Consider the following 144,179-nt stretch of genomic DNA (forward strand, 5'->3'; position numbering starts at 1 on the left):
GAAATGAGTTTACTTTGTCTCTGAGAGACCGACCCATCAGGATTCTAATTCACCTTCTTCTAAACCTTCTAAAGCTTTATTTCTGGTCTAGACTGTGGCAGGGCTTGAATAACTGCCACAGCTGAAAGCCCTATGAAGAAATGCCTTTCCCAGATAAAGACAGAGTGATTTAGGGTTGCTGTGTGTGTCTAGGGCCTCACATATTTCCTCCGGTGGGTGAGAGAGGGGGAGCTAAAAATTTCCACAAGAAAGCAGGGTTTACACTGTCTTTTGCCTGCTTTGCTTATCATTCCCAAAGAGGGACCAGTTTTCTCTAATTCCGCTCTGAGCTCTACATTGGGTCCAATTGGCTCTTCATCATGAATTGAGGAATTAGGGGATATCCTTTTTGTCCCCATATTCTCTTTCCTTCTTCCTCCTACCGTCAGAATTGATTTTGGGTTGTCTCAGTGAGTTCTGATCCAGGACATGGCAGCTTGGCCTCCTTTTCTTCACCCCAACATTCTGGGTGATGGATAAGAGAAATAAACAGCCCAACTTCACTTAGCCTGACTCAGGGCCTGGGGCAAAGGCAAGGGGTGTCTCTTTTGATGCAGGGGACAATTAAGCTGCTTGAGGATGGGGTCAGCTTTTTAGACTCTGGCTATTCTCAAAGGGGAGGGATTACAAAACTGCAAGGTATTAAGGAGATGGAAAATGGTGATGTGTCCTTCGGAATAAACACTGAGACAGCCATGGCAAATATAGTTCTTAAAGCAGAGAGAGAACACTACACTGGTGTGATGAGGAGAGAGCTGGCCTCCTTAGGAAAGGAAATCATGATCTCTATGAGCAGAGGGCACTAACGCTTTCTTACTTCTTTTTTTTTTTTTAACAGCTTTATTCCCACACCATACAATCCATCCTAAGTGTATAATCAGTGGCTCTTGATATAATCACATAGTTATGCATTCAATCGCCACTGCCAATAAGAGAACATTCTCATTTCTTCCAGAGGAAAAAACCCATATGCCTTATATCCCCCTATTATTGACATTTAGCTTTGGTGTAGTGACTTTGTTACAATTAATGAAAGAATAGTACAATGTTACTGTTAACTATAGACCTTAGTTTGCATTAATTGTATTTTTTCCCATATACCACCTATTATTAATAGCTTGTAATAGTGACATACATTTGTTCTAGCTCATAAGAACTTTCTTACATCTGTAGACTTAACCACCATCATTGTCCACTCTAGATTTCACTAAGTTATACAGTCTCATTTTTTATCCTCTAGTTTTCCTTCTGGTGACACACATGACTCTAGCCTTCTCTTTCAACCACACTCACACCTAGCTTTAATTACACATAGGGCTCCCATCACAAAGTATTGTGCTACCCATTTCCAAACATTTACAATCAACCTTATTAAACATTCTGTACTTCTTAAGCATCAATCAGATCACATATTTCTGATGAAAACTAAGCATGTGAATTGAGATGTGCTCTAAGTATAAAACTTAACTTCATTTTGAAACATTAACTTAGTTGTTTTTAATGGAAAAAGCAATACATGTACATGGTTATAAACAAGTCAAGCATGATAAGAAACTGCATGGTAAAAGTAAGTCTCCCTTCTACTCCAGTCTCCCTGTCACCCCAAAGACAACCACTCTGAACTTCTGTTTTATCCCTTTATAAGCAGTCTATGCCTACACGTTTATGTCTCATTACTTTTACTCAAATGGGATCATAGCATACACACTATTCTTCACCTTGCTTTTCTCGTACAACATATCTTCCTTTGTTTTCAGCTTTTTATTTTGAAATAATTTTAGACTTACAAAAAATGACAAAAATACTAGAGAGTTCTCATACACTCTTTATCCAGCTTCCCCCAATATAAATAACTTATCTAACCATCATTTAATTATCAACACCAGGAAATTGACATTGGTAAAATACCATTAACTAAACTAAAGACCTTATTTAAATTTTGCCAGTCCAACAATTTATTTTACAGGTCATTCTGTATTTGCATACCTCGATCTACCAAATATTTGGTGTATATATATATATACATATATATATGAATATACCAGAAGGACATATTCCTAGAGTAAAAATGCCAAGGTATATGCATTGTAAATATTGGTGGTAGAAACTGAAAAATTGTCACTGCAAGAGGTTGTAACAATTTGTAGTATCACCTTCAGCATATGGAGTATCTACTTACCCATATTCCATCAACACTGAGTATTAACTTTCTTTTTTTTAATCTTCATTTTATTGAGATATATTCATATACCACGCAGTCATACAAAACAAATCGTACTTTCGATTGCTCACAGTACCATTACATAGTTGTACATTCATCACCCAAATGAATCCCTGACACCTTCATTAGCACACACACAAGAATAACAAGAATAATAATTAGAGTGAAAAAGAGCAATTGAAGTAAAAAAGAACACTGGGTACCTTTGTCTGTTTGTTTCCTTCCCCTATTTTTCTATTCATCCATCCATAAACTAGACGAAGTGGAGTGTGGTCCTTATGGCTTTCCCAATCCCCTTGTCACCCCACATAAGCTACATTTTTATACAACTGTCTTCGAGATTCATGGGTTCTGGGTTGTAGTTTGATAGTTTCAGGTATCCACCACCAGCTACCCCAATTCTTTAGAACCTAAAAAGGGTTGTCTAAAGTGTGCGTAAGAGTGCCCACCAGAGTGACCTCTCGGCTCCTTTTGGATTCTCTCTGCCACTGAAGCTTATTTCATTTCCTTTCACATCCCCCTTTTGGTCAAGAAGATGTTCTCCGTCCCACGATGCCAGGTCTACATTCCTCCCCGGGAGTCATATTCCACATTGCCAGGGAGATTCACTCCCCTGGGTGTCTGATCCCATGTAGGGGGGAGGGCAGTGATTTCACCTTTCAAGTTGGCTTAGCCAGAGAGACAGGGCCACATCTGAGCAACAAAGAGGCATTCGGGAGGAGGCTCCTAGGCACAACCATAGGGAGGCCTAGCCTCTCCTTTGCAGCAACCGTCTTCCCAAGGGTAAAACCTGTGGTAGAGGGCCCAACCCATCAAACCACCAGTCCCCTATGTCTGTGGTCATGTTAGCAACCATGGAGGTGGGGTAGGCGAATACCCCTGCATTCTCCACAGGCTCCTCAAGGGGGCACTACATCTTTTTTTTTCCCTTGTTTTTTTTTTTTTTTTTTTTTTTAACTTTCCCTTCTTTTTTAAATCAACTGTATGAAAAAAAAGTTAAAAAGAAAACAAACATACAATAAAAGAACATTTCAAAGAGACCATAACAAGGGAGTAAGAAAAAGACAACTAACCTAAGATATCTGCTTAAATTCCAACATGTTCCTACTTTACCCCAAGAAAGTTACCTAATATAGCAACATTTCTGTGAACTTGCTCCTACTATATCCATCAGAAATTAACAGACCATAGTCATTCCTGGGCATCCCCAGAATGTTAAATAGCTTATCTGTTCTTCTTGGATTATTGTTCCCCCTTCCTTAATTGCTCTCTATTGCTAGTTCCCCTACATTCTACATTATAAGCCATTTATTTTACATTTTTCAAAGTTCACATTAGTGGTAGCATATAATATTTCTCTTTTTGTGCCTGGCTTATTTCGCTTAGCATTATGACCTCAAGGTTCATCCATGTTGTCATATGTTTCACGAGATCGTTCCTTCTTACTGCCGCGTAGTATTCCATCGTGTGTATATACCACATTTTATTTATCCACTCATCTGTTGAAGGACATTTGGGTTGTTTCCATCTCTTGGCAATTGTGAATAATGCTGCTATGAACATTGGCGTGCAGATATCTGTTCGTGTCACTGCTTTCCGATCTTCCGGGTATATACCGAGAAGTGCAATCGCTGGATCGAATGGTAACTCTATATCTAGTTTTCTAAGGAACTGCCAGACTGACTTCCAGAGTGGCTGAACCATTATACAGTCCCACCAACAGTGAATAAGAGTTCCAATTTCTCCACATCCCCTCCAGCATTTGTAGTTTCCTGTTTGTTTAATGGCAGCCATTCTAACCGGTGTTAGATGGTATCTCATTGTGGTCTTAATTTGCATCTCTCTAATAGCTAGTGAAGCTGAACATTTTTTCATGTGTTTCTTGGCCATTTGTATTTCCTCTTCAGAGAACTGTCTTTTCATATCTTTTGCCCATTTTATAATTGGGCCGTCTGTACTATTGTCATTGAGTTGTAGGATTTCTTTATATATGCAAGAGATCAGTCTTTTGTCAGATACATGGTTTCCAAAAATTTTTTCCCATTGAGTTGGCTGCCTCTTTACCTTTTTGAGAAATTCCTTTGAGGTGCAGAAACTTCTAAGCTTGAGGAGTTCCCATTTATCTATTTTCTCTTTTGTTGCTTGTGCTTTGGGTGTAAAGTCTAGGAAGTGGCCGCCTAATACAAGGTCTTGAAGATGTTTTCCTACATTATCTTCTAGGAGTTTTATGGTACTTTCTTTTATATTGAGATCTTTGGTCCATTTTGAGTTAATTTTTGTGTAGGAGGTGAGGTAGGGGTCCTCTTTCATTCTTTTGGATATGGATATCCAACTCTCCCAGCCCCATTTGTTGAAAAGACCATTATGACTCAGTTCAGTGACTTTGGGGGCCTTATCAAAGATGAGTCGGCCATAGATCTGAGGGTCTGTCTCCGAATTCTCAATTCGATTCCATTGATCTATATGTCTATCTTTGTGCCAGTACCATGCTGTTTTGGCAACTGTGGCTTTATAATAAGCTTCAAAGTCAGGGAGTGTAAGTCCTCCCACTTCGTTTTTCTTTTTTAGAGTGTCTTTAGCAATTCGAGGCATCTTCCCTTTCCAAATAAATTTGATAACTAGCTTTTCCAAGTCTGCAAAGTAGGTTGTTGGAATTTTGATTGGGATTGCATTGAATCTGTAGATGAGTTTGGGTAGAATTGACATCTTAATGACATTTAGTCTTCCTATCCATGAACATGGAATATTTTTCCATCTTTTAAGGTCCCCTTCTATTTCTTTTAGTAGAGTTATGTAGTTTTCTTTGTATAGGTCTTTTACATCTTTGGTTAAGTTGATTCCTAGGTACTTGATTTTTTTAGTTGCTATTGAAAACGGTATCTTTTTCTTGAGTGTGTCTTCAGTTTGTTCATTTCTAGCATATAGAAACATTACTGATTTATGTGCATTAACCTTGTATCCCGCTACTTTGCTAAATTTGTTTATTAGCTCTAGTAGCTGTATCGTCGATTTCTCAGGGTTTTCTAGATATAAGATCATATCATCTGCAAACAATGACAGTTTTACTTCTTCTTTTCCAATTTGGATGCCTTTTATTTCTTTGTCTTGCCGGATTGCCCTGGCTAGTACTTCCAGCACAATGTTGAAAACAGTGGCGATAGCGGGCATCCTTGTCTTGTTCCTGATCTTAGAGGGAAGGCTTTCAGTCTCTCACCATTGAGTACTATGCTGGCTGTGGGTTTTTCATATATGCTCTTTATCATGTTGAGGAAGTTTCCTTCAAGTCCTACCTTTTGAAGTGTTTTTATCAAAAAGGGATGTTGGATTTTGTCAAATGCTTTTTCAGCATCTATTGAGATGATCAATTGATTTTTCCCTTTTGACTTGTTAATGTGTTGTAATACATTGATTGTTTTTCTTATGTTGAACCATCCTTGCATGCCTGGAATAAACCCCACTTGGTCATGGTGTATGATTTTTTTAATGTGTCTTTGGATTCGATTTGCAAGTATTTTGTTGAGGATTTTTGCATCTATATTCATTAGGGAGATTGGCCGGTAGTTTTCCTTTTTTGTAACATCTTTGCCTGGTTTTGGTATTAGATTGATGTTAGCTTCATAAAATGGGTTAGGTAGTGTTCCATTTTCTTCAATGTTTTGAAAGAGTTTGAGTAAGATTGGTGTCAGTTCTTTCTGGAAAGTTTGGTAGAATTCCCCTGTGAAGCCATCTGGCCCTGGGCATTTATTTGTGGGAAGATTTTTGATGACTGATTGGATCTCTTTGCTTGTGATGGGTTGGTTGAGGTCTTCTATTTCTTCTCTGGTCAGTCTAGGTTGTTCATATGTTTCCAGGAAATTGTCCATTTCCTCTACATTATCCAGTTTGTTGCCATACAGTTGTTCATAGTATCCTCTTATAATTTTTTTAATTTCTTCAGGATCTGCAGTTATGTCACCTTTTTCATTCATTATTTTGTTTATATGGGTCTTCTCTCTTTTTGATTTTGTCAGTCTAGCTAGGGGCTTGTGAATCTTGTTGATCTTCTCAAAGAACCAACTTTTGGTGATATTTATCCTCTCTATTGTTTTTTTGTTCTCTATGTCATTTATTTCCGCTTTAATCCTTGTTATTTCTTTTCTTGTACTTGGTTTAGGATTGGTTTGCTGTTCATTTTCTAGCTTCTTCAGTTGATCCATTAGTTCTTTGATTTTGGCTCTTTCTTCCTTTTTAATATATGCGTTTAGTGCTATAAATTTCCCCCTTAGCACTGCTTTTGCTGCATCCCATAGGTTTTGGTATGTTGTGTTCTCATTTTCATTCGTCTCTATATATTTAGCAATTTCTCTTGCTATTTCTTCTTTAACCCACTGATTGTTTAGGAGTGTGTTGTTTAACCTCCAGGTATTTGTGAATTTTCTAAGTCTCTGATGCTTATTGACTTCTAATTGTATTCCATTGTGGTCAGAGAATGTGCTTTGAATAATTTCAATCTTTTTAAATTTATTGAGGCTTGTTTTATGTCCCAGCATATGATCTATTCTGGAGAAAGTTCCATGAGCACTAGAAAAGTATGTGTATCCTGGTGATTTGGGATGTAATGTCCTGTATATGTCTGTTAAATCTAATTCATTTATCAGATTGTTTAGGTTTTCAATTTCCTTATTGGTCTTCTGTCTGGTTGATCTATGTATAGGAGAGAGTGATGTGTTGAAGTCTCCCACAATTATTGTGGAAACATCAATTGCTTCCTTTAGTTTTGCCAGTGTTTCTCTCATGTATTTTGTGGCACCTTGGTTGGGTGCATAGACATTTACGATTGTTATTTCTTCTTGCTGAATTGCCCCTTTTATTAGTATGTAGTGGCCTTCTTTGTCTCTCAAAACATCCCTGCATTTGAAGTCTATTTTATCTGAGATTAATATTGCTACACCTGCTTTCTTTTGGCTGTAGCTTGCAGGAAATATTTTTTTCCATCCTTTCACTTTCAGTTTCTTTGTGTCCCTGTGTCTAAGATGAGTCTCTTGTATGCAACATATTGATGGTTCATTTTTTTTGATTCATTCTGAGAATCTATATCTTTTAACTGGGGAGTTTAATCCATTTACATTCAACGTTATAACCGTGAAGGCATTTCTTGAATCAGCCATCTTATCCTTTGGTTTATGTTTGTCATATTTTTCCCCTCTGTCTATTAATATCCTTTATTGTACCCATACCGAATCTGTTTAGTACTGAACCTTTCTCTAAGTCTCTCTGTCATTTCTTTGTTTCTCTGTCTGTAGGGCTCCCTTTAGTATCTCCAGTAGGGCAGGTCTCTTGTTAGCAAATTCTCTCAGCATTTGTTTGTCTGTGAAAAATTTAAGCTCTCCCTCAAATTTGAAGGAGAGCTTTGCTGGATAAAGTATTCTTGGCTGGAAATTTTTCTCACTCAGAATTTTAAATATATCGTGCCACTGCCTTCTTGCCTCCATGGTGGCTGCTGAGTAGTCACTACTTAGTCTTATGCTGTTTCCTTTGTATGTGGTGAATTGCTTTTCTCTTGCTGCTTTCAGAACTTGCTCCTTCTCTTCTGTGTTTGACAGTGTGATCAGTATATGTCTCGGAGTGGGTTTATTTGGATTTATTCTATTTGGAGTTCGCTGAGCATTTATGATTTGTGTATTTATGTTGTTTAGAAGATTTGGGAAGTTTTCCCCAACAATTTCTTTGAATACTCTTCCTAGACCTTTACCCTTTTCTTCCCCTTCTGGGACACCAATGAGTCTTATATTCGGACGTTTCATATTATCTATCATATCCCTGAGGTCCATTTCGATTTTTTCAATTTTTTTCCCCATTCTTTCTTTTATGCTTTCATTTTCCATTCTGTCATCTTCCAGGTCACTGATTCGTTGTTCAACTTCCTCTAGTCTTGTAGTATGAGTGTCCAGAATCTTTTTAATTTGGTCAACAGTTTCTTTAATTTCCATAAGATCATCCATTTTTTTATTTAGTCTTGCAATGTCTTCTTTATGCTCTTCTAGGGTCTTCTTGACTTCCTTTGTATCCCGTACTAGGGTCTCATTGTTCATCTTTAGTTCTTTGAGTAGCTGCTCTAGGTGCTGTGTCTCTTCTGGTCTTTTGATTTGGGTGCTTGGGCTTGGGTTATCCATATTGTCTGGTTTTTTCATATGCTTTATAATTTTCTGTTGTTTTTGGCCTCGTGGCATTTGCTGAACTTGATAGGGTTCTTTTAGGATTTGTAGACCAATTGAAGTCCTTATCTCTGATTTATCAGATCTACAGCTTCGTGGAGTACACTTTCTCTAACTAACCAGCAGGTGGCGTCCACGAGCCACCTGTTCTCCACAAGCCAGTTCTCCCCTGCTTAGCCTTTTTGGTGAGTGGGGGAGTGAGTCTTGTGGGGTCCAATTGGTGTACCAAGCTTGCGTGTGTAGTTGGTGTTGCCCGCCCTGTATATGGGGCGTGTTTCTGGGCAGTCAGGGATGGGGGTGGCTCTAACAATCAAATCTCCCTGGTGATCCTAGAGTTTTAAAGCTGCTGCAATAGTCTAATCCTTCAGTTCAGTCCTGCCACAGTTTGTCTCTGCCACTGACCCACAAGTCCTTGGTATTGGCGTATGGCTCCTGAGACTTGCAAGTGGGCCCCTCTTCCAGGCTGTGCACCCCGGGTCCTCTGTTGAGGGATGACTGTGCTATGTCACAGGTGAGTGCCTTCCCCCCAGGGCAGTTCTGGGCTGCTGGGCTGTGTAGGGAGGCTCCCAGTCTGCTGAAATGATGGCTGAATGGGGCTTTGTTAATTCACACTGCTCCACCTTCCCAACTCTGGGACAATCAGCTGAGGTTGCAGGGAAGGCTAATGTCCACGCCCAGTTTTGTGGTGTGTGCCTGTTATTTGAAGCACTTCCGTCACACTGGGTTGTCTGGGGCAGCTCTGGGTTATGGGGCTGGTGATGGGCAGGCGTGTTTCCTGTCCACCAGGATGATGGCTGTGAGCGGACACCCCCCTTTTCTTGGGAAGTTGTGGTGTTTAGTGAATTTTCTCAGCCACTGGATTATTGCGTTTTGTCTGAGAGCTCTCCTAGTTCTGCTCTTGACTTGACCTGCCCAAATTGCAAGTCTTTGAAGCTTTCGGTATTGGGCTTCTTAGAGTAATTGTTTTAGAAAAAGAAAAAAGGATTAAAAAAAAAAAAAAGGGCCCTCCTCAGGGATCTAATGGGTTATTGAAATGCTAAGAGACAAAGCAAGCAGGGCCATTAAGGAAAGGTCCACAGGGCAGAGAGATCAGCTTTTCTTCTGGATTTGCATATGCGCCTCAGGGCCTGAGCTCGGGCCTGAGCTCTGCCCTTCCCCTTTCTATGTTCAGCAGAACTCCAAAAATCCTCCGCTTTTATTTTGGAGTTTTTCGTGTTGTTTTTTTTCTCTATGCCTGTCTCCTCTCTGCTGGGCTGGCTGCTCTCAGATTCTCTGGTGTCTGGTCTCAGTCTATCTATGGTTGGAGTTTGGATCAGGAGAATGAGTTTCCGATAAGGGCTGCCACTGCAGTTCTCCCTTCTCCTTCCCAGAGCTGACAGCCCCTCCTCCCACGGGACTGAGCCTGGCAGGGAGGGGCGCGGGTCCCCTGGCTGCAAAAACTTACAGATTTCGCTGATCTCAGCAGTTCCACAGTTTCATGAGTGTTGTATGAAGTATGCCCAAAGTCAGATTGCTCTGCGGTGTCCAGTCCACGCAGTTCCTGGCTTTCTACCTACTTTCCTGGAGGAGTAACTAAAACATACAGCTCACCAGTCTGCCATCTTGCCCCGCCTCCCTGAGTATTAACATTTTGAACATTGCTAATCTGATAAGTGAAAAATGCTACCACATTTTTATAGTTGTTTTTTTAAAATATAATTCCCATATCACAGAATTCACCATTTAAACTGTAAAATTCAGTGGTTTTCAGTATATTCACAGAGTGGTGCAACAAACAACATTCTAATTTTAGGACATGTCCATCACTGCAAAAAGTAGCTCCATACCTATTAGCAATTAGTCCCAATATTCCCCTAATCTCTTCCCCTGGGATGGTTTGAAATTTTATGGACCCCAGAAAAGATCATATTCTTAAAGCTAATCCATTTCTTTGGGTATGGACCCATTATTGGATTTTAATTTAAGTTGAGATATGACTGACCTCATCACTGGAGCCTTTATAAGAGGATGAAAGACAGACAGAAGCTAAGAGAGTGAAAAATGAGAGAGAAGCCAGAGAAGCGGAGAAAGTAGCAGCCAGAAGCTGAAGGCAACGAAACCCAGGAGAGAAGGAGCAGCAGACGCCGGCCATGTGTCTTGCCATGTGACAGATGAGTCCTAGATCACTGGTAGTCTTTCTTCAGGCCGAAGGTATCTCCCTGTTGATGCCTTAATTTGGACGTTTTCATGGCCTCAGAACTGTAAACTTGTACGCTAATCAATCCCCATTGTTAAAAGTCAGTCCATTTCTGGTATATTGCATTTTGACAACTTTAGCTAACTTAAACATCCCTCATCCTTGGCAACCACTCATCTACTTTCTGTCTTTATGGATTCACCAGTGCTGGACGTTTCATACAAATGTAACCATACTATATGTGGCCTTTTGTGTCTGGCTTCTTTTGCTCAGCATAATGTTTTCAAGGTTCATCCATGTTGTAGCATTTATCAATACTCCATTCCTTTTTATGGCTAAATAATATTCCATTGTGTGGATCTACCACTTTTGCTTATCCATTCATCAGCTGATGGACTTTTGGATTGTTTCCAGTAATGGCCATTATGAATAACGCTGTTCTGAACATTCATGTACAAGTGTTTGCATGAACATATGCTTTAAATTCTTTTGGGTATATACTTAGAAGTAGAATTGATTGGTCATATGGCAATTCTATGTTTAACTTTTCAAGGAACTGCCAAACTGTTTTCCACATTGGCTGCACCATTTTACATTCTCACCAGCAATGTGTGAGGTTTGAATTTCTCCACATCCTTTCTGAGAGTTCTTATTGCTCATTTTAAAAAATTATAGCCATCCTAGTGAATATAAAGTGATAACTCATTGTGTTTTTATTTGCATTTCTCTAATGATTAATGATTGTTCCATTGATCTAAATTTCTACCCTTTGCCAGTACTATTCTGTCTTGATTACTGTAGGGTTGTGGTAAGTTTTAGAATCATGAATTGTGAGTTCTCCAAATTTGTTCTTCTTTTTCACAATTGATTTGATTCTTCTATACAATTTTAGGATAAACTTGTTAATTTCTGAAAAAAAAAGGAAGCTGGGATTTTGCTAGGGATTGTGTTGAATCTGTAGCTCAATTAGGGGGGTATTGCCATCTTTACAATATTAAGTCTTCCAATCTATGAACGTGGCATGTCTTTCCATTTATTTAGATCTTCTTTAATTTCCTTCAGCAATGTTTTATAGTTTCAGAGTATAAGTTTTGCACTTCTTTTTAAAAATTTATTCCTAAGTATTGCATTATTTTTGTATTCTTAATTTCATTTTCAGATTGTTCATTGCTAGTGCATAGAAAAACAACAGATTTTTGCATATTGATACACAAATTACGTTGCACATTGATCTTGTATGTTCTGCCTTGCTGAACTCATTACTCCTTAGGATTTTCTATTTACAAGGTCATGTCATTTGTGATAGGGATAGCTTTACTTCCCTGCTTCTAATACAGAGGCCTTTTATTTCTTTTTCTTGTTTAATTACCCTGGCTAGAACTTCCAGTACAATGTTTGATAGAAGTGGTAAAAGGGACATCTTGTTTCTAATCTTAGGGGGAAGGTATTAGTTCATTCACCATTAAGTATGGTGTTAGCTGTGGTTTTTCATAGGTGAACTTCTTCAAGGTGAGGAGATTCCCTTTATTTCTTAATTCATTGAGTTATTTTTCTCATGAAAGTGTGTTGGATTTTGTCTTAAGTTTGCTAGAGCTGCTATCACCAATACCACACAATAGGTTGGCTTAAATAGTGGGAATTTATTGCCTCACAGTTTCGAGGCTAGAAGTCCAAAATCAAGATATCAGCAAGGCTTGGCTTGCTTTCTCCCTGAAGATTGTAGCAATCTGGTGGTGGCTGCCAGCAATCCTCGGGGTTTTTTGACATGTTTTTATGCCTCCCATCACATGGCAATGTCATCTCGTTTTCTGGCTTATGTGACTTCCAGATTTTCTTTATAAGGCCTCCAGTAATCCAGATTAATCCCTGCTTCAGTTGGCCACACCTTAACTATAAATAAGTATCTTCAAAAGGTCCTATTTACAATGGGTTCATGCCCACAGAGAAACTAAAATTAAGAACATGTGTTCATTGGGGTACATAATTCAATTTACTACATTTTTGTCAAATGCTTTTTCTGCACATATTGAGTTGAGCATGTGGTTTTTGTCCTTAATTCTATTAACATGGTGTATTACATGATTTTTGTATGTTAAATCATTGTTGTATTTCCTAAGATAAATTCCACTTTGTCATTGTGTATAATACTTTTTATATGTTGCTGGATTTAGTTTGTTAGTATTTTCTTGAGGATTTTTGCATTTATATTCATAAAGGATATTTATCCTTTTCTTGTGATATCTTGGTCTAGTTTTTGTATCAGGGTACTACTGACTTCATAGAATGATTTGGGAAGTGTTTCCTCCTCTTCTATTTATTGGAAAAGTTTGTGAAGGATTGATATCATTGGAACATTTGGAAGAATTTATCAACGAAGCCATCTGTGCTGGTTTGGATGTATTATGTGCCCCAAAACTCCATGTTCTTTGATGTAATATTGTGTGGGCAGACATATTAGTGTTGATTGAGTTGGAACCTTTGGATTAGGTTGTTTCCATGGAGATGTGACCCACCCAGCCATAGGTGATAACTCTGATTAGATCATTTCCATGGAGGCATGACCCCGCCCATTCAGTGTGGGCCTTGATTAGTTTACTAGAGCCCTATATGAGAGCTCAGACAGAAGAGCAGGTGTGAGTAACATTTTGGCGAGCAACTGAGAGTGACATTTTGGAGGAGCTGCAGCTGAGGCAGACATTTTGAAGATGGCTGTTGAAAGCTGACACAGACATTTTGGAGAATGTCATTTTGAAACACAACCTAGGAGCAAGTCGACACCAGCCATGTGCCTTCCCAGCTAACAGAGGTTTTCCAGATGCCAATGGCCTTTCTCCAATGAAAGTACCCTATTGTGGATGCCTTACCTTGGACACTTTATGGCCTGAAGACTGTAACTTTGTAACCAAATAAACCCTCTTTATAAAAGCCAATCCATTTCTGGTGTTTTGCATAATGGCAGCATTAGCAAACCAGAACACCACCCGAACCTAGACTTTCCTGTTTTAAAAATTATTATTATTATTGCTAATTCAATCTCTTTTCTTATTACAGTTCTATTCAGATTTTCTAATTCTTTTTGAGTAAGTTTTTGGTAATTTGTGACTTTCTAGAATATCTAATTTGTTGGCAAAACTGTACATAGTATTCCCTTATACTCCTTATTTCTGTAACGTCCCCTCTTTCTTTCTTTGCTTTTTTTTTCCCCCAAAGAGGAAAGGAGATTATTACATGGCTGCTATAAGGAGACTGGAGCAAAGCAAGTTCAGATCTGTCTCCCCGAGTCAGAAGGGTTTAGGGTTTTTCTGGGATTTAGACAAGGGTAGGTGGAGGTAGTGAAATTGGCAGATATCGATTGATTGGTTTGGTGGCCTGGAATTGTGTAAGCATGAGCCTGCAGACTCACAAGAGCTGGGGTAAGCCTTGGGTTACAGTTTACAGCAGTGTTGTAAATAGTTCAATTACCATAAAACAACAAGTAAAGAGACTAAGCTAAACAAACTATAAGATCTGACAAAAACCAGCTAGTGGAAATAGATTGTTACTGGTTACTGTAGTCTTGTAAAACATGAGATAACAAGTAAGGGAATAGAAGTAAAGTAAACTTACATTTACAATGAAAATCTGGTAGTCAGTAGTTATGATCTACAGGGAAACAGAGGCTTTTCCCAAGGACCCAGTGAAGGGGTCCTAAAAGGAAATGGGCTACTTTGTAACAACAGCAGCTAAATGGTTACAAAAATTTACTACTTCTGCTCTTTTTTGTTCATGTTTTTTCTTTTTCATTGATCATCTCCCCCTCTTTAATTCTTGATTTTAGTAAATGGAAATTTCTGTCATTTTTCCTGGTCAGTCTAGCTAATGTTTTTCCAATTTTGTTGATCTTTTCAAAACCAAACTGTGGTTTCACTGGTTTTATCTATTGTTTTTCTGTTCTCTGTTTCATTTATTTCTGCTCTAATCATCATTATTTCCTTCCTTCTACCTGCTATGGGTTTAGTCTGCTCTTCTTTTTCTAGTTTCTTAAGGTAGAAAGTTTGGTTATTCATTTGAGATCTTTCTTCCCTTTCAATATAGGCATTACAGCATAAATTTCCCTCTAGGCACTGCATTAGCTGCATTCTTTAAGTATTCATATGTTGTTTTTGTTTTCATTCATCTCAAAGTATTTTCTAATTTCCCTTGTGATTTCTTCTTTGAGCCATTGGTTCCTTAAGAGTGTGCTGTTTAATGTCCACCTATTTGTGAATTTCCCAAATTTTCTTAGAGTATTGAAGTCTAATTTTATTCTATTTTGTTTGGAGAACATACTTCATATGATTTCAATCCTTTTTAATTTATTGAGACTTATTTTTATAGCGTATTACATGGCCCATCCTAGAGAATATTTCAGGATAACATTTGAGAAAAATATATATTCTGTTGCTGTTGGGTGGAGAGTTTTATAGAGGTCTGGTAGTTATGATTGGCTTGTAGTGTCATTCAGCTCTTCTATTTCCTTATTTTTCTTCTGCCTTGCTCTATCCATTATTGAAAGTCTGGTATTGAAGTCTGCAACTAGTACTGTTGAATTGTCTATTTATCCCTTCTTTTCTACTATTTTTTCATACATTTTGGAGGGGTCTGTTGTTATATGCATATGTGTTACTAATTGTTATGCCTTCCTAACAGATTGACCCTTTTATCATTATAAAACCTTCTTTGTCTCTAAAAGCAATTTTTGTCTTGATGTCTATTTTGTCTGATGTTGGTATAATCACTCCAGCTCTATTTTGGTTTATGTTTGTATGTATTTTTCCATCCTTTTACTTTCAACCTGTTCATGTTCTGAATCTGAAGTGAGTCTCATGTAGACAGCATATAATTAGGTCATGGTTGTTTATTTAAAAAATTTAATCCATTTTGCTAATTTCTGCCTTTTGATTGGAGTATTTATTTACATTTAATGTAATTAACTAATAAGGTGGGATTTACATCTGCCATTTTGCTGTATCTTATGCAAAGATATCTTTTACCTATATCTTATGTCCTTTTTGTTCCTGTATTTCCCCATCACTATCTTTTTTTGTATTAGATATATTCCAGTATATCATTTTTATTCTCTTATTGTTTCTTTCAATATATATGTTCGGTAGATGATTTTTTAATTGGTCATCCTGGGGATTAGAATTATCATCTAAAATTTAAACCCATCTAGTTTGGATTAGTTGCAACTTAATTTCCTTTGTATACAAAAATATTGTTCAAATATTGGCCTATTATCTCCTCCTCCTTTGTGAAATGAACAGAAGCTCTGAGAACGGAATTTTTAGGGAGTTGCCAGACAGGTCAAATAGTGACAATGTTCTGGGGATGGGATATATGTATGTGGTGCTCTAATCCCATTCTATCCCTTCTAGTGGCTGATTGGCTACTGGTTTTCATAGCTACTGCAGTAGCCTGGCTCTTGGTTTTCAAGGTTACAGCAGAGCTGGGGAGAGGGAAGGGGGATGACAGGATTAGGGAACGTTAAAATGACAAAAGGTCACTGTTCTTTCTGAGATTCAGCTGTTCATCTTGGATAAATGCTCTTTGGATTGCTGTAACCCTTTGGTTAATTTCCAGAATTGTGAAAAAGTTGCTTTGACAATTTTTGCCAGTATTCTCATTGCTTTTACAGAGAATTATGTTTTTTAGATCCTTACTTCACTATTCCGGAAGTGCTGCTCCCACCTCATTTTTTGCTTTAAATTTGGAGCATTTATTCTGCAAAGGACACTAGAAAGTATTGTTCCTCTTCTGTACATTCAGGGGCTTCCAAGGCTTGTACAAAGAGTTTCAATGTGTGGGCTGAGAGTGGGTATGACATTCTAGACAACCTTGCAGGTCAAGTTTTAAAGGTAGCAGTAGGATTTTTGGAGGAAAGGATAAGAGTCAGCTTTCCTAAAAGAAAATAAAAAGCTAAGAAGTAGCCCAAGATGAAGTGAGATGGTTCAAGTCAGTGGCTTTCAACCTTGGCTGCACCTTTGAGCCATCTGGGGGAGCTTTTAAAAAAATGCCAATGCTTGTGCCCCACCCTGGGAGATTCTGATTTAACTGGTTTTGGAGTGTGACCTGGACTTAGTATTTTAAAAGCTCTCCAAGTGATCCTGGAGAACTACTGGTCTAGGATGGGATTTCAAGGCAGAGGTTGACATCTTGAGCCAGAGCCACAGTATAATGGGATGACCCTAAACAGCAATTTTCTCAAAGTGTATTCTGCAGACTCCTTATATCCAAAACAATTTGCATGTGGTAAAGAACCAGGTTTAACAAAAATTAAATTTTCCAGTCTGTCATGAATGGATGCTTTTATAAAGTGCAATAAAGTGAATTACTAGAAAAATGAAATGAGAAAAACAACATAAAAAATGCAAGCTCAAGTATCTTATTATTAGATCCAACAGACATAACTACTTTGTGAAATAGCTACAAGAGTGTCTAAATACATACACTCAACTTGGTGCTGACCTTGTTGTGGTCAGGTAGCTAAGTCTATGGACCATCACCAGTCTGGGACAAGCATGAGAGACTAGGTGAACTCAACTTTGAGTTCCTTTTTGAAGAGACCAGACACAGGGAGGTGTTGCTGGCTGCACTGAGAAAGCTGATCAAAAGGGAGAACCATGGGTAAAAAATGAGCCCTCCTTTGCCCTTTCTGGCTGGCAACAAGACAACTGCAGAGAGGTATGTCTAGCAGGCAAAGTGCAATCCAAGGTGGATATTTGGCATTTGGAGGATGGACAGTAGTAGCTCAGGTAACATCTGCACAGGATAGTAGAAGCCACTAGACAGGGGTCATTGTTTTAGGTCCTGATAGAAAGAGACAAAGAAAGAGTTCCCTAAGAGAAGCTCTGGATGACCCTTATAGTCAACAGAAATGGGGTGAAGAGAAGCCCAGAAGACAATGACCATGATGTGTTTGAAAAGGGAGGATTCACATGAGGCATGGGCCATTACAGAGCGAGAGAGAGAGAGAGAGAGAGAGAGAGAGAGAGAGAGAGAGAGAGAGGGAGAGACAGAGAGAGAGGGAGGGAGGGAGGAAGGGAGGGAGGGAGAGGAAGAGGGAGGAAGAGGAGGTAAGAAGAGAGAGAGAGGATGCCTCACAGGGATTGCAGAAGGTGGCAAGTGGATTGGAGAGGGCACAGGTTGGCTTTTAGGAAGTGTGGCCACAGAGATGGAATTCCCCTAACCATCCTCCTCCTGATCTTTATGAATGCCGTATTACTTATTAACCTAAGTTAATGAATTGTTCCAGCAGTGAAAGTGGATGATTTTATAGGCTCATAAACCTACAGATTCCTACAGCTAACAGTCTAATGCCATCATTGGCAGTTTACTGCCCTGTGTAAATGTTGGCTCTGCTGCTCTCTGGGTGGAAGGCAGAGGGGTGTAGGAGAGGCAGGTTCTCACATTTGAGCGGCTTCTCGAGAGGGTGGGATTACAGTGCTTGAGAGGAGGTGGTTCACTTTCAGTCCTTGGGACCCACTGTCTTTAAACGGACAGCCAAGAATGGCATGAGGTTCAGCTGACTGAAAGAGATGGAAGGATCTCAGGGTCCTGGTTCAAGGCCTTTATGTTCCAGGTGAGTAAATAGGGGTCCAGAGAAATTACATAACTTGAGAAAAGCTACAGAGATAATTAACAGAAATGGCAACAGAAGTCATGTATGAGGTTCTATATTTGGTTCCAAAAACTGAAAAGTGTAAGTACAGGATTGAACATCCCTGGTTTAGCAGCAACTTGTGTTTAAAAGTTTTGGGGATTTAGTTGCTAAAAGCTTTGAATGAGCCAGCACTAAGATGTTGTGAGTATGTCATGTTTAAAGATAACATTTATTATATTTTCAAATTATGAAATAGATATTATGTTCATAGTAAAGAATTTGAAAAATATTAACAAATATAAAGACAAAATCAGAAATCACCCATAAAATCTAACTCTATTAATATCTGTTAATATTTTATACTTCTACACAAACATAAACATATTGCATATATAGTTTCACATCTTTTTAAAAATTAAACTTTTTAGATAATTGTAGAGTCACACATAGTTGTAAGAAATAATACCGAGATCCCAGTACTATTTACTCAGATCCCCCAATGATAACATCTTAAAAAAACTATAGTACAATATCATAACCAGGATATTGATTGATGTAATCCACCAATCCTGTTCAGATACTGTGATGGTTTGGAGCTATGCATCCACAGAAACATGTTCTGAAACTTAATCCATTCATGTGGATGTGAACCCATTGGAAATAGGACCTTTTGATGCGGTTACTTCAGTTAAAGTGTGGCCCATCTCAAACAGGATGAGTCTTAATCCTATTACTGGAGTCCTTTATAAGCAGAAACAAATTCAGAAAGGTAGACACAGAGGAAGCAGCTAGGAGCTGAAAGTCAATGGAATCCGAAAGAGAAGGGAGAGGCCAGGAGAGGCCACCATGTGCACTGTCATGTGACAGAAAAGCCCAGGACCAAGGATCATCAGCAGCTAGACCCAGAATGCCAGTCTTCAGGAAAGAAAGCATCACCTTGATTTGGACTTCTCCTGGCCTCAAAACTGTGCAGAAGTAAATTCTTATTGTTTAAGCCAACCCATTTCATGGGACTTGCTTTGGCAGACAGAAAACTAAAACAGATACCCCAGTTTTACTTCGTGTGTGTGTATTTAGTTCTAGACAATTTGATCATATTTGTAGGTTTGTGTATCCACAGCCACAGTCAAGATATGCAACAGTTCCATCATCCCAAGGACCCCTCATGTTTCTCTTTTCTAACCACACCTCCCCGCTTCCCTCATCCACCTCCCCTCCCAACCTGGCCTTCACCCCTTGGCAATTTCTAAAATTTTGTCTTTTCAAAAAAATGTTATATAAATGGAATAATACACAAGGTAACATTCTGAGATTGTCTTTTTTTTTCCACTCAGCATAATTTCCTTGAGATCCATCCAGGTTGTTGTTTTGCATCAATAGATTGTTCCCTTTTTTTTTTTTTTTTTAGCTAAATAGTATTCCATGGTATGAATGTACCAGAATTGGTTTAACCATTCACCTATTGAAGGATATCTGGATTGTTTATAGTTCTTGGCTATTACAAACAAAGCTGTTACAAATAATCATGTATAGGTTTTTATGTGAACATAAGTTTTCATTTCTCAGGGATAAATGCCCAAGAGTGCAATTGCTAGGTTATATGATAGTTGCATATTTTTGCAAGAAACTGTCAAACTGCTTTTTCGAGTGTGAATCATACAGTTTTAATAATGAATATGACTATTTCTCTAAGTAATTAAATATTCTTAAAAGAAGATTTTTAATTTCTACATAATATTGGGAGGAATGGATAGAGCATAATTTATTTAAACTTTCCCTAATGTTGGACATTTCGGTCATTCAGACTTTTGCCCTGTAGCAATGAGTAACAGACTCCTGCTTGTGGAATTAGTGTGGAGAATAGGCCAGTTGGAACTGGTTCTTGCAGGATCCAGGAGTGACCATGTTCTGAAAGACTGATTCTTGCTAAGTTCACTGAAAAGAGGGGCCTGAGGGAGACAGCAGGAGGGCACCGTATTCATCTTTCATTGAGAAACATAACTGTCACAGGGACAGGAAGTACTCCTGGTAGCACTGGTACAAAGAACACCCTCTTCCACTTACGTTGGGAAGAATATTATAATTAGAATCCATCTTCTAGTTTACTATTAGAAAGACACCAAGATGCCACAACCCTTCCATGGAGTTAAGTCCAAGGGAACCAGATGGCTCCTTGGTGACCCTGGAACCAGGAAGATGGAGGTGGGGTGCCTCTCAGGGCCTCATTCCAGCATGGCCGAGTGTAACCTTCTCATCTTGAGAATGGCCATTCCAGAGGGAGCACTGGAATCTGCTGGCTAACCTGCGCATACTTGCCCATAGTCTCGCTTTTGATTTCTGTGTGTCTGTGGCTAAAATCTGTTCTGATTGACACAATCTTTCTTTTGTGAGTCAACGCTGACAATCAAGTTCTATGAGCCTAGTAGCTTTTCTCTCGCTTTCCACTGATTTTGAATGTTTGGACTCTGATCCATCTGGGGTTGACTTTGTAGATTAACTCCCAGTGGAAAACGGGTTCCTCATCCTAAGTTCTTGGAGGATGCCTCACTGTAGCATCTGTGTACTCACAACTTTCACTATTACTTTCGTTATTATAAATAACTTGCGCTCTTGTAAACAACCCATTCTGCATGAATCCTGGCATTTTAAAAATTACTTCTTCAGGAGAAGTTTTAGAAGTGGAGTTATTGGGTTAAAGAGTGTGAACATTTTGGGGTTCTTGATGACGATTTACAATTGATCTATAGAAGAGTTGCCTTGATTTCCACTCCTCCTGGAGCTGTACAAAAACATCCAATTTCATCTTATGTTCATCAACAGACAGTTCTTTTAAAAAACGCTAATTTTATGGATGAAAAAGGGATGTTTAATGATTTGAATTTGTGTTTTTCATTTTCAGTGAGCCAAACGCTAACACATAAATAGGATGCCTCCTAAGGCAAGCTTGAGGGCTACCAATGGGGACCTTGTGAGTTGCTGGATGGGTCACGGTGGGCCATCCCTGGTTTTCAGAATAACTCTTTTTGGCACTGTCCACAGTAAGAAAAGATTTCTCTACCAAAGGCTGTGACCACGGAAGCTGTGTATTGGGGGTGTGACTTGGAGTTCCAGACACTGCAGTAGTATGGACATCAGTCACTCATTCATTCAACAAACAGCTACTGAGGATCTACTTTCAAGGCACTGTGATAGGCACTGGGGATACCCAGAATCAGCGATACACAATCTCTTCTCTCAGGAGTTTACAACCAAGGACATGAGGCAAACAGAGCTACAAAGTAACATAGTAAGCATACACAGGGTGCTATGCTATGGGAACAGAAAGGGAGAAATACTGAGTACTACCTGAAGGGTAAGGGTCAGGGATGTCTAGGCTGAGTCTTAAAGAACAGTAGGAGTTTAAGTGAACATGAGAATTAGGTAGAATTAGGGAAAAGATTGGAGGAAAAGAAATTTCAGAAATTTAAGGGTACACAGAGGGCTGCCTAGGGCATCTGGAAGAAAGATAGGATGGTTGGGATAACGTAAGGGGAAAGGAGAAATTCTAAGGTAACCCCAAGACCTTGGATAACTCCGGGTGCTTATTGGCACTTCTGCTCTTTGGCTATACAGAACTGAACTTATTGATCCCTGCCCAAGGTAGAAAGTTCCAGAATGCTCCAGGTATAATCTCGCTCAGTTAGGCTAAGCTCCAATACTCTTGGGGTATTATAACTCACCCTTATACACCTAAGTGGTCTGTTTTGAAGTCTGACTGACTCACTGATGCTGCTGTGACGCTCTGGGCAGGGCATAGGTATACTTGGAATCAGGAAAGGGGAATTTGAGACTTGGCTCTGCCAGCAACCACTTGTGAGACCTTGAATGGATCATGTCGTCTCTATGAACCTCAGTTTTCCATCTAGAAAATGAGGTTAAAAGGACTTACTTTATAGGGCTGCAAGAGGTCAAATGAGATTTGTAAAAATGTTTGGCAACTATGAATTATTATTATTGCTATTACTTTTAAGCTTAAAATAATCACTTCTGCAAGAAACTTCTGTTGATTGGCAGCCAATGTCTCCTACCTTCTCGCAGCATGAAATCAGTGATTCTCAAACCTAAGTGTGCCTAATAATCACCTAGAACTTGCTCCAAATGCAAATTCCCAGCCACTATCCCAGGAGATTCTGATTGAGTAGGTTTGGGTTGGTCCCAGGAATTCATAATTGTAACAAGCCTCTGGGATAATTCTGATGCAGGTGGTGATACGAAGCTTTGGAAAAACAGGAGTTGAATTCTACAGCCTAATGTGTTAGGAACAAAGTCTCATTCACCATTTGAACTCAGAACCTTAATAAATGCTTCTGAACTGAACTTCTACAGCTGAACTTGAGGTTACTATAAGCTATCTAAGTGGAAATATCCCTGGGGTACATTTGGGTGGGAGCTCAGGAGGAAAGTCTGCATAGGAGATACGATTTGGGAGTTGTCAGTGTACAGATAAAGCTTCCAGCGGAGGTGAAGTGGGGCAGCCACACTCCAGGTTCCAGTATTGCCTATTTGGCCCTGTTTATTTTAGCTTCTATCAAAAAGAGGTGTCTGGATATCCCCAGCCTCGTCATACCTGAAAATCAACAAGTCCAAACGTCACTCATCATCTCTCCCCTAAAAGCTGCTCCTTCTTTTGCATTCTCTCCATAAACTGCCCCACCATAGGAAGGAGAAGAGGGAGTCATCCATGTTAGCATCTGGGAGAAGACATTCCAGGCAGAGGAAAGAGCTTGTCCTAAGGTCAAGAGCGATTGCCCGCCATGAATGTCTTTCTCATTGATCAGAAAACCAAACTAGCTGGTTTTATGGGCTTTGGTCTGGAATGTGCCAGGGTGAGTGGAAGTGGGGGAGGTGGGAGCTGTTGGTAAACATTTCAGATGCCGTAGGAAAATCTAATTCATGACTTTCCCATAGCCGGAGGTTTTGGCAATTGCTTCTTGTTGGGATTTCCCTTCATTTTTGAAGATCTGAGGTTTCAAAGAAAGATTTGGTCTGGTCCTCCCAGGCTGGTTTTGCCTGGGGCAATCTTAGACCTGTAGAGACAAGTAAAGCAGGCAGAGAGGTCAGAACAAGTGTCTATCTTATGTTGATGTTGCTTGTTCTTTTGTTACCTTTTCAGGTTTCTCAAATGCAGATCAGAGCCCCCTTTGGAGGTGAATCTCCATATAGCAGGATTGAAGTGACAGTAATAATTTTGAGTTGCACTTTAACAAATACAAAAACTTCTACAATAGCGGGAAGAAGGGAACATTTATTGTGTTTCAACCACTGTGGTAGGTGTTTTACCTACATCATTTCATTAAATTTTCATTACTATGCTGCAGAGTAGGTGCTTTTGTCACCATTTTACAGATGTGAAAAGTAAGGCTCACAGGTGCTAACTTTTCCTGCTTACAAAAAATATGCACAATAAAATTTTCAAAAAATAAGAATGTAAAATATAGGAAACGAAAGTCCCTCATAATTTCACCTCTCAGAGGAAACCACTATGAACAGTTGGTGTATAATCTTTCTTAAAATTTTAAACGTATACACAACACACATTCTCCCCCCAACCCCACCCCCCGCCCCTCAAGAAACTGGGACCATAACTCTACTTACGGTTCTGAAACTTGCCTTTTTTTCTATTAACAGTGTGTCTTGGTCATCTTGCCGTGTAACTATTTATTCTTATTAACGGAGCCGGGCTTTCGAGGGTCTCTGATGACATACCTGATTGCGTGACGTCACGTAAACGAGGGCAGAGGACAGAATTCCGCGATGTGATGCCAATAAGCAGGGCTCCTCACGCCCTTACCCTCATCGTGACCCTCCAAGGTTCAGCCCCACTTGCAGGAGTGGCTTGGGCGGCCGCTGCGGCTTTGAGTAACCGAGATGACAAAGCCGCTGCCCACGCTGCCAGGAAAATCGGGCGCGTTGCTCGTCTTCTAGCCACTCCTCTGGGCGGGAGCTGGTAGAAAGACCGGGAGGGGGCGGGGCCGGGCCGGGGCCGGGGCGGGGCTCTGTCCGAGGGGCGGGGCCGGCTGCGCGCGGCGCGCGGGTGCGTGCGTGCTGGTAGGCCGACCGCGGAGTGACGTGCGGTTTGCCCGCGGCTGGCCCCGCCGCATCTCCGCCCCTCCGTCCCTATCCGTTGCGGCCCCTCTAGGCGCTGGCGCAGCGATGGCGGAGGCGGTGGAGCGCACGGACGAGCTGGTCCGCGAGTACCTGCTGTTCCGCGGCTTTACGCACACACTGCGGCAGCTCGACGCCGAGATCAAGGCGGACAAGGAGAAGGGGTTCCGGGTGAGGGGCCAGGGGCCGCGGTGCGGGCAGAGGCGGTCCCGAGGGAGCCCCAGAGCAGGCTCTCCTCCGGCACAGCCCTCCGGGGCGGGAGCGGCGCTGTCACCCGCGCCTGGGGGCACCTTAGCCATCAGCGTGTTTGGCCCTCGCTTGACGATGAGGAACTGAGGCCCTGAGAAGATCCATGACTTTCCTGAAGTTGCCCAGTTAGTCAGGAGCATCCCCGAAACTGGAGCCTAAGTGTCCCGATTCCCGGTCCAGGGCTCCGTTCGCCACCCCAGCCTCCGAGCAGGTGCTGGCCGGAATTTGAGAAGATGACAAGATTTTAGGAGCCAAGATCGGGTCGATGATTTAGTTTTGATAATAGAAATAGACCAGGGATTGCTTCCGCTGGCCTTGGGAGATAAAGGGGTCTGCAACCCCAGATGCTATCTGGGTTCGAGTATCTGTGCTGTTTGTTTCAAATTGCCTTGTTCAGTGAATCATTGGCAGTTTTCTTCTGCAGTTGAGGAAACCCTCATTGCATATTTTAAAACACGTACTATCCCTGCTCTGACGATTTTTCCATCGAGAAGTTCTTGGAATTTATATTGCGTGCATGATGGTGTGATTCGTGTATTACTTTAGCTGACTTCAGTTGGTGTTGGCAGATGAATTTAGAGGAGGCGGGTGAGGTAGTGAGAGCACTGTATGGGAGTTGGACCCAGTTTTCTAGTCTTGCCAAAGTTAGTGGCTACTTACTTTTATTTAGTGGCAAAAAGCAAATCATTTTGTTTCTCCAGGCCTCAGTGTCCTGATCTGTAAAATAGGGGGATTGGATTGGTATCCAAAACCTTTTCCAAAATGTCTGCTCTGTGGTGTTTTTGCTTCTCACAAGGAGGTGACTTCTTCCTTGGCTGAACTCTGGACAGCTACTGGAGCTTTGATGGTACATAGATGACTTGAAAGTGTTATTGCACCTCCTGGTGCGGTTTGGAATTCTGGAATTGTGGAGCTGGGAGGAGGACCATGGAGATTGTTTCAGTCCAACTTTTAAAGTTTTATTTATTTATTTTTAATACAGGGCAACTGAAGCTAGACAGTTGAAGTGATATTGCCAAGGGTAGTTGAGTAAGTCAGAGGCAGAGCCAAGAGTCCGACCCAGATCTCCTGGTTTCCTGGGCCAGAACCTGCCCTTTTACGTCCATAATTTCCAGACTTGCTTGTTGAGTCAAACAACATTATCTAACATCAGAAAATAACTTGAAAGCTAAATAGTAATAGGTATTCTAATGTTTATAGAGTGCTTTTTTTTTAAACACCCAGAAGCCATAGCAAGAGGAAAAAGCTTTGTATAACTTTGTGGAGGGAAGGGAGAATTCTCGTCTGTCTTTCACCATCTTGTCCATCCCATCTTTCTCTCACCAGGTGGACAAGATTGTGGACCAGCTACAGCAGTTAATGCAGGTGTATGACCTGGCTGCCCTTCGGGATTACTGGAGCTACCTGGAGCGTCGGCTCTTCAGTCGCTTGGAAGATATATATAGACCCACCATTAACAAGTTGAAAACCAGCCTGTTTCGCTTTTATCTTGTCTACACAATCCAGGTGCTTGCTGATTCAGGGATTCTGCTTTGCTTGGTAGTGAGAACTCTTTTGTCCAGAACTAGATTTTCTTTTATCCCAAGAGAGGACTCTGTATATTACTATGGGAAAGAATGGAACAGTCATAGTGCAAATTATCCCTGCTTTTTTTTTTTTCTCTCCCATCATCTGTAAATCATCTGACTTGTCTTCTCCCTTCATATTTCCCCTATTGTTTTACGCATTTTAGCCTGAGTGGTGTTTTTAGGAATGTAAGTAGTTGGGTTAAATTTTGAGTAATAAAGATTATAGCTGACCTGGGGGAATAAGTCACTTAGGTTATTTGAAAATAAAATAGGGATTAATTTGCAGGATGGCATTTATCATCAGAATTTGGGTTCTAATGGGCTTTGAAATTCCAAAGTATTTGAGAAAAAAGGGATGATTTCCTTTATTTTATGAATCTACATTTGTAGACCAGATGTTTGGCCATTTAACCTGACTGATCTCCAAAGACTCTCTGATGTGCCATGATGAAGAATCTTACTTCTGGACTTCTGTCTCTTCCCCTTTTTGCTACCGCCTTTGTGTCATGGCAGACAAACAGAAATGACAAGGCTCAGGAGTTCTTTGCAAAGCAAGCTACGGAGCTCCAGAACCAGGCCGAGTGGAAGGATTGGTTTGTCCTGCCCTTTCTGCCATCCCCAGATACCAACCCCACCTTTGCTACTTACTTCTCCCGCCAGTGGGCTGACACCTTCATTGTGTCCCTGCACAACTTCTTGAGTGTCCTGTTTCAGTGCATGCATATCCTTTCAGCTGCCTGGGGCTGTGGGCCCCATGTGAGGCATCCACACAACGTGATCAGTGGTTGCTGCTCTTGATGCAGCCATTTTTTCCAAGAATGCCCAAGGGTCATTCCCATGTGTCATGTGAGGGGGCTGGACAAATTGTGGGTATTTTTGTCAGTAGGCCAGGGGATCATCAATCTTAGTTTTGATGCTGTGCTGCTACAGTAATAGTGACATGCATGGGTAGGGCTCTGGTAGCAGAGGAATGTTAGAACCGGGCCCCAAGCCGAACCCTCAAACCAGGCTGATGTCCTTTTTCAGCAGGCACAGGTATTGAAAGGTAGCTGCTTATTAATGTAACTGGCCAGCTTGGAGAGCCTCGAGAGCACCTCTGTGTTGTCTGTGGTCAGTGCCCCTGAGAATGTCACTTGCCTTTGGATTAGGGATTAGGGAGCAGACAAGGATACCTCTTGGGTTGGACCTTCCTGCCTGTGTTAGTGTTTGGGTTATTCTCTCTGACAGGGACCTCAATGTTCTTCAATTTCTCAGCAGACAGTAGCTTTCAGAATAAATATGTGGCTACTTAAGAATATGTGTGTGTGTATGTGTATGTGTATGTGTGTGTAAATTATAGCCCACCAGATTTACCATTTTGTCACAGACAGCCTCAGCTCTTGAGGCCTGAGACCCACTGTGTTTGCTTATGTTCTGTAGGCTGACTATCTAGGTGAGAAGGGAGTTCATTTTGAATGGTGCTGCCTGGTGAGGCACTGATAAGTTTTGGGGTTACAGATGCCCACCCACAAGTAGCTGTTTCAGCCTCTGAGATGAACTGTTTTCTGGTGGAGATAGGAAGGGTGCCTTCCCAACTTTGCCCTTTTCCTTTTGCCTTATGGATGAGTGTGAATTTTGCCTTTTTTCTCCTCCTGCTTTGTTCTGGGGGGGCTTTCAAACAATCAAGGTGGCTTAATTTAGAGGTAGTTATGACATGACCCTATGGGTTGACTAGGATCATAAGAAATATCATTTAGGATTTTTTCATGTAAAAACAGTGCCCTTTAAGCCAGGTCACGCACATTTGAGCTACCATTCACTTCCCAGGACTGAGGCCCTGCCTGCCTTGTGCTGTTCCTGACTAAGCCTCTTGGAGGTGGTTGGGAAAGACCTGAAGCTAGAATGTGGGTGTTCATGACATGGTGTGTGCCTGTGCAGTTGGAGAAAGCTTTCTCCATCTCTAAACCTTGGCCAGGGAAGCGTTCAGTCTGGAGATGGAAAAGCGGAGTGGCTAGCTCTTCTGCCTCAGCTGATACACCAGTTGGCAGAATGTCCATGGAATCACTGGCCTCCAGGCTTGCTTTTCACTGACTGTCTGTTCCGGCCTGACTCAAGCTTAGGCTGGCTGTGAAGTCTACTGGATACTGGTTCTTTACTGCCTGTATTTGGGTGAAAACACTCAGGTTTGGATTCCTGTCCTCTCTGTGAGCTTGCCAGCAGATTGTCATGTGGCCATGAATCTGCCTGAAGAAAATCAGGCTAGGCCTAGAATAACAGGCCTGGAATCGAGGGGGAGACTATTAATCTGTGAAGAGCCCGCAGCACTGACTCTGTACTCTACTCCTTGTGTCTCATGTTCAAATGCTTGCTGCTGTTCAGGAGTTTGGGAAGGGCTTTTCAACATTTGACAGACAGGCTTATTCTTTAACTTTGTGCACCAGTTCCTGTGATCCTGAACTTTGATGCGGAGTGTCAGAGGACCAACCAGGTTCAAGAAGAAAATGAAGTTCTGCGTCAGAAGGTTTGTTCTGAGCAGGCTTGCTCTTTGGGGAGTACTTCTGCTTTTTATGTGTGAAATTAGGTAGTGGTAATGGGGATTGATTAAATTTAGGAAGGCCATACTGCTAGCACATGAAAGCGGATCACCACAAAGCCAGTGTCAGGGACTTAAGAGCTCTAACAGTCTCTGAAAACCAGAGGCAAGATTCAAATTTTAAAATTGTAGCACCAACAATATAGTAACGGTAATGAACTTCAAGAAAGAAAAAGACTGTGTGCATTCCTACCACCTTCTAACTGATCTGTTTTCATTAGTCTATTTTGTCTTCCCAGTCCTTTCCACATAAATCCACATATATACTGTTTACAACCCAGGTATAATGTAATTGTTGCCACTGAGCCCTATGTTTCTTTGATTTGATGAAAAGATAGAGCCAGGTGACCCATATTTGCCTTTAAATTTTGCCTGGGAAGTGTTTCTCTGTCCTTGAAGTGAAGATGTGTATAGGCTATATTTTCAGGAAAAGGCAGATGATGAAGCTGTTTAGGTTTTGGGGCTTTAAAATTCTTGGTTTTGGGGAGTGTGTGCATGTATAATTTTTTCAGGCAAAAGGTTAAAGTGCTATAATTCATTAAAAAATTTTTTTTCATGAGAGTTTCAAAGCCTAATTTTGTAGATTCCAAAGAGCAAAGCAGGATTAGGTGGAGCTGTTTTTATTAGCGAATTCTGGAAGGAGCAAGTCAAGTGATAAGAAAGGAAGCAAGTCAAATGATAGAAAGGAAAAAAAAATAGTAGGTTTTATATAGCTAACAATTTTTGGTTTCCAGCCTCACATAGTCAAGTAATAGCTGCCACTTTCCCATTTTTCCAATTCATAATGAGCAGAAAATAAGGAAGGCAACCTGAGGCTGAGGGCATTTGAGCCAGTGAGGTTGGATTTTGGATATGATATGTCTAGAAATCTTCCTCAGCAGAGGGATGGTTAGGGGAGAACATCATCTAACTCAGCCCCACCCCTACGTAGCTTTTTGCATTGCAAGCAGAAATCCACCGACTGAAGAAAGAGGAGCAGCAGCCAGAAGTGGAGGAGGCCTTGGTCCAGCACAAATTACCTCCCATAGTCTCCCAACATGGACCGCCTGGGGGACTCAGAACTGTGAGTGTGCACCACGATCCATGAGTGGGAGAGCCGCAAGCACCCCTTCTCTCCTCGGTCCCCTGGGCTCTCAGCACTGCAGTTTGCTCTGACTCCCCTTGCCTGTGCGTCCCAGCTCCCAGCCAGGGAAAAGTGCCAAAGAGTCTCCCTGACACATGCTGCTCTTGCTTCAGAGTTTTGTGTATAAGGTCCCCATGGCCTGTAACGTCCTGGAGGGGTCGTTCCTGAGCTCTGAGCCTCTGACCCAGCCCAGAGGGAGGGAGAGCTGCACAGCTTTTCCAGGGGTCTACTATCCAGATATGCATAGCCTGAATAATAAAACACTACCACTATTGGAAAGTCTTGGGAAGTTTTTCTACATTGAAAGGAGTGCCTCATGTATGAAAAATTGGCAACTAGAAGATGTATGCATTCCACAGTAGAAGCATGCACATGTCTGAGGGTTTAAAGAGGTGGGCAGATAGGAAGATAGGTATTTGAGTGACCTTAAAAAACATCCATTTAAAGCAGAGGCCAAGGTAGTAATAATTATTATAGTAATAATAATTACTATAATAATAGTGACAGTTAAGGAACAGAGGCACAGAAAGGTCACACAGTGACCAGGCAGTCAGATGCTAGACCTCACTGCCAGTGCTGCACCAGATGAAACTGCTAGTTTTTGAGCCAATGCTGTCCTATAGAAATATACAATATGGGCCCAAAATGTAATTCTGAATTCTTAGTAGCTACATTAAAGACAAAAAAGGTCAAGTTAATTTTAATAATATATTTGATTTAGCCTAATATATCCATAATATCATTTCAACATGTAATATAAAAAAATTGTTGCAGTATTTTACATTTTTTTCCTACAAGTTGTTGAATCCCAGTGTGTATTTTACACTTACAGCACATCTTTATTTGGACTAACCACATTTCAGGGGCCCAACAGCACACATGGCCAGTGGCTATTGGACAGTGCAGCTCTGAGCTTTACTGTGGCCCTCTAAAGAGATCCAGGGACTTCACCATTGTACCAATAAGCTGTCAGCTCCCTTTTGTATCACAAGTAGTACCAAGGATAATGCCACCTTTTAAAGCCTGGGTGTGTGAATCTAGCCTAAGAGGTCTGTGTTCCTGGGTCTTCTGGGTCCTCTCCAGCCCCATGACCTTGGTTTGTCTGCTTGAGCAGAGCCATGGTGTGCAGCCAGAGGAGCACTTCCCTCTCCCAGTCACCTCGTGTGGGCTTCCTGTCCTCGCTGCTGCCGCAAAGCAAGAAGAGCCCCTCAAGGCTGTTGCCGGGTCAAGGGCCCCCTCAGGCTCAGAGCTCAGCCAAGAAAGAGTCCTTCAGCAGCCAGGTAAGCAGCAGATCCCACCTTTCCACCCCTTGCCTAGAAGCATCTGACCTACCTGCCTGTTTGCCCTCACTACATAACTGTGGTTCTTTGGTATGCTGTTGAAGTCCTTTGCAGACAAATGTTAGTTCTGTAGGATGAGAATACAGATAAGACTTTTCCTGCAGTTTTATCTAGGAACTGAAATAATGAGGAGGAAAATCCACCGATGCATTCTCCATTGCACCCTCCCCACCGCAGCCCCCACTCCCTTGCGTCTGTCTGGGAGCTGCAGGCATTGCAGGTGGCGTGAGACAGCAGGCAGATGTGTACGTGCTTTACTGCTGTAAACTCATCACAACCAGGTGAATGGGCAATAGCTTCTTGTCCTCAGTTTACAGATGAGGAAACTGGCCCTCAGGGAGATTTGGTAGGTTGGATGTTGTGTCCCAGGACATACTAGACAAGCTGCTGATGAAGAGCTGTGCCAAATCTCAGACCCCGGTTTCCCACCGCAGGTTGGCTGCTGTCACCACAGTGTGCTCTCACCCTCAAATGTCTGTGGCTCTCCTGCTGAAGTGGGGCAAAATGATGGGAGGAAACATGCTTTGAGGGTCACGCCCCTTTTTTCATCAATTTCCTGTGAACTCATGAGGGTTTAATGGCTGTGCTTTGGTGACTCAAATGAGTTCAAGCAATTCTGGACTTTTGAGTTTTGGGTAATATAATGTAGTTTGTGGCTAAAGAGTAAACTATTTTAAGAGAAACCTTTGAATCGATGTGTTTCTTGGTATTTGTTGATTCTGCAGTGGATTTTCATATTTGTAGAAGTTTGCAAGAGAATCTGTTTTATGCTAGCTTAAGTCCAAAACAGCCAAGAGTCCAACCCACTGAGTGTTTTTCCTAGCGGAGACTGTCAGAATTATTGCTTTCAGAAATATCTGCCAGAGTGAAAGTTTAACAGATCCAGACTTAAGCTTTATTGCTTGGGTAGGAGCACTTTCTCTGTTAATATGTTTTAGTTAGTTATAGGTAAAGTAAGTACTCTTAACCTTGCTCTTCTGCCACCCTGGGCTAGAGAACAGTTACAAGTGACAGTCTGGGGCTGCTCACTGGACCACAGAGCTGGGGGTCTGACCCAGGCTGACAGTGGAACAGCAGGACTTTCTTTCCTCAGCTTGTAAATATTATATTTCTCTCATTCACATACAATGTTGAATGAGACATTTACTAGTATTAATATGTATCCATATGGAGTGTAACGTGGAAAAGTGAAAAGCTAAAGAAATAAGTCTATCTGAAAACAAAAGCACACATTTCTTAGTATTTAAAAACATTGCACATAATAAGGTTGCACAGAAATTACTGGGTGTTTTTACCAACGGAGTGAGGTATTAGTTGATCTCTAGATAAAGATGAATGTAAAGAAGAGGAAACACAAAACAAAATATATAAATCCATACATGCTAAGACCTAGAGTGCCAACAACTAAGAAGGAAACGTGAAAAGATATGTGAAGTAGCTGTGATTTCAACATTACTAAATCATTAACCAGGGACCAAACATGTAACAGTCTCTCGGGACTATTCCATAGGTATTCAACTTTCTTTCAGCCTATGTGACTAGAAGCAGTACTATCATTTAACTTACCACAGTTCCACTGTAAAAAGGCATAGTTCTGTGGTAAATATCAGTCCCTCCCTTGACTTGTCTAACTAAATAAATTTAATTAGAACAAATCAAGAGAATTTTAAAAATCTCTCTGGAAAGTTAACCGATTTCTAAGTCTCTCAGTGGCAATTAACCAAGACACTGCTCTCCTTTGCTAAATGACTAACGTACACACTTTTACGTATATTGAGAATTGAATCAAGCCCCCCACACAAAGCATGTTCAGGTCCCAACTCCTGGTCGTGTGGGTGTAGACCCTTTATAAATAGGACCTTTGAAGATGTTACTTCAGCCAAGGTGTGACCCACCTGAATCACGTTGGGTTTTAGTCCAGATTATTGGAGTCTGTTATGAGCAGAATGAAATTCAGACAGGGAGAAAGAGAAGCCACAGAGAGCAACCAGAAGCTGAAGTCAGTGGAACCCAACCTGGGGAAGAAAGAAGATGTGCATTGCCATGTGCTGGAAAAACCAAGGAAGGAACCCCAAAGGTTGTCAGCCAGCCAGAAGATACCAGCCTGGGGAGGAAGCAAGCTTTCTAGCCTCTGAAACTGTGAGCCAATAAATTCCAGTTAAGCCAAGCCATTGTATGGTATTTGTTTTAGTGGCCAAGAAACTAAAACAACTTACATTTAGCAACTCTAGTCAGAAATGTTTCAGAGCAGAGGATTTTAATTTATAAAGGTTTCACTGCAGTAATCATTCACGTTCATACAAGTGGACTCTACAATAACTTTTTAAAGTTTAATCTTTAAATATATATCAAGCAAATTCAATCTTTTCTTGGTATAAAACTTGCCACATTAATGAGCCCAAGGGCAGGCAGAGAAAAAAAACAGACAGATGCATAATATCTTTAAAAAAAAACCAATGAAACGACTTTCCTAATCAGGGAAATTAATAATAGCTAACAGCTGAATATTGCTGAATTTGTCAAAAACAATTTAAATAAACTTAATAGCTGTATCAAGTAAGTGAATTCATGCAACTTGTCAAAAATAGTTCACAGAAAATTGTTTTGCATCAAAGATAGTGAGGAAGAGTCAGCTTGTTTGATTTAGTAGGAACAACAACAACAAAAAGAAAATCTGTCCTGAACATTCAGTGTAAGTAGTAACTATATTTCCTTTTCCTTGAGTGACAGTCCTGCACTACTTGTTCGATCTGTGGACTCTATTTTCAATCTATACTGTGTGCTGATGCGTGGTGTCAAAGCCACTAAAAGAAAACATTTTCTCTTATCTTTAAACATGTCATCAGACAGTCTGCCTCCAAAAGAAAACTCCTGGAAATGATGCCTTTGTCTACTGGAACCATTGTGGTGTGTCTAAAAGTGACTTTCAAAATGCTTTCTTGGATCTATTGTTTTAGTTTTGACCAGAAAAACCCAAAGTCTTTAAATGTTATCAGAATTTAAATGACTGCTCGAAAGGACTTCTACTACTTTTGTCCTTTACCATTAGTAAAAGCACTGTGTCCAAGTGTATTATACTCTTTTCACCTGTTAGCATCTGAGAGTGTGTCATGTGCTTCTGCAATCTCTCTGAATTTTGCTTCAGCTTTAGAGCTTTTATTTTTGTCAGGGTGGTACTTCGTGGCCAAGTGATGTCAGGCCTTCTTGATTTGATGCTCTGATGCTGATTTTGGCACATCTAAGATACCATAGTAACTTTTGGAGGCCAGAATTAATTTTGCTATCATTAAAATGCATAGTGCAAAGATGAAAACTGACTGAGGAGAAGCCATTTCTGATATGCCACATCCTCTGGTTATTGCTACTCCTCCACAGAGGCATTGACACTGGCAAGGCTGATCATGGGCTCTAAACAGCTGCTTGCTTCCAGCCCCTCACTCTGGCCTCTGGGAGCCAGTGCCCACGCTGGTGCCATGTTGTGCTGGTTTGAATCTGTTATCTCCCAACAAAAGCCATGTTCTTTAATGCAGTGTTGTGGAGGTAGACTTACTAGTCTTTTAATTAGGGTGGGACTTTTGATTAGGTTGTTTCCATGGAGAGGTGACCCACTCAACTGTAGGTGAGACCTTTTGATTAGATCATTTCCATGGAGTTGTGACCCCACCCATCCAGTGATTAGTTCACTAGAGTACTTTAAGAGAGCCCATGGAGAGGAGAAGCTCAGAGAAGCTGAGAGAGAACATTTGGAGAGAAGCTTAGAGCCAACACAGACCCAGATGCTTGGAAACACTGGGAGATACAGACAGAAGGAAGTTTGGAGATGCTAAGCTAAGAGATGGAGCCCAGAGTTTGCCCTGGAGAAGCTAAGAGAGGACTCCCAAAGGCTTAGAGAGAAATGCCCCAGGAGAACCAAGCAGAGAGCTGAGAGAAGCTGAAAAAGACAGAAGCCCAGAGACATTTTGGAGAAAGTAATTTTGAAACGCATCCCAGGAGCAAAGGAGCAGCAGACGCCAGCCACATGCCTTCTCAGCTGACAGAGGTGTTCCCACGCCATCGGCCTTCCTTCAGTAAAGATATCCTCTTGTTGATGCCTTGGTTTGGACACTTTTATGGCCTTAGAACTGTAAATTTGTAACCTAATAAATCCTCTTTTATAAACCAACCCTTTTCTGGTATTTTGCATAATGGCAGCATTAGCAAACCGTAACACAACGTGTGCATCAGTCTCGTGCTCCTCTGGCTGCCACTGCTGCTGAGTGCTCTCTCAGCCTGCTCCCCCCTGGCAGGCAGCCCAATGTCAGGGACCTTCAGCATGGCCCTTGTGTTTAGTACTGTTGAACTAGAGAAGCTGAGCAGCAGTGTCAGTGAGAGCTTTGGAGGGCTTTGGCGTCAGGACAGCTTTCTTTTTAGCTCTGGCTCCTTGTTTATCATCCTTGCTCAGATTCTTTAAACATCCCAATTTGCTTATATGTGAAATTGAGATAATAGTAATAATATTGTTTACTTCCTAGGGGAGAATTAATTGAGCTGATATAAGATGAGCCCTTGGTTCAGGCAATGCCTGGCAGATTATAAACTCTCAAAAAATTTAGTAGTAGTTGTATTTGTGAAATACTCGCCAACTTGAGTACCAGAGTCATTTCTGACCTTAAGTGCCATCAGTGCAAAATCAGTATAATCTTAGTATTCCTGAGGGTTGAAGCTGCCAAAAAACCAGTCACAGTTACTTTTCTTATGACTCTAGTTCTGCAAGTTGAACCATGAAATTAGAATTTCAGTTCTGTGGAATGTGGCCAAGTAAGTTTTACTGTTGTTTTCCAGATATCTCTTACTGTACAGCATTTTATAAGACTGATAGATAATGTGTGGAGTGTTAGGTCCCTTGAAATATGCTTGAAATTGTGAAATTTAATTTCATTAACTGAAAATTAAAGAAAACACAGAAATGGATTCTTTGGAGTTAAGCCTGCGGCTTTGTTCTTTATAAAAATTCAGGAACTAAGTGTCACATGGTGAAGTTGAAGTGGGATTGGAAAATTTTTTTTTGCAATTCATGGCTGAGAGATAAGGGTAAGAATGTGCACTTTGCAGAAAACATTCCTTACCTTGCCTCTAAAATATGTTCAGGCAAAGGTTGGGTCACCATGTGGTATGTGAGCAGAGGTAGCCCTCTTTCCATTTCCTGAATGGAGATGACAGATGTCTATAACCTGAATAGCCTAATGGTCGAGTCACTTGTTTTTTTAATTGATGGCAGATTAATTAAACTCAACATAGATGTTTTAATTCTAGATTTGAGGTTCAAGAAAGGCACAGAATTTTCGCGCTGGAAGGGAGGTTAAAGGTCATTTAGTCCACCCTCCTATTGAATATCGGAGCTCATTCACTGGATTGATTGCCTCCTGTCATGTGGAGCTCATTGCCTGCCAGAGTTGCACTGTTTGCCTGTTAGAAAGCTATTGGTCGAAACCGCTTTCTACTTTTTACTCACTGACCTTAGCTTTGCCCTGTGGAGCTACCTAGAATAAGGCTGTCTTCTGCAGGACGACACTTCGTATTTCTACCATGCTAAGAAGCACTTTGTTCATTCTTACCTTTCTTCCCTCAACTCCTACCCATATGGCATGATTCCTAGACCACTCACCATCCTGGTCCCCCTCCTCTGCAGGGAACTTCTAATTTTTTTGTGCCTCTGTTAACTGTTGATGCACACATCCAACCATAGAATTCTCGATGTTGTCTTACCAGTACCAAGTGCAGTTAGTTGCATGATCACTTCCTGTGATTGCAATTAGTGGTATGATCACTTCCTTTAATTTTGATGATATATTCTTTTTAATTCAACATAAAATGACATTGGTTTTTAAAGAAGTCACATAACTTTATTAGCTCACATTAAACTTATAGTCTTTTTCACGACTACCACAATAGAGCTCCGTCCTTTTTCACTATTAAGGAATAAGCAAACAAAAAGTATAAACTGTATATTATTGTTAAATTAGCTGTAAAATGATTAGACTTTTGTATTTTAAATGTTAATATATAGCATTGTAAATTTCACTCACGTCCACATTTTGATTGGTTGCTCTAATTGTGTCATTAACTGAAATGTTCATAGCATTATTCTTGCAACATAGCTGGCGATGCACTCTGTGTGCTCTCAGTAAGAATATGGAGGCAAAATTAAAAAGAAGAAATGGAAGGCCCTGCAAAACCACAATTTGCGAGCTCTTTTGGAATCTCTAATTGCAGTAGCCATGGAGAACACATCAGTAATGGGCTGGCTGAGCTGCTGCCTGCCTCAGGAAGACTGCAGTTTGTGCTCCATTTTCCTCCCACAGCTATAATTCCACCCTTTCACAGCCATTTAGTAAGCATATGGACCAAGCAGGAACTAGGTTATTATAGAGGTAACCTTTAGTTGACTGTAAAAAGTGTCCACAAACTTCTATACTTGTAATACTTATTAGTATCAGGTAAGAGCAGCTGCCCGCAGGGCTGTTCCTGTGGGTCTTGACAGGATGGAGAAAAAGACTTGTGGAGAGATTCTGTAATTTTTCTGTTACAAAAGCCTGTCTTTCGGGTGACTTTTTTTTTTTTTTTTTTTGCTTCAGTCGAGACCAGATTACTGAAACTTGTTTCCTGCCCATTTTGATGATTGCCTGTCAAGCTCTGTGAGGCTTTGGAATCCCTCCTGATCTACTCAGGCTACCTAAAATTAACTGTGTCAGGTTACATCCTCCAGAGGGAGACGTAAGATAAATGATAAAACATAAGTTAAATTATCTCTTGAACTGTAGGAAACAGATTATGATAGACTAACTTAGAACATTGGAGTGGTCTGTGATAAATCCCATAGTTGAAATTTTTGTGAGTTTTGCTCTTTAAATAAAACCAAATCAAACCTTCAATTACCAGTAAATATTTAAAAAAATATATATATATATATGTAGCATGAACACAATAATTGACTTTTTTATTTGGATTGTTCAGATACCATACAATTATCCAAAGATCCAAAGTGTATAATCAGTTGCCCCTGGTACCCTCATACAGCTGTGCATCCATCACTACACTTAATTTTTGTTCAATTTTTAGTACCTTTTCATTATTCCAGACAAGAAATAAAGTGAAAGATGAAAAAAGAAAAAAAAAAAAGGAAAGGAAACTCCTCCCATAACCCTAACAAACTCATCCCCCTCAATTGTTGACTCATAGTGTTGGTATAGTACATTTGTTACTGTTTATGAAAAAATGTTGAAATACTACTAACTGTAGTATATAGTTTGCAATAGGTATATAGTTCTTCCCTATATGCCCCTCTATTATTAACTTCTAGTTGTACTGTCATACATTTGTTCTGGTTCATGGAAGAGTTTTCTAATATTTGTACAGTTAATCATGGACATTGCCCACTATAGGATTCAGTTTTATACATTCCCATCTTTTGACCTCCAGCTTTCCTTCTGATAACATATATGACTCTGAGCTTTCCTTTCCACCTCATTCATATACCATTCGGCACTGTTAGTTATTGTCACATCTTGCTACCGACCCCTCTGTTCATTTCCAAACATTTAAGTTCATCCTAGTTGAACATTCTGCTCATACTAAGCAACTGCTCCCCATTCTTAAGCCTCTCCTATGTTTTGGTACCTTATATTTCATGTCTATGAGTTTACATATTATTATTAGTTCTTATCAGTGAGACCCTGCCATATTTGTCCTTATGTGTCTGGCTTATTTCACTCAGTATATTGCCCTTGAGGTTTTGTCATCAACCTGTTTTTTTTTTTTTTTTTAAGATGGTTTTGTTCACACACCATACATTCCATCCTAAGTAAATAATTGATGATTCTCTGTATGGTCACATATTTATGTGTTCACCACCTTCACCACTGTCTATATAAGGGCATCTACATTTCTTTCACAAGGCAGGAGGGAGAGTCAAAGAAGGTAGAGAGGCAAAAGAAAGAGGAAAAAAAAATGACAGCTAGGTAGTAGCAAAAGGAAAAGTAATCTTAAATCAAAGTAGTGTAAAGAGTCAGACAGCACCACCAATGTCAGGTGTCTAACATGCCTCCCCTATACTGCCCTCTTATCTGCATTTACCTTGGTATATCGCCTTTGTTACATTAAAGGAAGCATAATACAATGATTCTGTTAGTTACAGTCTCTGGTTCACATTGATTGCATCCCTCCCCCAATGCCTCCCCATTTTTAACTCCTTGCAAGGTTGACGTTTGCTTGTTCTCCCTCGTAAAAGAACATATTTGTACATTTTATCACAATTGTTGAACACTCTAGATTTCACCAAGTTACACAGTCCCAGTCTTTATCTTTCCTCCTTTCTTCCGGTGTCTCACATGCTCCCAACCTTCCTCTCTCAGCCGTATTCATAGTTACCTTTGTTCAGTGTACTTACATTGCTGTGCTACCATCTCCCCAAATTGTGTTCCAGACCACTCATGCCTGTCTTCTCCTGTCACTCTGTGGTGCTCCCTTTAGTATTTCCTGTAGGGCGGGTGTCTTGTTCACAAAGTCTCTCATTGTCTGTTTGTCAGAAAATATTTTGAGCTCTCCCTTGTATTTGAAGGACAGTTTTGCCGGACATAGGATTCTTGGTTGGCAGTTTTTCTCTTTCAGTATCTTAAATATATCACACCACTTCCTTCTTGCCTCCATGGTTTCTGCTGAGAGGTCCGCACATAGTCTTTTAAGCTTCCTTTGTATGTGATGGATCACTTTTCTCTTCCTGCTTTCAGGATTCTCTCTTTGTCTTTGACGTTTGATAATCTGATTATTAAGTATCTTGGCGTAGGCCTATTCAGATCTATTCTGTTTGGAGTACGCTGCGCTTCTTGGATCTGTAATTTTATGTCTTTCATAAGAGATGGGAAATTTTCATTGATTATTTCCTCTATTATTGCCTCTGCCCCTTTTCCCTTCTCTTCTTCTTCTGGGACACCAATGATATGTACATTATTGTACTTTGTTTCATCCTTAAGTTCCCGGAAACGTTGCTCATATTTGTTCATTCTTTTCTCCATCTGCTCCTTTGCGTGTAGGCTTTCAGGTGTTTTTTTCCAGTTCTTGAGTGTTTTCTTCTGCCTCTTGAGATCTGCTGTTTTATGTTTCCGTTGTGTCTTTTATCTCTTGTGTTGTGCCGTTCATTTCCATAGATTCTACTAGTTGTTTTGAACTTTCAATTTCTGCCCTACGTATGCCCAGTGTTTTCTTTACAGCCTCTATCTGTTTTGCAAAATATTCTCTAAACTTTTTGAATTGATTTAACATTAGTTTAAATTCCTGTATCTCAGTTGAAGTGTACGTTTGTTCGTTTGACTGGGCCATCGGTTCGTTTTTCTTAGTGTAGGTTGTAGTTTTCTGTTGTCTAGGTATCTGATCTCCTAGGCCACCCCAATCAGGTTTTCCCAGATGAGAACAGGCTCAGATCACAGAAGGAGGAAATATTCAGTATCTGGTTTCCCTGATGGTTTTTCTTAGAGGATTGATAAACCTGTGCTTTTCTGCCCGGCAGGTGCACCTGTCAGCCTGTCACCGGCAGGTGTAAGAGGATGTGGCCTATGGCTCTCCTCCCCCAGGCTTTGGGGTCTGGTTCTGGAAAGGCAGGCAGTAGAGCTGGACCCCTCCCTTTCTTCTTGGGAAGCTATGCCCCCTCCAGAGAGGTCATCTTTTTATCAATAAGTTCTTTGTTTCTCTGACTCTGCTGATCAAAGTGTTTTGATTTTAAAATGGCTGAGGCTGTCTTTACTGCAAAGTGCTGCGGGCTGAAAATGGCTGAGGTTTTCTCCACAGAGAGAAAGGGACAGAAAAGCTACCAGGTTCACTCGTCAGCCAGAGGTAGCACCCGATCCTCTGGGCTCCCCGTCCTGAGACAGATATGTCTCCCGACTCTCCCAAGGTCATTTGTCACCAAAAGCCTCTGTCTGCTTGTTGAGGATTCGCTGTCTGTATTGAGTGGTTAATAGTAAAACCCCAGTTGGGGCTGGGCTGAGAGAGTGCTGCTCTCTAGCACCGCGAGGCTTCCATGAGGGAGGGGCTCTCGGCTCTCAGCGCGGTCCGCAGTTTTACTTACAGATTTTATGCTGCAATCTCGGGCATTCCTCCCAATTCAGGTTGTTGGATGAGGAGTGGACAGTCACGTTTGTCTCCCCGCAGTTATTCCAGGTTATTTACTAGGTTTTTGGTCATTTATGGATTGTTCCGGGGGGGGCACTAACAGTCTTCCACTCCTCTCTGTGCCGCCATCTTAGTGCCTCCCTTAATTGACTTTTTAAGTGTTTTGTGGACAGCTGCATTTATTAGTTTCTAATACATTATTATTAGTAGTGTTCATCCTTCTTTAGTGAATAACCTAGATACAGTTTAAGGAGTGGTGCTCCTCTTTTTAAGCAGTATCTAATAGGTCACGCTTAGGTCCATTGCTCTCTTGGTATAAACTATCCTATTACAAAGTTAGTTTTAAATTTGTTGTAATGCCTTTTTGGACACCTGTTTGTATTTTTATTTTGGAATGCTCTTCAGTCCCCAACCTGATGGTATGTAATGGACATCTTTCTCTCCATTTTTACTCATGAGGAAAGTGTTACCTTTGTACTTCTTAACGTTATATTCTCTGTCTTTACTAGGGTCATATTATAAATGGCTTTTGAGTCAGCTAGAGGAATTTGAAGCAGATCCTAAGCCTCCCTATTGCATCAGGATGAGTCGATTGAATTGAGTACTTTTAACACCAAGCACTGAGAAAAGAAAAGCACTATTTATTGGGTGCAGTTGTGAATAAGGGAAAGAAAAGAGTACCTGTCTTTCCTCTGTAGCCTTTTCCTTCCTTTGGTCCCAAGGTACATACCCATTTGGTCTACGTACTTTCCCTGGGCATGAATGGAGCAGCCAAAGATGTTGTAGAAGTGGCACCTCCTGGACCACGATGTGACTGCTCAGTGCCTGCCTTTTCATGGCTTGTGCTGATGGTGCTTCAGAACATCACCTGGAGAAGCAGGGCGTGGGCGGCAGCAGTCTGTCTCTTTGGCAGTCCTGGGTCCTCATGGTGCTCCCCCATGAACAGGCCACCTCCCCCAGTCCATCACCCTGAAGCCCATCTTAGGAGTGCACACTTGGCTCTCATCAGCTTTTTTCCTGCCAGGACCCATGCACAATTATTGTTGGCACAATTCTAATACTTGGAATTAAAATGTGTTGGTGGCTGCTTTGGACTGATCCACACAGGCTTACTATTCTTATTTCTTCATGAGAGTACTCGAGGTTTATAAAAAGGCCAGCACTTGCCTTACTTTTCCCTTGTCTCAAAGGGAACCATCATGAAAATATCCTATAGGAGATCCTCCATGCAGGAAGACAGGAGGGAGGAAGCAAGGGAAGTTAAGTGGTTCTCCTTTCTTTATACACTGGTCAATACTATATGATTATAGCAAAATGGGCTGTCCCTTCCTTGTTATTTTGGTTCCAGACAGAGCCCTTATCTTTGCTTTTGCTTTTCTAGCATTTTGTGGTAGGTTTGCATTACTTGTTATTATCTTAAATTAACCAGTGATTCTGTTAAATGTTTCTTCCTTCTTTCTCCCTGGGTCTTTTTGGTAACTGTCTGATCAGCATTTTTGATTTCAGAATCTGTCACACCTCACTCATGTACAAATTCCTTTTAGAATCTTCTTTTCTCTGCATGTTTAAAAATATGTTCCTAAAAGTTAGAGCATGTGCCTAACTGTGCCAGGGTTCCCTCTCCTTTATGTGTCCTAATGGGGTCATTGCTCCCGAGAGTTTTTGTCACGTAAACAGAACCAAACAGCTTTTCTTGTAAATCAAAAAATAAATCAAATGAAGTGGTTCCCCTTATCACTTCCTTTCCTTTCTATGAGATGAAATTGTCAACAAGACAATTCATCATATGCTCTGCTTAGAAAAGAATAAATTCTGTAGATATCAGGATCTTTCTTCCAGTCACTCATTGCTACTGTAGCTTTATATGCCCCTCAGTCCTTCTGTTCATGTATTTAGGCTGTCATTAATGAGTACCCAGTATGTGCCAGACAGGGTGCTGGGTGCACGAGATACAAGATGTGTAAGATAGGAGCTATGTACAAGTATCATTGTCCAGATGGGATAGCACTTTGATAACTTTCTTTATATTTTTTCTTGTGGAATATGTGGCCTGTTTAAGACTTCTGTCTCTGCTGATAAACTGTATTTTCCTTGGAAATTATTCATTTCATCTAGGTTTGCATAAAGGTCTGTAAAGAATTCTCATTATTAAAAAAAAATTCTCCCATAGCAATAGTTATTTCCCCTTTGTCATTTCTTATCTTGTATATTTACACTTTCTTCCTTTTTTCTTTGATTAAATTAGCTAATGGTCTGCTGCTTGTTGATTTTTTTTTCAGAGCCAAGATTTTAATTTTTTAATTTTACCTGTTCTCTGTCACAGTTTTCTGCTTTTACTTTTATTAGTTCCACTTTCATCCTCTATTTTGGCTTATTCTGTTGTTGTTTTTTTCAGTTGTTCAAGTTGTAAGTTTAATCCATTTATTTTCCTTTCATTTTTATTGATTTTGGTGTTTACAGCAATGGATTTTTCACTGATCACTGCTTTAAATGTATCTCATAGATTCTGGCACATAGTGTTTTAGTTATTATTGTTCAGAAATTCTGTTATTTCTGTTTTGTGTTTCCTATTTCATCTAGGAGTTGTTTATTATAGAAGGTTTTCAGAAAAAGTCTAGGGGAAAGGGCTTCTTTGTTTTTATTTTGTTTTTAATTTTTATTTTTATTTAATTGTGACCAGAGTGTATAATATTTCTACTTTGTGAAATTTATTGGTGCATTCTCTGTGACCTAATATACGATTAAGTTTTGTAAATATTCCATGTGTGCTTGAAAGGAAGGTGGTATATTCATTAACAGAATATAGTGTCCCTCCTGTGTCCATAAGATCTACTTATTGATAATGTTTTACATTTTCTACATCTTTAATTATTTTGTCTTTTGAATGCAGATCTTTTAGTTTCCTAGGCTGCTCAAGCATATACCATGAAATGGATTGGCTTGAACAATGGGGATTTGTTAGATTACGGGTTTTTTGTGTGTGTGTGTTTGTTGCTAATTTTTTATAACCACAACAAACTAGTACAGAGAATGCCCTGTACAAACAACACAATAAAGATCCAGAGATCAAGGTGTTCCCTTAGTAAGGCTGAGGATTTCGGTCTCTGGTGTTGGAGTTTAGGCTGTGGTACTTGTTTTTGGATGGATCACTGGGTGTGTGGCACAGTCCATGCTTTGAGCTGAAGAGTGGCGAGGTAGGTTGTCCTTCTTGTCAAGCTCCTTCTTGATATGGGCTGCAGTGTCTTTCTCTATGTTCTGTCTATCCCATGCCTGAGTAGTGCACTCCACCAAGTCCTGTTGCATCCCCTCTGTCATGTCCGCATTTTTGATCACAGCCTTGTAGTCACACATGGCTACCAAGGGGGAGGGTTGGCCAACTGTAACAGCTTAGGCTTGGCCAGAGCTGCGTGGAGCATCTCCAAACTCAACCTTAACGATCTCCAACACATTATCCACATAACCCTCTACCAGGGACTTGGATTCCCCCTCTTAAAGCACCTCCATTGACTTCCTGCTGCTCTTAGAATAAACTCCACATGACCTACTATGATTCAGGAGACTCCTGATGAGCTGATCCCAGACTTTTTGCCAGTCTTGACCCATGTGATGTCCCTCTCGCTCCTGCCAGTCTGCTGACTTTGAGGACACTCACACACTTGGAATGCTCTTCCCTTGCTTCCTTCTCTTTGCCCAGATGATTCCTACTCATCCTTTAAGCTGCTTCTTAAATGTCATTGCTGCAGAGCAGCCTGCCTTGGCCACTTTTCACCCTCAATATCAATGAGGTCCCTTGTCTCTTTACTTTTACTTTTACTTTTCTTAATTCATAGCACTTACGTAGTAATTATATATTTTCTTGTGATTATTTGCTTGGCGGCTTCATCCCCTATGAAATCATAAGCTCCTCTGGGCAGGGACCTTATCTATTTTGTTCCTTCTTTTAAACACAATGCCTAACACATAGGCCCAGCACATAAATATTTGTTGAATATATGAACAAACAAGCAAGTTCATCTCCATCCTTAGGCACATCACATAAATATTTGTTGACTGTATGAACAAACAAGCAAGTTCATCTCCATCCCGGGCATCTTCCAAAGTATCTGTTTTGTACCAGGAGTCTTGGGAAATACAGGAGAGGAAGGAGTTACAGTCCTTTCATTGTAACAGATTTGAGGAAATTTATTGCACAGCAGAATAGTATTGTCTATTACTGAATAACAAGTCACCCCAAAAACATAGTAGCTTAATACTATAAACATTTATAAGTTCATACCATTGTCTCAGGTCAGATATTTGGAAGCAGCTGAATTGGGTGATTCTGGCTCAGGATCTCTCGTGAGGCTGCATTATCAGTAGACTAGACTAGGGCTAGAGACTCCACTTCTGAGATGGCCCATTTAATTGCCTGCCAAGTTGGTGCTGGTTGTTGCCTAATAACCTTGGTTCATCCCTACATGGACTTCTCTGTAGAGCTGCTTAAGAGTCTGCATGACATGGGGGATCCAAAAGTGCAAGCCAGAAGTCACATGGTCTTTTATGGCCTAGCTTTGGAAGTCACTCTGTGTCCTTACTGCAATACCCTGTTGGTTACACAGTTCTGCTCCGGGTTGAGAGAGACGACTATGGCAGGCATGAACACCTGGAAGTGAGGTTCGTGGGGGGCCATCCAAGAGGCTGGTTACCAAGTGCTAAAGTGTAGTGTCCAGTATATAAGTATGAATTCAGAGAAGGGAACTCTCTGGAGTAGTTTGGATTGGTTTGATGGAAGAGGTAGGTTCTGGATCCTGAAGAATGATGAGCTGCTGGAGAGTTGTCCGTGAGTGGAGGGAAGGCAAGCCAGGTGGGAGCTCAGCATGAACCAGGATTGGGCCTCCTGAATGTGCTCATCCAAGAAGAGAGTAGTCTGGCTGGAGCAGAGTGCATGTAGTGAACTTTAGGTCGTAAGACAGTGTATCGGGGTGACATCAAATTAAAGTGGACTTCAGAAGCCAGGCAGTGGCATTTAGTTTTGATGAGTTGTTAATAGGGTACCATCGCGAGTGCTTGAGCTGCCCGACTATGACGAAAGCCATGTTTTAGGAAGCATAATCTAGGGGCAGCATGTAGGACAGCTTGGCCTGGGAGAGACTGAAGACAGGTTGATGAGCCATGGCAGGTGAGAACCTTAGTTATAACTGCAAAGACCCCTACTCCAAATCAGGTCATGTTCTGAGGTTCCAGGTCGACATACCTTTTGGGGGAGCCATGATTCAACCTGCCACAGAGCTGATTGTGTCACCTGGGCCCCTGTCACATTTCCAGCCACACTGGCCTCCTCAGTAGGCACTCTTCTACCTTGGAGCCTCTGCACCCATGTTCCCTCTGCCTGGAATGCTCTTCCTTCAGCGAGTCCTGTGAGACTCTCCTTGATTTCCTTCAGGTCTTTGCTCAAAATCTAGCTTATGGTTTTGAGGCTAAATGAAAGTCTAAATCAGGGCATCATGAAGATGATGCTTTCTCCCTGAAGATTGGCGTTCTGGGGCTGGCTGCTGGTGATCCTTGGCTCCTCTGTCACATGACAAGACACATGGCGGTATCTCCTGGTCTTTCCCTTCTCTTCTAGGTTCCATCAGTGTCTAGCCTCTTGCTTCTTGTGACTTTCTCTCTTTCTGTCTGAATTTCATCCCCCTTATAGTAGACTCCAGTAAGAAGATTAAGACCCATCTTGATTGAGGTGGGCCACACCTTAACTGAAGTAGTCATCAAAAGGTCCTATTTACAATGAGTTCACACCCACAGGAATGGACTAAGTTTAAGAACCTGCTGTTTTGGGGTACATGCAGCTTCAAACCACCACAGCAGCCAAGAGTTGAGTTTAGCTTTATGAGCCTATTTGAAAATGTTTTTTTTTAATAGGCAAATTAAGCTCATTTAATTTATTTATATGGCTGAAAGAAAATGTCAACTCAGATGTTATTTTATAATTACTGTGCATGTCTTTCTCTATATGTTGTGACTTTGCTCTTTATTTTATTTTATTTTTTTTTATTAAATTCAGTTTTATTGAAATACATTCACACACCATACAGTCATCCATGATATACAATCCACTGTCCACAGGATGATAACACAGTTATGCGTTCATCACCACAATCTATCTCTGAACATTTTCCTTACATCAGAAAGAACCAGAACAAGAATAAAAAATAAAAGTGAAAAAAAAACACCCAAATCATCCCCCCATCCCACCCCATTTGTCCTTTAGTTTTTATCCCCATTCCTCCACTCATCCATACACTAGATGAAGGGGGTGTGATCCACAAGGTCTTCACAATCACACTGTCACCCCTTGTAATCTACATTATTATATAATTGTCTTCAGGAGTCCAGACTGCTGGGTTGGAGTTTGGTAGTTTCAGGTATTTACTTCTAGCTATTCCAATACATTAAAGCCTAAGAGGTGTTATCTATATAGTGCATAAGAATGTCCACCAGAGTGACCTCTCGACTCCATTTGGAATCTCTCAGCCACTGAAACTATTTCGTCTCATTTTGCATCCCCCTTTTGGTCAAGAAGATACTCTCAGTCCCACGATGTCGGGTCCACATTCATCCCCGGGAGTCATACTCCACGTTGCCAGGGAGATTTACACCCTTGGGAGTCGGGGTCCCACGTAGTGGGGAGGGCAGCGAGTTCACCTGTCGAGATGGCTCAGTTAGAGAGAGGGCCACATCTGAGCAACAAAGAGGTACTCAGGGGGAGACTCTTAGGCACCATTACATACAAGTTTAGACTCTCCTTTGTGGTAATGAGCTTCATAAGGGCAAGTCCCATGCTCGAGGGCTCAGCACATCAAACCTCCAGTCTCAATGTTTGTGACAACATACGCTAGGGGATCAGCATCTCAAAGTTTAGAGATGGGCCTTACAATTCAGGGATAGAGTTAACTGCTGTAAGAGCTTACAATCTAGGGACTATTACAATTATTGTGTCCACGTTAGGCTATGTTCTAAGATTCAATTCTGAGTTTACACATTGTAGTTAGTCCATATTGGTGAGGCATCATCCCTCTCACCATGTTTTCTCCAACACTTTTACTCCTATATATATATTTTCCTACAATTTTATAGAGTTATATTCACATACCATACATTTATCCACAGTGTACAATTAGTTGTTCATGGTATCATCATAAAGTTGTACATTTATCACCACAATCAGCATTTGAACATACTGATTACTACAAGAAAAATTGATTTTTTTTTTTTTTTAGCAATAAGAAAAAATGATAAAAAGAAAAATAACATGTCATACAATACAATATACTACTAAGGACAGCAAATAACACCACTACCAAGAATCCCATATTACTCCCCTATATCCCCTTCTCATATACATTTAGCATTGGCGTATTGCCTTTGTTACATTTAATGGAGGTATATTACAATGTTACTGTTGACCATAGACTCCAGTTTGCTTTGATTATGTTTTTTCCTGAATACCATCCCTTTTTCAAATTTCTACATGGTTGACATTCATTTGCTTTCCCACATGCAAAAACATTTTTATATTTGTATATTTAGTAACAGTCATTGGCCACTCCAGTTTTCGCCATGTTATACAGTCCCAGTCTTTATCATCTATCTTTACCTCTGGTGTCATACATTCTCCTATCCCATCTCTTTCAGCTTTACTCACAGACATCTTTGTTCAGTGTACTTACAATACCGTGCTACCATCACACAGTATTATGCTATCTATTTCTGGATCTATGCAATCAATCCTAAACATTCTGTAGTCCTTCAGCATCAAATGGCTGATCTCTGCCTTCTTTCTATCTCCTGGTCGCCTGTGTTGTCAGCTTTTAACTCCCAAAGTTTGTTCATTAATGTCTGTTCATATTAGTGAGACCATACAGAATCTGTCCTTTTGTTTCTGGCTAACTTCACTCAACATAATGTCCTCAAGGTTCATCCACATTATTACATGATCCATGTCTTTGTTCTGTCTTACAGCTGCATAATATTCCATCATGTGTATATAACACAGTTTGTTTATCCACTCGTCCTTTGATGGACATTTGGGCTGTTTCCATCTCTTGGCAATTGTGAATAATGCTGCAATAAACATTGGTTTACAAATGTCTGTTTGTGTCTTAAGTTTCAGTTCCTCTGAGTATATACCTAGCAGTGGAATAGCTGGGTCATATGGCAAATCTATATTTAGCTTCCTGAGGAACCTCCATACTGTCTTCCAGAGTGGTTGCACCATTCTACATTCCTACCAACAATGAATAAGTGTGCCTCTTTCTCCACATCCTCTCCAGTACTTGTCATTTTCTGTTTTTTGGATAATGGCCATTCTGGTAGGTGTGAGATGATATCTCATTGTGGTTTTGATTTGCATTTCCTTAATAGCCAGTGAAGTTGAGCATTATTTCATATGCTTTTGAGCCATTTGTATTTCCTCTTCAGAAAAATGTCTGTTCATGTCTTTTGCCCATTTTTTAATTGGATTGTTTGTCTTTCTGTTATTGAGATGCAGGATTCCTTTATATATTCGGGATATTAAACCCTTATCTGATATGTGGTTTCCAAATATCATCTCCCATTGTGTAGGTTGCCTTTTTACTTTTCTGACAAAGTCCTTTGATGTACAAAAGTGTTTAATTTTGAGGAGATCCCATTTGTCTATTTGTTCTTTGGTTGCTCGTGCCTTGGGTGTGAGGTCTAAGAAACCACCTCCTTTCACAAGATCTTTAAGATATTGCCCTACATTTTCTTCTAAGAGTTTTATGGTCTTGGTGCTAATGTTTAGGTCTTTGATCCACTTTGAGTTAATTTTGGTATAAGGTGTGAGATGGACATCCTCTTTCATTCTTTTGGAAATGGATATCCAGTTCTCCAAGCACCATTTATTGAACAGGCTGCTCTTTCCCAGTTGCTTCGGCTTCACTGCCTTATCAAAGATCAGTTGTCCATAGATGTGAGGGTCTACTTCTGAACACTCAATTCGATTCCATTGATCAGTATATCTGTCCTTATGCCAGTACCATGCTGTTTTGAGCACTGTAGCTTTGTAATATGCTTCAAAGTCAGGTAGTGTGAGACCTCCCACTTCACTCCTCTTTCTCAAGACATTTTTGGCTATTCGGGGCACCTTACCCTTCCAAATAAATTTCTCTATATGTTGTGACTTTGCTCTTTAAAAAAATTCTTTTGGTATTTAGGAAAGTTTATATTTTGCTCTAGTGTTACCTTTGTGTTTACACCTTTAATGGTGCCCTTACTTCCCTTTTTTTTTTAATTAATCTTTTATTATTTAGTTTGTCAGTTTTAAAAGGTATCTCTTGACTTCCACTTAATACCAATATAAAAAGGATCTTATTCTCCTTTTTCCTTTCTTCTTTTACCTCTAGTTTTTTTAGTTATATTCTTTCCATTTTGTGAGAATATATGGAGTTTACATAGTACTCTTCTATCCATTCCCCAACTCTTGCTTTAGTTTTAGATCAACAATTAAATATATTAAATGCTCGCCATCAGTCCTTTTGACATTCCTCAGTCACCTTTTGGTTGGGTGAAGCACAGGAATTGGCAAACTTTTTCTGAAAAGGGCCAGATGGTAAATATCTTAGGCTCCTTGTGCCATTCAGTCTCTGTTGCAGCTATTCAGTCTGTTGTTGCAATGTGAAAGTAGTGACAGGCGATGAGTAAACAAATGGGGTGGCTGTGTTCCAATACAATTTTATTTTTAAAAACAACAGGCCAGATTTTGCCTTTGGGGCATAGTTTGATGAACTCTACTAGTAGATTCTATAAGAAGGGTTCATGACTACTTGGTTGGATATAAAGTACTTGGTTTGTACTTTCTTTGCTTGAGTTCATTGAAAATGCTGTTCCACTGTTGCCATGTATTATGTGTGGCTCTTAAAAAGCCCAATGCCACCCTAATTTTCATACCCTTATAAGTTATTTGCTGTTTTCTCCCTGGAAGGCCTGAGTATTTTTTTTCTTTGTCTTAAAATTATAATAGTTTACTAAGATATGTCTAGGAGTTGATTATTCAAGGTCAGTTTTCTCAGGTACTTGGTGGACCCTTTCAATATGTAGATTTATATATTTTTTCTTGTTGCTGAAACCCTTTTTTTTTATTGTGAACTTTAACATGTATACATAACAGTGATAACTTTCAAGGTACGATTTCACAAGTAGAGAGCAAATTTTAAAGAATGTCATGGGTCACAGTTCCACAACTTCAGCCATTTGCATTATTGTAAAATATAACATACATACAGAAAGGTGTCTTCTCTCGATGTACAGCTCAACAAGCAGTCATGTAGGTAATTTCAAACATTATTATGGGTTACAGTTCCAGAGTTTCAGTTCTTTCCTTATTATGCAATACAAGGTATATACAGAAAGGTGAAGACCTTCAAGGCACAATTCAACGAGCAGCTGTAGAACAAATCCCAAAGGATGCTATAGGCTACCGTTCTACTGTCATTTACCTCTTTCCAGGCATTCCAACACCCCAGCCTCCAAAAATATATATATAATTATATAAAGTTTCAGTATTCATAGACCTTTGTTCAATTTTGCCTTGTTTGTTGCTACCCCTTCCTCTCACTTAATCTCTTTCTCCATCTTCAGGGGTGTCTAGGCAGTGAGCACCTTAACTTGTTCATATTGAAAGGGGGTGTCGACAGTATGGGGAAGGGGGCTGCATCTGATTGTTGATCTTAAAGAGGCTGTTGTCTCTGGGTTTTGGGACTTGTCTGGTATAAGGACACTCTGGTGGATTTAAGTTTCTGAAAGGTAAAACTTAGTGAGTACATCTTTTATATATTCTCAGGGACCTAGGTATTTGGGGACTGCTTTTGGTAAGGGCATGGCATACTGTGGCCATTTGGGATGTCTATCTGGAGCTTGTGTAAGAGAAACCTCCAGGATTGGAACACTTTTTATTATAGGTTGAAATATTAGTTGTTTTTGTTTATAATTCTTCAGGGACTCCATTTTTGTACATTGGAAATTTGTTGCCTGCTTTCCATTTCAATCATTTTCTCTGACCCTTTTTACAAGTTTTTCTAATTTTCATTCTCTTGTTTGCTTTTCTGCCTTTCTTCAATGCCCTTTATTACATTTTTTCCCAGAATTTTTTTTTATTATTTGAATAATAATAAAACACACAAAACCAGGCAGAGAAGCCCCCAAGGAAATGATGGTCATGTTACACTGCTATTGGCTATCAGTTCTTCATCTGCTAAGCACTTATTAGAGTTCCTTTTTATGATATCAGATATTTATTTTGATCACAAATGCAATCTAAGTGTGAATAAATAATTGTATTATCTTTTAAACTGTTCCCCGCCCCCATGTTTCTTTAAATAGGAAAAAAAGTTCTAAATGTCTCTTCGCAGCCTGTTGGCCACTGTTATCCCACCTATGGTTTTAAAAACAGACTGCAACTTTTTTTCCCCAAATCCTTCTTGAACTACAGCTCATTCTGTTAAACAAACTCTAGAGCACCAGTCCTACTGATATGGTTGATGCACTCCAAAAGGTGAGGGTGGTAACTGAGTTGAAGGCAACTGGGAGGGGTCTTCAGGAAACTGAGGACCATTGGAAAACTGCATAGAGGCAAATCTTGTCAACACGACACCAGCTCCTTCAATGCAAGCTAGGAGAAGGCCACCCATCGCAGCTGACCCAACCATGGCACTGGTCCATTTCTTACAGCCAGTAGGGCTCTAGGTAAGGCACCACTTGGGTTGGAGTTCCCGCTATCTTCTTCTTTTTTTTTTTTTTAATTGCTTTTTTTTAAAAATTCATTTTATTGAGATATAGTCACATACCATGCAGTCATACAAAACAAATTGTACATTCGATTGTTCACAGTACCATTACATAGTTGTGCATTTATCCCCAAAATCATTCCCTGACACCTTCATTACCACACACACAAAAATAACAAGAATAATAATTGAAGTGAAAAAGGGCAATTAAAGTAAAAAAGAACACTGGGTGCCTTTGTTTGTTTGTTTCTTTGTTTGTTTCCTTCCCCCATTTTTCTACTCATCCATCCATAAACTAGACAAAGGGGAGTGTGGTCCATATGGCTTTCCCAATCACATCATCACCCCTCGTAAGCTACATTTTTATATAATCGTCTTCAAGATTCATGGGTTCTGGGTTGTAGTTTGATACTTTCAGGTATCTACTGCCAGCTACCTTAATTCATTAGAACCTAAAAAGGGTTGTCTATATTGTGTGTAAGAATGTCCACCAGAGTGACCTCTCGGCTCCTTTTGGAATCTCTCTGCCACTGAAGCTTATTTCATTTCCTTTCACTTCCCCCTTTTGGTCAAGTAGATGTTCTCCATCCCACGAAGCTGGGTCTACTTTCCTCCCCGGGAGTCATATTCCACATTGCCAGAGAGATTCACTACCCTGGAAGTCTGATCCCATGTTGGGGGTGAGGGGGAGGCAGTGATTTCACCTGCCAGTTGGCTTAGCTAGAGAGACAGGGCCACATCTGAGCAACAAAGAGGCATTTAGGAGGCAGGTCTTAGGCACAGGTAAAGGCAGGCCTAGCCTCTCCTTTGCAGCAACAGTCTTCCCAAGGGCAAGTTCTGTGGTAGAGGGCTAAACCCATCAAACCACCAGTCCCCTATGTCTGTGAGCACATTAGCAACTATCGAGGTGGGGCAGGCCAATACCCCTGCATTCTCCACCAGCTCCTCAAGGGGGCTCTGCATATTATTTTTCCTTTTTTTTTTTTTTTTTTTTTTTTTTTTTAATTAACTTTTTTTAAATCAACTGTATAAAAAATAAAAAAATTATAAAAAAATTAAAAAAAATTAAAAAAAACATACACTAAAAGAACATTTCAAACAGGCCATAACAAGGGAGTAAGAAAAAGACAACTAACCTAAGATAACTACTTCACTTCCAACATGTTCCTACTCCACCCCAAGAAAGTAACCTAATATAGCAACATTTCTGTGAACTTGGTCCTACTATATCCATCCGCTATCTTCTTTGCCTTTGACTTGAACTAACACTGCAGTCAAGCGTAGAAAACAGACCTCCCCAAACTGCAAAGCTCCTTCCAGCTGTGGAGCCCTAGTTTTAATAACTGTCAAACTCCCTTGTAGTCCGTGGTTTCTCCCCCTGGAGAATTGCAAAAATCTTTGATAGCTTGAAAGGTACCACCTGTGGTAAACATCTTAAAGGCCCCACTGCAGTCACCCACAGCTCGCCGGGCAAGGCTCCCATGCAACTCCTCCATCTCGACTGCACAGGTGCAAGCCTCCTTGTTACATTTTCATTTGAATCTATTTTCTCTCAGGCATCTAGTAATTTATTTTACATTCAGGAGATAGTTTGTCTTTTTCTTCAGGTTCTTCCCTGAGTTGATCGAGTCTCTCTTCATTTATTCATTTATTCTGTCCATTTCTGTTATTAGTTTTGGAATTTCTACTTCCATGTGTCTGTATATATGTATATGAGCATGCATATGTAAATATGTACTTCTGTGTGTATGTGTGTATATGTATTTTTTCTAAATATTTCTTTCATGGTATTTAAATTTTTTTGGAGTGTTGTGTTTCCGTTTTATCTTGCTATGTGGTTGGCTTTTGGGGGGAGGCAAATTTTCATTGGCCAAAATACTTTTGTTTTAATTTTCTTCTTAAGATAATTTTATATGGTGTTGGTCTCGCTTTTAATTCCTAGATATTTCAAGCCTGAGGTCCTAGTTTGAATGTCCTTGTCTCTCAGTATAGAGAAGTGCAGTTTCTTTAGTAGATAATGGATCATTGGTGGCGGAGGGGAGGAGGCCATGTTAGCCATCTTCTAGTTCCCTTTCCTTTTGGCACAATCCCTAATTGCCGCCCCCCCCATTTCCTTCTTTTCCTTCACTGTGTCCCCAAGGAGTGCCTCTTCTTCTTTTCCTTTTCTGAGGCTGCCTGTTCTATCCTGCTTTCTTGCAAGCCCCGTCCCTGTAGCCATCCTGGGAATTACCAAGTCTAATCTGTTGAGTATTTTAGCACTTCCGGCTGGACTTGCTCTTTCTGGGGGTGGTTTTGTGAGCTTTGTTTAATTCTTTTGCCCTCCTTGCCCTTCTCCACACAGACCCCTAAGACTTCCTTACCTGGCTCTCTGTACTTACTGGCTTCCCACAGCAGTGAGAGCTCCAAGGGCAACTGTTGTAATGCTGAAGACATAGGTCATGTATGCTTTTATTTGTACTCCTGTTGACCTTATGCTCTTTTAGGAAGAATATTTGGATCCTTTGGCCAGAAGTTCTCCTCTTTTAATAAAGAATTATTCTTCCCTACTTAAAAAAGAATTATATTTATATGTACATATGTAAATGTGTATATATGTATATGTGTGTACATAAATATTCATGTGTGTATATATATATATCAAGCATATAGTGAAAACTTCAAAAAATATAATAGATACTGTTAATGCTCAAGAGGGCTATTGTAGCCAAAGGGCTAAAGAAAGCACCAGACACGTTCAGAGACATGAGCTTTTATTATGGGGCTTACCTACAGGGTGGGGAAGTTGAGTCATGTTGCCCTGAAATCAGGAACTACTCTAAATGGATTCAGGAACTGCTCTGAATGGCGGCGAGTTCAGAGCACAACATGGAAATAGTCTGCGCTTTGGGGGGCTGAATAAAGCTGGTTATAAGGGCTGGACATTGCAATGGGTATGAGAGCATAAGGCGGGGAACGGCGATGGGGGGGTCATGCAACGCAGGGAGGGATTGATCATAATCAACAGGGAGGAGGGGAGGATTATAGATTATCTTGTAGATAACAGTATCTCAGGGAATCTCAGGGGAAGGTAGTTTCAAGTATAGATTACATTTATCAACTGATATTACGAGGAGAGTAAGTCAAACCTTAACTGTCCTAGGTCAAGCAAACTGCTGTGTGGAGTCTTCAAGACACTTGGGGGCCCGGGGCTCCCACAGATACCCATGTAGCCTCCACTCAGATTTGTTTTAGATCTTTTTGCTTTGTTTTTTTTTTTTTTTTTTTAAAGAAATTATTTCGTGTACAGTTGAAGCCTGCCGTGTACTTTCTCTAGAAGAAGCGTCTGCTATGAGCATAAGTAAATGTAACTGGAAGTTGCCTCAGGCAAAAAACAAAAATAGCTAGTACCCTGTATGCCAGGCACAATTATTCTCTAGGTAAATTAAATAGTCCTTTAAAATTTCCTTTCTTAACTGTTCACATGGCTCCATGGTTCCAAGGTATCTCTGTTAATCATTTTAAAGTGTTTAGTGTTAAAGTAAAAACTGACAAGTTGAAGAACTCGAAAGCAACAAGTAGACTTTGGTTGAGTTTATTGTCTTGATTTAGGTCAGGTGTACCTGTTGGAAATAAAGCGGTACCTGTAAGGGAGTAAGGGAATAAACACTCACTCGGTTTTGGAGGAGAAAAGAATTTAAGATCTTGCAAGATAGGGCATACAGCCAGAAACATGGTAGGCTGGCATGCAGGGAAAAGAACATGGCAATCTTAATATCCTACTATTAATGCGCAGGTCCCTCCCGTTTCCCCAGTGGCTGGGTACTACAGAGGTTACAGCCTATCCGAGAGAGCTAACTAGCCCGTCTTTGAGATTTTGAATTGTACAGCCTATCCGAAAGAGTTCATTCAGTTGAAATTTCCTGCTGGGAGTTCCCGCCTCTGATTATACCCCATATCCCTTTAAATTCCAGTAACCCTGGTTATTTTACCATATAAGGAGCTGGCGCTGATTCTAGGCTTATGTCTTGGCTCTCTCTCTTCCCTTTACCACAGAGCCGTTTATGCTGTTTCTGCCGCCATTTTCCCTATTCCGTGCTGCCTTTATGTGAAAGCTAAACTTAACCCTTTCTTACATGCCTAATGTAACAATGGCTTGTAAGGAGGTTGATCTCAAAAAACTGAGTGTCTCATTGCATCCATATCCTTTTGCTTTAATAAAAGGGGCAGGGGGAGCTCATCACAATCCATGGGAATAAGGCCAGGAAAAGAGCACAGCCAGGTAATCTGGAGAGGTTCTTGATTAAGGGTGGAGAATTCTCCCCATGGGGGTGGAGTAGGGATTGAGTTCATTTCTTGTTGCTCTCACTTTGGATGACCTTATCACTCTTGTTAGGAAAAGGAACAAGAAAATGTCACTTTGCTTCCTGTTCAGTTTTTATTGATCAAAGGTCCTTGGGTTTCCTACAATTTCTGTTAAGAATTTCTGGTTGCATGTTTCCATCTGGTTGTGGTTTTTTCTATTTAAATGATTTCTGCTCTGACATCTATTAATTCCCTCCTGCTTTCTTTAGGTTTATTTGGTTTTTATATTGTAGTTTCTAAAGTTAAATGTTTTGTTCACTTACTTTCAATACATCTTATTTTGCAATAAAAATCACTAAAAATTAAGAAGTCTCTGGGAAAAAAAGAATTTCTGATTGTCTGGTAATCATTTTCAAATACCCTCAGTATTTGTTAATAGTAACTAACATAGTCCTACCCTTGGCCAAAAACAAGAGAGGATATTATGTTCCTTTTCCCTTCCAGGAAGGTGATTGTGTGTTGGGGAAATATTTTTTTTTGTATTGCCAAAGCATATTGTTGTTTCCGTATGTTTATAACACCTAGCATTGGGCCTGGCCCACCTGAGAGCCATTGCTTAGGAAATGTTGGTCTCCACCCCTGTTACTAAAGTTAATTGTCCTGGTTAGATGGAGGTTGTATATATTTTTATATATAGAGATGATAGATATGGCAGGCTGAGGGTTGGTGACTTATCCAGTTTATAATGTAGTGGTGGAAACTGAAAAGGGGCAATCTGGACTTTCTGTATTGTTTTACTCATGACTTTGCCCACCTGGCTGAGACAGTAACACCTCAACCACCTGCCCAGCCCAGCCAAGGAGGAACCTGACCAAGAGCTGTTGGGTAGAGAAGCCTCTACCTGGATGGAGGCTCTTGTTTCCCTCCTGGCCCAGCTGTTGAGGCCTGGGCAGAGATGGGAAGAGCCTTTTCACAGTCCTGCTTCTTGTCCTCTAGACCGTTAAGGGCAAGGACATGGCATCTGGAGCCAAGGACGCGAAAAGCCTTTTCGGCGGGCTGTCCACCGGAGAGTCCAGCTGGTCGCAGCACCGGCAGCGGCGCCTGCAGGATCACGGCAAGGAAAGGAAGGAGCTTTTCTCTACGACTTCCCAGGTATGGCTTGGCCTTGGGATCTCATGAAAGCCCCTGGTGACACCCACTCCCCACTCCCCTACTTGTTGAGCACAGTGGAGCATGTGCAGGGAAAGATGGAGGGCAGGACAGGTGCCAGCTCATACCTCCCCTGTGACTGATGGCCTGTTTCCCCAGTTTTGTGTAGAGCATGGTTTTGCCTAATTGTTTTTTTTTAAATTTCAGTTTTATTGAGATATATTTACATACCATACAGTCATCTGTTGTATAAAATCAACTGTTCATAGTACCATCATATAGCTGTGTGTTCATCACCCCAATCTATTTTTTGAACATTTTTCTTATACCATAAAAAGTAAAAATAAGAATAAAAAATAAAAGTAAAAAAGAACATGCAAATCACCCCCCCACTCCATTTTTCTATGCATCCATCCATACACTGGATAAAGGGAGTGTGATCCATAAGGCTTTCACAATCACACTGTCACCCCTTGTAAGCTACATTGTTGTGTAATCGTCTTCAAGAGTCAAGGCAAGTGGGTTGCAGTTTGATAGTTTCAGGTATTTACTTTTAACTATTCCAGTACATTAGAACCTAAAAAGGGTTATCTATATAGTACATAACAATGTCCACCACAGAGACCTCTCAACTCCATTTGGAATCTCTCAGCCACTGAAACTTTATTTTGTTTCATTTCGCATCCCCCTTTTGGTCAAGAAGATGTTCTCAATCCCATGATGTTGGGTCCAAATTCATCCTTGGGAGTTATATCCTGCGTTGCCAGGGAGATTTACACCCCTGGAAGTCAGATCCACGTAGGGGGGGGAAGGCAGTGAGTTCTGAGTTGGGTTAGCTGGAGAGAGAGTTGCCTAATTGTTTTTAATTGTGCTTTGGTTCTTCTGATTCATATTTTGCCCAGCTCTTCTATGGTCCCTTTCCCTGACACAGCGTTTGGCTGCTATGGGGGTCATAAAATGCCAGCCCCTGGAAATGTTCCTAGAAAATGTGTTCTGTGATTAAATTAGTTTGGGAACCCTACCATACCACATCCTTCTCTTAGGTTAACTGTGCATTTCAACATGTCATGGGCTTTCCGAAACTTGGCAGGAGAGAAACCTGTTTCCCTTGATTTAAAACCCAGAATTGCCCAGACTTGCCTGCTTGCGGAATCCCTTTCTCTTGTCTCCTTCTGACATCCGGTGACCCCTCTCCTCTGCTGAGCTGCTGCCGGGAGGCCCAGGGGCTGACACAGTGAGATGCTGAGGCCCAGGGCCTTCCCGTGCTGAACCTTGGGCTCCGGGCCTCCCCTCATGACTGAATACAGGTCTGGCAGTATAAGCTGCCAGTGTGGTGGCAATAAATCCTTAAGACTCAGAACATAAATTGTTCTTCTTAGGTACTCTAGGATTAAAGATGCCCCTGGAGCTCATAAGGGACCTTTTTTGAGGTCTGGGGTCTCTGTTCCTGTTATGTGTTGCTGTGGAACTATTCTTCCCACTTCCCTGAGGGAGCTCTCAGAGGAGACTCAGGAACCATCCAGGGCGTGCCTGGCTGATGCTCCTGAAGCGCGCATTGGGTCTGGTTGAGCATGTAGTAATCGTGACCAATGCGTAGTGCTAAAGAGAGGCCAAAGCTGGGGCAGCTCAGGACTCTTCGGGGGTCTGTGGGGTGTCCTCCACTGCCAGGCTGCTGAGGGGTTCAGCTGCCCTCCTTGGGTCTCTGTCTTTGTGAGTTGTCTCTGTTGCCTCAGTTGCTCCGTCTGTCAGTACCCCACTTCCCGGAGCAGATGCCAGCTAGCATGTTGGTGTACTGCTGCGGGGCCAGGCATAAGTCCAGCACACCTGGCTGTAAATCCAAGTTCTGCTCCTTGCCAGCTGAGTGATCTTGGGGCGAGTTATTTGAATCTTTCCTTCCTTATTTCCAAAGCTATAAAAGGGGATTAGTAATAGTTTCTCAAAATGGCTTTTAGGAGGATTTTTAGGATGACTCAATGAGAGAATAAATATAAAATGCCTGCCTAGCACGTAGTAGGCACTCACCCAGTGATACTGTGATTATCGGCCCAGCCTGTTGTCAAGGCAGGTGTATGTCCTGAGTCGCATCCTGTCAGCTGTGGGTCCATGGCCCATTCCTCCCTCAGCAGGCCCTGAGAGTAGGAGCAAAGGCTCTAGGAAAGGCTGTTGGTGAGCAGGCCCCTTGCTCTCCTGGAGGTGAGGTGAGCACTGTTCTCACAGTGCAGAACTCTCCTTTAGATTCTGGGCCACTGGGAGTCCCCTGGAGTGCTATAGCCTGACTCCCTACATGCACGGCAGTCCTCCTGGGATGTGAGCAAACGACTGGGCCCAGGACAGACCCCTTTGCAGCTGACTGGTCCTTGCTTTGCTTGGCACAGTGTGCAGAGAAGAAGCCCGAAGCCAGTGGCCCAGAGGCAGAGCCTTCCGCAGAGCTTCATGTGGAGCCGGTGGAGACGCTGATGCGGGCTCCCACGGCAGGCCCGGAAGGAGTCCGCCCTGAGCAGCCCTTTATCGTCCTGGGCCAGGAAGAGTATGGCGAACACCACTCGTCCATCATGCACTGCCGGTGGGTTTGGGTCTGGAGGTCAGGCCAGAAGCAGCTAGAGATAGAGCTGAGGCCCAGCTAGAGACAATGTTGACCCACTTGGCGAGCTGGTTTCCTGGGAAGCCTGGATTTTCATGCTGAGTATGTGAAGGAGTGGCAGGCAGGAGGGTGGGAAGAGAGGATGGTGGGGGGTGTGGGTGGGGTCCCTGAAAGGAGCATGGTCATCCCTGCAGAGGCAGAGGAGGGCTGGATAACTGTCTGTCTGGGGATCCTGCTTGGAGCTGCCATTGCACTGCCCAGCCTCTACCCTTCCTAATCATGTGACTCTGAATTTTAAGGACGAGTTACCTTTTATTTTTCTCCTCTAAGACTCACTCTTTTTTTTTTTTATTCAGTTTTATTGAGATATATTCACATACTATACAATCATCCATGGTGTACAATCAGCTGTTCACAGTACCATCATATACTTGTGCATTCATCACCCCAATCTATTTTTGAACATACTCCTTACACTGGAAAGAATCAGAATAAGAATAAAAAATAAAAGTAAAAAAGAATACTCAAATCATCCCCCCCATCCCACTCTATTTTTCATTTAGTTTTTGTCACCATTTTTCTACTTATCCATCCATACACTGGATAAAGGGAGTACAATTCACAAGGTTTTCACAATCACACTGTCACCCCTTATAATCTACATTGTTATACAATTGTCTTCAAGAGTCAGGGCTACTGGGTTGGAGTTTGATAGTTTCGGGTATTTACTTTTAGCTATTCTAATACATTAAAACCAAAAAAGTGTTATCTATATAGTGCATAAGAGTGCCCACCAGAGTGACCTCTCAACTCCATTTGGAATCTCTCAGCCACTGAAGCTTTATTTCGTTTCATTTCGCATCCCCCTTTTGGTCAAGAAGATGTTCTCCATCCCATGATGCCAGGTCCATCTAAGACTCACTCTTAATCTTAAGTTGTTTTATGTTGGTACTTTTAGGTAAATATTTACGATTTATATGTTTTTACTTAAACATGGCAAATGTATAGTCTTTTAATAATAAACCCTCACAGAGTGTGACATTGAGAGAGTTGGTAGGTTTGGCAGCCTTGATGGGCTCTTGGGACCTTTGGGCTGTTCCTGAAGTGTGATATAGGAGGCTCTGAATTCCAACAGACTGCAAGTGCCGCATGGGCAGGGGCCATGTGTATCTTGCCCACTGTTCTATTTCACTATTTAGTATCGGGACCAGCACTTAATAGGTGCTTAATAAGTATTTCTTGGACAAATGAAATGTTTCTAGAAATATCCTGTGCCTGTCCTTTGTAGGCACTGGGAAAGTCAGAAAAGCAGTCATCTCAGCATTAGCCGAAGAGAATGATGGGCCCAAGGGAGGATGCTAACAGTCTTCCCTCCTTTCGTCACAGAGTGGATTGCTCGGGGAGGAGGGTTGCCAGCTTAGATGTAGATGGGGTCATCAAAGTGTGGTCATTCAACCCCATCATGCAGACCAAAGCGTCCTCCATTTCCAAGTCACCACTGCTTTCTCTGGAATGGGCCACCAAGCGGGACAGACTGGTGAGTAACATTTCGCCTGCATTACTTGCCTGGCAATCTACGTTGAAGAATTCTCCAGGGCTTTTCACCAGTTGCTCCAGCACCTCAGGGGCGTCCTCCCTGACTCATTAGTGCTGAGCTGAGGCAGCCAAGCCCAAATCCCTTCTGGCTCCCTTACTAGAGATTTGGGGACCACACATCCACGACTGACACAGGAGCCTGCTGTGTCGCTGACAGTGATGTTACAAAACCTGAACAAACAAGAATTGAAATTAGACTGTGGTGGAAACTGAAAAACACTCCTTTGAGATGGTGGAAGGCTCCTTCCTATCTGTGGTGACCTGGTTCACTTCTTGGTCTGCCCAGGGCGAGACCGACTTACTTCCTGTTACCCTCATCAGCCCCTATCATCTGTCCCCGTCTCTGGCAACCCACCATGAACAGTCTCAGCATGTTCTTCCTGCTGCTAAGACCCCTCCCCGTGCCAGGCCCCGAGGGGAGTAGCTTAGGCAGGTGGAGGGGATGGTGTTCTGCTTTGTGGTTCCCCTGGGTCTAATTATCTCTAAGAATAGTATTCCTTTTTTTCCTGAATTTTAATATTTGAGATAGGATTTATAGTTGAGATAAAAATGATTAATAGTTCTATTCCTTTCATTTTATTCCATTTTGAGAGTATCATACTGTGTAGCCCAAGGGGCAAACCCTGTTTTTCTATAGCTTTTGGCAGCTGAAGGAATTGTCTTCATGGTATTAGGATCTCAAAGTTTACCCTGCACTGGTGTGAATTTGCCAAGTGAATACTGAGGTCATCATTTAGAGAGTATGCCTGGGCTGCTTCTTGTTTTTTTTTCCTGTAGGTATTCCTGATTATTGTTGCAACTTGTCACCAAATAAAGGACAAGTTCTTGAAGGCAAGGATAGCCTCTTCTATTTTTTTCTGGAGGCCTTTGCAGGGCCATCACCAGAGCTGTCCCCAGAACATGCAGGTGGGGCAGTCACCCACGTCCTGTTGACCTCAGCCCTAAGGAGAGATTAAATGATGTGGCGGGTAGATCAGGAGTAAGAAGGAAAGGTTGGAATTGCTGGGATTTAAACTGAAAGGAGGCGAAAAGATCCGAGGGTCTCCTGTAATCAGCCAGGACATTTCTAGGTCAATCTGAGGTAATAGCATTCTCCTTCTACACATTCCTTTGTGATTTGTGCTTCTCTTCAAGGTTGGTTCTGATGTCTTTATTTAGATTTTAAATGAGATTTCCCTTAAACTGCCTGGATAAGTGGAGGAGGGACCTCACCCTGTATCCTCTTCCAGACCCGTCCCTCAGAGGAGGGGACCTGGCCCCGTTCACATTGGTCCTTCCTAACCTCGCCTGGCAGCTGTCCTTCACACCTCCTGCTCCTTCTCATTCCAGCTCTTACTGGGCAGCGGTGTAGGCACAGTACGTCTTTATGACACGGAAGCCAAGAAGAACCTCTGTGAAATCAATATCAATGAAGATATGCCCAGGTGAGCTGGGAAGTCCCTCACCCAGTTGCTGTCAAGGTGGCAGTTTGGAAAGTGTGTTCTTTGGGGCCTGGCCTTTCTCTGCGCCTTTTGCCCCCGCTCTTGAATCAGGCTCCAGCCTCAGAGTGGGAGCACATCCTCTCGGTGGGTGGAGAGTCTGACCCAGCCCCATGTGTGTTGCAGAATCCTGTCGCTGGCGTGCAGCCCCAGTGGCGCCTCGTTTGTCTGTTCGGCTGCAGCTCTGAGCCTCACTTCCCAGGTGGACGTGTCCGCACCAGACATCAGCAGCAAAGGCATGAACCAGGTTCCTGGCAGGCTGCTGCTGTGGGACACGAAAACCATGAAGCAACAGGTATAGGACCTGTTCACATGGGCCTCCCTGTGCTGTCACATTCCCATGAGGGTGAACTGCCTGCCCTCCCATGTATTTCCTGATGGGTCTCCTCCCTACTCTTTTATCTGCTATCCTTAGATTATTGATTGTGAGAAAATGTCGGAGTTTAAATATGAAAAGTAGTAATACTTCAGTTGGGCAGACTGTTAACAACTTGTTCAGAATCCTGCCACAAGCTTAGACGTCACACAGAGCCTGTTAGAGAGCCCTTGTGGCTTATTTTTCAGAAGACTTGAGTCTCCTTTTGCCTCTGTTAACTCAGTATTGAGTAAAAATGACAGCAGTTAGCAAGAAGTAGTGAGGACACGTGCATATACATCAGAAGTGACAGCTAATTGGAAGAGGATGATCAGACAACCTGGGGGAACTTTGCTCATGGGGCCATGTGACCCACATGCCTAAGGGGCCCAAGAACCTCTTCCCACCAGGAATAGAAATAGATGCTTACAGCTATGACCCTAACTCCCAAGGAGAGACTAAATAATGTTTTTTCACCTGTATAAAAGCAGTGATGTTCTTACTAAAATTATTAGTTTCATTATGGTGCGTCCCAGCTTTGTAGAAAATGCCCTTGTAGAAAATGCCTTTGTAGAAAATGCCTTTGTAGAAAATGCCTTTGTGGAAAATGCTGAACACATCATTTTTTCACGTTATCAAACACTGGAGGTGTCCTAGGGGTTCCTGTCTTACAAATGGACTTTGTTTCACATTTTTAGTTTGGGCCTTACTGTGTCTGCCCGCAGAAATTGTGTATATTCCCATTTGGAGGTCTCACAGGCATCTCAAACTTATCCAGTCGATAACTGAATCCTTGACCTCCACTCCCCACTGCATCTGCGCCTCCTCTTATAATTTTCCTCAACTTGGCACATGCATCCCACTTAGAAACGGGGTGTCTTCCTGGACACATCCTTCTCCCTCACCTCGCAGTCAGTCCTTCAGCAAATACTGCCAATGCCACCTCCCAAATGTATTTCAGGTCTGACCGTTTCTCTGCATTTCCAGAGATATGCATTAGACCTCGCCTCCATGTCCCTCCGCCTGGTGGCTGCCAACCTCCTCCTGTGGCCCAGCCCTCCCATCCTCTCCACAGCAGCCTGAGCAGTTGGCAAACATTGTATCATGTCATCTTTCTTTCTTCCAGGTTTCCTATTGCCCTTAGGGTAAAATCCAGATTCCCTCAAGCCCCAACAATCTGTCCCTTCCCCTCCCTACATCCTCCTCACACGTACCCTGCCCCTCACCCGCTGCAGCTGCAGGCCCTTCCTGCATGGTGTCCCTTTCTGTAGGGGTTCTTACCCCACTCTGTCAGCAAACCATCTGCCCTTCTGCACCTCTGAGGCGCTTTCCCTTATACAACCCAGTTTAATTAGATCCTTTTTTGTTATTGGCATTTTGCTATTTTCCTCCAAATCTCTTTTGGCGATTTGTAATTTTATGCTTACTTGTCAGTTTTAAATTTTTAATTAATATTGAATATATATACAAAAGAATATTTAAATCATATGTATATGGTATAATGAGAAGAAAAGCAATAACATGAGCGCCCATATACCTGATTTAAAATAGAACATTATCAGTACTTTCAAGTTTCTTATATGCCCGTCCCTAATCTTGGTCTCCTTCCCTTTTCCAGATAACTTGTTATTCTTTTTTATTTAAAAAAGAAAATAGTTTTACCACATTTATATGTATCCCTAAACAACACAGGTTTTGTTTTGTACACTTTTTAACCTTATATGAATGGAATCATAGTATATGTATTTTTCTAGAATACTGTATGTATTCTAGGGTGAAAACTGATTCACCTAACTCTGCAACTTGGTTGTCTTCTGGCTGCCTGTGCTGAAACTGAGCAGTTAACTGTCTGTCTAATCAGCATTCTTCTCTTGGTTGTTTGTTCTCTCTGGCTGCTTTTAAGATCTTACCTGGGTACCTTGGTATGGATTTTCCATTTTGGGTTTTTAAAAAAATATTTTAAAACTTTTTCTGTCTTTTTTTTTTTTAAAGTTTTGGTTGGGGTTTGCTTGTTTTCCTGAATCTGAGCATTTGTGCCTTTATTCAAATCTGGAAAATTCTTAGTCATCATCTTTTCCAACATTGCTTTTCTCTATCGCTTGCCTTCTGGGGACTCCAATTAGACAAATGTTAGAACTTTTTACTTTCTTTTTTTCTCTCACTTTGCAGCACTCCTGATGATAATTTCTTCAGATCTGTCTTGCAGTTTGCCAATTCTTTCTTCCCCTATATCTAACCTATTTAACCTATCCATTAGGATATTAATTTCAGGTATTGTATTTTTTGGTCTTAGAAGCTCGACATTTTTTTCAAACCTGCTTTGTTATGTTAATAATCTCTCATTTTTACCTAGGTTTTGAATTCCTTCTTTTATTCCTTTCAACATATTTAACATACGCCTTATATATTCTCTCTGATAATTCCAGTATCAGAAATCTTTGTGGATCTGATTCTGCCCCCTGCTGTTTCTATGGGCTCTTGCTCTTCTTGTCTTGTTTCCTTGTGTCTTGTGAATTTTGATTATGGGTTCATGTTCCTTGAACTTCTATCTGTGGGAATATGTGAGGCTTGGGTTGAAGGTGCATTTCTCTGGAAAAGATTTCCATTTGTTTTTGCCAGGTCCTTGGGGCACTACCAACTCCTGACAACTTTAAAATAAATTCTCTTCTTGAGGTTTCCCAGACTACATAGGGATTATACATTTATACATTTGGGTTATATGGTTGTAAATTTCCAGAAGAATTTTTTTTTTCCTTTCCACTTGGCTCTAAGGTTCAGATAGCAAGTTTCCTTGTTTTCCCTTTCTGTGAAGTGGGATCATTTCCAGCTCATTTCTGCCCTGAGGATATAGCTCTTTGGAGTCCCAGCTTTATGTGGAGGTTTCTTCTCCCCTCACCTTGCTTGTTTCTCTAGGCATTAAAGAACATGGCGTTTTGGGGGACATAATACATCCAAACTGGCACAGGTGGTTTTGATCACTGTTGACACACAGTCAAAGAATACATAAACAACATTACAGCCAAGATAAAGAATTTTGTGGGCTAGCCTGGGTACCTGCCTCTGTTTATAAGTGTTTCTGCAGGGATATGTAGAGCTTAATGGGAAAGTAATAGAGCAGCTGCATGACCTTTGTATACTATCAGGGCTTTTTGCAAATCACTCTTCCATTACTTAGAGATGCCTGTGATGAAAGGCAATTGATGTATTTATTATTCCCTGCTGGCAATCTGACTTTTCAATAAGAATTAGCTTGGAATGCACTTTGAGTAAAATGTAGGTTGCTGAGACATGGATGACCCATATTAGAATTGGAGCAAACATGGATCATTGTCTGTGTATGGAAAGCTGAATGTCTACAGGCACAGAGACTTTGCCTCTTAAAAACAGAACAGAAGGTCTCATGCACAGCACTTTGGCTTAAGCTCAGATCCAAATTGCTGGGAGAAGCCATGTGTTCTAGTTTGCTAATGCTGCCGAAATGCAAAGCACCAGAGATGGATTGGCTTTTATAAAAGGGGGTTTATTTTGTTACACAGTTACAGTTTTAAGGCCATAAAGTGTCCAAGGTAACACGTCAGCAATCGGGTACCTTCACTGGAGGGTGGCCAATGGTGTCCGGAAAACCTCTGTTAGATGGGAAGGCACGTGGCTGGCATCTGCTCCAAAGTTCTGGTTTCAAAATGGCTTTCTCCCAGGATGTTCCTCTCTAGGCCCCAGCTCTTCTTCAAAATGCCACTCTCAGTTGCTCTTGGGGCATTTGTCTTCTCTTAGCTTCTCTGGAGCAAGAGTCTGCTTTCAACGGCAGTCTTCAAACTGTCTTTCATCTGTAGTTCCTGTGTTTTCCTCAAAATGCCCCTCTTGGCTGTGGCTCCTCTTCAAAATGTCACACACAGCTGCACTGAGTTCCCTCTGCCCATCAGCTCATTTATATGGCTCCACTCAAGGCCCACCCTGAATGGGTGGGGCCACACCTCCATGGAAATATCAGAGTTATCACCTATAGTTGGGTGGGGCGCATTTCCATGCAAATCTAATCAGCACCAAAACATCTGCCCCACAAGACTGCATCAAAGAATATGCTTTTTTCTGGGGGACATAATACATTCAAACCGGCACACCATGTAAGGGAGGAGCTGGCTGGAAACCCATCCTGGGGTGCCTGTATGTGTGTCTGAGTTGGGATAAGCAGTGTGGCTGGGCTGTTCTTAAGGTCTGCCAAAACCTTTTCTTGCCTTTTTTAATAGCTCCAGTTCTCCCTGGATCCAGAACCCATTGCTGTCAACTGCACAGCCTTCAATCACAATGGGAACCTGCTGGTCACAGGGGCGGCTGATGGTGTTATCCGGCTGTTTGGTAAGCATCTGGCTGTTTGTGCTCATGGAAATCCTGGTTCCTTCCTTTGGTGTCCTAGAGAGGAGACTTGGAGTTTTGCCAGCTGAACTGAAGGCTATTGCAGAACCCTGATTTAAGATGTTTGTAATAGAGCTTAACTCTGGTCAGAGTCTGCTATTTTCAATATACCTGCAATAATCAACTTCCACATTGTTAGTGTTAATAGCCATGGGAGGGGCTGTAGTATAATCATCCTTTTGTTTTGAACTGCTCTATGTGTATCCTCAGACCTATGTGAGATCCAAGAGGACATACTGGAGTAATGCCATCCTGCCTTCTTGGTGTGGGTATTTCATTCTCCTTATAAAAGCATTAGCACAGTGTTTCCCAGCCAGAGATCTACATCAGGATCATCTGGTGTGCTGTTTGGAAATCCCGATGCCAGGTCCCTGTCCCCAGGAGATTCAGAGTCAGTGAGTCTGGTTTGGAACTAGGTGACTGTGCCTTTAACAGATTCCCAGAGTGGGAAGTTACAGAGGCCTTATAGGAAGGATTTGTGTGTCCTCCTAGACTTAGGGGCTCCCCAGATGAACTCCAGTTACCCCAGGGATTCCTGAAACTCACTTTTGACCAAGTGAAAGAAGCTGCTTCTGAAACTCAGCCTGGCTTCTTTGGCGGGTGTCAGCTCTGTGACACCTGTTGAGCGCAGGAGGCCTTCTGCCTTCAGAACAGGTCACACACACTGAGCAAGGGGCAGAGGTGCCTCCTGCTTGGGCAGATGGAGTCCCCAGTGCAGGCCGGAATCTTAGTGGCATCTCATTGACGCAGATATGCAGCAGCACGAGTGTGCTATGAGCTGGAAGGCCCACTGCGGAGAGGTCTACTCTGTGGAGTTCAGCTACGACGAGAACACCGTGTACAGCATTGGCGAGGATGGGAAGGTAGGTGGGAACAAGATTTAGACTAGAGACTTCCCTTCTTCCATTCTGGGCATCTGAGATCCTAAAGAGCACCGGTATAACCTGATGGGTTGGGTTTAAATCCTAACCATGCTGTTTACTAGTTCTGTGAGCTTGGGCCTCTGTGTGCTTCACTTTTGTCATCCATAAAATAGGGATAATAATAATAATTGATCTTTGTGAGGTTTAAATGACTTCAGTGCAAATTGGCTGTTATGAAATGGAAGTACCCAGATCCTTCCTCCTTGAAGCCAGAGTGTCTTATCTCACTGTGGATGGCTCAGTGGGGGTCAGGGTTTGGGCCTGGGATGTGCTGCTGGTGAGCTCGGTAACTGGGTGGTCCCAGAGTGGATGCTTGGAGTTTGCTGGGGGTCTGGAGACAGCTTCTCAGATGCAGCAGACATAAGCCTCCGTAGAGTTTTATGAAAAGGAAGCCAGGAAAGAAGAAAGTAAAAGCTATTGCCACCTTATAGATTCTCTTGGGAAGGATACAGCAGGAACTGGTCACAGTAATTGCCTTGGAAAGGGAAGGAGTAGGCAGAGGTGGGAAGACGACTTGTTTTTCATGTATACCTTTCTGAATTTTATGCTATCTACCTGTATTATCCTTTGAAATAGTAATTAAAAATAAATTTCTTATTTGAAAACTATGGGAAGGGATTTTTAAATTAAAGTCTGACTTCCTGTTTACGTGGGTAAGATAAGAGTTAAGAGGTGGGCATACCCAGTAGCCTGTCCACGGGGTAGGTCACTGCAATAAAAGAAGCTAAGTTTATAACTACATTGCTCCATGTTCAGTTGATTGCACTGCTGAGAACGTGGAAATGTACTCAGAATGTGTCGTCTCTAGTTGGGTTCTAACCCTATTAACAGTAACAATAACAGCAGCAATAATAACTGCGTTCACTTGAAGCATTCCTCCTGCTCAAATGACTAGGAATCTATGCAGAGGCAGTTGCCAACCCCTCTCCTCTCCTGCAGTCAGGCCAGAGAGAAAGAACTATTGGATGTTGACATGATATTGCTCTTTTCCTAGATTTTCTTCCCTAAAAAATGCTTAAAGTGTGCTGGGAAGAGATTGGACTGGGGGTCATCCCATTACCTTTCCTCCACTCCTCTTTTCTGCTTCTGGCACTTTGAATGCCCTTTCTGAGATGTCAGAGCCCTGGCAAGGGACGATGGGTTGCCAGAGCCGGCCTCTGCCCGGGGGGTCCTTCCTCTCTCCTCCTCCCGGCTTGGGCCCTGTGGGTCAGCCCCTGCTGAGGGAGCGCTCTGGTTGTGCTTTGTGATTCCAGTTCATCCAGTGGAACATCCACAAGAGTGGCCTGAAGGTGTCCGAGTACGGCCTCCCCTCTGACGCCACGGGCCCCTTCGTGCTGTCGGGGTACAGCGGCTACAAGCAGGTTCAAGTCCCCAGAGGCCGACTCTTCGCTTTTGACTCCGAGGGAAATTACATGCTGACGTGTTCCGCCACAGGGGGCGTCATCTACAAGGTAACCGGGTGGGGCCCATGTGGGGGGCCGGGAGGGTCCCCGGGAGGGCCGCACCGTGGCTGAGCGTGGACCTGGCAGTCTGCGTTCGCTGCCGTGGGAGACGCTTTTGCCTGGGTTGCACAGCCGCTGCGCCATCCTCGCTGCAGGCCTGGGATGCGGTGCAGACATGAGACCCCAGCCTGGTCCCTCCTCGTACGATCGCTGTTCTTTCCTGCCTCTGTTCTTTAGGAATAATGCCTATTATAGAAAAACCTCTTAAAGAATAGTGAGAAGAGTTGGGAAACGTGCATGGAGGTGGTTTATTTTAGTTGCTGTAATCTGGTATAGATTTATCATTTTATCCACGGTCCCATGGTCAGGTACATTACAGTCCATGGTTAGACAGAAATCTGGGGTGTGATTTATGAAACCCCAACATAGGTTTGTTCACTTCTCATTTTTTGTCCCCCAGTTTAAACATTTGTTTCAGTTCTCATGTCAGAGCTTTTCTGTTTTATGTACTGTTTTGTTTTTCGTGTGGATAAGATTGTATGAAATTAGAAACATCCTCTATTTTACTCGTATCATTAAGTAGACTAGTGATGAGGATCTGGGTTGTAGCCTAAGCTCATATTTTTGGTCCCAAGTGAATTCATTTTAGCCTCAGTGTTGATTTTTAATTATTTGCCTGATTGGTGGTGGTTTGTCTGTAGGTATAAGGAGTCACACAAGGTATAGTATTCTCTGTTTAGGGCTCTTGGTGTCTCTTGTTGCCATAGATTGTCACACAGCACGTGTTTTGAACAGCACCTGTGTGCCCGACTTTGGACTAGGCACTGTGGAGGATACGAAACAGATTGAAGGTGTGATCTCTGCTCTCCTGGGACTCATAGTCAAATTAAAAAGAGACACAAACGCCAACTGGGGAGCCATTCTGTGTAGCTGGGAGATGCTGGCTTAGTGCAGCAGCTGTTCCAAGGCTGGGTAGGGTCCTCAGAGAAGACCCCCGCAGAGGCAGGTGGTCTGTGGATCTGTGGCCTTTGCAGCGTGAGGAGTGAGTAGATGGGGGAGGGAGGAAGGCCTTTGTTTAGTACATGGGGTCCACCACTGGCATAGGGGAGCAAGAGCTCATGGGTGGGCGTGAGGGGATGGGCCCAAGTGAAGCCCTGCATGCGGGGAGGGGGTAGTGAGGGCGAGTAAGTGTGTGAGTCTTGACTGCTGAGGTGGGGAATGAGGAGCCTTCTGAACTGTAGACCTGAAGCCTGGTGCAGAGAATCGGGGTTTATGTCAGTAAGGCTATTCTTTTCTACAGATGATGGATGATGATTATTTTGGCATCTCTTGCCTTCTCCTTAAAAATTAGCTCCATAATTTCTCCTTGATTTGGGGAGATTTTGTAAAACCTTCCTGTTGACAAGCTTAGTTTTATTTTATTATTTAAAGATTTGTTTTGGTTGAGTTTTAGCTGGGCTGTAATTTGCTCTCTACATGAATGAGTGTGTGTGTGTGTATTTTTAAATCATGTAGCCTGTGTACCTTTTGTCCTTTGTTATTTGCCCTGGTCAGTGTATGTCACTTGCAGTCAGACTTGCTATGTAACCAATGAATGGGTTACAGGCATAATTTCATAAATCTCGATGATGGGGTCTCATTACCTAAGGGATATAATGAAATTCAGAACCCCTTTTTTCAATCTATAAACAATTTAATTTATGATTTCTAAAAATGTTTTCTCCTTGAAGGCTGAATACGTCATATCTCTTGCTACATGTTTGTATTGGTGGTTACTCAGCCTGCTCCCTGGTTTTCCCCTTCCTTATGACCGCCTGACTTTTAACACATGTGCTCATGAGTCCTGGGCAGCTAGTGCTGGTGGGATAGAGGAGGGCAGATGTTTACCATGCTGGCTTCTCTTCTAGGGGCTGCATACTGGCCACCCTGCCAGAGAGACTTGACCAAGGCCCTGCCTTCCTGGAGCTTGCACTTCAGGAGGGGGGTGGAGGGGTGGGGAGCAAACATAAACAAATTAACATATGTATAATATAATGTCAGGTTGTGAGAAATGATGTTTGGAGAAAAACAGGGTGGGTCCAGGAGGCATTGGCCCACAGCAAGTTAAAGGAAGCAGAGAAAATTCTGTCTTTTAAGGAACTTTATATTGTGGAGTTTGTTTTCTACCTAAGGTAAAGACTAACTGTAGTCAGGAAAGTGAAAGCATTTCCTAGTCCAAGAAATTAAACTGGTTTTCTGGAAAGGTGGGCATGTGTACCTGGGCATGCCAGTTGGGGGGAGGGGGCAGCCTGGCCACCTACAGTCAATCTGTTTTGTAAGTGGTGTCCGCTGACGCCTCCCCCTCTCTCCTGTCTCTTGCAGCTGGGTGGGGATGAGAAGGTGCTGGAGAGCTGCTTGAGCCTGGGTGGTCACCGAGCCCCCGTGGTCACCGTGGACTGGAGCACAGCCATGGACTGTGGGACCTGCCTCACCGCCTCCATGGATGGCAAGATCAAGCTGACCACCCTCCTGGCCCATAAATTCTGATTTGACCTGCTTTGTGGGACCCGAGGAAGCAGTATTATCCTGGGGAGTGGTGGGAAAGACAGGATGTCTCTGTCCCCTGCTCCCTGGCAGTGTGGGTACCTTCAGGGAAAGACTGCCCAGTGGTTGGGGCACTGCCTGGCTGCAGTGATTGGCACGGGTTGCCCCATGGAGCAGGTGGCATGTGCTCCCCAGAGACCAGCCTCCTGGGCTCCGTCAGAAGCATGCACCAGATGGCAGGAAGTGACCTTGAACTGTAAAAACTTAGGAAGAAGGAAGAAACATTGTGATGGCTGCTCTGTTGACCCAGGAGAGATTAACAGTATTTTGTATATATTTGCTCATTTTTTTTTTTTTTTTTTTAAAGTAATTCTCTCATGGTCACCTGGTGTCTCCTTCCAAGATGAGTGTGTGTAGCAGAGTGTCTCCCTTCACCCTTTGCCCTGGCAACGGTCAGCTATGAGCTCCCTGCCCTAGGTGCTGCACCCCAGCTTTTACTTGCATCGCTGGCTATTTGCTAACTGAGGTTTTTGCCGATACTATTTTCCCTGGGCTCAAGTCAAGGCCAAAGTTTTTTTTCTCTTCCCTGATACTTGGCAGCTTTTGTTACAGGATGAGGACAGGGGTTGAGGCTTCTGCTCCTGGTTGTCCCTTTCCATCTGGGCTGACTGTTATTTCCCTCTTTCATTTGGTCACCTCTCTCATTCCTCTTTCAACTTAATGTCCTTGAGGTTGCATGGAGCCAGCTGCCTGGGCCCTCTGCTGGTGAATGGTGAGAGGAAACAGCAGGTCAGTCAAGGAACTGGGACTGGAACTTGGGGTTCAGGCCATTCCAGCTGTGGCTCAAGCAGTGCCTCATTCAGCAGTGCCCACACCCTTGCCCGTGGCCTGCCCTCTGCCCCCTGACTGGGATGGGACCTTGAAGTGAAGTGAGGAGGCATGAGGGAACCACTCCCCTTCATCCTCTCCTATTTCATGGCTGAGCAGGAGAGGCACAGCCCCTGTCACTAAGCCTTGTGCTAGGAGCCACCGTGGGGTGACAGGCTCTGACGTTGGCAGGGGGCAGCCTTTTCACCGATCTAGGGAAAGCTGCTGCCAGAAGCTGCTTGGGACAGTTATTTCAGAGCCTTTTTTGGTCCTAGCCTACTTCTGGAGTGGGGAGCCTCCTAGTTACCTAATTTTGGAAACGCACCAAGAAACTGATACTAATCCTTGGCTCAATTCTGCTGGGAATTGGGGTGGGGGTGGGGAAGTAGAGGAGGTATTTCTGTGGCTCCATTATGAGAGAACACCAAAGACTTGGTAATAAGTGGTTACTTACACATTTGTACTTGCACTTTGCGTAATCCTCCTTCCCGCCAATGAAGAAAATCAATGCTGTTTTCCATTTATTATTTTCCCCTTCTTCATTAAAACAGCAATCCTGTTTATCTCTGCCAAGGATTCTTTAGACATTTAAAAAGTGGTCATGTGTTTCACTTGCATGAGATAATTCATCGTTTGTTTCCCTCTTCATCTCAAAGTTTCACTCTTTTACTACCCATTCTCTCTTAGTGTGGTTTCCACAGCTGGCAGAAATGTTTTTTAAGGATTGCAGAGAAACAAAGAACACTTTAAAAGCTCTCTCTTCTCTCATTTCCTTTTTTGCTCCTAGCTGGACACCTACCTCTTTCTGATTTTGAGCTTGGCTGAAGTTGGATAATGATGGAGGCTCTGCCAGGGGTGGGGTGGGGTGAGGTGGAGGGTTACATAACACTTTGATGCTGTCTAAAAAACAAAACAAAACAAAAACAAAGCCATTAATGTATGACTTTTAGAAATGAGCAAATAGTCTAATATGCACTGTGGGCAACCTGCATCCTCCTGGCGGAACTTTAAAAAATACAGACGCCTCTCCCGGCTTTTTTCGTTTCTGACTCGCTGGGCCCAGGAACTGACTCTTCCACAAAATCCGACAGGCGATCCTCAAGCGAGCCGCGATTGGGGACGGGACAGGGGACAGCGGGGCGGGGGCCTCCTTGCATCGGCCTGGAAGTCCCCTGCGTGGGCATCGCGTGCGCCTAGTCTGGGCTGCCTGCAGAGGGCGCCCTCGGCGCGAGCCGGCCCGGAACCCGGAAGTGCGGAGGCCGCGCGGGAGCCGGGAACGCGCCGGGGCCGGGGCGGGCGGCGCAGGTAGGCGCGGGGCCTGGCCGCCGGGCTTTGAGAGCCGGGCGACCAGTCTCCACAACCGCCCCGAAGCCCCCTCCCTCGCCGGCTGCGCCGTGCCGGCCCCGCTCCAGAAGCCAAAAAGGTCGCGCAAGACAAAGTGACCGAAAACCCGGGAGAGAAGCAAAGCAAGTGCGCCTGGCCGGAGGAGCGCGCAGACCCGGGGCTGGGTACGGCCCGCGGCCGCCGGAGGCAGAAATAACGGGGCATGGCCTGTTCTTGCCTCCTTGGGTAGCTGCAGTTTGGGTCATCCAGCGAGGCCGCAGGTGAATGTTTTATCTACCCCTTTCTTCCCTTTTCCAAACCGCTGGTCTCACCCCTCCTGCAGGTTGGCACTCGTCTCGTCCCGCATGAGGGGCGTGGAAGGAGGCGTCCCCAGTAAAGAGCAGCAGGTTGTCAATGAGGAATTCCGGTCAAGTCGCATTCCTGCGTGGCCTCAGTTCCATCCAAATAATGGAGGGCTTCGGATTGGATTTGCTAAGGTCTATCCCTGAGCTCCAGATGAGGACGTGTTTTTAGAAGATGCTGCCGCCCACCCTTTGGGGGGCAGGGTAGAAGAGTGATTACGCCCAGACTTTGGAGTCTGTTGGACCTGGTTGCAAATCCTGGCTGACTGCATTCAAACTTTTTGTGATTTTGTGCAAATTACTATGTCTGTTTCTCCTTTATAAAATGGACTTAATACCTCCCACAGGGTCAAATTTCTGTAGGCCTAGATTGCAGCATTGTACTTGTGATGTGTCTGTCCCTTGGTAGTGTTCATTAAATGGTAGGAGGGGACAATTATCACAGCCTGAATTTTGACAGAAATGAAGGTGGGTTGGGAAACGTCTGACCTCTGTGCTGCAGCCTAGGAGGATGTCCTGCTAATTATGTTTTTTAAACTTAAATTGTAAACAGAGCTAATGGATGAGCAATAAACTGTAAAGTGGAAGGTAGAAACCTGGATCTTTGAATTACAGCCCCTGTTCTCACCATTGGGGATGAGCTTCAGGATTCAGTGGCTGGGGTGGAGTCGAGTGCAGGTAGGGAACAGGGAGGCCAGGTTATCAGATCAGAGGCTGCACAGCGGTCTGTTCTGGATTCTGCAAATCACTGGAGCCAGGCACAGTTATGGTCCCTAACCCCTACTGCTGATTCAAAATTTGACCAGGCATAAGTATTAGTATTTCTGGGATTAGGGAAGGAGGTATTGACCAATGAAACCTTATTGCAGATCAGTATGGCCTGAAGTTTACTGTTTATAAACAAGCCGAGATAGAGGAAGTGAGAGGTCTATAGTGGAGGAGAGGAGGGAGAATCATTGACAGATATTTTGGGGGTAGGGTAGGCTGGGCACCCTGAGGACAGTGAGCATCTGGGGTGACATGGTGGGGGATATTAGATGACTCTGCCTCTTTTCTTCCTTTGTCCCTCCCACACCCCATTGCTGAGTGGCTCAGCCGAGAGGCTACAGGCAGACATTTCTGTTGTCATGGCTGCCTGGGTGGATCCCTGGGACAGGTCAGAGGGCTTTGTCTCCCCCAGCCCATCTGGCCTGCCCACTACCAGGCTCGCCTGCTTAAAGTCTATGCACCTCTGGCCTGCACTGCCCAGTAACTGTGGCTGACAGCTGGAAGTTGGCTAACTTGTTAAAATTCACTGGGCTTTCTTCTTCCTTTTAGGAACTAAGGATTGAAACCCATTCAGATCAAACAAGCCTACAATTCTCAGTGTGACAAGAGTGGGATTTGCTGTCCTGAAATAGGAAAGCAAGTCATTAACCTTGGACCCTCCAGCCTCTTCATGAGAGACTAGACAGATGGAAATCTTCAACTCTGGGGATAAAAAGAGGGTCCTTCCCACGTGGATGACCGCCCAGGTGGCTGAGAAGAGAGCAGTGTTGGGGAAGACCCCTAAAAGGAGGAGAATGGCAGCGGTGACAGTGGCAGCAGTAAGGTGGGACAGCATGTGGTCAGGGGACTCCTGGGGGAAAGCAAGGGTGGAGAAGGGGAGAGGGATTGGCGGCCTCCCAGGCGCTGGGGCCGTTGGCTGACAGTGAGGTGAGTGAGTGTTACAGTCTGGCATCTGAAGTTCAGGGGTTGCTGAAGGCACACGGATTGTCCCTCAGATGGGTGCCCACATTCTACCTCCATGTTGGTGAATTCTTGGCCATTCAGGCTCCTGATTGACCAGCACACAGGTAGGGGCTCCACCTCTCAGGATTGTGCGCACATTAATCGAGCTCTCAGATGCCAGTTGTCCATAACACCTGAATGCTCATTTGCAACAAAAATTTGAAGCATCAAGTGGGCAGGATAAGTGGCCCAGATATTCCAGGCTCCTAACTGGTGCAGACAGATTTTCAGAGAAGGACAAATAAGCTACAAGTTGCTGGACCAGCATGAAATCAGAAACTGGTATGGGGTGGGGGGTTAGTTGAATGATGGTAATTGCTGGGGTCTTCAGGCCGCCAGCACCAAGTGGCAAGCAGGTCCTGCTCCCGTGCGGACATCCCTGCCATACCGGCTACTTCAGGTGGGCCAGGACGCCTGCTCTTCTAGACAAGGTGTCGGGCACTCAGTGTTCCCCTCTCTGGCTCTCCCTCTTCTACATTTTCTTCATTCTCAGCCCTCCCTCTCCAACAGGGGCAGTCTGTCTTTAAGTGTGTTGATGTGTGCAGGTAAGCTTCAGTTGAGTCTGGTCCTGGGGGTCTGTGTACATATGCTGCCAGCCTCTGTGTGTGTTTCACAGTTTGATTCCGGATCCAGCCTTCGTTCCTTATTTCCAGACCCTTGTGGGGCCCTGGCTGAGTATGGGAAGCCCCTCACCATTGCCTCAGGAAGCCTCTGGGCCCATCACTGGGTTACCAGCACAAGGAGTCCTTCCTGTTCATGCCCTGAGGGTGCCCCCAGTTCCCAAGCACTGCCTTCACTCTCATCCCTGGTGGGAGGGCCCTGCAATGCCACACTCTTCTCCTCGTCTTCCTCCTTGCGAGACCTGAGGCTTGACTGTCCTCATGTGTGGCTTCATGTCTTTGTTTCAGACTTCCTACAGTCAAGACCGTGTACTGCATGAATGAAGCGGAAATTGTAGATGTTGCTCTGGGGGTCCTGATCGAGGTAAACTTTATGGGGAGAAACGAGGCCTGTGGTTACCCTTACTGAGACCCTGCCTGCTCCACCCGCTTCAATGACGAGGCCCATCCACCAGCCGCCTCCTCCCTCGCCCCTCTGTCCTCCTCTCTCTGCCGTGCTCCCCTTGGCCTCTCCACACATGAGGTGTGCACTTAGCCAGCATTTGGGGAACGATGCTTGGTGAGGGTGCAGGCATATGGCGGGAACCTCCCCGTTTGGGGATGGCTAGTGTGTACGTGGACATCAGGTATTTAACTCTGTGTTCTCTAAAGGATCTCAGTCAGGTGAGAAGACTTCTTAACCACCATACTTCTTAGAATGCCGCTGCCTGAAATAATAATGATAATGATAATAATGATAATGATGATAATAATTCTACCCCCATAGAGTTGTATAGTACTTTATAGTTTACTGGGTGCACACATGCACACACACACATACACACAATCTCATCTAATCCTCACAACAACCCAGTGATACAGGTATTTCAGATATTATTCTCCCAGTTTTACAGATGAAGAAATTGAGTTTCCATGAGTTACATACCTAATAAGTGACAGAGCTTGGACTCAGAGCTAGGTTTTTCACCTCTATCCTGCATGTCTTCCATTCTACAGACAAGCTTTTTCTTTTTGTTTATTTTTCTTTTCTACTCAGCTATTCCTCATGCCCCTGCCCCCATCTGTCCCAGCTTGGTCCTGATTTCTTCAAGAGCAGGGCAGAGGTAGCTGTAGGGATAGAGCGGGGTGAAGTGAGGGTGGCTGGTCACTGATTTGAGAGCAGCGCCTGACCTGGTCACACGCTGGCTTCACAATTGTTCCTAGATATGTCCACAGACTGACTTGCCAGCACGTTAGGGAAATAAAATACATGTGTCATATCTGCCATTTCTTCTACTCTGCAGGGCCGCCAACAGGAAAAGCCCTTGGAGCAGAGCTCTCTGGCAGGATCTGATAAGCTGGAGCTCTCCCCTACGCACTGTGTGTCACCGAGTCCTCCGGGGAGCAGAAGTGAGGACGAGGACAATGGGAGAGAAGCCCTTCCCCCAAGCCTCTGCCCTTCCCAGGGGTCCGAGGCTTCCAGCTCTGCCTGTAGCAGAAGCCCTAAGGAGGATGAGGATGTGTTAAAGTATGTCAGGGAGATATTTTTCAGCTGAGGGAACAAACCATTCATAGGACATTCTGCTGAGAGCAGCTGAAGACAGCAGGGCCTCCCCTCCCTCTCTGGGGGTGTCCCAAGGGTGCCGATGGGGCTTTCTGTGTTCTCAGCTTTATGTCTCCCTGGCTGGGCAGGTTCATCCCAGAGCAATGCTTCGGGCATTGGGTGCTGCCTTTTTGAGTGTGTGAACTGAGTTCTCATTAGAATTCATCCCTGTTTGCACTGTGCCCTCTCCCAGCCCAGAGGGTCTGGAATCCAAGAGTCTGTTTTATTCAGTATTCAGGTTTCAGAAAAAATGGTGGTCAAACTTACTGGAACCAGACAGTCAATTTTTAAAGAGAAGTATGGCTGCTTAGCAGACTAGAATTCCTGCAGTTTAATCAGCACAGTCTGTCCCTGCAGAGGAAGCCTGTTTTTAAAAGTTTCTATCATGAGTCAATCAGCCAGTCGATGAGCCCTTAGTCCTCCAGCCAGCCCTAAAGGCAGACATGGTGCCCACACTTCCCTGCCTGTGTGGGAGCTTCAGGCTCACCATAAACCCAGCTTGGCAATTGGTGGAGCACACGGGCCTCCTCCCTGGAGCTGCCACCCTGGCCCCACCTGGAGGTCACGGCCTTTGGCAGACACTTTCTTGGCCCCTAGGCAGTTGCAAAGTGAGTGGGACAGAAGCCCAAAGGAGACACTTGGACACATCACTCCAGAATCCACATTTCTTCCTCTGTATTCACTGTGGCTTTTGACAGGCATAGAATAAGTAAACAATTTGCCCTGTAGGTTTTCCGATACAGATACTGAAAGTACATAAAATTCCCCAATGCATACACTGTTGTGATTATATTCTTTGCAATTCTGGTTTGAGAAGTGAAAGTGCACAGCATTTGTATGTATGTGGAACCGTTCACTCTTATTCACCTTGCTCAGCCCTCCCTAGGATTTGAATTGTTTGCTCCTGTGCTCCCAGGACACCTGTTAGGAATGATTGGCCATTTGGACTCCCTGCCCTATTTGACTCCAGGGAAACTCTTCAGAGCCACCAAGCCTTCTCTTCCTGCCCCGTGTATTCTGTCTTCAGTGAATCCTTTGGAGGTCAGTCTTGGACCTCCAGCTCTTTGAGAGTGGAGTCCATGGGGAGGGGCTCACACATCTGACCCACCCTGGCCAAAGAAGGTGAGACTTGGAGCACACACAAGAAGGGTGGGTCAGCTTGCTCCCCAGCGCCCTAAGGGACACCAAGATGCTCCCTCATGATGCTGCCCTCACCCTGCCCCCGTTTGTTGATAAAAACCTACACTGGGTTCCATCCGTCACTGCAGTTGGCAATCAGACTGGAAATCTGGCCCCATGACAGGAATCTTTATCTTTCCCATCCTCCTGAGGATAAAGTAAGAATTGTTTGCTCAGATCAGTTAAAAAGCAGGAGCTGTGTGGTTTAGGGTGTCCTTGGGAGCCTCAGAAGTCCTGAAGGACAGACAACCCTCCACCAGGAAGCTGCAGGTGCCCAGCCAGCCTTGCTGCCTCTTGGCCTGATACATCCAGTGGCCTTGGTCTTTGCAGCAGCAGCTGAGGCCTCCCTGACACTGGGTGCCCCACCTCCTCCATAGTGGGTCCCCTCTGCTAGAGCTTGCAGTCAGCATTAGCTGTGAAACAGGATGGCTGAGAAGAGAGACCAGCCCTTGAATTCTCTGGCACCTTCTCTGAGCACAGTTCAAACTGCTCACATCCTTATAATCAGGTCAATAGACCTAGCAGCTCTCAAGCTTGCCCTTGTCCTTTTCTGCCCTCTGAGGGAGTGCAACTGTGGCCCAAAGCAAGAGAATGAGTAAGGCCTGGGCCATGCCCAGAGCTACAAACCCAGGCCCCAGGAGGGACAGCGTGATCCACTTCCATGTGTAGGAGAGGAAGAGACCCAGGCCGCTGGCCAGCAGCACCGAGGAAGCCGCCAGGAAGCCCACTGCCAGCTGCCTCTCCCCCTCGTCTCTGTTGCACCAAGCCAGGAGGAGAGGCAGGGGGACAAAGAGAGTGAGGACCAGGGCCCCGTACACGCCGAGCCGGGCCAGGGCCAGCCCGACCCGAGGCAGCCCCAGGGCCTCCAGCTCCGGGAAGTGGTGGCACTGCAGGGAGCCGGTGTCCTCGTTCCACAGGCAGAAGTTATAGAAGCCGATTCTCAGGTTGGGCTGGTCAACGAGGTTGCCGGCCTCCCAGAGGAGAGCGTGGAACAGCAGGGCGATGACCATGACTGTGAGGCCCATGGTGCTCAGGAACCGCAGGAGGTGGCCCCGCCCGGGCTCCGCGACAGCCATTCTCTCGGGCACCTGAGGGGACATAACACCTGTGACTGGCCAGCTCTCCCTCGCCCACTTCCAGTTTCTTCCCAAGCTCCCGTTCGCCCTTCTGGCATTCCAGAAAAACATGGTGCAGCAAACTCCTTCGCCCACCCGGAGATGAGAAATCTGAGTAGACCTACAGCCAGGACCCCTGTGTATCGGGCCAGAGCCCAGGAGGTTAACGCCTCCCAGCAGCTTTGAATGCCTGACAGTGCCCCACAGCCAGAGGTGCTGCTGAAGGCTAAATAGGACAGACCACTGGAAATATCTGTTTTATTGTGGGGTAATTTCTCACATCCTTATCTGAGGGCAGGCTCTGACTGGAGGGAGGATGAAAGCTTTTGGTTACTGGGAACCTGACTTGGCAGAGCAAGGTGGCTAATGTGAGGCTCACCTGGGGAGCCCGGCTGCACACCAATTATTAACTCAGCTCTTCTGAGGCTTGGGGCCGGGCCCTGGGGTGTTTCCAAAGCTGTGTGGCCCATTGCAGTGGGAGGCAGGGCTGAGGAGCTCTGCTACCACGTGATTCTACCTGCCTGGCTTTGGGGACCCATTACTGGCTTAAGACAAGATGTCATCTGGTGATGAAATCACATCCTAGTACTCCTTACTTTTAAAGTTTACCTTGACAACAACAGTAATCTATGTTAATTATTAACTTAGAAAATATTTTTAAAATAATATATATACATAACCTTTAATCCCACCCCACATTTCCAGTTAATATTCTGATGTTTATTTTCCTGTTTGCCAATATATTTTTAAACAATCATCCTGTTGAACATAAGCCTTTTCCACTGAACATTGTAAGCATTTTTCAAAGCTGTTAAATATTCTTCAAAAACATGCTTAATGGCTGCAGTATAGATCATATCATAGATTTATTCATTAACTATCATTACACAAGTTGTTTCTGTATTTCACCATTATAATGATAGTCAGTGAAGATGCTTATATGATTTTTGTTTGATTTTTCCTTGGGCTAAATATTTTGAACTGCAATAATTGTTTCAAGGGTAGAAATATTTTTGCAGTGATTTTGCTGTATATTGCAAATTGATCTCCAGAAAACTTGGTAGTTTTAATCCCTCTAGTAACATAAAAAGTACCCACTTCATCATTTTTAAAAAGTCCTTTCACTACTTTAAAAATCAGAAAGCCTTCTTCAAATTGGCCTCTAAAACAGTAGTCTGAAAACTACACACAAACACACAATACACACACACTTTTTCCCCAATATTGAATAAAACAGTCATTTATATCCGAAGTGACCGTGGAACATAGTTCTGCAAGGCCCAAGGCAAAGATGGGGAGTATGTGGCCTCCTCTGACAGCACTCCTGTCAGGGCTGCCAGGTGTCCAGCAGTGGTGAGTGGTGGCTGCTGGTGGCCCTCGGGAGGGGCCTGGTGCCACTCACACCCCTGAGGATCAATTTCTGGAGGGATCACTCAGGAAGAACGGCTCCTCCACCTACAGCTAGCCGAAGGAAGTCTGGCTGTACACCACACCTGTTCTGTAAGGGTGGAAAGAGACCAAATGGAAAGAAAGAACATGGGATGAGGGAAGGGGACATGGGACAGGCTGAGTGGTAGGAAGGCCCCATTCAAAGGACCTGAGTGTGTGCAAATTATGAGAATAACATTAGGGAGCATTGGCTTGGGGTGAGTCCGGTGCCCCTTAGACAGAGACGTAAACCACCCACGTGCAGTGAGGCCCAACGCCTGCCCTCTGCCACCTCATGCTGAGGCACTGCTCCGGGCAGCCAGTGGGCTTGCACCCGTGGCTTCTGAAGTGGGAAGATGAGAGGTCATCTCAGCAGAGGCCTGGAAGCTGCCTCTCTGCAGTGTTTACCATTCAAAGGCTTTGCAGTATCCATACATGCTGACTTAGCAGGGAAATCTCGAGAGGCCAAAGACCACTCTTTGAATATAGCTGGGAGATTCTCGGAGCAACAATGCTTGCTACAGAAAGCTTTATCAGGAAAATAAAATGTGCCTGTAGTCCATACGTTATTAAATTGGTATGATGAGAAGTTTTAACCAGTCCAGGCCATATAGAAAAATTCCTACAGAAACATATTTTGTATGGCTCTGCATATTTAACAAGAAGCCTGTGTGGCAGCCCGTGGCCTGAACAGAACAGGCCTGTGGACCTCGGCGTGCAGCAGTCTGCATGACCTGGGCAGCTAATGCTTAACCTATCATCTTTGTAAGCCAGTAAAGAGAAAAAGGGTAAATTAACCTTAAAATGTAACTTTAAAACGAGAAACGGGAAGTAAGCAGGTGAGAAACTTGGCCTCACAAAAGAGCAAGATGTAAATGTACCCCAGACCTCTGGCAGTCAAATGTTAATCTAGTCTACCTGCTTCTTGTGTTATCACTCTTGTGGTTACCTATCGATAACCACCCCCACCACCACCCCCCACCTCCACCGTCCAGACTCTTTTCCCGCACTTGCACCCTTAGGAATGTCTTTGTCTCAAACCGTTATAAATGGCTTGCTGTCCTCTTTGCATCATGCGTTCAACTTCCCTGCCAATGTAATGCCCGCCCGGCCTGAGAGAGCCATCATGATCTCTCCACCACTTCTTACCCTGTTGGTATGCCCTGAATAAAAGTTCATGTATCAGACAATGCCTGGTGTCTTCTTTGGCCTCTGGACAGGCAAAGTCCTCATGGGCCATGACACCTGTATATGTGTTTTTAATCAATTTAGGTATTTTTGGGTGTCAAATGGATTTCCAGGACTGGAACCCTGTGCTTAGCAGAAATGAGATTTGACTTGTTTCCATTGTCTGGACAAAGGAGGTTGTAATAAAACTAGGGAAATAAAAACTATATTTCCATTATTTTAAGCTTACAATTGGGTCCCCCCCAAATAATTATAGCTAAATGTTTTTGATTTGAAAACAGAGCTGACTTTTTAAAAAGTGGCTCCTCAGAGGAGGATATTGCATCACCTACCTCCTGCTGCAGCTACTGCCAGGCACCCAGCAACTTTATTTTTGACTTCCTCATTTTCTCTCAACTGACCATTTGGAGGTTTTAAGTGCAGAGTGAAACAAAATAAAATGAGCTAGAAAGCCCATGACACAAGCACGTGAAGAAGGTGGTAGTTTCCAGTTTCCTGTTTTCTTCTCACCTCTTTATACACACATGGAATTCAGTACTAGTTCCTGAACCCGGTGCTTGAGGATCTCCACCCTCTGGCACAACAACAACAAAAAACCTGAATTTGCAATTCTCCATTCAGGCCCAGCTCAGTTCCATCTTCTGCTTTTGCTTTGCATAGCCCAGCATCTGCTCAGGCTATTCCCACGCTCATCTGCCCACCCTCTCTAGCCACTCCCCAACTCCCTTGTTCTCTACCTCTCTAAATCCTGCCGATTCTTCCTGAGCATTCCAGAACCACACACTGAATTCAGCCATAAACTGGAACGTTTGCACCACCAAAATGTAAGCTCTCTGAGGAACAAGCTTCATCTATTTTGCTATCCATTTTATCGCCAGAATGGTGTCTGATATGTAGTAGGAACTCAATAAAATTTTTGAATGAATGGAAATGACATAAAGTATTCTTCAGTTTTTCCTTCTTAAGATAGCAATGCTTCCTGAGGTGAGGAGACCTCTTTTATGTCTCATTGAAACACCCCCACAGCCCTCAGTACAGTGCTTGGCTGTTTCAAAAATGCCTCCTAGGTGAGATACGGAAAGATGGGGAACTCTTGCACTGAGAGGTTGGAGGCTTGTCCTAGCTTCTTATTCTAGATGTTTTACAGTGGAAGTCTATGGACATGTGGCTGGAAACCTTGCACCACTAAGTGCCCCTCTTTCCTCAGCTATCCTGAACACCTGTACATTTTTTTGGCTTTTAACATCCTAGTAATCCTGTTCTCACCACAATAAGCTTTTTAATTCTCTTTCATGATAAGCCTGTGTTTCCTTCACAGGGCAAAAGGGAAGATTGCTGAGTCATTATTGCCAAATTTGGGTGACTTTTTTCCTGTTTATAATAAAGTAATACATGCTGAGTGTAGAAAACTAGAAAAATACGTCAGTGTGGAGGAAAGCCGAAAAATCATCTATAACTGTGTGTGAAATGCCTTTGCCTTTTTTTTTAAATCAATTTGAGTTTTAGTTTGAAATAACCTAACAACTTATTTCTCTCTATAATGTTGTTTTACATAGTTGAGACCACATAAATATATGTTTGTATTCTACTTTGTAAGTATCATTATAGCATAAACATCTCCCCATGTCACTAGAAATGTTTCCTAAACAGTACTTACAGGCTGCATATAGCTATATCATAGTTTACAGTTTTTGTATATTACGTTTTATACATTTTTTGTAATATAATAAATAATGTGATGTTGAATGTGAATCAATTTATCCTTCCATCAGCACATTATCCTTCTCCTCCATATTGAATATTCTCAAGTCTTTTAATCTTTGGTTTTTCTTTAGCAATTAGTAAAGTTTAACATTTTTTCAGGTGTTTGTTTACTATATTTTCATGTGAAATGCCTTTGCCTTTTTTTAAAATCAATTTGAGTTTTAGTTTTTGCTTCTCAATCTATATGAGCATTTTATAAATAAAGGCAGTTATCACTTTGCTGTCAAAATTGTCATAAAAAAGTATAATCCTTTCATTGCCCTAGGGCCCCTGAACCAAGATACAAACTTTAGGTTGGCGAATTGGTTCGCCTGCTGTCATTCAAGAGCCAAAGTGTGCAGGCCTTAGGTGGGGAGGTGATCTCTGCCAGAAAGGAAAATCGATTTCCGGTTAGGGAAATAGAATGAAAATATTCTCAGACTACTAATTTGAGGCAGCCTTTTTGTTCACCCACTCTATGTGCCTCTAAATTTTCCACACAAATAAAGGAGAACGGAATAGTAGCTGAAGTAGACACAAACATTGCATCATTTGATTCTAAATTACATTCTTGTCCAGTTTATATTAAAAGCAGTGAAACTTTCCTGAGGGTGTGGCTGAGGGACAATAAGGATTCTGGCAAATTGTTGCCTTGAAAAATCCCTCCGGGTTTGTGGTGTTCTCTGACTGTCCCCTGTGGTGGAGTAACTCCAGGTTCAGACTACCAGGTCACCTCAACAAGCAGAAAAATTGGGGGTGAACCGGAGAACTTCTTCTAAGCATAGGTTTGCATTCCCAGCCCTGTCTCTGAATACGAATAACTCCTTGCCTTTAAAGAGCCACTCGTTACCTATAAGGAACACTTGAGAGAGGTTCAATGAGCAGGGAGACCGTTTTCTGCGATTTCTTGCTATTGCCACTTGCCTGTTTATTTAAGATGGCTGAAGAATGCCTGCTACCTCCTTCTCTTTTGAGTTGCAGAATCAAGGTGAAGTTTGCAAACTGCCCATAATACCTTGTGTCTCTCTTCATGGAGGAAGGTTTATTGCTAAACTCCATCTCCCAAGCTTACCTGTACTTTCTTCTCATATGCTAAAATATTTGACAGCTTAATCATTTTGTGACTCTATTGTATACAAATATTGCTCATACACTTATTTATAATTTCTAATTTGTCACTGCTTATAATCATGGTTTTGCACAGTACATTTCCACCTTATTCCAATAACTGAGATCCCCACAAACTCCTTTCTCCTCTACTTTGTCTTATACAAATCACTCCTCTCACCGGAATGTCTAATGATATTCAGGGACCTGACTTTATATATAGCCAGGGCTTATTTTGTCTCCTGCCATTTACTGGGGTTCACCACTGGTAATGCCTCCATGGACTTTTGCCTTTTCTTGAGAGAGATCACCCCAGCACTGTCTTTCATATCATATGATGGCTCATCCACTAGCACAGGGACATTCTTATTTCATTCAGCAGGTGTCAAATACATCCATAGAGTGTACTGGTGGGCAGGACTGGGAGAGCCAGTGGAGCCAACAATGACAGTCCCCTTCAGCTAGAGTTCCCTCTGCTTGAGGGTGGGCACTAGACACTAGTACACTGGGATTCCTCCACCAGTGAGCAGCATCATATTTTATATCTGTTCTTGGAGTTTGCCACCAAGTATGACTAATCTGGGTGCCCCATCTTCATGAGTAACATTAACTAATTTTGACATTCTACCTGTCTCTTTGGAACAGGATGCCTCTCTGCCGTTACTGCACACGTTACCTTTTGGACCTCTTCTCCTACTCTTCTTCCTCTCCCTTTCTCCCTCCCTTAGCTTCAGCTACAACGGCCTCTTTGGTATTTTCAAAAACCTTCAGGCAAGCTCAGGACTTTTGCACTTGCCACTCCCTCTGCCTGGAAGGCCCTTCTATGACTTGCACGTTTCCTTCCCTCACAATCTTCATGGGAGGATGGATGCTAGATGGGGTGACTGCTGAGGTCAGAGGGCAGTAGTCCCCTCCTCAGACCTGGCACCACCAGGGGCAGGTGCCACCATGGCTTTGAGGACTGCGACGTGGAACTTGGATATGTTAATTTTGTTGCTGTCAGACGTCACACATTTTGAAAATTTTGTAGGACAGAAAAAACAGGCAAGTCATTAGGTTGATATCAGTTGCAAATTCATCTCCTGGCCTTCTTTTCATGCATGATTAAAAAAACCATCAGGGACCTCAGAGGGGAGAAATTGCTTTGAGAAGTCTTTTCCATCAGTGGAAAGGTTCTAGGAAAGAATCTAATTTTATTGAGAGCTTATTAATAATTAAAAGCAAATCCCCAAATCTCTTGAGCATTCTCTATGTGCCAGGTAAGCAGTTAACATGGATTATCTTCTAAATTCTCAGAACCACCTCTGTGGGGGTAGATGTACTATCACTGTCTCTATTTTCCAGAGAGTAATACTGAGGCTTGGTGAGCCTCAGTGACTTGCCCAAGTTCATGGAGCCAGCATGCTGAGAACACTGTCTTAACCACCAGCCAAGCTTGCCTCTAACTGCACATGTGCCCACAGAGGGCCTGGCCCTTTGCATACATTATCTCATTTAATTTTACAACAACCATGTGCAGATGTTATTATGATCATTCTCAGTTTGTGAAGTGGAGACAAAGTGCCGTCATGGTGTAGAGCACAGACTTTGGAGCTCTGTGGCCTGGGTTCAAATCCCAGCTCTACCATTTACCAGTTCTGTGAACTTAGGCAAGTTAGTAATGTCCCCCTACCTAGTTTTCTTATCTGTGAAATGTATTTAATGGCAGAACTTATTCTGTGTTTTTTTTTATGAAACACATCTTTTATTTCTTCTACAGAGGTGAAAATAAGTAAGATTTCTTATGTTTCTCACTCATAAGATTTTTAAACTGTTAAAAATGCAATTTCCTCTTTTCAAAGCATATACTATCTTTAAAAAAATCTTAGCAATGTACATTAGCACTCAAAGAAAAACATGCAGCATCACTGCCTTCTGACAAAATTCTTCATAAAAACCCCACACAGTTCTGCAAATATATTCCCTCCTTATCATTTAGGGACCCAAACCACAAACATTCAGTGCAATATTTATTGTTTCTTATTTCCATAGGAAACACAAGACCAAAGACGTCTTCTGACTACCACTGTTTCCTGATGGCTGAGCAACAGTCTTTCTTCATTTTAAAGTACTTTTTTTTTTAACTTGCTGATGTAAGACACAACTAGAACTCAGTAAAACTTGAGGATTCAAGTAGAGGACGCTCTGTGTCATAAACTTAGGAAAAAAATTTACACAGGAAAAAAAAAAACCTCAGATTTTATCACATCCTTTAAAAAGGAAAGCAGCTTAATGTGAATCAAAAGCAGTTCCTGAGTAACTGCAGTACACAGTGTCTTTTTAAATATATGTGTGTGTGTGTACACATGCACAACTTAGCTCATTTTGGTTCTGCCTTAATTCACCCCCCTGCCCAGGTTTTAGTTTAATCACAGTTCCCTTCCTCCTTTCACTCCACAATGAGCAACTACAATACGCATCAGCTTCCAAAGTCCACGTGATGCAGATGTTTCTTGTAACTTCTGTGATGATCTGCACATCCATCAGAGTTCCTGCAGATCAGAGTTCTCTTAATCTCACAAAACCTGTGAGAGCCATAGATACTTCACGTTTTCTTCATCATGTGCTGTGACTGCCACGTGCAGAGCTTGTTGTAAGCTGTGCGGAGAATCTCTTCTATGTGACTTACCAAATTTGTGCTTAAATACTGTCTTCGAATTTTTTCTTGGAATGGGTAGAGCTTTGTCACTTGGAATCGTTCCAAATTACTTTTCATCTTCATTACCTTTTCTTCTAGGAATGGTGTATTAACAGGAACGCAGGACCAGAAGTGCCGGAAAAGTTCTCCAATAGCCACATACAAGTGTTTCACTGCAGACTGAATATCATTTGGCACTATATGGTTTATGGCTTGCTGTGTCCCTCCCTGCGTAAGAGCCCCTCCAGGTGACAGGGCTGCGGTGTACTACTGGCTGTCCTACTTGGGAGAACCTGAGTTAATTTGGGTGTATAAGCTTCCATTTCTTGTCTAATACTATGAAAAGAATTAATAATGTCCTGACTTGTTGCAGATGGTAGTGACTGGATTAGAGTTGGACCATGATAAAATCTGACTTCTTGAGGTTTAGTGCAATCGTTTTTATGGAATTATTTTTCCCCAAGTCTTCATATTCAATAGACTATTGTAACTTCACCCTCTTGCCTGCTGGTTGAAAGCATCTGCACCTCTGGAATTCCCATCCATGCTGCCGGGCTCACCATTTTGCTCATTCTGTGTTTCTTGTTTCCTGAGACCTGCTGCCAGCACCATGGCACCGGGATGGTTAGATCTCTTGATAATGCAACATTGCTATTCTCCTTTGTGGATTCAGAATTGGAAGTCGATGGCACAGAGGAAATGCCATAGCCCTCATCTAACGATTTATCTTCCAAAGTTGTCAAATCTAGCAATGGGTTTTTCACTCCTAAAGAAACCATTGTTTTCAACCCCTTTTCATCTACTTTTGCGCATTCTGCAAGGAGGTCCTTTGACCTCATATTCAGCCGGTCCCTGTGAAAATAATGGGACTGGAAAAAAAACGTGTCTAGAGTTCCTTTTCTGTCATGTTGTGGGGAACATTTTCTGCACATTTCATTTTTACTGCTGCGTAGGTCCTAAATTTGGACTCAGTGATATCAGAGGTTAAATTATATTGCAGACCATTACAGCCATCTGTTTGGGGCTGGACATCAGCCAGAAATGCGGCAGAAATGCCAAAATCCTGCTTATGGTTGGATGTGGATGAACCATCAGTTGCATTCACATTTAAACGATTGGCCCAGAATTCCTCAGCACTGATCACTTGACTCGCAACGAGGTCTTTATAAAGCTGAAACATAACAGGATCTTCTTGCAGCATTCTGTTTTTCTCTTCCAGTTCTTTATTTGCTTTCCTTTTGAATTTTGGCAGCAGCTGCTGAAGAACGTCTTCACTGCATCTCACTCTTGTACTGCTGTGCTTTCACTGGAAAAATGGAAGTTAGTTGTGTCCCCTGCATGCAGGACTAGCTGAAGTTGAATTTTAGCTTTTCTTCTGAACTGATTTTCTGGCATTTAATGTCTGCATACATATGACTGATTGTAAATTTACCTTTGCCTTCAGGTGACCAAGCAATTCTTCCTGCCATGAGGTATAACACTCCAGCCTGCTTCTTTTGACTCACTGCCTTTACAATCAGCAAAACTTCTTCAGATAAAGTTGCCATGATATCTAGAAGATGCAGGTAGGAGCTTTGGCTCTGCACTTTCTCAAAGAGTGAGCAATGGGAAGTTGTTGAAGGTTTCTAAGTTTAGTTGATCTTGGACTAGCAGATTTTTAAACAAATTCCCAATGAACAATATATGGGTCAAGTCAAGCTCTACTGCACATCTTAGAGTCGCTTTTGGGAAAAGGCTGAAACCCAGTGGCTGCCATCGTCACCACAGCCTCTGTTATTGGGGGATTTCACCTCCATCATTTATTCTGTAGGTTTTGTAGAACTTAATAGTGGTAATTTATTTACAGCACTTAGGAATATTACCTGGTGAGTATTATTTAAGTTATTATTATACAGAGGAGACTGAGGCTCAGAGAAATTAAGCCTATCCCTTCTCTCGGGAAGGGAAATAGCTTGGAACTCATTAACAGAGCTTAACTGAAGAAACTGAACTCCAGGCAGCTGTCCTGGTTTGCCTCTGGCGATGATGAGTTCAGGGTGCAGCTGTCACACTGAAAGAGGCAGCAAAGCGTGGCAGCTGAGGGCATAGGGTAAAGCCGGACTGACCAGGTTATATTGCTGTGCTCTTTCTCACTAGTCATATGACCTTGGGCAAGCTACTTAGTTTCCATGTGTTTCTCCTCCTCATCTGCAGTGAATCCTCTGTCACATTCCTCATGGGGGTGTGTGAGACTGAGCTGAGCTAATGTATGTGAAAATGGATGAGGGCCTGTCATGTGGTAAGTATGACTAAGTGTCTGCTCTGATGACGATGATGATGTGACAATTCAAGAACAAAAAGGAGAACTGAGAGAAGACTGAAGCAGAGATGAGGGTCAAGAGTATAGAAAATACTAACAGAATAAAGTTTGAAAAATAAAATTTGACGGGGTACAAAGCCAGGTTGAACATTTACTCATCAGAGGAGGCTGGGAGCCCTGATTAAAATCTTTCTGGCTGAACACATTTAGGATCAGTGTGCTCATGGATTGGGTGTGACTCTGACAAAAATAAAAAGGGAAGAAGAACGGGAAATGTGTCATGTTTCCTTTGGCAGAAATATGAGTCCAGGTTCTTAGTTTTCAAAATTGGACTCCCCCAGGTTCTCAAATGGGTTCAGATGGACTTCACAGTGTTCTGTGTGGACAGCCATGCCTAACACCAAGCTTTTTATGGAACACTGCGAGGTTTTGATTAACTCAATTCTTCCATGTAAACAAAAACAGCTTCACAAGCAGAAATATGACTACACCATGAAACTACAATATAAAGTCAGAAGCATGAATATAACCACCAATATATATAACAAGCTATTGAAATAGTTTGTTTGAAATAGTTTGTTTAGACGGTTCCATTAATATTAACTTACTATTTGTCCAATTGTTTTGTTATTAGCCCTCACTAGCAGATAACTAGCCAGGAACAAAGGTTAGAAAATTTTTAGAGGAAGGAAAAAAAACCCTAAAAATGAGAAAATATCTGTAAATTGGGGACCCCATTCTCATTTGGGTCTTTTTTTTTCTCATTTGGTTTTTATTGGTGGAACTCTGTGGTCCAACTTGTGGGAGGCTGAGGTTGCATGGGATCAAAAGCAGTTTGAGGATCATTAATACTGGAAACTAGCAACTGCCTTTGGCTGTTGACTGTTGGTTCTTCAGTTCCATTCCTCTTTTCTGCAATTACAATGGAGAGACAGCATCCCCCTTTTGCTGATGGCGCCAGGATGTCATCTTGTCATCCATTAATGATACATTTTGGATGATTCCCTTAATGCTAGGCCCAGGGGAATCAGAGATACATGGGGCAAATGAGGTGCCTGCATTCGTTGAGCTTACACTCTAGTTGGGGAGACAAGCATCAAACATATAAAGAAAACAAGATAATAAACTGAATGAAGTGAGGGAAAGAAACTGGAAGGAGGAGGAGATGTTTCTAGTCAGGGAAAGAGTCTTTTTGGAAGAGACATTTGGTTTGAGGCCAGATGGATGTGAAAGAGCCATCTCTGTGATGAGCTGGAGCAAGAGCCATCCAGGAAGGGAGTGCAGTGGTTATAAAAACCAGTGGGAAAGAGCTTGGTGAATTAGAGGAACCTGCCGGAGGTCAGAGTGCCTGCTGCACAGCAGCTGAGGGGAGGGCTTGAGAGGAGGCTGGCAAATGAGTGGGACCCAGTCGTGTGGGGCCTTGTAGGCCAGGTGAAAGGGTTTGGATTTTCTTCTGAGTGATCCATAAACGCATGTCCCTCTGCCCCCAAACCATGTGGAGATAGGCACCAAGAAGGTGGAGGTGGGAGAGCAGAAAGAAGCACTGAGTTGAGGAGAAGAGTGGAGCAAAATGGCAGGTATTATCTCCACAGCAATTCTGCAAAGGACTAGCCCCATGTAAAGATCAGGACCTTCCAACGGCAGTTTGTACTCAACAGTCTGAAGGAAAGAAGAGGAGGAGGTAAAGAATAATAGTCACTAAGACCTATACCTTAAAGTTTGCAAAAGTTATTTTGAGTGTTGGCAGGAAGGGGGCCAAGCTGGAGTATGTAAGTTTTCCACACACTTCACCTCCGCCCCCACCCAAGAGGTGATTATGCAACACCCATGAAATGGCTTCAAAGTACATGCAGAATACAAGGAAGAAAGCAAATCACAGACAAAATCAATAGAAGATGCCCTGGGCTGCTTCTCCATCCCCCAAACCAATATTTTGGAACCTCAGTTCAAAAGTAATCCTCTTCACCTGGTAACTCTTGCAGCTGAGTGTTAACTGCCAGCACCCTACTTCTTGGTTGGCTGGGATTCCCCAAGGAAAGAGCAGTTGTGGCTCATCCTTGACTTCTCTGCTCTGCCTAGCGACTTTGCTGTTAATATCCTACCCACCCCCGTTACTGCTGCTAAGCGGACAAAAGCTATTCATCTTGACAAAAAGTGCTGAAGATCCAGGAATCACTTCCTAAAGTCTGTGGAAGTCTATGTTTGGGCTGAGTAAGCTGATGCAAGTGTCACAGGGATATAAAATACACAGGGATATAAAATGAAGCTCTGCAAAAATCTTAGTTGTAATGAGAAGATTAAATTTGAAAAGATATTTTCACATTTATCAATTCACTTTAAGAAGTATTCTGACGCCTAATGCAGGCTAGAAGTAATCACAGTATCCAGCTCCCAGGAAGATTCCTAGAAACATCTTGGGGGTGGGGAGGAATTGGGCCAAATAAAAGGGTATGGCACCAGTACTAGGACACACAGCTCACAATAGAGTGGGATATCTCAGAAAAGCCATGTATGTGAATATAATACATGATAAAAAGTGCCATTATAATTCAGTGGAAGAAATAATTTCTCATTAATTAATGCTGAAGCAATTGATTAGCTAACTGAAAAGAAAGTATTTTAGGCCCTCATCTCACTTCACATACCAAAATAAATTTCAGGTGAATCCAAGAGTGAAATATAATAAACAAACAAAAAATTTAAGTAGCTAGGAAAAAAAACCCATCTATTTGATTTCTGAATGAAAAAGAACATTCTGAGCTTAAAAGCAATTGAAGCCACAAAGAAAAAATTGTACAGATACATCTATTTTAAAATACCCATTTTTTGTATGTCAAAAAGAGCATAAATAAAATTAAGTCAATGAGCAGAGAATACATCTGCAAGAAACATGAGATTATTAATATACTTAATATATAAAATGTTCATGCAAACAGATAAGATAAACTTTAATCCCCATAAAAATACAGGCACAAAGAATATGAAATTAAAAACTCACAAAAGAAGGAATGAAAATAATTAACTGATATGAAAAAAACCCTAATGTAATCAAAGATATGCCAAACAAAACCACCTATGAGTTTTCCTACCAAAAGTGAAGATAAAAACATTTTTATGATATCAAGAGTACGATAAAACTAGCATTCTCATACAATGAGAGTGGATGTGAAAATTTGTACAAACTTTCTGGAAAGCAATTTGGCAACATGCATTGAAAGCCCTAAAAATAGGTCATATTTTTTGGCCTAGCAATCCCACTTCTATAAAACTATTCTAAGGCAACAATCTGAAATGCAATCTACGATTTATATATGGGAATGTTGATCACAATATTATTTACTTGGCAAAAAATGGGAAGCAACTTAAATGCCCAACATTAGAAGCAAATTATGACATATCAAGATGATGAAATATATGTCTTTTAAAAAAAGCAGGTATAAAATTATACTATAGCATGACTGCATCTGTATAAAGATGCATAAAAGAAAGAGACTAAGGAAATATTCTAAAATGTTAATGTTAGTTGTGGTGGCTCTGGGTGGTGACATTATGGGCAATTACTATTTTCTTCTCTTTTTGCATTAAAAAAAATTTCCAGAATTATGTGCTATATTTATGAAAAGAGTGAAATTAAAAAGCAAACATGAATAAACATAAACAATATTTGTATTTAGATAAAGCAGGCATAAGCTAGAAAGAAAACTGAGAAAGGGGATTAACGTGCAAAATTGTGAGGACAATTGCACAGCAACTAAATCTCAGACCTGGGACTTAGGGAACTATGGGGTTACAGGAAGACAGTACTGAAACATGTACTTTCTTTGTCATGAGGGAAGAAGGCATCGCATATACACATTTTTTTTCCTTTCCCAAAGATGCCTTTGATTCAGGTGAAGAAAAGTAGTGAGAGCTTCCAGGGAAACTAAGCCTACATTTTACAAAAATCTCTTAAAAATGCACCAAAAGAACAAATGTGCCCACCATGAATTCCCATGAGGGCACGTGAAAGAAGTAGTCTAAGAGCATTGCCTTTCTACCTAGGATCTCTAACACCCTATTATATTCTTTCTGAATCAATGACACAGGTCTTTCTTTCTAAAAAAATTTAATCCCCTGAGTGGAGTTAAAGATGTCATAGCATTTTCATATTTACCTTAGAGTAATAATTCAGCTACTGCTAGTGAGTGATCTGTCTGCATTTGGCTGCCTATTTCTGAAGCCACACACATCGATCTGTGCAGACTATGTGTGAGATCCAGAGGCACATAGTTATCTCCGTGTATTTCTAAACAATTAGGTCAGTGCTACCTACACCAACCTTGAGGCTAGGGATACACAGGGAGCTGCTGAAGAGGTTGGAGGCAAGGAAAGCAGAAATTAAAGGGGTCAGCTAAGCAAACCTAGAGAGAAGGAGGGAAGGTCGCAGACACTGAACTACCAATAATGCCCCTTCTTCTCAAAGCTAAAATCTCAACTGTCTAAGAAGAAAACACACTCCTCTTAAAAAGATGTTGGGCATCTCGGAAAGCTGTTGTGCTTGCAGGGTAGGTACTTACAAAAGGAAGACGGTGTAGTGCCCACAGAAACGCTCATCAAAAGGAGGAGCGGGAAATCAGGTTCCGTAGCTGCTTCTTTCTTCCTGGCTTTTTAATGTCAGGCTCCAGAAAACAGGGCAGTGGGAAATGGCAGATAAATGCAGTCCTGAGAGTGTTTTCCCCACTTGCATACGCAGTTGTGCCTAAGTAAACAGCTCTCTGAACTTTGGTACATTTGTGCTGACTGATGTCACAATGAGCTGATTTCACTTTCATTTCTTAACTTGCCGCGGCCCGTGACTTTTCAGAAATCAGGAATGTAAACAACTTTTTGTTGTTCATCAGAACAAACACTTTACCCACACTGGAGCCAACAAAACAAATGATTTAAAGAGTGAGATAAGTGTCTTGATTATATCACATAATTTCAGAAAGGAAACTAGTCAAAAAAAAAGAGAAAATCCTTAAAGCTCCCAGCAACTTAAACTCCAAGATAAACACAACCTAGAATCTTACTCAGGAGGGACGTTAAAGATAATTTGAATGTTAAAGATCCAACCTTCCACCCAGTGCAGCCATCCTGCCCCAGATAACCTCCTACTCATTCCTTTGGGAAAGAGCTATGCCATCTGTTCCTTTTTTTTTTTTTTAACTTTTAATTTTGAAATATGTTCAAACTCACATGACAGTTACAAAAATAATATAAACCCCATACAGAGAATTCCAACATACTCGACTGCTCCCCCACCCCTGCCCAGATACCAATTTTAACTTTTTACCACATTTGCTCTGTCATTCTATCTATCCATCGATGGTATCAGTACCTTTTCTGAGCACTCGAGTGTAGGTTGTAGACATTGTGCTCCTTGAATACTTTTGGGAATTGAATCATGTCCCCAGCAAAAGGCATGGTCAGGTCCCAAACCCTGGTCCTGTGGGTGTGAACCCATTTGTAAAGAGGACCTCTGAAGATGTTATTAGTTGAGGTGCCCAAACTGAATGAGGGTGAGCCTTCACCCAACTTGGCTGAAGCAAAGGACATTGAACACAGAGAGAGAAGATATGGCAGGGCAGCCAGAAGCTAGAAGTCAGTGGACCCAAAAGGGAAAGGAGAAGATGCTGTCACGTGCATTGCCATGGCAAAGCCAAGGAACCCCAGCCAGGAGATACTAACCCCGGGAAGAAGCAAGCCTTCTGGCTTCTGAAACCGAGCCAATAAACTCCTGTTGTTTAAGCCAACTCATTGCATGGTATTTGTTTCAGCAGCTAGGAAATGAAAACCAATACTTAATACTGCCAGGTACATTGATGAAGAACAAAGGATATTCACTCATATTGCCACCTTAAGTACAGTTTATCAAGTCCATATTCCATATTTTTTTCATTATGTGTCAATAATGTTGCATTGAGCTTTTTTTTCTCCCTTGGGAGGTCCCATCCGAGATTATGTATTGCATTTAATTATCAACATCTCTTTAGTTGCTCTTTCTTTCTCTCTCTTTTTTAAATTGTGGGAACATAACATAGATTTTTCCCATCTCAACCACTCCCAAGTATACCATTCAATGGGATTAATCACATTCACATTATTGTGGTACCCTTTCTACCTTCCATTATTCTGACTTCCATTAGAGCTTCTTTACTAAAACTTTCCCCTCTCTCCAACATACCTTACATCCATTATGCATTAACTCCCCCTTCCCCTTGCCTTCCACCCTTGGCAATCTGTACTCTAATTTCCATCTCTATCGGCTGCATATTTTCCAATATTTTCTTTGTAGTTACCATGGGGCTTCAATTTAACATCCTAAATCTATATAACAATTTTGTTTGTTTTTATAGCAACTTAACTTCAATAGTATACACAAACTATGTTCTGATACCCCTCTAAAATTCCCCCACCTCTATGTAGTTTTGTAAAGAATTACATGTTTATACATTATGAATCCAAAACCACTGATATATCACTAAACTTTGTGGATTTACCTTTTAGATCCTATAGAAAGTAAAAAGTGGAGTTACAAACCAAAACTACAGTAGTACTGGAATTTATATTTACCCATGCCATTACCCTCACTGGAGATCTTTATTTCTTCTTGCTGCTTTGATCTATTGTTTATTGTCCTTTCCTTTCAATCTGCAGAACTCTCTTTAGCATTTCTTGTAGAGCAGCTCTAGTGGTGACAAACTTCCTCAACTTTTGTCTATCTAGAAATGTCTTAATCTCAGCTTTATTTATGTAAATCAAGGAATCTATTTACTCAGGGTTACTTATGGAGAATTAATCATACAGACAATTTTAACAACTTTTTCAGAAATTGAAGTACTTTACTGTACTTGGCATTCCCACACATGATGATGTAGATTCAAAGACTGAAAGCATTAAGGGCATATAATTAAAATCCATGGGCTTAGAAATTTAAAAAGTTTAATATGTACAGTTACTTGTAAAAAATATTCCCAAAAGATAAATCAGGATATAAACACAACATAATCTCCTTTGGATTTTCCTTCTATTTAAGTATGGTTATATAAATTGTTCCAAAACACTTGTATGTATTTGACATAGCCTCAAAGAAATATAAGTAAAAAATCTAAAAAAGTGAGACCAACAGAACTGGGGGCAGTTATCTAAAGCAATATGCATCAAGAACAAAAACTCATGAATTTCTTTATTTGTGATGGTTTCTAAAATCTATCTTACTAAATTGAAGGGCAAATTTATACAAAAGAGAAAAATAAACAGCTTAGCTACATAACATTTATAGCCTTTTTAAACAGGGTACAGCTATTATGCTAAAATTCAGCCATCTACACACAACCTCATTTCTTATCTAAAAGAAAATGAGAATAGAATGTATTTTATTTTAAATGGGACATAGAGGTGAAGTACCAAGAATTAAAGTATAACTTTAAAGTTTTAATTTCACACTTTGAATATTAAAAAAACAATTAAGTCTTAAAACCATGAAAATGTGAAGAAATAACCACAAGGAAAAAAAAGGACACTTAAGTTATTTCATTCTTTCTTAATATTATTTAGTGAAACAGATGTATTTATAACTTCAGTCTTCAGATGACATATTTCGTAAGATCATTATTCATTTAAAACAGTACAAAATGTTTACAAAGAACATTAAACTTAAATTTCATGATTGTTTATAAAATGGTACATGAAAGAATGACCTATGTAAGGAAATAAGAGTCTCATCAAAAAAGATAGTAAATTATGAATATAAAATATACCACAGGGAGATCCAAGATGGCAGATTAGGAGAGACAGAGCAAAATTCTTCTCCATGAAAAACACTATAGATAAAGAACAGAAAGTGCTCCTGAACAGCAATTCCAGGGTTCCACCAGCTGGGCAGGGACTTCTACACCCACAGTGAGTGTATCTGGAGAAACTGAGAGGCTGCATTTAGAGATGGGTGAGTGTTCAGCCAAGAATGCCGCTGGAGAATGGGTGGCTGGAGGGAGCACACATTCATGTCCTGGGCACCCACCCCAGTACCTGGTGTGAGTGATAACCCTTCACAGACCCATGGCCAAGAGCCCATGCCAGGGACTGGCCATTGGAGCAGGCAGACGATCTCAGAAGGGGGTCACTTTCCAAACCCCATGCAGCCATCTTTGCAGCTAGCCATGAGACACCCCTTCATAGTGCTGCGGCTGAGCGCTTCCTTGAGGGAACTCGGGATTTGGTGGGCTTGTGACAGCATCCACTCTTCCTCCATGGAGGCCCATGTTGTGCACAGCCTAGAGGCAGGGGTGACCCACAGAAGTGCCAGGAGCCCTCCCCCAATCCCAGAGACTTGTGGGCACCTGGCAGAGAGGGACTGTGGGGGCATTTGAGTTGGAAAGTGAATCACAGAGCTCTGCAGACCCAGAGTACTCCACCTGCAGCCCCAGGAATGGCCAGGACCACTGTGACCTGAAGCAGACTTCCTGTTAAACTGTGCAGGAAATGCCCCCTACCCACAGGGCTGGCAGTTCCCAGTGCACAAGGAAAATGGTTCACAGATTGGACTTCCACATGGTTTGGACCCCCAGTCAGGGCATAGATGAAGTTGTGGAGAACTGTCTTGAGGGTAAGAGGTGGCTCAGGAGTTCCATCTGCTGGTAGGTCAGGGAAAGTGCACTCTATCAAGCTGTAGCTCTGTCAAATTATAGACAAATGTTCAAATAAGCCTGCATATTCTAAAAGAACCCTCTCAAGATAAGCAAATGCCAAGAGGCCAAAAACAACAGAAAATTGTAAAGCATATGAAGAAACCAGAAGATATGGATAACTCAAATGTCCAAATTAAAAAGCCAGAGGAGATACAGAACTTGGAGTTCTGTATCAAAGAAGTACATGCAAACATCAGTATCATGGCTCAGGATATAAAGGACATGAAGACGACCCTAGAAGAGCATAAAGAAGAATTTGCAAGAGTAAATAAAAAATAGCAGACCTTATGGAAAGAAAAGATACTGTTGATCAAATTTAAAAGATTCTCAAGACACATAACACCAGATTTGAAGATGTAGAGGAATGAATTAGAGAACTCGAGGATAGCATGAAGGAAAGTGAAAGGACAAAAGAACAAATGGTGAAAAAAATTTAAAAAAATTTAAAATGGATCTCAGGGAAATGATGGACATAAGCACTCATTTCTTCAAGGATATGTACATTGAAGAGTGGAATCACTGGTTAATAGAGTAAGTGTATGTTTAACTATTAGAAGCTGTCAAATAGTTTTCCAATTTTATACTTCAGAGAATATGGGAGTGACTGGATTCTTGGCTTTTTAATTTTAGTAATTCTGGTAGGTATATAGTGGTATCTCATTGTGGTCCTAATTTACATTTTCATGATGACTAAGTGATGTTGAAACAGCTTTTTATAATCTTATAGGCCATTCCAATATAGTCATTTCAAAAGTTCCAGTTCAAGTCCTTTGCTCATTTTTAATTGGGTTGTTTGTCTTCATTTATGAGTGTTCTCTTTATATTTTGGGGACAAGTCCTATTGCCTAGTAGGTTGTTGCTTATCTTTTCACTTTATTACAGTGTATTCTTGCTGAGCAGCAAAAAATTGTAATTTTGATAGAAGTCCAGTGTTATTTCATTATTAGTTCCTTTTGGTCCTTAGAAATTGTTGCCTACTCCAAGGTCATGGAGAAATTCTAAAACTTTCTTGAATTTGTATGAATGGTGTGAGGCAGGGATCAAGTTCCTTTGTTTTTTGCATCTGTGTTGATGAGAGATATGGTATGTAGCTTTCTTTTCTTACAGTGTTTCTGTAATGTTCTGGAATCATGGTTTTGATAGCCAAGTTGGAAAGTATTCAGTGTTCCTGCTTCCTTTATTCTCTGAAAGAAATTGTGTAAAATTGGTACTATTTCTTTTTCAAAAGTTTGGTCTGTTCACTAGTGAAGCTATCTAGACCTGAAGTTTTCTTTGTAGAAAGTTTTTTTTCATTGTGAACTTTAACATATATACATAACAGTGACAACTTCCAAAGTGCAATTTCACAAGTAGTTAGCAAATTTCAAAGAATGTCATGGGTGACAGTTCCGCCATTTCCATTATTTTAAAATGTAAGATACATACAGAAAAGTGTCATCTCTCGATGTACAGCTCAACAAGCAGTCATGTAGGTAATTTCAAAAATTGTTATGGGTTGCAGTTCCACAGTTTCAGTTCTTTTCTTATTATGCAATACAGGGTATATACAGAAAGGTGAAGACCTTCAAGGCACAGTTCAATGAGCAGCTATAGAGCAAATCCCAAAGGATGCTCTAGGCTAAAATTCCACCATGTCATTTACCTCCTTCCAGCCATTCCAACACCCCAGCATCATATATATATGTTTCAGTAGTCATAGACCTTTGTTAAATTTTTCCTCAGTCTCCACTCACTCTTCTTTATTCTTTCTTATTTCTGCTCCTCAAAATGGATGATTTCCATTGTCTTATCTTCAAGTTCACTGATTCTTTCTTCTTCTAATTCCAATCTGCTATTGCACCCCATAAGGAATTTTCAATTTCTGTTACTGTGGTCTTTAGTTCTGTTTGCTTCTTTTTCAAGATTTTTATCTCTTTATTGATATTCTCTTTGTGTTCATCTGTTATTTTCCTAATGTCTTTTAGTTCTTTGTCCATGTTTTCCTTTAGCCCTTTGACCATTTATTTAATACCATATATCTAAGACCATTTTTTAAAAGTCTCTGTCTAGTATGTCCTTCTTGTTGATGTTTTATAATGCTTTAATCATTTCCTTTGCATGGACCATTGTTTCCTGTTTCTTTGTATGTTTTGTAATTTTTTTGTGCTATGGTTGTCAATTTCCCCAAATGAAGTAATTCTTTACTGATTTTGCCAGTGAACTGCTTATGAGTATATTTGGCAAACAAGGAGAACACCCTTTTCCAAACATTCTTCTTCCCTTTTTTTTTTTTTTTTAAATCTTCATTTTATTGAGATATATTCACATACCACGCAGTCATACAAAACAAATCGTACTTTCGATTGTTTACAGTACCATTACATAGTGGTACATTCATCACCCAAATCAATCCCTGACACCTTCATTAGCACCCACACAAAAATAACAAGATAATAATTAGAGTGAAAAAGAGCAATTGAAGTAAAAAAGAACACTGGGTACCTTTGTCTGTTTGTTTCCTTCCCCTATTTTTCTACTCATCCATCCATAAACTAGACAAAGTGGAGTGTGGTCCTTATGGCTTTCCCAATCCCATTGTCACCCCTCATAAGCTACATTTTTATACAACTGTCTTCGAGATTCATGGGTTCTGGGTTGTAGTTTGATAGTTTCAGGTATCCACCACCAGCTACCCCAATTCTTTAGAACCTAAAAAGGGTTGTCTAAAGTGTGCATAAGAGTGCCCACCAGAGTGATCTCTCGGCTCCTTTTGGAATCTCTCTGCCACTGAAGCTTATTTCATTTCCTTTCACATCCCCCTTTTGGTCAAGAAGATGTTCTCCGTCCCATGATGCCAGGTCTACATTCCTCCCCGGGAGTCATATTCCACGTTGCCAGGGAGATTCACTCCCCTGGGTGTCTGATCCCACATAGGGGGGAGGGCAGTGATTTCACCTTTCAAGTTGGCTTAGCTAGAGAGACAGGGCCACATCTGAGCAACAAAGAGGCATTCGGGAGGAGGCTCTTAGGCACAACCATAGGGAGGCCTAGCCTCTCCTTTGCAACAACCGTCTTCCCAAGGGTAAAAACTGTGGTAGAGGGCTCAACCCATCAAACCACCAGTCCCCTATGTCTGTGGTCATGTTAGCAACCATGGAGGTGGAGTAGGCGAATACCCCTGCATTCTCCACAGGCTCCTCAAGGGGGCACTACATCTTTTTTTTTTCCTTGTTTTTCTTTCTTTTTTTTTTTTTTTAACTTTCCCTTCTTTTTTAAATCAACTGTATGAAAAAAAAGTTAAAAAGAAAACAAACATACAATAAAAGAACATTTCAGAGAGACCATAACAAGGGAGTAAGAAAAAGACAATTACCTAAGATAACTGCTTAACTTCCAACATGTTCCTACTTTACCCCAAGAAAGTTACCTAATATAGCAACATTTCTGTGAACTTGTTCCTACTATATCCATCAGAAATTAGCAGACCATAGTCATTCCTGGGCATCCCCAGAACGTTAAATAGCTTATCTGTTCTTCTTGGATTATTGTTCCCCCTTCCTTAATTGCTCTCTATTGCTAGTTCCCCTACATTCTACATTATAAACCATTTGTTTTACATTTTTCAAAGTTCACATTAGTGGTAGCATATAATATTTCTCTTTTTGTGCCTGGTTTATTTCGCTCAGCATTATGTCTTCAAGGTTCATCCATGTTGTCATATGTTTCACGAGATCGTTCCTTCTTACTGCCACGTAGTATTCCATCGTGTGTGTATACCACATTTTATTTATCCACTCATCTGTTGAAGGACATTTGGGTTGTTTCCATCTCTTGGCAATTGTGAATAATGCTGCTATGAACATTGGCGTGCAGATATCTATTCGTGTCACTGCTTTCCGATCTTCCGGGTGTATACCGAGAAGTGCAATCGCTGGATTGAATGGTAACTCTATATCTAGTTTTCTAAGGAACTGCCAGACTGACTTCCACAGTGGCTGAACCATTATACAGTCCCACCAACAATGAATAAGAGTTCCAATTTCTCCACATCCCCTCCAGCATTTGTAGTTTCCTGTTTGTTTAATGGCAGCCATTCTAACTGGTGTTAGATGGTATCTCATTGTGGTCTTAATTTGCATCTCTCTAATAGCTAGTGAAGCTGAACATTTTTTCATGTGTTTCTTGGCCATTTGTATTTCCACTTCAGAGAACTGTCTTTTCATATCTTTTGCCCATTTTATAATTGGGCCGACTGTACTATTGTCATTGAGTTGTAGGATTTCTTTATATATGCAAGATATCAGTCTTTTGTCAGATACATGGTTTCCAAAAATTTTTTCCCATTGAGTTGGCTGCCTCTTTACCTTTTTGAGAAATTCCTTTGAGGTGCAGAAACTTCTAAGCTTGAGGAGTTCCCATTTATCTATTTTCTCTTTTGTTGCTTGTGCTTTGGGTGTAAAGTCTAGGAAGTGGCCGCCTAATACAAGGTCTTGAAGATGTTTTCCTACATTATCTTCTAGGAGTTTTATGGTACTTTCTTTTATATTGAGATCTTTCGTCCATTTTGAGTTAATTTTTGTGTAGGGGGTGAGGTAGGGGTCCTCTTTCATTCTTTTGGATATGGATATCCAACTCTCCCAGCCCCATTTGTTGAAAAGACCATTATGACTCAGTTCAGTGACTTTGGGGGCCTTATCAAAGATCAATCGGCCATAGATCTGAGGGTCTATCTCTGAATTCTCAATTCGATTCCATTGATCTATATGTCTATCTTTGTGCCAGTACCATGCTGTTTTGGCAACTGTGGCTTTATAATAAGCTTCAAAGTCAGGGAGTGTAAGTCCTCCCACTTTGTTTTTCTTTTTTAGAGTGTCTTTAGCAATTCGAGGCATCTTCCCTTTCCAAATAAATTTGATAACTAGCTTTTCCAAGTCTGCAAAGTAGGTTGTTGGAATTTTGATTGGGATTGCATTGAATCTGTAGATGAGTTTGGGTAGAATTGACATCTTAATGACATTTAGTCTTCCTATCCATGAACATGGAATATTTTTCCATCTTTTAAGGTCCCCTTCTATTTCTTTTAGTAGAGTTATGTAGTTTTCTTTGTATAGGTCTTTTACATCTTTGGTTAAGTTTATTCCTAGGTACTTGATTTTTTTAGTTGCTATTGAAAATGGTATCTTTTTCTTGAGTGTCTCTTCAGTTTGTTCATTTCTAGCATATAGAAACATTACTGACTTATGTGCATTAACCTTGTATCCCGCTACTTTGCTAAATTTGTTTATTAGCTCTAGTAGCTGTATCGTCGATTTCTCAGGGTTTTCTAGATATAAGATCATATCATCTGCAAGCAATGACAGTTTTACTTCTTCTTTTCCAATTTGGATGCCTTTTATTTCTTTGTCTTGCTGGATTGCCCTGGCTAGCACTTCCAGCACAATGTTGAATAACAGTGGTGACAGCGGGCATCCTTGTCTTGTTCCTGATCTTAGGGGGAAGGCTTTCAGTCTCTCACCATTGAGTACTATGCTGGCTGTGGGTTTTTCATATATGCTCTTTATCATGTTGAGGAAGTTTCCTTCAATTCCTACCTTTTGAAGTGTTTTTATCAAAAAGGGATATTGGATTTTGTCAAATGCTTTTTCAGCATCTATTGAGATGATCAATTGATTTTTCCCTTTTGACTTGTTAATGTGTTGTAATACATTGATTGATTTTCTTATGTTGAACCATCCTTGCATGCCTGGAATGAACCCCACTTGGTCATGGTGTATGATTTTTTTAATGTGTCTTTGGATTCGATTTGCAAGTATTTTGTTGAGGATTTTTGCATCTATATTCATTAGGGAGATTGGCTGGTAGTTTTCCTTTTTTGTAGCATCTTTGCCTGGTTTTGGTATTAGATTGATGTTAGCTTCATAAAATGAGTTAGGTAGTGTTCCATTTTCTTCAACGTTTTGAAAGAGTTTGAGTAAGATTGGTGTCAGTTCTTTCTGGAAAGTTTGGTAGAATTCCCCTGTGAAGCCATCTGGCCCTGGGCATTTTTATGGGAAGATTTTTGATGACTGATTGGATCTCTTTGCTTGTGATGGGTTGGTTGAGGTCTTCTATTTCTTCTCTGGTCAGTCTAAGTTGTTCATATGTTTCCAGGAAATTGTCCATTTCCTCTACATTATCCAGTTTGTTGCCATACAGTTGTTCATAGTATCCTCTTATAATTTTTTTAATTTCTTCAGGATCTGTAGTTATGTTACCTTTTTCATTCATTATTTTGTTTATATGGGTCTTCTCTCTTTTTGATTTTGTCAGTCTAGCTAGGGGCTTGTCAATCTTGTTGATCTTCTCAAAGAACCAACTTTTGGTGATATTTATCCTCTCTATTGTTTTTTTGTTCTCTATGTCATTTATTTCTGCTTTAATCCTTGTTATTTCTTTTCTTCTACTTGGTTTAGGATTGGTTTGCTGTTCATTTTCTAGCTTCTTCAGTTGATCCATTAGTTCTTTGATTTTGGCTCTTTCTTCCTTTTTAATATATGCGTTTAGTGCTAGAAATTTCCCCCGTAGCACTGCTTTTGCTGCATCCCATAGGTTTTGGTATGTTGTGTTCTCATTTTCATTTGTCTCTATATATTTAGCAATTTCTCTTACTATTTCTTCTTTAACCCACTGATTGTTTAGGAGTGTGTTGTTTAACCTCCAGGTATTTGTGAATTTTCTAAGTCTCTGATGCTTATTGACTTCTAATTGTATTCCATTGTGGTCAGAGAATGTGCTTTGAATAATTTCAATCTTTTTAAATTTATTGAGGCTTGTTTTATGTCCCAGCATATGATCTATTCTGGAGAAAGTTCCATGAGCACTAGAAAAGTATGTGTATCCTGGTGATTTGGGATGTAATGTCCTGTATATGTCTGTTAAATCTAATTCGTTTATCAGATTGTTTAGGTTTTCAATTTCCTTATTGGTCTTCTGTCTGGTTGATCTATCTATAGGAGAGAGTGATGTGTTGAAGTCTCCCACAATTATTGTGGAATCATCAATTGCTTCCTTTAGTTTTGCCAGTGTTTCTCTCATGTATTTTGTGGCACCTTGGTTGGGTGCATAGACATTTACGATTGTTATTTCTTCTTGCTGAATTGCCCCTTGTATTAGTATGTAGTGGCCTTCTTTGTCTCTCAAAACATCCCTGCATTTGAAGTCTATTTTATCTGAGATTAATATTGCTACACCTGCTTTCTTTTGGCTGTAGCTTGCGTGAAATATTTTTTTCCATCCTTTCACTTTCAGTTTCTTTGTGTCCGTGTCTAAGATGAGTCTCTTGTATGCAACATATTGATGGTTCATTTTTTTTGATCCATTCTGTGAATCTATATCTTTTAATTGGGGAGTTTAATCCATTTACATTCAACGTTATAACCGTGAAGGCATTTCTTGAATCAGCAATCTTATCCTTTGGTTTATGTTTGTCATATTTTTCCCCTCTGTCTATTAATATCCTTTATTGTACCCATACCGAATCTCTTTAGTACTGAACCTTTCTCCAAGTCTCTCTGTCCTTTCTTTGTTTCTCTGTCTGTAGGGCTCCCTTGAGTATCTCCAGTAGGGCAGGTCTCTTGTTAGCAAATTCTCTCAGCATTTGTTTGTCTGTGAAAAATTTAAGCTCTCCCTCAAATTTGAAGGAGAGCTTTGCCGGATAAAGTATTCTTGGCTGGAAATTTTTCTCACTCAGAATTTTAAATATATCGTGCCACTGCCTTCTCGCCTCCATGGTGGCTGCTGAGTAGTCACTACTTAGTCTTATGCTGTTTCCTTTGTATGTGGTGAATTGCTTTTCTCTTGCTGCTTTTTAGAACTTGCTCCTTCTCTTCTGTGTTTGACAGTGTGATCAGTATATGTCTCGGAGTGGGTTTATTTGGATTTATTCTATTTGGGGTTTGCTGAGCATTTATGATTTGTGTATTTATGTTGTTTAGAAGATTTGGGAAGTTTTCCCCAACAATTTCTTTGAATACTCTTCCTAGACCTTTACCCTTTTCTTCCCCTTCTGGGACACCAATGAGTCTTATATTCGGACGTTTCATATTATCTATCATATCCCTGAGGTCCATTTTGATTTTTTCAATTTTTTCCCCATTCTTTCTTTTATGCTTTCATTTTCCATTCTGTCATCTTCGACGTCACTGATTCATTGTTCAACTTCCTCTAGTCTTGTACTATGAGTGTCCAGAATGTTTTTAATTTGGTCAACAGTTTCTTTAATTTCCATAAGATCATCCATTTTTTTATTTAGTCTTGCAATGTCTCCTTTATGCTCTTCTAGGGTCTTCTTGATTTCCTTTGTCTCCCGTACTATGGTCTCATTGTTCATCTTTAGTTCTTTGAGTAGCTGCTCTAGGTGCTGTGTCTCTTCTGAGCTTTTGATTTGGGTGCTTGGGCTTGGGTTATCCATATCGTCTGGTTTTTTCATATGCTTTATAATTTTCTGTTGTTTTTGGCCTCTTGGCATTTGCTGAACTTGATAGGGTTCTTTTAGGATTTGTAGACCAATTGGAGTCCTTATCTCTAACTTATCAGATCTACAGCTTTGTGGAGTACACTTTCTCTAACTAACCAGCAGGTGGCGTCCACGAGCCACCTGTTCTCCACAAGCCAGTTCTCCCCTGCTTAGCCTTTTTGGTGAGTGGGGGAGTGAGTCTTGTGGGGTCCAATTGGTGTACCAAGCTTGCGTGTGTAGTTGGTGTTGCCTGCCCTGTATATGGGGCGTGTTTCTGGGCAGTCAGGGAGGGGGGGGTGGCTCTAACAATCAAATCTCCCTGGTGATCCTAGAGTTTTAAAGCTGCTGCAATAGTCTAATCCTTCAGTTCAGTCCTGCCACAGTTTGTCTCTGCCACTGACCCACAAGTCCTTGGTATTGGCGTATGGCTCCTGAGACTTGCAAGTGGGCCCCTCTTCCAGGCCGTGCACCCCGGGTCCTCTGTTGAGGGATGACTGTGCTATGTCACAGGTGAGTGCTGTCCCCCCAGGGCAGTTCTGTGCTGCTGGGCTGTGTAGGGAGGCTCCCAGTCTGCTCAAATGATGGCTGAATGGGGCTTTGTTAATTCACACTGCTCTACCTTCCCAACTCTGGGACAATCAGCTGAGGTTGCAGGGAAGGCTAATGTCCACGCCCAGTTTTGTGGTGTGTGCCTGTTATTTGAAGCACTTCCGTCACACTGGGTTGTCTGGGGCAGTTCTGGGCTATGGGGCTGGCGATGGGCAGGAGTGTTTCCTGTCCACCAGGATGATGGCTGTGAGCGGACACCCCCCTTTTCTTGGGTAGTTGTGGTGTTTAGTGAATTTTCTCAGCCACTGGATTATTGCGTTTTTTTCTCAGAGCTCTCCTAGTTCTGCTCTTGACTTGACCTGCCCAAATTGCAAGTCTTTGAAGCTTTCTGTATTGGGCTTCTTAGAGTAATTGTTTTAGAAAAAAAAAAAGGATTTAAAAAAAAAAAAAAGGGCCCTCCTCACAGATCTAATGGGTTATTGAAATGCTAAGAGACAAAGCAACCAGGGCCATTAAGGAAAGGTCCACAGGGCAGAGAGATCAGCTTTTCTTCGGGATTTGCATATGCGCCTCAGGGCCTGAGCTCGGGCCTGGGCTCTGCCCTTCCCCTTTCTATGTTCACCAGAACTCCAAAAATCCTCCGCTTTTATTTTGGAGTTTTTCATGTTGTTTTTTTTTCTATGCCTGTCTCCTCTCTGCTGGGCTGGCTGCTCTCAGATTCTCTGGTGTCTGGTCTCAGTCTATCTATGGTTGGAGTTTGGATCAGTAGAATGAGTTTCCGATAAGGGCTGCCACTGCAGTTCTCCCTTCTCCTTTCCAGAGCTGACAGCCCCTCCTCCCACGGGACTGAGCCTGGCAGGGAGGGGCGCAGGTCCCCTGGCCGCAAAAACTTACAGATTTCGCTGATCTCAGCAGTTCCACGTTTTCATGAGTGTTGTATGAAGTATGCCCAAAGTCAGATTGCTCTGTGGTGTCCAGTCCACACAGTTCCTGGCTTTCTACCTACTTTCCTGGAGGAGTAACTAAAACATACAGCTCACCAGTGTGCCATCTTGCCCCACCTCCTCTTCTTCCCTTTTTGAAGTTGGTAGTGGTAAATAGGCAAATTTTCTTTATAAAGTATAATTAACAGTAATATACTGCAAAAAATAGCCTTATTTATCTCATTCCCTGATGGGGCAAAACTCCATAAAAACAATGTGAGAAATACAGTTTAAAAAAGCTTTGAATGATATGTGTGATGCCAATGATATATTTAATATTAAGTAGAATCTGATTATCATTTTTAAACTGTAGAATATGACACATGTAGAAGTGATAACTTTCCAAGTGCAATTTAACAAGTAGTTAGAGAGCAAATTTCAAGGACTATTATAGGCTACAGCTCCACAGTTTCAGTTATTTTCTTATTGTGAAATATATATACAGGAAGGTGATACCTTTCAAATTACAATTTAACAAGTAGCTACAGAAAAAATTTCAAAGGACACTGTAAGTTACAGTTCTACCATTTCAATTCTTTCCTTATAGCTATTCAATACTCTAGCAACTAAGAAAAAGAAAACTGTATATAAATATTCAGTATTCATAATCCTTTGTTAAATTTCATTTTGTCTGTTGCTACCCCTTCCTCTAGTTTTAATCACTTTCCTGATTTTCTAGGATGCCTAGGCAGTGACCACCCTAACTTGTTCATGTTAAAAAGGGGTGTCCAGAAATGACTCCTGAATGAAAGAACAGCAGGCATTCAGGAGGAAAGATTTTCAAATGGTGCTTCCTAAAAATTTCCTATGTAGTCTTCAGTCTGAGGGGGAAGAAGGGCATGGGACTGTGGTTCTTGACCCACTCTTAGGGGGCTATTTCTTCATAAGTTGACTTTGTAAATATCTAATTGGTGGAAAATACATTTTGCAACCACACACACACACACACACACACACACACACACACACACACACACACAAAGGGGTGTTAACTTTATGAGAAAAGGGGACACATTTAGTTGATGTTCTTGAAGAGGCTATTGCCCCTGGGTTTTGGGACTTAGCTGCCATAGGAGTTTCTTAAGCTTTTATCAGCTAGTGTTATGACAGAGATTTCCTTGAATGCCAGGAGCTAACCAAATCAAAAAGGAAAAAAAGAAAACATGTTTTCCAGTCTTTGCAGATTGGTCTGAGTGCTCCCCTTAGAACTTAGTCATAAAATTAGTTCAGAGAACAACCTGAATCAAAAAGCATAGTTACTGCCTGGTCTCTTTTGCATATATATCTTGTCCCCAGTTAAATTTATATGAATATGAAAGTTCTTATTCCCCTAGGAAACAGCATTTCCTCTTGGAACCAGGTGCTACACCCTATGTCCCACAGTTGGCACTCCTTTGCCTCATGCAGTTCTGATTTGGTTGTTCTCCTGCAGTGTTCTGTAGGAGAGCTCTGTGAGCCATCCCTAGGCACAGAGCAAGTTCTGGGATGGTGAGCCTGCAATACATGTCCTGATTCATTCCTTCAGGTTGCCCCCATACAGACTGGCACAGACTTACCTGCACCTTACTATGTGCACAAAGGTTACTGTGCTCCTTCCAGAACTGGAACTAGGGACCAGCGCTGGGAGTGTAGGCCTGCTGTACACTGAGCCAGTGAGAGTATGGGAGAGGGGCCAGCAAGGATGCCAGGAGTTCCTACCATTTTTAATGCAGTTTTATTGAGATATATTCATATACCATAAAATCATCCAAAGTGTACAATCAGTTGTTCACAGTATCATATGGTTGTGCATTCATCACAATAAATTTTTTGATTGTTTTCATAACTCCAAGAAATAAAAATAAAAATAAAAATAGAAATAAAAATAAAAGTAAAAAAGAACACCCAAAACATCCTATACTCCCCCCCATTATTCATTTACTTTTTGTCCCGCTTTTTTCTACTCATCTGTCCATACACCAGATAAAGGTGGTGTGAGCCATAAAGTTCACAATCACACAGTCATCCCATTTAAGCTATATAGTTATATGATCATCCTCAAGAATCAAGGATATTGGATTACAGTTCAACAGTTTCAGGCATTTCCTTCTAGCTATCCTAATACACTAAAAACTAATAAGGGATATCTATATAATGCATAAGAATAACCTCCAGAATGACCTCTCAACTCCATTTGAAATCTCTCAGCCACTGAAACTTTATTTTGTTTCATTTCTCTTCCCCATTTTGGTCAAGAAGCTTTCTCAATCCCATGATGTCAGGACCAGGCTCATCCCCAGTCATGTCCCATGTTGCCAGGAAGATTTACACCCCTGGGAGTCATGTCCTATGTAGGTGGGAGGGCAGTGAGTTTACCTGAAGTATTAGTTTAGAGAGAGGCGACATCTGAGCAATGAAAGAGGTTCTCTGTGGGTGAATCTTAGGCACAATTATAAATAGGTTTAGCCTCTCCTTTGCAATAACAAGCTCCATAAGGGCAAGCCCCAAGATCAAGGAATTGGCCTACTAAATTGGTAGTCCCCAATGCTTGTGCGAATATCAGGAATTCCCCAGGTGGGGATGTTTAATATTTCCAATTTTACCCCAATCCCTCAAGGGGACTTTACAAATACCTTTTATTCTGTAACCAAATTACTCTGGGATGTATCAGGGTCTCATGCTGATCTGTACAATCCAACCAGATCTCACCCCCTATTCAAGGTTCCATGTAAGTATGGTGTTTGAGTAACCTGACCACAGAAGTTACATTACATAGCTTGCTACAGAAAATACAGATTTTCCACCAAACAAACATCTCTTCCTTTGGTCTCACACAGAAGTTGAAGTTTTAAAACGCAGTCAATATCATCCTTTTCCCTTTAATCTGGTTTACCTTAGTCCTAACCAAGTCCAGTTTGTCCATATCTCTAATTAAAGTCTGATCTCTTCTTCAGCTTCTTTAACATTTACTGTATGGGGTAATGCTCACATTCATAGCTACTGAACTCTGGCTCTGAATCTCAGTTTTCACACAGATACCCAAAGTTAGAGGGACCAACCAGGTTATACACAAACAGCTCATCATCTCAGAATTTAGAAATAACCATTACAACTCATGAATAGACATGACTGCTGTAAGAGCTTACATCTAAGAACATTTACCATAAGCCTTCCCCTGATAACCTATTCCTTCAGATTCAATTCTCAGAGTTTGCACATTATAGTTAGTCCATATTAGTGAGGTGTTCTAATGTTTGTCATTTTGATTCTGGCTCATTTCACTCAACATACTGTCCTCAAGGTCCATTCACCTTGTTGCATACCTCACAACTTCATTTCTTGCTGCCACTCAATATTCCACTGTATGTATAAATACCACAATTCACCATTCCATTTATCCATCGAGGTACCCTTATGTCACCTCCATCCATTGTGAATCATGAATACTGCCACCATAAACACCAGTGTGCAATGTCCATTCATGTCCCTGCTCTCAGTTCTTCCAAGTATATACCTAATAACGGGGTTGCAGAATCATATGGCAACACCATACTTAGCTTCCTGTGGAACCACCACATTGCCCTCCAGATGGGCTGCCCCATTCTACTTCCCTACCAACAGTGAATAGGTACATCCCTCTTTCCACATTTTCTCCAGCACTTGTATCCCTCTGTTTATTTTTTGAACAGTTTTATTCACACACCAAACAGTCCATTCTAAGTGAAAAATCAATGATTCCTGGTATAATCACATAATTGTGCATTCACCACCAAATTTATATGAGGACATTTCCATTTCTTCTTCAATAAAAGAAGAAAAGGAGGGAAAAAAGAAGAATAAAAATATGAAAGATTGAAGAAAAATAAAAATACAATACAATACAATGAAAAACTCAGACAAGAATAACACCACTAAGAATCCCATATTGGTCCTTTATATCCGCCTCTTGTAGACATTTAGCTTTGGTATATTGCCTTTGTTACAATTAAGGTAAGCATTTTACAATGTTACTGTTAACTATAGACTCTAGTTTGCATTGATTATATTTGTCCCCTATACCATCCAATTTTCAGCACCTTGCAATGTTGACATTCATTTGTTCTCTCTCTTTTAACAACATTCTTATATTTGTACATTTAATCACCGTCACTGACAACTCTTGGTTTCACTAAGTTATACAATCCCAATCTTTATCTTCTACCTTTCCTTCTGGTGTCATACATGCCCTTAGCCTTCAACTTCCAACTGTGCTTAACATTTATCTTTGTTCAAAGTACTTACAATATTGTACTACCATCACACACGTATTATGCTATCCATTTCTGGATCTATACAATCAATCCTGTTGAACCTTACATACTCCTTCAGCATCAAATGCCCATTTTCTAACTTATTTCTATCTCCTGACAAACTGTGTTCTCAACTTTAACTCTAAAATTTCACTCATCAATATTAGTTCTTATTAGTGAGTTCATAGAGTATCTGTCCTTTTGTTTCTGGCTAATTTCACTCAATGTAATGTCTACTGTCTAACATTTTGTCTTTTGGATTTTATATGTCATATCTTATTTTCATTCTCTCTCTCTCTCTCTCCTCTTACTGATAGTCTTCATTTCTACTCTCTCCTCCAAACCTCTCTCTCCTTTCTTTTCCTATCTGCTTGTACTGCTCCCTTTAGTATTTCTTGTAGAATAGGTCTCTTGTTCACAAACTCTCAATGTGTTTGTCTGAAAATATTTCAAACTCTCCTTCATTTTTGAAGGACTGTTTTGCCAGATATATAATTCTTGGTTGGCAGGTTTTCTCTTTCAGTATCTTAAATATGTCATGCCACTGCCTTCTTGCCTCTCCTTGTTTCTACTGAGAAATCTGCACATAGTCTTATCAATCTTCCTTTGTATGTGATGGATCGCTTTTCTCTTGCTGCTTTCAGAATTCTCTCTTTGTCTTTGACATTTGATAATCTGATTATTTTGTATCTTGGAGTAGGTCTATTCAGATCTATTCTGTTTGGGGTACACTGCACTTCTCGGATCTGCAATTTTATGTCTTTCATAAGAGAGGCACCTTTTCCCTTCTCTTCTCCTTCTGGGACACCCATGACATGTATATTCATGCTCTTCATGTTGTCATTCAATTCTCTGAGACCCTGCTCATATTTTTCCAGTCTTTTCCCTATCTGTTCTTTTTTGGTATAGGATATCAGAGGTTCTGTCCTCTAGTCTCTATTTCCTGAATCCTTTCTTCTGCCTCTTCAGATCTGCTCTTGTATGTCTCCATTGTGTTTTTCATCTCTTCCATTGCGCCTTTCATTCCCATAAGTTCTGCCAATTGTTTTTTCAAACTTTCAATTTCTTCCTTATGTCCACCCAATGTCTTCTTTATATTCATCTCTTTTGCCATATCTTTTCTTAACTAGTTGATTTGATTTTTGAATTGATTTAGCATATTTGTTTTAAGATCTTTAATTAGTTGTTTCAACTCCTGTATCTCATTTGAAGTGTAAGTTTGTTCCTTTGACTGGGCCATATCTTCATTTTTCCTAGTGTGATTCATCATATTTTGTTGTCTAGGCATATGGTTTCCTTCATTATCCCAATCAGATTTTCCCAGAGCAGATGGGCCCAGATCTCAGAAAGAGGGTGTTATCAGTATCAGGTTTCCCTGAAGATGAGACCTAGCATGTTGTCAGACTTTCCTGTGAGGCCTCTAGATACTGGGTTTTTCCTATCCTGCCAGCAGGTGTGGCTTGTTAGCTCACAGCACCCCACTGGTCTAAACAGGTGTATCGCCTTTACTTCTCAGACCATGTCCCTGCCAGGGGCTGAGAGTGTCAGCAGCTAAGCTTAAGCTGTTTCTGTTTTTTTTTACCTCCAGGCCCTTAGGTCTGAGTTCTCTGAGGGAGGGCAGCCACTTGATCTGGGCCCTGCCTCCCCTTTTTCTTAGGGAAGATAGGGCCTTTAGGGATTTATCTCCTACTTTGATTTCTTCCTTTGACTCACTATCTTAACTCCACCCTTGCCAGGGTCAGCACTGACAACTGAAAATTCCTGAGGCTTTTTCTAATGAGCTACTTAGACTGAGAGGGAAAAAAAAAAAGGAAAAAAGAAAGAAATCCCCTTTTCAGAGTCAGTCCCCAGCCCCCCATTTACCAGTCAAGAACTGGAGTTGGTGTCCAGTTCTATGTGCCCCTTTTCTTGGGACAAAGCCCTTTTCCAGTATTCTGAGCTCATCTGATTCTAAAAGCCTCTGTTTTTATTTATGTATGTATTTATTTTTTTCTGTCTGCCCCACCTTCTCTCTGCTGGGAGCAACCTCCAGGTTCCTTTTCTGTTTGCTCTGGGTTTATCTGTGCTCCTAGTATGTATTCAGTACTCCAAATTCCTTAATTAAAACCTCAATTGGAGCTTGGTTGAGCTACCTTCCCTTTCTCCTAGTAGACTGCTTCTTTTTCCCACAGAGAAGTCTTCCGACTTAGCCTGCCATGCCAGTGGGGGAGGGATGCCAACTCCACAGTTTGGGGAGCTTTAATTATGGTTCTTATTCTGTGATCTCATGTGTTTCACCCATTCCAGACTGGTGTATGATGTCTGTCTGGTCACAGATGTCCCCCAACAGTTGTTCCAGACTGTTTACTAGTTGTTCCTAACTATATGCTAGTTGTTCCAGGGGACTAATAAATTCCACACCTCACTATGCTGCCATCTTACCTCACCTCCCTTTACCATTTTTAAGTTTTTTCTTGATTCAGTGCCTACTCTGTTACTGATCCTTTAACTGTTTTTTGAAGATTTGAGAAAGATGTTTTTGCCAGTTCTTACATGTTATCCAAAGCTTCTGTTGGGGGAAGGAACCCTGGAGCATCTCACTTCACCATCTTGATTGGGGCAATCCCCCTTCATTTTTTTTTTTAATGGACAAAAACTTACATTTAGATTTTGCCAGCTGGACTCAGTTAGATGATCCCAATTTTGTTGGCAACATCCAAAGCATCATAATCAGGAGACAGTCAAAGAGACACCTTCTTCTCTCCATCAGGCCTGATCAGGGTGTTGACCCTGGCCATGTCAATGTAACAGAGCTTCTTCACAGCTTCTTTGATTTGGTGCTTGTTGGCCTTGACACCCACAATGAACCCAAGTGTGTTGTTTTCAGTCTTCTTCATGGCTGACTCAGTGGTCAGGGGGAACTTGATGATGGCATAGTGGTCAAGCTTGTTTCTTCTGGAGGTGCTCTTCCAAGGATATTTGGGCTGTCTTCTGAGATGCAGCATCTTGGGCCACCAGAATGTGGGTGAAGTGCAGACCTTCTTTCTTGTGAGTGTCTGTGGATGCCTTTCAGTACTGCCTTCTTGGCTTTCAAAGCCTTTGCTTTGGCTTTGCTATTGGGAGGGGCAGGGGCTTCCTACTTCACTTTTGGTGCCATCTTTGTGAAAAGGCCCCCTTCATTTTTTTAAATTCATTTTTATTGAGATATATTCACATACCATGCAGTCATACAAAGCATACATTCAATTGTTCACAGTACCATTATATAGTTGTGTGTTCATCACCAAAATTAATTTTTGAACATTTTCATTACCACACACACAAAAATAATAAGAATAAAAATGAAAATGAAAAAGAACAATTAAAAAAGAACACTGGGTGCCTCCCCTTTTTTTTGCCCTTATTTTTCTACTCATCCATCCATACACTGGACAAAGGGGAGTGTGGTCCATATGGCTTTCCCAATCACATTGTCACCCATTATAAACTACATTTTTATGCAATCATCTTCATGATTCATGGGTTCTGGGTTGTAGTCTGATAGTTTCAGATATTTACTGCTAGCTATTCCAATTCATTAGAACCTAAAAAGTGTTGTCTATATTGTAAGAGTGCCCACCAGAGTGACCTCTCGGCTCCTTTTGGGATCTCTCTGCCACTGAAGCTTATTTCATTTCCTTTCACATCCCATTTTTGGTTAAGAAGATGTTCTCTGTCCCATGATGCTGGGTCTAGATTCCTCCCCAGGAGTCATATTCCATGTTGCCAGGGAGATTCACTCCCCTGGGTGTCTGATCCCACATAGGGGGGAGGGCAGTGATTTCACCTGCCAAGTTGGCTTAGCTAGAGAGAGAGGGCCACATCTGAGCAACAAAGAGACATTCAGGAGGAGGCTCTTAGGCACAATTATAGGCAGGCCTAGCCTCTCCTTTGCAGCAACAGTCTTGCCAAGGGCAAGTCCCATGGTAGAGGGCTCAGCCCATCAAACCACCAGTCCCCTATGTCTGTGAGCACATCAGCAACTATCGAGGTGGGGAAGCCCAACACCCCTGCATTCTCCACCAGCTCTTCAAAGTAGCTCTGCATATTTTTTTCATTGTTTTTTTTTTAATTAACTTTTTTTAAATAACTATATCAAAAAATTAAAAAAAATACAATAAAAAACATTTTAAACAAATCATAACATAACAAGGGGGTAAGAAAAAGGCAACTAACCTAAAATAACTACTTTATTTCCAACATGTTCCTACTTTACCCCAAGAAAATCACCTAATATAGCAATATTTCTGTGAACTTGCTCCTACCACACCCATCAGAAATTAACAAACTATAGTCATTCCTGGGCATTCCCAGAACATTACATTTACCCACAATAGCTTATCTGTTCTTTTTGGGTTATTGTTCCCCCTTCATTAATTGCTCTCTATTGCTAGTTCCCCTACATTCTACATTATAAACCACTTATTTTACATTTTCAGTGTTCACATTAGTGGTAGCATATATTTCTCTTTTTGTGCCGGGTTTATTTCACTCAGCATCATGTCTTCAAGGTACATCCAAGTTGTCGTATGTCTCACAACATTGTTCCTTCTTACTGCCGTGTAGTGTTCCATCGTGTGTATATACACATTTTATTTATCCACTCATCTGTTGAAGGACACTTGGGTTGATTCCATCTCTTGGCAATTGTGAATAATGCTGCTATGAACATTGGCATGTAGATATCCGTTTGTGTCACTGCTTTCAGATCTTCCGGGTATATACCGAGAAGTGAAATTGCTGTATTGAAGGGTAACTCTATATTTAGTTTTCTAAGGAAGTGCCAGACTGACTTCCAGAGTGGCTGTACCATTATATAGTCCCACCAACAATGAATAAGAGTTCCAGTTTCTCCTCATCCTCTCCAGCATTTTTAGTTCCCTATTTGTTTAATGGCAGCCATTCTAATTGGTGTGAGATGGTATCTTGTTGTGGTCTTAATTTGCATCTCTCTAATAGCTAGTGAAGCTGAACATTTTTTCATGTATTTCTTGGCCATTTGTATTTCCTCTTCAGAGACCTGTCTTTTCATATCTTTTGCCCATTTTGTAATTGGGCTGTCTGTAATATTGTCATTGAGTTGCAGGATTTCTTTATATATGCAAGATATCAGTCTTTTATCAGATACATGGTTTCCAAAAATTTTTTCCCACTGAGTTGGCTGCCTCTTCACCTTTTTGACAAATTCCTTTGAGGTACAGAAACTTCCAAGCTTGAGGAGTTCCCATTTATCTATTTTTTCTTTTGTTGCTTGTGCTTTGGGTGTAAGGTCTAGGAAGTGGCCACCTAATACAAGTTCTTGAAGATGTTTCCCTACATTATCTTCTAGGAGTTTCATAGTACTGTCTTTCATATTGAGATCTTTGATCCACTTTGAGTTAATTTTTGTGTAGGGTGTGAGGTAAGGGTCCTCTTTCGTTCTTTTGGATATGGATATCCAACTCTTCCAGCCCCATTTGTTGAAAAGACTGTTTATGTCCCAGTTCAGTGGCTTTGGGGGCCTTATCAATGATCAGTCAGCCATAGATCTGGGGGTCTATATCTGAATTCTAAATTCAATTCCATTGATTGATATATCTATCTTTGTGCCAGTACCATGCTGTTTTGACTACTGTGGCTTTATAATAAGCTTCAAAGTCAGGGAGTGTAAGTCCTCCCATTTCGTTTTTCTTTTCTAGAGTGTTTTTAGCAATTTGAGGCATCTTCCCTTTCCAAATAAATTTGATAACTAGCTTTTCCAAGTCTGCAAAGTAGGTTGTTGGAATTTTGATTGGGATTGCATTGAATCTGTAGATGAGTTTTGGTAGAATTGAAATCTTAATGACATTCAGCCTTCCTATCCGTGAACATGGAACATTGTTTCATCTTTTAAGGTCCCTTTTATTTCTTTAAGTAGAGTTATGTAGTTTTCTTTGTATAGGTCTTTTACATGTTTGGTTAAGTTTATTCCTAGGTACTTGATTTTTTTAGTTGCTATTGAAAATGGTATCTTTTTCTTGAGTGTCTCTTCAGTTTGTTCATTTCTAGCATATAGAAACATTACTGACTTAATTGCATTAGTCTTGTATCCTGCTAATTTGCTAAATTTGTTTATTAGCGCTCATAATTGTATTGTCAATTTTTCAGGGTTTTCCAGATATAAGATCATATCATCTGCAAATAACAACAGTTTTACTTCTTCCTTTCCAATTTGGATGCCTTTTATTTCTTTGTCTTGCCAGATTGCCCTGGCTAGCACTTCTAGTCCAATGTTGAATAACAGTGGTGACAGCGGGCATCCTTGTCTCATTCCTGATCTTAGAGGGAAGGCTTTCAGTCTCTCACCATTGAGTACTATGCTGGCTGTGGGTTTTTCACATATGCTCTTTATCATATTGAGGAAGTTTCCTTCAATTCCTACCTTTTGAAGTGTTTTTATCAAAAAGGGATATTGGATTTTGTCAAATGCTTTTTCAGCATCTATTGAGATGATCGTTTGAATTTTCTCTTTTGATTTGTTAATGTGCTGTAATTCATTGATTTTCTTATGTTGATCCTCCTTGCATGCCTGGAATGAACCCCACTTGGTCATGGTGTATGATTTTTTTCATGTGTCTTTGGATTCAATTTGAAAGTATTTTGTTGAGAATTTTTGCATCTATATTCATTAGGGAGATTGGCTTGTAGTTTTCTTTTTTTTTTGTAGCATCTTTGCCTGGTTTTCATATTAGATTGATGTTAGCTTCATAAAATGTGTTAGGTAGTATTCCATTTTCTTCAGTGTTTTGAAAGAGTTTAAGTAAGATTGGTGTCAGTTCTTTTTGGAAAGTTTGGTAGAATTCCTCTGTGAAGCCATCTGGCCCTGGCATTTATTTGTGGGAAGATTTTTGGTGACTGGTTGGATCTCTTTGCTTGTGATTGGTTGGTTGAGGTCTTCTACTTCTTCTCTGGTCAGTCTAGTTTGTTCATATGTTTCCAGCAAATTATCCATTTCCTCTATATTATCCAGTTTTTTGGCATACAGTTGTTCATAGTATCCTCTTATAATTTTTTTAATTTCATCAGGATCTGCAGTAATGTCACCTTTCTCACTCATTATTTTGTTTATATGGGTCTTCTCTCTTTTTGATTTTGCCATTCTCGCTAGGGGCTTCCAGTCTTGTTAATCTTCTTAAAGAACCAACTTTTGGTGTTATTCATTCTTTTTTGTTTGTTTGTTTGTTTTCTATGTCATTTATTTCTTCTTTAATCCTTGTTATTTCTTTTCTTCTACTTGGTTTAGGATTGGTTTGCTGTTTGTTTTCTAGCTTCTTCAGTTGCTCCATTAGTTCTTTGATTTTAGCTCTTTCTTCTTTTTTAATGTATGCATTTAGTGCTATAAATTCCCCCTTCAGTAGTGCTTTTGCTGCATCCTATAGGTTTTGATATGCTGTGTTCTCATTTTCATTCATCTGTATATATTTAGCAATTTCTCTTGCTATTTCTTCTTTAACCCACTCATTGTTTAGGAGAGTGTTGTTTAACCTCCAGGTATTTGTGAATTTTCTAAGTTTCTGCTGGTTATTGACTTCTAATTGTATTCCATTGTGGTCAGACAATGTGCTTTGAATAATTTCAATTTTTTTAAATTTATTGAGGCTTGTTTTATGTCCCAGCATATAATCTATTCTGGAGAAAGTTCCATGAGCACTAGAGAAGAATGTGTATCCTAGTGATTTGGGATGTAATGTTCTCTACATGTCTGCTAAATGCAATTCATTTATCTGATTGTTTAGGTTTTCAGTTTCCTTATTGGTCTTCTGTCTGGTTGATCTATATATAGGAGAGAGTGATGTGTTGAAGTCTCCCACAATTATTGTGGAAACATCCATTGCTTACTTTAGTTTTGCCAGTGTTTGTCTCATGTATTTTGTGGCAACTTGATTGGGTGCATAAACATTTATGATTGTTATTTCTTCTTGTTGAATTGCCCCTTTTATTAGTATGTAGTGGCCTTCTTTGTCTCTCCTACATCCTTGCATTTAAAGTCTATTTTATCTGAGATTAATATTGCTACTCCTGCTTTTTTTTTTTTTTTTTTTTTTTTTTGGCTGTAGCTTGCATGAAATATTTTTTCCATCCTTTCACTTTCAATTTCTTTGTGTCCCTGTGTCTAAGATGAGTCTCTTGCATGCAACATATTGATGGTTAATTTTTTTTTAATTCATTCTGCCAATCTATATCTTTTAATTGGAGAGTTTAATCCATTTACATTCAATGGTATTACTGTGAAGGCATTTCTTGAATCAGCCATCTTATCCTTTGGTTTATGTTTGTCAGATATATTTTTTCCCTCCCTCTCTTAATGTTCTTTAATGTACCCATACTGAATCTCTTTAGTACTGAACCTTTCTCCATATCTCTCTCTCCTTTCTTTGCTTCTCTGTTGGTAGGGCTTCCTTTAGTATCTCAAGTAGGGCAGGTCTCCTGTTAGCAAATTCTCTCAGCATTTGCTTGTCTTTGAAAAATTTAAGCTCTCCCTCAAATTTGAAGGAGAGCTTTGCTGGATAAAGAATTCTTGGCTGGAAATTTTTCTCACTCAGAATTTTAAATATATCGTGCCACTGCCTTCTTGCCTCCATGGTGGCTGCTGAGTAGTCACTAATTAGTCTTATGCTGTTTCCTTTGTAAGTGGTGAATTGCTTTTCTCTTGCTGCTTTCAGAACTTGCTCCTTCTCTTCAGTATTTGACAATCTGATCAGAATATGTCTCAGAGTGTGTTTATTTGATTTTATTCTATTTGGAGTTTGCTGGGCATTTATGATTTGTGTATTTATGGTGTTTAGAAGATTTGGGAAGTTTTCCCCATCAATTTCTTTGACTACCTTTCCTAGACCTTTACCCTTCTCTTCCCCTTCTGGAACACCAATGAGTCTTATATTTTGATGTTTTACATTATCTATCATATCCCTGAGGTCCATTTCTATTTTTTTGATTTTTTTCTACATTCTTTCTTTTCCCATTTTCTTGTCCTCTAGGTCACTGATTCACTGTTCAGCTTCCTCTAGTATTATGAGTATCCAGAATCTTTTTAATTTGGTTGACAGTTTCTTTTATTTCTGTAAGATCTTTTTTTTTTTTTTTTTTTTTATATCCTGTGCCATGCTCTCATTGTTTGTCTTTAGTTCTTTGATTACTTGCTCTAAGTACTGCGTCTCCTCGGATCTTCTGATTTGTGTGTTTGGGTTTGGGTTATCCATATTGTCTGTTTTTTTTCATATGCTTTAAAATTTTCTGTTATTTTTGGCCTCTTGGCACTTGCTTAACTTGATAGGGTTCTTTTAAACTGATTCAAACACTTATCTCCAATTTTTCAGATCTACAGCTTCGTGGAGTACAGTTTCTCTAACCAGTAGGTGGTGTCCATGAGCCTCCTAGTCCCCTCAAGCCAGTTCTCCCCAACTTTATCTCTGTGGTCAGTTGGGGTCTGAGTCTTGTGGGGTCCAATTGGTGCACCAAGTTTGCATGTGTAGTTGGTGCTTCCTGCCCTGAATGTGGGGTGTATGTCTGAGTGGTTAGGGAGGGAGGGCGGCTTTAATAATCAAATCTCTCAGGTGTTCCTGGAGATTTAAAGCTGTTCAATAGTCTAATACTTCAGTTCAGTCTTGCCACAGTTTGTCTCTGCCACTGACCCACAAGTACTTGCTATTGTCATATGGTCCCTGGGACTTGTGAGTGGGTCCCTCTTCCAAGGTGTGCCCTCCTAGGTCCTCTGCTGAGGGAAGGCTGTGCTACTTCACAGGTGAGCACCATCCCCCAAGGGGAATTCTGGGCCACAGGGCTGTGTAGGGGAGTTCCCAGTCTGCTGAAAGGATGGCTGAAGGAGGCTTGTTAATTTCCCCCTTTACACAGCGCCACCTTCCCAGCTCCGGGATAATTAGCTGTGGGTGTATGAAAGGCTATTGTCCATGCTGTATGTTGTGGTGTGTGCATGTGTTGTTGGAAACACTTCCCATCACACTGGGTTGTTTGGGGCAGCTCTAGGCTATGGTGCTGGCTCTAGGCAGGAGTGTTTCCAACCCTCTGGGAAGATGGCTGTAAGGGGACACCCCCCTTTTCTTGGGGAGTTGTGGTGTTTAGCAAATTTTCTCAGCCACTTGACTTATTGCTTTGTCTCTCAGAGCTATCTTAGCTCTGTTCTTGCCTGGGCCCAAATTGAAAGACTTTGAGGCTTTCTATAATGGCTTCTTAGAGTAATTGTTTTAGAAAAAGAGAAAAAGATAAAAAAGGAAAAAAAAGAGAGAGGCCATCCTTGCAGATCTAATGGGCTATTGAAATGCTAAGAGACAAGGAGATTAGGGCCATTAAGGAACAATCAAGAAAGCAGAGAAACCGGCTCTTCAGACAAGGGACCTCACCCTCTGGATTTGAATATGAGCCTGATTCTGTTTGAGCCCTGCCCTTCTCTGTTTTATGTTCACCAGAACTCCAAAAAGTCTCTTTTTATTTTATTTTATTTTATTTTACTTATTTATTTATTTATTTATTGATTGATTGATTGATTTATTTTGCTATTTTTGCTAGCCCTATCTCCTCCCCATTGGGTTGACTGCTCCTGGATTGTCTGATGTCTGGTCTCAGTATATCTATGTTTGGAGTTTCAAACAGCAGTCTGAGTTTTCAATCAGAGCTGCAACTGCAGTTCTCCCTCCTCCTTCCCAGCACTGACGGCCCCTCCTCCCATGGGACTGAGCCTGGCAGTGAGGGGCACGGGTTCCCTGGCCATGAGAACTTACAGATTTCGCTGATCTCAGCTGTTCCACACATTCGTGAGTGTTGTATGAAGTATGCCCAAAGTCAAATTGCTCTAAGGTGTCTGGTCCATGCAGTTCCTGGCTTTCTACCTACTGCCCTGGAGGAGTAACTAAAACCTACACCTCACCACTCTGCCATCTTGCCCCACCTCCTCCCCCTTCATTTTTAAAGGATATTTTTTCTGGGCATAGAATTCAAGTTTGACAGTTTTCTTTCTTTCATTCCTTTAAAGATTGCATCCTGTTGTCTTCTGGATTACATAGTTTTTATAGAAAAGTCAGATATATTTCTTATAGTTTTTCCCTTTGGAGAAAATGTGGTTTCTACCCCCTATGGATGCTTTTACAATTTTTTTTTTTTTATCTTAGGTCTTTACTAATTTGACTATGATGTGTAAGTAGGGTTTTCTTAGTATTTACCATGGTTAAGCTTTGTTGGGCTTTGTTTAATCAGATTTCTTCAAATATTGTTTGTATAACATTCTCTCCTTTTCTTCTGGAATTCCAATTATACATGTTAAACTTATGGCAACAATCCAGATATCTTACATCTGTTCTGTTTTTATTTTTTTGTTCTCTTTCCCCTTGTTCCCCATGCTTAAATTTGGATAGTTTTATGTTTTTTTCTTTTTCTTTCTTTCTTCTTTCTTTCTCCTTTTTTTTTTTTTGACTAGTCTTAAAGGTCATTGATTTTGTCTTCTCCTTTATGTAGACTGCTGTCAAACCCACTTAATGAATTCTTAATTTCAGATATTGTATTTTGCAGTTCTAGAAAATCTATTTGATTCTTTAAAAAAGAAAGTCCAATTCTGTTGAAATATTCCACATTTTCATTGATTTGTTCAAATTTCTTGAATAATTTTAGCATAATATAATTATCTTGAAGTCTGTTTTGCTAACTTCAATTTCTAGATTAACTCTGGGTCTGTTTCTATTGTCTGATTTATTTCTTGTCATGTCTGTTTGCTCTTTTGGCTTTCTAATAATTTTTAATTATATGCTAGACATCATGATTGATATGTTATAGAAGCTCTGGATTACATTGTCTTCCTATAAAGAATGTTTAGTTTTGTTATGGAAGAATGTAAATTACTGGTATATCACCTTGATCCTGTTGAGATCTGATTTTAATCATCTTTGTTAGGCTGTTCTATTACAGGTTTAGTCTCAGTCCTAGGATGTAGCCCTTGCTCATATGCATGGTCTTACTCCGAAGGCATGGTTTCTGGGGTCTGAAATGAATACCTGGGATTTTCACCAAAGTCTCTATATTTTGTTTGTGTTGGAACTTCGATGTCTTTTTAGAACTCTTCTCTGCTATACTTCCTGTACTTTTGTCATTACATGAACAGTTTAGGGTATTTCCAAGGACCTGAGAGTAATTCCTACACAGAAATTTGGGGGTATTTTTGGGGCTCCTTCCTTTTCAGTACCCTGCTCTACAAATTTCAGCCCCTTTACAGACTCAAACTCTGACATCTCCTCTTCCTAGTAAGACTGCTGGGTTCCACTTCTTTGAAATATGGTTTGGAAAATTTCCCTGTGGAGAAAGTGGGAGTGAATGTAGGGTTTACTCTGTATGAATTCCTCCTCCCAATCATCATAGTGCACCACTGATTGCCTGAAAGCAATTATTTTTATATTGTATCCAGTTTTATAGTGCTTAACAGAGGGAGGATTAGTCTGCAACAAGCTACTATGTAATGGATGGAACTGGAAATCCTCACTTATTTTTTAAAATAATGTTTTCCTTTATAATAAAATTAATTCACTGTCTATGAAGAAAACCCAGAAAAGTAGAGAAAGCAATAAAAATCACCCATTATCCCATTACCAAGAGAGAAGTAATTGTGAAGCCTAAAGTACCAATAACTTTTATTTCAACCAACTCTGGAAACAAGTTCCACTCCATGTGAACCAGGACAGACTTGGATAGTTCAGAGGACAGGGTTTCACTGGATCAATGAAAATATGCAGAAACTTAGAGAAGACAAGAGAATGCTTAGGTAGATAGGGAAACATGGCTAGGATGGGTTTGAGAATTCTGGGAAGGGTTAAAGTCCTAAAGTCTCTCAAGGTCTGGCTGTAATCTATCAAACTATCACAGTTCCTATTAAACTAAGAATTGGTATAACAGTTACAATGGGTGGGTCCACTTAACAGTAAACCCTATCAGTTAAGTACAAAGTATACTCTGGGTATTAGTTCTAGAAGAGATTTCATAATAGAATTGGAATTTAGTAAGGAAGTTAAATTATGACTCTAGAGTCTTGGCAGATTCTTCAGACAAGCTTGATTTCTTAACTCAGAGTAGAGGACCAGAATGGCAACCGACAAAGGCAAATTACACCAGTATTGTAGAAGGCTTGAAGGAGTGATTATTTTCTGTTTATGGGACTTCTTAGTAAAACTAAGGAAAGGAACTTTAAAGTAGATACCAGAATTTGATCTCTGAGCCCATGGAACTATAGCAGGTGGACACTGAAAACAGCCAGAAGTTTGAAGTGGTGAGTGTCTGTAGGTGCTTCCAGAGTTCCACACTGGTTTCAGAGAAAGGTTTAATAGTAGAATATACCACATGAATCTTGGTCCTTCTCTGTAAGACTTATGATGAAAGTTTACTGGAGTAGGGCACACATTGTCAAGTAGAGATAGAACAGTTTTCATTCTCCTATAACTGGATGGATTTCTCCCATTACAGAGTAACTGCACTGGCTAGTTTTATTATACTAGCCATTTATGACTGATAAGTCTAACTGTGTATTAAGGATTTGAGACATTTGGGAAGTGTGTGTTTTCCAAACTTGGTGATAGGAAAGACTGTCTTAAATAGGGCCTGGCTGCAACCTAGAGATTTTGTAGACTGATGGAGGCAAGGAAGATATAAACAGCAAAGTGGAGAAGTTTAGAGTAATAAGTAATAATTATTAGCATCTAGTAACAACCATCAGGTCATTGTTTAGTTTAGCAGTTAATGTACAACACTAGGGCATGCTGGTAGCTAAAGGAGAGACTGTCTCTGCAAGTAGGAACACCAAGGACATCTAACAGCATGTCTCAAGCTGCTGTTTGGGGGTGGCATTCAGAGTAGGAATCCAGTCTTGTAGTACTGGAGTTCTGGGAAAGCATGGTAAAACAGAAGAGTTGTTGAGACAACAGCAAAAGGTAGAAATTTTGTTACAGGGAGGAAGGCAGTCACTTACCACTTACTTGTAATCAGAATACAAAATTAGTGTAGGACCTACCAATAGTTAAGATTAATTTGATGCTGAGTCACTGTCATGGAACTACTTTAATGGAACATGATTAAGGATATAAGTTGTCCCTGAGTCTGGGCTGGGATATATCTAAAAGAAGGGATCATGTGAAAGATCATTGAATCTTGGCCTTCTGGTGACTGTCTGACAAATATTTGAATACCCTAAAAGAAATCCTAAAATGTTACTTATGGGATTTTTAAACTAAAAAGACCCATACTTCATCCTAATTCTGAGTCTGTGGCCAGGTCACTATGCATTTTGTATCTAATTTATGCCTATTTCAGCAGTTAATGTTATCTTTCGTGGTAGATGCGTTATCATCTTGGCCCGTCCCATCCCTTTACATGGGACAAAACTGCTGTCATTGTCTTACTGGTCTTTAGTGAAATGCTCAGTTTCCACAAACACACAGATCATACAGTTTCTTATTAGGGAATCAATTTACCTTATGTTTCCAAGAAAGCCTCTTTTCTGTTTTCAGGGTCAAGATTCATCTGACTTTGGCCTACCATTCCAAAAGACTGAACCATGAGAACTTACCATTACCTTGGAACAGTGCCAGGTTTTCTTCTTTTTCTTTTTTTAAAAATCATCTCTCAATTGTAAAATGAATGTGTACTAATATTCCTTCTCTCCGAACATCTTCATTAACTATGGTTACCATTTGTGCTGGTTTGCTAATGCTGCCATTATGCAAAATACTAGAAATGGATTGGCTTTTATAACGGGAGTCTATTTGGTTACAGATTTACAGTCTGAAGGCCATAAAAGTGTCCAAATTAATTCTTCACTGAAGAAAGGCCATTGGCATCCAGAAACCTCTGTTAGATGGGAAGGCACGTGGCTGGTGTCTTTTGATCCAGGGTTGTGTTCCAGCTCCTCTCTCAGCTCCTGTGCATTCTTGGTTCTTTCTCCCAGGATGTTTCTCTCTAAGTACCTGGTGGTCCTGCCTTAGCATATCCCAGGGCAAACTCTGGCCTTCATCTCTTAGCTAAACATCCTTCTGTCTGCATCTCCAAGCATGTCTAAGCATCAGGATCAGCAAGCATCTGGCCTGTGTGGCTCTTTCTAAAATACTCCAGTAAACTAATCAAGACCCACACTGAATGGGTGGGGACACACCTTCATAGAAATAATCTAATCAAAATTACCACCTACAGTCTGGGTAAGTCACATCTCCATGGAAACAACATAATCCAAATATCCCACAACACTGAATTAAAACATGTCTTTTGGAGGGACATAATATATCCAAACCAGCGCACCGTTCTTTGTATTCTCTGGCCATTCTGAGTTCTCATGCGGCCTAGAAATAAAAGGACCCATTCATTCCTTCATTTTGTTTCAGCATTGTGCTGGGCACAGGGAATAAGTGATTAAAAGATACCAACACAGTCCACATGCTGTTTTCAGCCTAGAAGGGAGGCAAACTTTCACCCAATTATGATACATGTGGTAATTAAAAAAAAGAATTTAATGGGGGTTTGTAAAAGTATGGGCAGAGAGCAAGAAAAAAACCCTAACTTTGCTGGATGCATATAGCAAAGACTTCACACAGAAGGTAGCACTGGAGCTGAATCTTAAAGGATAAGAAGGAACTTACCAGGTAAACCACTAGGTAGAGATGATTCCAGGGAAACAGAAAGAGAGTGATATGTTCAGAAAACTACAAGAAATAAGTATTGTAGCATGATGGAGAAGTGGCCCATAGATCCTCCTACATTAGGTTAAAGCATTTTAGAAGGTACTTGCCTCAAATGATAAGACACAAGGAAAGCTCTTATGGGTGACCAAGGTAAAATGGTCTAGGCAATATCTCTACACCCTCTCAGTCTTCCAGAAACCTGGTTTATTACTATTTTGTCATTCACAAAGACAATTAACTCTACAGTTTACAATCTCAAATTCTTAGACAACTGAAAGTTCAAATGGTATTTCACTGAAATAAAAATAAAGGTTTCATTAGAGCTTAAGCTTTTGTCCTGATCTATGAGGATAAAGGCAAACTGAATTTTTTTAGTATAACTTTTTTTTTTATTAGAGAAGTTGTAGGTTTACAGAAAAATCATGCAGAAAATACCGAGTTCCCCTATACCACCCCTATTATTAACACCTAGTGTTAGTGTGGTATCTTAAGGGCAAATTGAATTATTATTTTTTTTTTTTGCTTGACAAAATTCAACTTTATTTTATTTAGAATATGACTTTGGCAACTGGGAACTGGACATGGTCCACAAGGACCATTGAAATTAATTCTCATTATTTGATGAAATTATAAATCAATGTGACATGTCAACAATAAATAAACCTGTTATTCTAGTATTCTGTATTCACTAGCACTTTCATTATATGCTATAGTAAGAATATTAACATATTACTTATTGTTTTGAACTGCATTATTTTTATAAGGAATTAATTTGTATTTAAAATATATAACATTTTCAATTTATTATTACATATATTATACATATATAATAGAAATAGATCATTTCATGATTTCAGACACAAACATATTGTGCATGAAGTAAACTTTAGAAATTATTCAAAAAATATCAACTAATTTGAAAGTGAAACCTAGACTGTCTACTGCCACACTTAGTCTGGGCACTATGAATAAAAGTCACTACTCCCTGTTCACATTGGCAAAATTTGTGCTTTCCCTCTGTGTTCATTGGCATGACTTTATTTTTTCCAGAAGTCTCTTGCCTAGGCAAATAGTTTGTTTAGTATAGGAAATTCCTAAGGGACCCATCCAGCCTCCCACAGAAAACATCAACATAACATTTTCACCACAACGTTCTTTCAATATCTCACCTCAAAACCTCCAACTTGCTATTTACATCAATCCTGGATTACTGTGCCTGATCCCTATCCAATACTAATTACACTACCCCACCTAGAAAGACTCTTCAATTCCTAATACAGTCTGATGTTACTTTTCCCTATCTTCTCAAGTGCCAAAACTTCACAAGGTGCTCTAGCCCCCTACTGTGGTAAGCCAGAAACTCAGCATTTGGTTTTCAACAAATAAGGGCAAATTGAATTTTTAAAGCTCTTGCTCAATATAACATCAGATAAAATAAATGCTATAGTCCAGAATGTGACCCTATGACTATCACTCTGGTAGAGGACATCCCAGAAGGGGGTGTATCTCTGTCCGTGTCCCTGAGAGTTTCAGAAGATGAGATTTCTAGATCAAAAAGTTGGAGCTTCTCTGAGGGACCGGGAAACTCGCCCCCAAGGACAACCTAAAGAACCCCTGGAAAACCCCACATTTATCCACAAGATAGATGTTTTCCATCAGATGTTAAAGACTACTGAGGATTTCTGTAGGCAAAATTCTTTAAGTCAACACAGTTACTCTTTTAAGGTCACAGCTGGCTCTCCATGAACCCTTGGGCTACTGGAAACATCTTTGCGAAACTACCCAACCTCAGATCCTTTTCATTCCACCTTGCTACAGGCCCTAATCAGGCTTCCTGGCCTGTAACTTTGATGTACCTCACCTGCTTGACCCTCATTCTGCTTAGCCTCATCCTGTAATTCCAGGCTGGTTGAATGTTTTCTCACCACATCCATGTTGACTTATTTTCCTGACATATATTCTTGAGTGTCCTTCAAAAATCCCTATCAGTGCTCACTGCCTTAAGAATGACAGACTGTGAGGTGCTGATTTTGCTTCAGAATCTCCACATGAATAAATGGCTAGGGGTGCACACTCAACAGCTCTAAAACTGTGTCTGATCTTTTGCATCTTTGACAAATTTTGGAAATAAAATAACTATTTTAAACTATAAGCTATGCATTTCAGTGCTTTTTTGTGCAATACTTTTGTTCTGTGCAATTAGCATCTTTTAATACATAGTATTTTCTCCAATTGACAGAAGTGTGTAACTTGACACTTGATTATCCGCTCTTATTCTGTAATTATTTTAATCATGTATGTTTTATATGTACAATTAGACTGCAATGTTCCAATTGTGAGAAATGTTTTTTATGTCATCAATGACTTCTAGCACATTAATGATATAACAGGAATTCAGTAAAGGATTTTAGTTGACTGATTATCATTAAAGTGCCTAATAGATTAAAGTCAGGTATAGCACATGTCCTTTCTTCTTTGGGTTCTTACTTTTTTGTTGTATGCATAATTCACTTTGGAAGAAATCCAAAAGATCAGAGATTTTTTTCCATGTTGACAAAAATAAAATGTAAATATCTAAGTGATTTTGAAATTTCTATATTTTCCTTGGATTTCTTTTTAAATCTCTGAAAGATTTTCCCACTAAGATGGAATACCTAAAATTTTTGTTTAGTGTATGCAATGTATGTATACACAAGGAAAGGGGAAAGGGGAAGTGTTTCTTTTTTTTTTTTTAACTATATATGCATATGTTATCTTTCATCCAGTTTTCAGAGTAACATAAAGCTAGATTAATCATCCCTTTGGAACTTCAAATGGAAGGTGGGCTGTCCATCATTCTTATTTGGTTGCTCATCTTTCTTATTTTCAGTCAGATGGAGGGCTACGTGGATAGGGCTTTGCTGGTTGAATTCTTTAACTTGAAGGCTCTTATCTTTTATGTTTGCATCCATCTCAAAACTTGAGGAAACAGTCTTCCATTTGCTGCTGAGGGGTTTCTTGTATTCAGTTGTTGTGGCCCAGATTTCAGAATGTTTTTTCCTGTTCTTAGGGTCTTTGAGAGGTGACAAACTTTCAAATGTCTTCTTAGGCACAGTCTGGAACCATTCTGAAGAGTTTGTCCTAAGATATCTTTGGGCTAGAAAATGGGGATTTCTGGGTAGTATCCACGATGTGCTGTTTCTCTTTTTATTTATGCAAGTAGCTGGCTTTAGTCTAGGAAAGAAAGGAACTATGTGAGTTTCTGCCCAACACGCTTCCTACTTTGCAGTCCTAGGTATCTGTCACAATGTAAGTCATTTTTTCCTTTGATGAGTTCATCCTCCCTTAAGGCTTCTATTATTATTTCCATGAGAATGATATGTCTTCATCTCTGATCATGATTTTTAAGCACTACTCCAATCCTGTACATCTAAACACCTAGAGGATAGGTTTATTTGGATACCTGTCATGACTCCAGACTTCCTAACAAAACAGTCACTCTGAGCCTCAGTTCCTTTCTTATACATGTAGTTGAATTAGATGATCTTTAAAACCCCATTTGTTCTAAAAACCAGCTCAGTTTATTCTATTACAATGACTCAATATACATGCTATAAAATTTTTTATATAGTCGTAAAAAGATCAATATGAGTCCAAGAGAGGGAAGTTTCCTCTAATAGCTTTATGAACTACTAATTGCAGCCACTTAAAATCTATCATTTGTCTTCAGAATTCCATATCTTACACATAGAATTTCAGTTATGTTTTTTAATTAAACTTTTTTGTTTTGAGATAATTGTAGACTTACACGCAGGTGGGAGATTCCTTGTACCCTTCACCCAGTTTCCCTCAAATGTAATATCTTGCAAAACTATAGTATAATATCACAAACTGGATAACGACATTGATACAGTCAAGATACAGAAAACTTCCCTTATGTTGCCCTTTTCTAGCCACCGACTTCCTTCCTTTGCTACCCTCTCAACTCCTGACAACCATTAATCTGTTGTTCATTTATATAATATAATTTTGTTATTTCAAGAATGTTACACAAATGGAATCATATTATATGTAACCTTTCGGGATTGGCTTTTTTCACTCAGCACAATTTCTGGTGATTCAACCAGGTTATTAGACAATAGTTCATTCCTTATTATTGCTGAGTAGCATTCCATAGTATGGATGCACCATAGTTTATTAATGACTCAGCCATCGAAGGACCTACAGATTGTTTCCAGTTTATGGCTCTTATGAATGAAACCACTCTAAATACTTGTATACAGATTTTTGTGTGAAAGTATGTCTATTTCTCTGGGATAAACGCCCAAGAGTACAATTGCTGGGCCATATGGTAGCTGCATATTTAAGTTTTAAAGAAACTGATAAAATTTTCCAGGGGCTGTACCATTTTACATTCTCACCAGCAATATGTGATCCAATGTCTCTGTATCTTCACTGGAATTTGGTGAGAATTTAGTCACAGATTTTTATTTAGACATTCTGATAAGTATGTGGTAATACCTCTTTATGGTTTTCATTTGCATTTCCCTAATGGTTTATGATTTTGAATCTGTTCATGTGATTATGTCCCATCTATATATTCTATTTGGTGAAATGTCTCTTCATGTATTTTTCCCACTTTCTAAATGAAATATTTGTTTTCTTAATGATGAGTTTTGAGAGTTATCTAGATAATATTCTTTTGTAGGATATATGGTTTGCAAATATTTTCTCCCATTCTGTAGCATGTCTTTTAATCTTAACAGTCTTTCATAGGGCAAATGTTTTTAATTTTTATGAAGTCCAATTTATTAGTTTCAAATTAAAGGAATCAGGCTTTTGTTGTCAGGTCTAAGGAATCTTTTCCTAGTCTTAAATCCCCAAGGTTTTCTCCTATTTTCTTTCCTAAAACTTTCATAGTTTCATGTTTTACATTTAAGTCTGTGATCCATTTTGAGTTAATTTTTGTATAAGATGTGAAATTTAGGTCAAGGCTCATTTTTTCTGCCTAAGGATATACAGTTGCCCCAGCACCATTTGTTGAAAAGGTATCTTACTTTCATTGACTTGCTTTTGCATTATGGTCAAAACCTGTTGAGCGTATTCATGTGTGTTTATTTCTGTGTTCTCTGTTCAGTTTCACTGATCTATGTGTCTACCCCTCTATCAACATCACACTGTCTTGGTTACTGTAACTATATAATGCATCTTGAAAGCAGAGAGACTAATGCTTCTCACTTAATTCTTTTGGAAATTGTTTTACTATTTTAATGCTTTTACCTTTCCATATATATTTCAGCATAGTCTCATTTCTAGCTACAGAATATCTTTCTGGGGTTTTGTTAGGAATTGCACTAAACCTGTGTATCAATCCATGAACATGATATGTCTCTCCATTCATTCAGATCTTCTTTGAGCTCATTGTGTAGTTTTCAACATCCAAGTTCTGTACATGTTTTGTTAGATTTGCACCTCAGTATTTCATTCTTTGAGTGACTGTAAATGGTATTATATTAATTTCAGTGTCCATATGTTCATTGCTTGAATATAGAAATATAATTGATTTTTGTATATTTATAATATATCTTGTGACCTTGCTGAGCTTGCTTATTCTAAGAGATTGTGTAGATTCCTTGGGATTTTCTATGTAGAGAATAATGTCCTCTGCAAATATGGGCAGTTTTATTTCTTACTTCCATATCTGTATTCCATTATTTTTCTTACCTGATTCCAGTAGTTTGAACTTCCTGCATTGTGTTGAATAAAACTGGTGAGAGTGTACTTTACCAAGTAGAGGAAGTTCCTCTCTATTCCTATATTTCTGAGAGTTTTTATCATAAATGGGTGCAGGATTTGTCAAAAAATTTTTCTGTATCCATTTAAAATGATCACATGATTTCTCTTCTGCAGACTATTAATATGGGAGATTACATAGACTGATTTTTTTAAAATATTGAAACAGGCTTCAATTCCTGAAATAAACCCCAGATGTTGTATAACTCTTTTTATATAGTGCTAGATTTTATTTGCTAAAATTTTGTTAAGGACTTTTCATCTATTTATTTGAGGGATGTTATTCTGCAGTTTTCTATTTTGTATCATCTTTGTCTGGTGTTGGTATCAGGCTAAGAGAAGCTCCATAAAATGAACTGAGCAATTTTCTAACTGCTCAGTTCCCCTTCCCACTCTGCTCCCATGGATAAGGTAGTCTAACCAAACAACCCTCCATAATATGGTGAGCAGGCACAGTTCTTGCTATCTGTGGGTAGTGGTCTTCAGTTCCCTGCCAGCCTGCAGAATTATTCAAATAGGCCAATCCTATCCATCTGCTTAAACTAAGGGGCCTCCCACTCCCTTGACATTACAAAGCCTGCATCCCACAGCCCCTGGTTTTTCACTCTGTTCCTGTGGGCAATTCCCATGTGACTGTGTATGTGTCCTCCTTCCCCAGGCTGTGAGCATATTAGAGTTTTATTTTCTGGAAAAGATAGAATTGGTGAATTCTACAATTCAATTGTAGAATTGGTGTTAATTTTTCTGTAAATGTTTGGCAGAATTCTCTTGTGAAACATCTGGGCCAGGGTATTTCTTTTTTGAAAACTTTTAAATTATGAATTCTATTTCCATAATAGTTATAACATGACTCAACTATTGTATTCCATATTGAGTGACTTGTTTGTTTTCTGTGGAATTGATCCATTTTATTTAAGTCATCAAATCTGTGTTATAATATTCCCTTAATATCTTTTTGATGTCTTCAGGATCTGTAGTGATATCCCCTGATATCAGTAATTTGGGTCTTCTCTATTTCTTTGTCAATCTTGCTGGAAGTTTGTCAATTTTATAAATCTTTCCAAAGAAGCAGTTCTCTCACTAATTTTCTCTGTCATTTTCCTGTTTTCAGTTTCATTAATTTCTGTGCTTATCTTTATTAATCCCTTCCTTATGCTTGCTTTGGCTTATTTTGCTCTACTTTTTCTAGTTTTTTGAGGTGGGAGATTAGGTTATTGATTTGACACTTAACCTTTTTTTAAATGAATGCGTTTAGTTATATAAATGTCCCTCTCAGCATTTCTTTAACTGCAGTCAACAAATTTTAAAATGCTGTACTTTCATTTTCATTCAGTTTAACGTATGTTCTTATTTTCCTTGGGATTTCCTCTTTGACTTTGTGGTGTGGGGCCTGAAATTAAGGTTCAATATTATGTGTTGCTTTGGTATATGAATAGGAGAGCCTTGAGAAAAAGTTCCCCTTCCCACTCTGCTCCCATGGATAAGGTAGTCTAACCAAACAACCCTCCATAATATGGTGAGCAGGCACAATTCCTGTTATCCGTGGGTAGTGGTCTTCAGTTCCCTGCCAGCCTGCAGAATTATTCAAATAGGCCAATCCCATCCATCTGCTTGAACTAAGGGACCTCCCACTCCCTTGACATTACAAAGCCTGCATCCCAGAGCCCCTGGTGTTTCACTTTGTTCCTGTGGGCAACTCCCATGTGACCTTGTATGTGTCCTCCTTCCCTGGGCTGTGAGCATATTAGAGTGAGCACTAACAAACTGCCATCAAACGCATATGTCCAGTGCCAAGTGCTGCGTGTTCAGCCATCCCCATAACCCTAGGGTGGGAATTTCTCCCTCATCAATGGGGTGAAGAGAAGGCAATCAAAATAGATTCATGGATTATTCAGAACTGTGTTGTTTACTTTCCAAGTGTTTGGAGATTTTCCTGTTATCTTCCTGTTATTGATTTCTAGTCTTTTTTCCATTTTGTATCATTTCAAATTCTTTTAAATGTTTAGATATAAAATTTTTAAAGTTATGTTTCATGGCCAGGATATTGTCTATCTTGCCATATGTTCTGTGGGCACTTGAGAAGAATGAGTATTCTGCTGTTGTTGGCAGTGTTTTATAAATGTCAATTAGATCCTGTTATTAATGGTGTTGCTGAATTCTTCTATGTACTTGCTGATTTTCTGTCTAGTTGTTCGACCAGTTGTGGATTTGCCTATTTCTCCTTTTAGTTCTATCAGTTTTTGCTTCACACATTTTTCAGTTCTGTCATTTTGTGCATACACATTTAGGATTGATATGTATCCTTAGTGGATTGATGTTTTTTATCATTTTATAATGTCCCTCTCTGACTCTGATAATTTTCTTTGCTCTGAAGTCTACTATATGTGAAATTAACATAGCGACTCCTGATTTGATTTGCTGTTTGACTACTATATCTATTTCCATATTTTTACTTTCAGCCTGCCTACAGTGTAATATTTGAAATGATTTTATTGTAGACTGTATAGAGTGGGTAATGTTTTTTAATCCATGCTGTGAATCTTTATTAATTGTTGTATTTAGAATGTTTGCATTTAATGTAATTATTGCTATCTTAGGACTTAAGTCTGTCTTCTTATTTTTGTTGTTTTCTGTTTTCATTTTTCCTGCATTCTTGTGGGTAACTTGAAAATTTTTTAGAATTTCATTTTTATTTATCCATGGTGTTTTTGAGTGTATCTATTTGAATAATTTTTTGAATGGTTGTTATAGGTATTAAATTACATATACATAACATCACAGTCTACTGGTGTTGTCATTTACCAGTTTGAATGAAGTACAGAAACCTTATCTTCCTTTATGTTCCTTTACTCTCTTCTGTTTATAATATAATTGCATTACATATTTTCTTTACATATACATTTAGAAACATTTCAGACAGTGCTATACTTTTTGCTTTACCATCAAACATAATTTAGAAAATTCAAGGGTAGAAGAAAAGGCTGTCATATTTACTTTTATTTCTTCTTACTGTATTCTTTCTTTCCTAGTGCTCCATGGTTACTTCTTTTATCATTTGCTACCTGTTTAGAGAACTTCCTTTAGCCATTATTTTGGAGTAGTTCTTCCAGTGACAAATTCTTAGTTTACCTTCACCTGAAAATGTCTATATTTTCCCTTTGTTTTTACTGGGTATAGGATTCTTGGTTGGCAGTCCCTTTCTATTAATAATTGAAAACATTGTGCTACTTCCTTCTGACCCTCATGATTTCTGATGAGAAATCTGTTGTTATTCGAATTACTTTCCTCTTATAGATAAGGTGTCATTTTTGTGACTTTTAAATATTTATTTTAGAATTTTTTTTAAAAGTTAAATTGTTATATGTCTTGCATTGATTTCTTTGAGTTTATCTTGTTAGTGGTTTGCTTAACTTTTTGACCCATAGATAGGTTTATGTCTCTTACCAAACCTGGGAAGTTTTCAGCCATTATCTCTTTGAGTAACTTTTCAGCCCTGCCCTTCTTTTCCTCTCCTTTTGGGACTCTGACAACAAGAATGTTATGTATTGTGTTATAGTTCCACAGGTCCCTTAGGCTCTGTTTATTATATTTTCAGTTTGTTTTCTCTCTGATATTCAGATTGGGTAATTTTTATTGTTCTATCTATTCCAGTTCACTGATTCTTTTCTGTATTCCCTAATTTCTGCTGTAGAGCTCCCCCACTGAGCTTTTTATTTTTTTACTGCATTTTTTCAATTCTAAAACTTCCATTTGGCTTTTTATATATTCTTTTTCTTTTTTACTCTTTTGTTGAGACTATTTTTTGTTGTTGTTGGGACTTTCTGCCTTTCATTTGTTTCAAGTGTGTTCATAATTGCTAGTTGAAGCAGTTTTATCATGACTGCTTTAAAAATCTTTGTCAGACAACTCTAACATCTTCGTAACCTTGACGTTTGCATTTACAGATTGCCTTTTTTCATTTGGTTTTAGATATCCTGGTTATTTGTATGATGATTAGTTTCCAATTAAAACTGGGACATTTTCATATTATGTTATGAGATTCTGGGTATTCTTTAAATCCTCTGTGTTAGCTGGTTTCCTGGGACCCTACCCTGGCAAGGGAAGTGGGGGTGCCACCTCCTTACTGGTGGGTGGAGGTAAAGGTCCAGGTTCCACATTAGGAACTCCACTGACCCAGGGTCATTACTGCTGTGCAGGTGTGGGAGTTTCCGACAGTGTGGTGGGATGTCTTTGTTACCACTACATGGCAGCAAAGTTCTGCATCTTCACTAGAACTCCTCTGACATGACCCTGGCGGAAAGGATGAGGCACATCATTACTGCCTGGTGGAAAGTTTCCCATGTGCTATCCATGGATACCCAGGAGGGAAAGGGCTCTTTATCAGCCAGTAGGGATGGGATTTTCCTGGACTGCTCTTTGCCTTTCTCTGATATCACCCCTCAGGGTTTATAGCCTCATGAGAGTGGAAATGTAGGCACCCACTCTGCCTCTATTTGTGTGGGTAGGAGGAGTGAGACTGTTTCTTCTACGGTGTTTGGCTGGAGTTGAGTGGTTATTGTCTAAAAGTTTTCCATCTTGGTAGGCTTTCCTTTCCTGGTCCATTGGTCATATAGTGCAGGCTTCAGTTGGAGCTCTTGTTGTCTGTGTCTCCTGGTGTTCCTAAGTTGCCAGCTTTTTCAGCTCCAAGTCTTGGATATATGAAGTGAAAAGAAAATCCAGGTGACTCACCACTGTGCTGTTCTTCAGTTCTTGAGGTCCCAAGACTGTCTTCTTTGTTCTCTCCACCTTTAAGCATTCACTTATCTTTCTTATATACATATTATCCAGGGTTTTTAGTTGTGTTTAGTGGGAAAAATAGAGAAAATATGTCTAGTCCATCTTCCTGGAAGTGCAAACTTCTATACATTTTTTATATTATAAAGAAATATATATACTTTTTCCTGTACCTGGGCACTTTATAAAAACTTTTTTTTTATTGTGAAATATGACATAAATACAGAAAAGTAATAATTTCAAAATATAGTTAACAGGTAGTTATAGAGAAAATTTCAAAGTATAGTATAGGTTACGTTTTCACAATTTCAGGTATTTCCTTCTGGCTGCTCTAATACACTAAAAACTAAAAAGAAATATCTACATAATGATTCAGTAGTCATAATCATTTGTCAAATCCTAACTTCTATATTACAACTCCTCCCTCTCATTTGATCATTTTCTCAGTTTCAGGGATATCTGGGCAACAATCATTCTAACTTGTTCATGTTGAAAAGGGTTGTCAACATTATGGGGTAAGCGAATGCAACTGGTTAATGATCTGGGAGAGACTGGTACTTCTAAGTTTCAGGGCATATCTGGCATAGGAACAATCTGGAGGTTTTAAGTTTCTGGAAAATAAACTTAATAAGTAAAACTTTTTATAGAGTCTTAGACAGAGCCATGGGTTTTCTTTAGGGTTTTCAGGACTACTGTTGGTTGGGGCATGATTTACTGTGGCAATTTGTAATATCTGGCTGAAGCTTGCATTAGAGTAACCTCCAGAATGACCTCTTGCATCTATTTGAAATCTTTTAGCCACTAAAACTTACTCTGTTATGTTTCTTTTCACCTTTTTGGTCAAAAAGGCATTGTCAATCCCACAATGTCAGGGCCAGGCTCATCCCTGGGAGTCATGTTCCTTGCTGCCAGGGTGACTTACATCCCTGAAAGTTATGTCCCGTGGTGGGGGGGGGGAGGGTAATGAGTTTATTAGCAGAGTTTGTCTTAGAAAGAGAGAGAGAGACCACATCTGAGCAACAAAAGAGGTTCTCTGAGGGTGATTCTTGGGCATTTATAGGTAGGTTTTGCTTCAACATTACAGAAAAATAACATATACACAGCCACACATAAAAGAAAACCCAATGCACCCCACATTCCTTATCCTCCCCCAAGTATTTACCCCTAGTACTGGTGTGGTGGTAGTAAGACATTGCTGTTAAATCTAGTCTATAGCATGCAATAGGTAATTTTTCCAATATAATACTCTATCTTCAACTCTTTGTACAAGTGTCATACATTTGAAGTAGTTCATGCAAGAACTTATTTATATTTGTAGTATAATACATGTACTATAATACATGTATCCGTGAGATACATGACTTTAGACAATGCCTTTCAGTCAAATTCACCTTCAATAGGCACTATTACTTATAATCCCAATAATGAACTGCCATCACCTCTATCCATTCCCCAACATTTAAGATCAACCACATTAACAAAGCTGTACATACTAGGTAACTGCTCCCCCTTCTCTAATTCTGTCTATTTCTAGGCCCCCTGTAGTCTACATTTTAAGACTCTGAATTTACATTTTCTAGGTGGTTCAGAATAATGAAATTATACAGTATCTTTTTGTGTTTGTCTTATTTCACACAATATTGTCTTCAAAGTTCATCCATGTTGTCATATACTTCAGGACCTCATTCCTTCTTATTGCTGCATAATATTCCATTGTATATATATAACACATTTTGTTCATACACTCATCTGTTGGTGGATGCTTGGATTGTTTCCCTCTTTTGGCAATT

The 144,179-nt window shown here is 41.0% G+C and overlaps 3 protein-coding genes, 1 long non-coding RNA gene and 2 pseudogenes across 4 annotated transcripts; 2 read left to right on the plus strand and 4 right to left on the minus strand.

Moving 5' to 3' along the window:
* Positions 1-19,626: 19,626 nt before the first annotated feature.
* Positions 19,627-24,200, minus strand: LOC119534878. The gene is made up of 2 exons (XR_005217126.1): positions 23,886-24,200; positions 19,627-23,317 (listed from the first exon to the last, which is right to left on the minus strand). It is a non-coding gene; the product is annotated as an uncharacterized LOC119534878 (long non-coding RNA).
* Positions 24,201-24,403: 203 nt separating this feature from the next.
* Positions 24,404-75,370, plus strand: WDR91 (WD repeat domain 91). Its single transcript, XM_037836105.1, is given in 16 exon segments — positions 24,404-24,566; positions 25,971-26,150; positions 26,726-26,933; positions 28,630-28,712; positions 29,716-29,817; positions 29,819-29,847; positions 31,022-31,187; positions 58,448-58,603; positions 60,976-61,163; positions 62,568-62,718; positions 64,107-64,201; positions 64,382-64,550; positions 68,855-68,963; positions 69,771-69,883; positions 71,197-71,394; positions 73,747-75,370. Coding segments are annotated over 16 exon segments (2,235 nt in total). The 5' UTR covers positions 24,404-24,443; the 3' UTR covers positions 73,912-75,370.
* On the minus strand, positions 52,910-54,630 carry LOC119534071 (annotated as a pseudogene).
* A 655-nt stretch (positions 75,371-76,025) lies between the features above and the next one.
* CYREN (cell cycle regulator of NHEJ) lies at positions 76,026-86,876 on the plus strand. The gene is made up of 4 exons (XM_037836107.1): positions 76,026-76,379; positions 77,778-78,051; positions 79,139-79,214; positions 80,134-86,876. The coding sequence occupies exons 2-4, from the start codon at positions 77,915-77,917 to the stop codon at positions 80,383-80,385; spliced, it is 465 nt and encodes a 154-aa protein (XP_037692035.1). The 5' UTR covers positions 76,026-76,379; positions 77,778-77,914; the 3' UTR covers positions 80,386-86,876.
* Positions 81,084-97,950, minus strand: TMEM140 (transmembrane protein 140). Its single transcript, XM_037836106.1, has 2 exons — positions 97,725-97,950; positions 81,084-82,699 (listed from the first exon to the last, which is right to left on the minus strand). The coding sequence occupies exon 2, from the start codon at positions 82,685-82,687 to the stop codon at positions 82,130-82,132; it is 558 nt and encodes a 185-aa protein (XP_037692034.1). The 5' UTR covers positions 82,688-82,699; positions 97,725-97,950; the 3' UTR covers positions 81,084-82,129.
* Positions 85,152-97,717, minus strand: LOC119534068 (annotated as a pseudogene).
* Positions 97,951-144,179: the final 46,229 nt, after the last annotated feature.

Source organism: Choloepus didactylus, chromosome 5, assembly GCF_015220235.1.
Source record: "Choloepus didactylus isolate mChoDid1 chromosome 5, mChoDid1.pri, whole genome shotgun sequence".
Taxonomy (NCBI): Eukaryota; Metazoa; Chordata; class Mammalia; order Pilosa; family Megalonychidae; genus Choloepus; species Choloepus didactylus.

Bases quoted from the DNA above. Each gene is read 5' to 3' on its own strand.
- TMEM140 (XM_037836106.1), bottom strand. From the start codon at position 82,687: ATGGCTGTCGCGGAGCCCGGGCGGGGCCACCTCCTGCGGTTCCTGAGC.
- CYREN (XM_037836107.1), top strand. From the start codon at position 77,915: ATGGAAATCTTCAACTCTGGGGATAAAAAGAGGGTCCTTCCCACGTGG. The intron at 78,052-79,138 runs GTGGGACAGCAT...TCTTTGTTTCAG, and splicing joins GTGACAGTGGCAGCAGTAAG to ACTTCCTACAGTCAAGACCG. The intron at 79,215-80,133 runs GTAAACTTTATG...TCTACTCTGCAG, and splicing joins CTCTGGGGGTCCTGATCGAG to GGCCGCCAACAGGAAAAGCC.